This window comes from Bombina bombina, chromosome 2 (assembly GCF_027579735.1).
Source record: "Bombina bombina isolate aBomBom1 chromosome 2, aBomBom1.pri, whole genome shotgun sequence".
NCBI lineage: Eukaryota > Metazoa > Chordata > Amphibia > Anura > Bombinatoridae > Bombina > Bombina bombina.
In genome coordinates, this window is record NC_069500.1 from 594,118,123 (window position 1) to 594,262,301 (window position 144,179).

General features: G+C 40.3%; 1 protein-coding gene and 1 long non-coding RNA gene across 2 annotated transcripts; one reads left to right on the forward strand and one right to left on the reverse strand.

Annotated features, from left to right (window-relative positions):
- Positions 1 to 2,575: 2,575 nt before the first annotated feature.
- Positions 2,576 to 109,243, reverse strand: LOC128649300 (annexin A1). The gene is made up of 13 exons (XM_053702499.1): positions 109,170 to 109,243; positions 102,571 to 102,653; positions 88,206 to 88,296; positions 87,326 to 87,420; positions 87,069 to 87,182; positions 66,071 to 66,161; positions 65,430 to 65,509; positions 35,226 to 35,282; positions 34,391 to 34,484; positions 34,103 to 34,198; positions 32,660 to 32,718; positions 32,026 to 32,148; positions 2,576 to 2,879 (listed from the first exon to the last, which is right to left on the reverse strand). The coding sequence occupies exons 2-13, from the start codon at positions 102,637 to 102,639 to the stop codon at positions 2,817 to 2,819; spliced, it is 1,032 nt and encodes a 343-aa protein (XP_053558474.1). The 5' UTR covers positions 102,640 to 102,653; positions 109,170 to 109,243; the 3' UTR covers positions 2,576 to 2,816.
- A 24,617-nt stretch (positions 109,244 to 133,860) lies between these two features.
- On the forward strand, positions 133,861 to 134,263 carry LOC128647919 (uncharacterized). Its single transcript, XR_008400458.1, has 2 exons — positions 133,861 to 134,078; positions 134,156 to 134,263. It is a non-coding gene; the product is annotated as an uncharacterized LOC128647919 (long non-coding RNA).
- Positions 134,264 to 144,179: the final 9,916 nt, after the last annotated feature.

Genomic DNA, 144,179 nt, shown 5'->3' on the forward strand with positions numbered 1-144,179 from the left:
TAATTTTCGACATATGGTCTGGAATTGGAAAAACTTCTACGGATGAAGGAACATCATAAACTCTATTAAGTTTACTAGAATTTTTGGGGTTGTCCTGCCAATGATAGGGGCAAAGAATGACGGAGTTATGGGTAAGGGAAGTGACACTTAACAGCTCTGCTGGGGTGCTTTTTGCCTCCTCCTGCTGGCAAGGAGTTGAATATCCCACTAGTAATTGGAATGAAATCATGGACTCTACATGCCATAGGAAAGAAATAGGTGCATTATACAATGGCAAAATTTATAAGATGCAATAATGGATCAGATAAATGGGAAGAGGCCTGTAATTTGCAAATCACCATGTATGAATGTGATTTTCAGGACAGCTGTGCTCATGAATTGTGGGATTTGGATAACTTTGGAGAGTCTTCCAATTTGTTTATGGTGATTAAAAGATTGAATATTGCATATAGGTAAACTGATTAAATAGATCTATTTATGCTTGACCTATTGTCTTGCTCTTTTAAGCTAGTTCGGATACATCAACTAGGCATACACATGAAATTTGTTGTGGTAGCCTTTTTGGTTCAGGGCGACACTATTTCTGTGCAAAGCGCTTGACACCGCAAAAGAGCCCCAGACCATTACACTTCCTCCACTGTAGAAAAAAAAAAACCCTGTGTGATGAACCAAAACTTTTTTTTTACATTTTTAATTCATCTGTTCATAAGACCTTCCAGGAATCTTCATGGTCCAGACTAGGCTCTCTTATTTCTGTATCTTAGCAATGTCTTTATTTATTGCTGCAGAACAGCTATAAGTTGTTAACCAAATACTTGTTACCTGGAAAGGGCCTTTGCAACTCTGAAATGGACATGAACCTGAAACTTGCACTCCTCACACTGCTCTACTCTAACACATTGGCGCTGCTTAAAACTAACTTGTTTGAGAGGAATGGAAGTCAAGATGTTTACTTATTACAGAGGCCAACTTGCTGCTCAGGTAATCATATGCTACTTCAACAAAGGATACTAAAAGAATTAAGCACATTTTCTAATAAAAGTAAAATGGAAATTTGCTTAAAACAACTCTATGCCCTATCTGAATTATGAAAGAAAGTTTGGATTTGTTGTTCCTTTAATGCTTCCTTTTTTCCCCACAAAGCTAATAAAATCGATCTGGTTTGTGTCTGACTCCCCATATTTATCCCAGTTAGGTTATAGGAAATTGGCATATTCATACTCCTCTGATTTAGCCAACAAATTTAAAAAAGGGATATGAAACACTTTAATATTGTAATATAACATGTTTAAAAATCTATAATTTTGGTTCATTTTTAACTTTAAAAACTATAGAGTAACTAATTCTGAGAAATGAAAGTGCACACAATAGGCTTTACAAGTCTAACCCTGCTACATATCCATTACTAGTCAACCACAACAAAGGTTATAATAATATACTGAAAAGCATTGCATGTTTAACTAAAAAAAATTGCAGTGTCAAGGATAGTCTACTTTAGTAAAAAGTCTGAATTTACTCCTCCAAATAAGACCATTAATAAGGGACTTGAAAAACCATTTGCAGCAAACAAGGCATTAAAAGGAGACATTAAACACTGAGATGGTAATATAAAATGATAGATCATATATACACACGTACGTACATACATATACTAAAACAAAGCAGAGAGTGCATCCATGACTCAAGGTGAATCCAAAACAATTTAATTCTGAGCATACAAATTATTGCACTTACAAGAGAGAGTAAAGCAAATGTGCCTTGGTTATATTTAGTCCGTGATACAGATCCGGGTAACAGTTCCGTACAGTATAGGGTATGCTGCCCTCTATATCCTCCACTCTGATTTATCACTTGGAACTCTTTCAACCTCTTTTGTGGCTCTTGCTAAATACTAATGGTAGTTCAGACGAACCGTCCTGTCTACGCGTTTTGTCCTGCTTGTTCTGACTTTTTAAAGACACTGAAGGCAAGAGTCACAAAAGAGGTTGAAAGAGTTCCAAGTAATAAATGGAGGCGCAGAGCACTGTTATATTCCACACAGCCATTGGCTGCACACACTAGTGACCTATTTATAACTGTCTCTAATTGGCCACAGCACAGAAGGTAACCTAAGTTACAACATGGCAGCCCCCATTGTTTTATAGACAGTACAACTTAACACTTATTTTGTCAATATTTAAACAGCTAATGAAACATTACAAAATACATCTACATGTTATTCTTAGACTAATCTTTTCTTTGAATGCATCATTCTATCTAGCATTTATTTAGTGTTTAATATCCCTTTAATATATTCACAACATGTAGGTAGATTGGTGTATTGTAATTACAAGATGTGCAATATCATCAGTAAGGGTTGAAACACGTCTTTTCTTAAAAACAGCCATATAATTTAATATTTGCTTAATCCAAGACAAGAACAATAATAAATGTTCATTTTATCTGTCCACAAGAAAAGAAATCTGCAGATCAAGCACAAGACACCTTGCGTTAGACCAGCACAATTTAGAACCTTGGTCTTGTAACTGCGTGAAATGCTGTTAGAGCCAATCATTTAAAAATAAAATTAACCAAACATTTTTAATTTATTTTTATTTAAGAAACAAAACAAACATTTATACTGTAATGTTAATGTTTTCATGGAAAATATCTAACTGAAACAGATAAAAGGGGTTAATTTGACTAGCAACTGTATTTTAAACATATTGCAACATGTAACAGGTTATGTTTTCTTTAATACTCATGCACGGATTCACTAAGCTCTAACGATGATGTATAAATCATAAACCACGTAGATTTGTGCCGACAAAGGATATCTAGTTGTCTAATCCTACCAAAGCCAGAACAATAGTTTCATAGTCGCCTTTAAGTTTTTCTTCCTGTAAATGGAAATACAAAATAATTTATATAGGACTTGTGAAAAGCAATGTGCCCAATTTATTTAAAAATAGTTTTAGATCTGCAATATTCAGCATTTCCTCTTCCAATATTGTAAAAAAGTACTAGCAAAGAAGAAAATTTATGCTTACCTGATAAATGTATTTCTTTTTTGACACAATGAGTCCACGGATCATCTTAATTACTAATGGGATATTCAGCTCCTGGTCAGCAGGAGGAGGCAAAGAGCACCACAGCAGAGCTGTTAAATAGCTCCTCCCTACCCTCCCACTCCAGTCATTTGACCGAAGTTAGGAAGAGAAAGGAAAAGCCGAGGTGCCTGAAGTGTAGGTAACCCACAACCTGTCTAAAGAAACAGGGCGGGCCGTGGACTTGTGTCAAAAAAGAAATAAATTTATCGGGTAAGCATAAATTTTATTTTATTTTTTAAAACACGATGAGTCCACGGATCATCTTAATTACTAATGACATTCAATACCCAAACTAGAGTACACAGATGATACTAAATGGAAGGCACCACTGCTTGAAGAACCTGTCTCCCAAAAGCGGCCTCAGCCGAGGCAAAAAAACTAAATTTATGCTTACCTGATCAATTAATTTCTTCTACGATATGACGAGTCCACGGATTTCATCCTTACTTGTGGGATTTATCCTCCTAACAGGAAGTGGCAAAGAGCACCACAGCAGATCTATCTATCTATCTATCTATCTATCTATCTATATCCTCCCCTCCCTCCAGTCATTCAACCAAAGTTAGGAAGAGAAAGGAAAAGCCAAAGGTGCAGAGGTGACTGAAGTTGATAAAAAATAAAATGTAAATCTGTCTTAAAAAATGACAGGGAGGGCCGTGGACTCATCATAGCGTAGAAGAAATTAATTTATCAGGTAAGCATAAATTTACTTTTCTTCTACAAGATATGACGAGTCCACGCATTTCATCCTTACTTGTGGGATACAATACCAAAGCTACAGGACACGGATGAAAGGGAGGGACAAGACAGAGACCTAAACGGAAGGCACCACTGCTTGAAGAACTTTTCTCCCAAAACCAGCCTCAGAAGAAGCAAAAGTATCAAATTTGGAAAATTTGGAAAAAGTGTGAAGAGACGACCAAGTCGCAGCCTTGCAAATCTGTTCAACAGAAGCATCGTTTCTAAAAGCCCATGAGGAAGCCACAGCCCTAGTAGAATGAGCCGTAATTCTTTCAGGAGGCTGCTGTCCAGCAGTCTCGTATGCCAGACGGATGATACTCTTCAGCCATAAAGAAAGAGGTAGCCGTAGCTTTCTGACCCCTACGCTTTCCAGAAAAAAACAATGAATAATGAAGATGATTGACAGAAATCCTTAGTCGCCTGCAAGTAAAACTTCAGGGCACGGACCACATCCAGGTTATGCAACATACGATCCTTCTTAGAAGAAGGGTTAGGACATAATGAAGGAACAACGATTTCCTGATTAATATTCTTATTAGAAAAAACCTTAGGAAGGAAACCAGGTTTGGTACGTAAAACCATCTTATCAGAATGGAAGATAAGATAAGGCGAGTCACATTGTAGTGATGAAAGCTCAGAAACTCTACGAGCAGAAGAAATAGCAACCAGAAATAAAATGTTTCCAAGATAACAACTTAATATCTATGGAATGCATGGGTTCAAACGGAACCCCTTTAAGAACTAAATTCAAACTCCAGGGTGGAGCAATTGGTCTAAATACAGGCTTAATTCTAGTTAAAGCCTGACAAAAAGACTGAACGTCTGGAACATCTGCCAAACGTTTGTGTAGCAAAATTGACAAGGCAGAAATTTGTCCCTTTAAGGAACTCGCCGATAAACCTTTCTCCAATCCTTTACTCCATGAGTAGCCCTTGGATTCACACCACAAAAGATATTTACGCCATATCTTATGATAAATCTTTCTGGTGACAGAATTACGCGCCTGAATCAAAGTATCGATGACCGACTCAGAGAAACCCCTCTTAGATAAAATCAAGCGTTCAATCTCCAAGCAGTCAGCTGCAGAGAAACTAGATTTGGATGTTAAAAAAGAACCTTGAATGAGAAGGCCCTGTCTCACTGGAAGTTTCCACGGAGGCAGAGAGGATATGTCCACTAGATCTACATACCAAGTCCTGCGTGGCCACGCAGGCGCGATTAGAATTAGTGAAGCCCTCTCCTGTTTGATCCGAGCAATCACTCGGGGAAGGAGGGGAAACGGTGGAAACACATAAGCTAGGTTGAACGACCAAGGCACTGCCAAGGCATCTATCAGTTCGGCCTGAGGATCCCTCGACCTTGATCCATATCGATCGGAGAATCAGTGAGGCAAATACCTCCGGATGGAGTTCCCACTCCCCCGGATGAAAAACCTGTCGGCTTAAAAAGTCTGCTTCCCAGTTGTCCACTCCTGGGATGTAAATTGCTGACAGATAAGAGTGGGCCTCTGCCCATCTAATTATCTTGGATACTTCTGTCATCGCTAAGGAACTCCTCGTTCCTCCCTGATGATTGATGTAAGCCCCAGTCGTGATGTTATCTGACTGGAATCTGATGAATTTGGCCGAAGCCAACTGAGGCCACGCCTGAAGCGCATTGAATATCGCTCTCAATTCCAGAATATTGATTGGAAGTAGAGACTCCATCTGAGTCCATACACTCTGGTCACCTGATCCAGATTTATCTGAGGAGATAAATTTGCATAATCCCCATTCCACTGTCCGAGCATGCACAGTTGCAATGGTCTGAGATGAAATCGAGCAAACGGAATGATGTCCATTGCCGCCACCATCAATCCAATTACCTCCATGCACTGAGCCACTGACGGCCGAGGATTGGACTGAAGGGCTCGGCATGTATCTAGAATCTTTGACTTTCTGACCTCCGTCAGAAAAATCTTCATTGCTATGGAATCTATCAGAGTTCCCAAGAAGGGAACCTTTGTCTGTGGAACTAGTGAACTCTTTTATAAATTCACCTTCTATCCGTGAGTTCTCAGAAAGGACAACACTGTCTGTATGAGACTTTGTTAGATAGGTTGACGCCTGAATCAGAACATCCTCCAGATAAGGCACCACTGCTATGCCCCGCGGCCTGAGAACCGCCAGAAGGGACCCTAGAACCTTTGTGAAGATCCTGGGTGCTGTGGCCAACCCGAAGGGAAGCGCAACGAACTGAAAAGGTTTGTCCAGGAAGGCAAACCTTAGATACGGATGATGATCCTTGTGGATAGTAATATGCAGGTATGCATCCTTCAAGTCCACGGTAGTCATATATTGACCCTCCTGGATCATTGGTAAAATTGTTCGAATAGTCTCCATCTTGAAAGATGGGACTCTGAGAAACTTGTTTAGACTCTTGAGGTCTAAAATGGGTCTGAACGTTCCCTCTTTTTTGGGAACCATGAAAAGATTGGAGTAAAACCCCCGCCCCTGTTCTAGTCTTGGAACGGGACAAATTACTCCCATAGTAGAGAGGGATTTTACACAACGTAAGAACGCCTCTCTATCTGGTCTACAGACAATCGTGAAAGAAGAAATCTCCCTCTTGGGAGAAAACTTTTGAAATCCAGTTGATACCCATGGGTCACGATTTCTAGTGCCCAAGGGTCCTGAACATCTCTTGCCCAAGCCTGAGCAAAGAGAGAAAGTCTGCCCCCTACTAGATCCGGTCCCCATGAAGGGCTGCCCCTTCATGCTGTCTTGGTAGCAGCAGCGGGCTTCTTGGGTTGTTTACCCTTGTTCCAAGCCTGGTTGGGTCTCCAGATGGACTTGGCCTGAGCAAAATTCCCTTCCTGTTTTGTGGAGGAAGAGGAAGAAGAGGGTACTCCTTTAAAGTTCTGAAAGGAGCAAAAATTATTTTGTTAACCCCTCATCTTAGCAGACTTATCCTGAGGTAGAAGATGACCTTTACCTCCAGTAATGATTTCCTTCAACTCAGGCCCGAATAGGGTCTTACCCTTGAAAGGAATAGCCAAGAGTTTTGACTTGGATGACACATCAGCAGACCACAATTTTAACCATAACACTCTACGCGCTAAAATGGCAAATCCTGCATTTTTAGCCACCAGCTTAGCAATTTGAAAGGCGGCATCTGTGATAAAAGAATTAGCTAGCTTGAGAGCCTTAATTCTATCTAAAAAAATCCTCTAAAGGGTTCTCAATCTTAAGAATCTCTGCTAGAGCATCAAACCAGAAAGCTGCTGCAGTAGTAACTGGATCAATGCACGCTGTCGGTTGTAAAAGGAACCCCTGATGAATAAATAATTTCTTTAGAAGACCCTCTAATTTCTTATCCATAGGGTCTTTGAAAGCACAACTGTCCTCAATAGGAATAGTTGTACGCTAAGCCAGGGTAGATATAGCTGCCTCCACCTTAGGGACAGTTTACCAAGAGTCCCGAATGGTGTCTGATATGGGATACATTTTCATAAAATTAGGAGGAGGAGGAGAGAATGGTATACACTGTCTGTCCCACTCCTTTATAATCTCCGAAATTCTCTTAGGAACCTGGAAAAACATTAGTGTAAGCGGGAACTTCCAGATACTTGTCCATTTTACACAATTTCTCTGGTGGTACCATAATAGGGTCACAGTCATCCAGAGTCGCTAAAACCTCCCTAAGTAACAGGCGGAGGTGTTCCAGCTTAAATTTAAAGGACATGACGTCCGAATCTGTCTGAGGTAACACACTTCCCGATTCCAAAAGTTCTCCCTCAGACAAAAGTTCCCTGACCCCCAACTCAGATCCCTGTGAGGGTACATCGGAAATAGCCAACAAAGCATCAGAGGACTCAGTATTTACATTGATTCCTGTCCTACTGCATTTGCCCTGTAACACTGGTAACTTAGATAATACCTCTGTAAGGGTAGTTGACATAACTGCACTGCAGCCATATCCTGCAGAGTAAAAGAATTAGACGCGGTTGAGGAACTCTGCGTCGCTTGGGTGGGCATTAAAGGTTGTGACACTTTGAGAATTAGGTGGCATATCCTGATTCTCTATAGACTGAGAATCATCCTTAGGCACACTTTCTTTACATAAAATATGCTTTTTACATTGTAAGGCCCTTTCAGTACAAGGGGTACACAAAGTAAGAGGGGGTTCCACAATGGCCTCTGAACTTGAGGAAACTCCTTGTTCTATGTGTTTAGACATGTTAAACAGACTAGCAATAGCCACAATAGTCGTTAACCTTATTTACTGTTTTGCACCAAAAACGATTTTTATCACTAACAATGTATAGGAAACAGATCAATTTTGCCAAGAATTATTGCACCCTTTAAGTAAAGGCTAAATCACCCTTTAAAGAGACTTTTTATTTAAAAAATAAACTTTAACAATGAAAACAGCCCCTGCCCCCAAGGTACTCAAGATTGACTCGACAACGATCCAGTGACTGAAAATCAACTTTAGGCCCCACCGGAGCTAGTGCGTGCTGCCTTCTAGTGGCGTGGCGTCACATTCACAGTCTCCATAACCTCTCCCAGTGTCAAGCCCCTATTGAATTACCCAAGCACAGTAATCAATATGTATATAACACAGTAAATTCAGTAACACCATGATCCATACAGGTCTACTGCTTACCCCTTCCCTTACAGGGAATAATGTCAGCCAGTTCTGATATAACAAGTCTCCTCAGAAATAAAAGACTGAACATACCTCAATGCTGCTTGTAGCATGACACCGTTCTCCACACTGAAGATTTCTCTTGCACTACCTTCAGAAGCTCTGTGGGAACCAGAATGGATCTTAGTAACGTCTGCCAAGATTATCAACCTCAGGGTAGAAAAAAGGATCTCTTCATTCCTCTTAGGAATCCAGACTGATATCTCCCTGAGAAAAATAGTACTCACCGGTACCATTTTAAAATAAAAAACTTCTTGATTGAAGAATCTAAAATTAACACCTCACTTTACCTACCTCACTTCCTATTACTAACACAGCCAAAGAGAATCGAGATTTGAAAGGAAACCAATGGCACTACTAGCGTATATGACCTTATTCCTACACTTATTTAATAATTTGTCAGGATGTGGGTGCTGTGTATAAAACCGTATTTAGCAAAGAAAGAGAAAGTATACACTTATAGCACTCCTAGGTCTGTAAATGAATTAAATCTAACTGGATGATACAAATTATTCCCTAAGGAATAAGTGGAAGGGGAGAAAACAGATTACAATTAAAATATAACTTTTATTGGGTTTACGTTAAAAGTAGGAATATACTTAAAATCACTCTTAAGCACCGATTTTCCTGATGTCAGCAAATTAGTATAAGTCAAGGTTATTGCTCCTAGTACTTAGGTGTTGATTGTGGGCTGGAATAGGTGCTGCTATATACTTGTATCAGGAGACCTGATATACCAATTTATTGAAGTCCAAAGTTACTAATTCTTATGTGAGAATTAAGTATATGATATATTCTTTATATCTCAATAGTGATATATCTTAGCGTAGCCTGATTTAGATTAAATACTGGATATATAATTTTTAATATTTCTGCTTGTTGCCAAAGTGGAATTATATATACCCAATTGATTATTTGGATTCTGAATAGAATCTCTTGACTCCGCTTTAGAGTATTAGCAGTTGCCTACCTCCGGATTGAAGAGTAGGTTGTTCCCTCCATTATAACAAAAGCTAACCTTCATATATGTTTTTAAATTGTATCTGAATAATTGAGCTACAATTTTATCTTTATTGAGACAATGTATATTGTTGTAGTACTTAATAGACTTATGTGTATTGGTTTCTCTGCGATTGTGAATAACATTCGTTGCTGTTTGGTGTGCTTAAACAATAATTTCAAAGATTATATTCTTTAATCTTTGCACTTAAACTGTATGTGCTTCCGACTTGTGAATCATACACAGTTTGTATTTTATGAATGAACTTCGGTAAGATTTATCTGCTCACAGTTTCTTTAGTATTAGTTTAAATAGCTCTCTGTGATGCGGTAGTAGATAACCTTATATGTCGCAACTTTGGAGCTTATCTGATTCTATCATCGCAGAATGATTAGATACCCATCTGGATAACTCATAATATACTAGTGATTAAATAATGTAGTTTCTTAGTATGATGGAACGTATCTGTTCTCAGTGACAACAAAGTTTAAACAGATAGATGTACAAGCATTCCGCTTATTTTGTGAGTCTCCAAAGTTATAACCTAATGTTCATATCAATTTCACACTTGCAGTAAATTATACTTAATCTGTGTACATTTCACTTTGCATACAGACAGGATTGCCCCGGAAATAGGTTTGTGCACTGTTTTGTTGTATAAGCTGTATTAACGGCAAAAATTATGCATACGTGATCAAGCTGCACATACTCATCTAGTCCAAAGCTAATATGATAGTACTCTAAATATATTTTGTGCACCTTAGTTATGTAAAACACAGTTATCTTACAACAAGCGGTATCATGGATGTGGATGTATACCAAATACAGCTCGAAATGAGTTAAATTATTAGGCAGTAACGCCAAACAAAGTTCTATTATTAAGTCTTTATATATTTTGCAAATTTAAGTTAGCTCATATAGGAGAGATAGTACTTGCAATAATATTCAGTACCAGCACCATATATTCAACACCTGATTAGATCTGAGCGTTCATTTTCAAGTGAAACCGTGGCTGACTACAGTAATTTGCGGTAGCTTAAGGCTGTCTAAAAACACAGGAGCTCCTAGGACTCCTCACCATTGCCCTATCGTCCCTAACATGTTTCGCAACTAAACGTTGCTTTTTCAAAGGTGAACGCGCCGCAATATTCGCGGCTATTTAAGGCCGTTAGAAACACGCCCCCAATAGGCGTGTAATGTAATTCAGACCAATGATGTGAGATGAACTAATGATTGACGTGTGAAGACGCATCTGAATACTACTGTTAGAGCAGTTCACTTAATTCTAATTATGAGCTTATTCTTGAGTTCTTCCCAAGCCTGAAATTAAATACTGATGCGAATATGGTATAGAAAAAGCAATTAGTCTTTTTGAAAAGTTTTATTTTCCAAATATGTTGACAGAGGTGGCTGATATTGTATTAACCACAGTTACTCTGTGCAAAAGTTAGTATCATTATGATATACATATTTTTTTATCCTGAAGTATTATTATTTTGTTACTAAACCTAACTATACCTATGATTGTGATCTATGTGAAACCCAATATATAGTATATGGGGATGATTATATTGTGAACTAACGTGTTGCATCGTGATTCCAAACATAAGATGACAAATAATAAATAAAAGGATTCATCAATACAGTACAGGAATGAATCAAAAAAAGGGGGGAGGGAGAATGTGTGTTATGACATCAACCTGACTGGAATTGCTGTGTACATTATATTGTGAACAGGGGGGATTTTAATCTCATGTGTGGTTATAATCATTGTAGAGGAGATATGAAATAAAGGGAATATATACAATAGTATAGGGGCGTGAAAAAACCATAATAAAAAATCATAATAAAAAATCACTTTCCGTGGTGTTGAAGTGAGTGCACCATCACTTGTCTAGTGACTTAGTGTGTGAGTGTATATTACGTGTAACGTTGACAACGTACTGTTTCTGTGATTCGCTGTCTACCTTCCATAGACAATCAGATTTTACAAAAAAGGGGTAAAATTATTTACTTCATTTAATCCATATGGTTGGACTGAGTTCAAGAGAAAGATCCATTTGCTCTCTGCTCTGAGCAGGACGTCCTCTACATTACCACCTCTTATGCCCAAATGTATTTTCTGGATCCCAAAGCATTTTAGATCCGACTGTTTGGAATTATGTCTTTTCAAGAAATGTCTGGCTACAGATGTCAAATTTTTCCCTTCTTGCAGATCTTTAGTTGCATTTTTTATATTCCTCAGATGTTCTTGGAGTCTTAGTCTTATTTTTCTTGTTGTCATACCAACGTATACCAGGTTACATTTGCATTGTAAGACGTATATGACTCCTTCTGTATGGCAATTGATGTAGGATTCAATTTTATGGATTTTCCCAAAGTGGTCAGTGATTTCTTGTTTGTTGACCATGAAGCTACAGGTGCTGCATGTTCCGCATTTAAATGATCCTTTCTTGAAGGCTCCCACAGTTCTTGGTCCCTGTAAGTGGCTGGGGCTAATAAGATCCTTTAGATTACGAGTCCTTCTGAAACCAGTTTGTACTTTTTCTCCTACGATTTTGGAGATTACAGGATCAGAGGTTAGGATGTGCCAATTATTCTGCATAATATTAAGAACTTGAGAGCTTTTGGGGTTGTAGGTGGAGATAAATCTCACTTGTTCCTGTTTTGATTTAGTTTTCGTTTTCAGCAGTTCATGTCTCATGGTATTTTTAGCTCTAAATTCTGCTTTTTTTATTGTTCTTTTGCTGTAACCTCTTGAGATTAGTCTCTCCGTTAGTTCTTTTGCTCTTATTTTGTAATTCTCTTCTGTGGAGCAATTGCGTCTCATCCTGAGGAATTCTCCTGTGGGGAGCGCTTTTACTGTGTTGGGGGCATGAGCACTTGTACTAAAAAGTAGACTGTTGGTAGCAGTTTTCTTACGATGGACATCTGTTTCCACTGTGCCTGTTGTTTTTGTAATTTTTAAATCCAGAAAGTCTATACTTTTTTGACTTGCTTCATAGGTCAATTTGATGTTTAGTGTGTTGGTGTTCAATTTGGCCATGAATTGGTCCAATTCTGCACGAGTGCCCTCCCATAGGAAGAGCACATCGTCTATGTATCTCATCCATAATGGTATTTTGTTTAAATCCTCAGTATTGTCATCTGAGAACACATGTTTTTGCTCCCACCTATGCTAATCTCTTTCTAGGCTGGTGGGAGCAAAAACATGTGTTCTCAGATGACAATACTGAGGATTTAAACAAAATACCATTATGGATGAGATACATAGACGATGTGCTCTTCCTATGGGAGGGCACTCGTGCAGAATTGGACCAATTCATGGCCAAATTGAACACCAACACACTAAACATCAAATTGACCTATGAAGCAAGTCAAAAAAGTATAGACTTTCTGGATTTAAAAATTACAAAAACAACAACAGGCACAGTGGAAACAGATGTCCATCGTAAGAAAACTGCTACCAACAGTCTACTTTTTAGTACAAGTGCTCATGCCCCCAACACAGTAAAAGCGCTCCCCACAGGAGAATTCCTCAGGATGAGACGCAATTGCTCCACAGAAGAGAATTACAAAATAAGAGCAAAAGAACTAACGGAGAGACTAATCTCAAGAGGTTACAGCAAAAGAACAATAAAAAAAGCAGAATTTAGAGCTAAAAATACCATGAGACATGAACTGCTGAAAACGAAAACTAAATCAAAACAGGAACAAGTGAGATTTATCTCCACCTACAACCCCAAAAGCTCTCAAGTTCTTAATATTATGCAGAATAATTGGCACATCCTAACCTCTGATCCTGTAATCTCCAAAATCGTAGGAGAAAAAGTACAAACTGGTTTCAGAAGGACTCGTAATCTAAAGGATCTTATTAGCCCCAGCCACTTACAGGGACCAAGAACTGTGGGAGCCTTCAAGAAAGGATCATTTAAATGCGGAACATGCAGCACCTGTAGCTTCATGGTCAACAAACAAGAAATCACTGACCACTTTGGGAAAATCCATAAAATTGAATCCTACATCAATTGCCATACAGAAGGAGTCATATACGTCTTACAATGCAAATGTAACCTGGTATACGTTGGTATGACAACAAGAAAAATAAGACTAAGACTCCAAGAACATCTGAGGAATATAAAAAATGCAACTAAAGATCTGCAAGAAGGGAAAAATTTGACATCTGTAGCCAGACATTTCTTGAAAAGACATAATTCCAAACAGTCGGATCTAAAATGCTTTGGGATCCAGAAAATACATTTGGGCATAAGAGGTGGTAATGTAGAGGACGTCCTGCTCAGAGCAGAGAGCAAATGGATCTTTCTCTTGAACTCAGTCCAACCATATGGATTAAATGAAGTAAATAATTTTACCCCTTTTTTGTAAAATCTGATTGTCTATGGAAGGTAGACAGCGAATCACAGAAACAGTACGTTGTCAACGTTACACGTAATATACACTCACACACTAAGTCACTAGACAAGTGATGGTGCACTCACTTCAACACCACGGAAAGTGATTTTTTATTATGATTTTTTATTATGGTTTTTTCACGCCCCTATACTATTGTATATATTCCCTTTATTTCATATCTCCTCTACAATGATTATAACCACACATGAGATTAAAATCCCCCCTGTTCACAATATAATGTACACAGCAATTCCAGTCAGGTTGATGTCATAACACACATTCTCCCTCCCCCCTTTTTTTGATTCATTCCTGTACTGTATTGATGAATCCTTTTATTTATTATTTGTCATCTTATGTTTGGAATCACGATGCAACACGTTAGTTCACAATATAATCATCCCCATATACTATATATTGGGTTTCACATAGATCACAATCATAGGTATAGTTAGGTTTAGTAACAAAATAATAATACTTCAGGATAAAAAAATATGTATATCATAATGATACTAACTTTTGCACAGAGTAACTGTGGTTAATACAATATCAGCCACCTCTGTCAACATATTTGGAAAATAAAACTTTTCAAAAAGACTAATTGCTTTTTCTATACCATATTCGCATCAGTATTTAATTTCAGGCTTGGGAAGAACTCAAGAATAAGCTCATAATTAGAATTAAGTGAACTGCTCTAACAGTAGTATTCAGATGCGTCTTCACACGTCAATCATTAGTTCATCTCACATCATTGGTCTGAATTACATTACACGCCTATTGGGGGCGTGTTTCTAACGGCCTTAAATAGCCGCGAATATTGCGGCGCGTTCACCTTTGAAAAAGCAACGTTTAGTTGCGAAACATGTTAGGGACGATAGGGCAATGGTGAGGAGTCCTAGGAGCTCCTGTGTTTTTAGACAGCCTTAAGCTACCGCAAATTACTGTAGTCAGCCACGGTTTCACTTGAAAATGAACGCTCAGATCTAATCAGGTGTTGAATATATGGTGCTGGTACTGAATATTATTGCAAGTACTATCTCTCCTATATGAGCTAACTTAAATTTGCAAAATATATAAAGACTTAATAATAGAACTTTGTTTGGCGTTACTGCCTAATAATTTAACTCATTTCGAGCTGTATTTGGTATACATCCACATCCATGATACCGCTTGTTGTAAGATAACTGTGTTTTACATAACTAAGGTGCACAAAATATATTTAGAGTACTATCATATTAGCTTTGGACTAGATGAGTATGTGCAGCTTGATCACGTATGCATAATTTTTGCCGTTAATACAGCTTATACAACAAAACAGTGCACAAACCTATTTCCGGGGCAATCCTGTCTGTATGCAAAGTGAAATGTACACAGATTAAGTATAATTTACTGCAAGTGTGAAATTGATATGAACATTAGGTTATAACTTTGGAGACTCACAAAATAAGCGGAATGCTTGTACATCTATCTGTTTAAACTTTGTTGTCACTGAGAACAGATACGTTCCATCATACTAAGAAACTACATTATTTAATCACTAGTATATTATGAGTTATCCAGATGGGTATCTAATCATTCTGTGATGATAGAATCAGATAAGCTCCAAAGTTGCGACATATAAGGTTATCTACTACCGCATCACAGAGAGCTATTTAAACTAATACTAAAGAAACTGTGAGCAGATAAATCTTACCGAAGTTCATTCATAAAATACAAACTGTGTATGATTCACAAGTCGGAAGCACATACAGTTTAAGTGCAAAGATTAAAGAATATAATCTTTGAAATTATTGTTTAAGCACACCAAACAGCAACGAATGTTATTCACAATCGCAGAGAAACCAATACACATAAGTCTATTAAGTACTACAACAATATACATTATCTCAATAAAGATAAAATTGTAGCTCAATTATTCAGATACAATTTAAAAACATATATGAAGGTTAGCTTTTGTTATAATGGAGGGAACAACCTACTCTTCAATCCGGAGGTAGGCAACTGCTAATACTCTAAAGCGGAGTCAAGAGATTCTATTCAGAATCCAAATAATCAATTGGGTATATATAATTCCACTTTGGCAACAAGCAGAAATATTAAAAATTATATATCCAGTATTTAATCTAAATCAGGCTACGCTAAGATATATCACTATTGAGATATAAAGAATATATCATATACTTAATTCTCACATAAGAATTAGTAACTTTGGACTTCAATAAATTGGTATATCAGGTCTCCTGATACAAGTATATAGCAGCACCTATTCCAGCCCACAATCAACACCTAAGTACTAGGAGCAATAACCTTGACTTATACTAATTTGCTGACATCAGGAAAATCGGTGCTTAAGAGTGATTTTAAGTATATTCCTACTTTTAACGTAAACCCAATAAAAGTTATATTTTAATTGTAATCTGTTTTCTCCCCTTCCACTTATTCCTTAGGGAATAATTTGTATCATCCAGTTAGATTTAATTCATTTACAGACCTAGGAGTGCTATAACAGCCAAAGAGAATGACTGGAGGTGGAGGGAAGGGAGGAGCTATATATACAGCTCTGCTGTGGTGCTCTTTGCCACTTCCTGTTAGCAGGAAGATAAATCCCACAAGTAAGAATGAAATCTGTGGACTCGTCATATCTTGAAGAAAGTCAAATTTGTAAAACTTTGATAAAGTGTGAAGAGAGGACCAAGTTGCAGCTTTGCAAAACTGTTCCACAGAAGCATAATTTTTGAATGCCCATGAGGAAGCAACAGCCCTCGTGGAATGAGCCGTAACCCACTTTGGAGGCTGCTGTCCAGCAGTCTCAAACAAAAACGTATGATACTCTTCAGCCAAAAAGAAGGAAGTAGCCGTAGCTTTCTGTCCCTTACTTTTTCCTGAGAAAATCACAAAGAAGAAGACTGACGAAAGTCCTTAGTCGCCTGTAAGTAAAACTTTAAAGCACGGACCATGTCTAAATTGTGCAAAAGTCGTTTTGAGAAGGATTAGGACACAAAGAAGAACAACAATGTCCTGATTAATGTTCCGATCAGAAATTACTTTAGGAAGAAATCCTAATTTAATATGTAAAACTACCTCATCTGAATGGAGAATAAGGTAAGGAGACTAACTCTGACACTCTCCGAATGTAAGAAATCTCAACAAGAAAACAAAGAATCTTTCTAAGATAACTTAATATCCAAGTTATGCATAGGCTCAAACAAAGCCCCTTGAAGAACTAAATTAAGACTACATGGAGGAGTAACTGGTTTGAACGCAGGCCTGATCAAGGAACTTCTGCCAGACGTTTGTGTAACAAAATAGATAAAGCCGAGATTTGACCCTTTAGGGCAGTGATTTTCAACCTTTTTTTTTGTCGTGGCACACATTTTTACATTAAAAAAAATCCTGCGGCACATCACCATCCCAAAATCACAAATTGTAGCCTTATACTACATACATTACATACATACCATACATAGTGATTTTCAACCTTTTTTTGCCGTGGCATACTTTTACATTAAAAAATCCTGCGGCACACCACCATCCCAAAATTTTACAAAATCACAAATTGTAGCCTTATACAGTATATACATATATATATATATATATATATATACACACATAGACAAACACACACACACACACACTGTACTGTGCTGTGCTGTCATGCCACCCCTCCTACAAACTATACATGACATATTGACTCATTCACAAACAATCATAATGATTGTCTGTGAATGAATGTCAATATGTCATGGTTGTAAATGATGCCTGATGAGCCCAGAATAAATCTTATACATGATTAAGAGCCTGTTTAGGCTTGAAACATTGTAATTTCTACTCAGGACCCTATATGAAATAAAGGTCTTTTAAAGAAATTGGAGGCTGGAATATTCTTTATACTTGGATTGACTGGGACCTGGCAAGTCCTTTATTCCGTGCCCCACTACAAGCAGAGAAGGTGTGCTGTTTTTCTAACCTTTTGGTGATCAAGATTGAGTCTGAGACCAGACAAGCATTGAAGATCGTTCTCAGTTCCAGGATGTTTATAGGAAGAACAGACTGAGTCCAAACTCCCTGAGCCTTTCGGGAACCCTAGACAGTTCCCCGCCCTAGAAGGCTAGCGTCTGTTGTCACAATCACCCAAGACTGTCTGCAAAAGCAGGATCTTTGGGAGAGATTATTCAGAGACAACCGCCGTTGAAGCGAGTCCCTCGTCTCCTGCTCCAGTTATTCGAGGAGACAAGTCCACATAATCTCCGTTCCATTGCCTGAGCATGCTTAACTGCCGAGGTCTGAGGTGGAACCGAGCTCTAATTTCCTGACATGTGTCAGAAAAATCTTTATAGATATGGAATCTATTATGGTTCCCAAGAAAGTCACCCTTTTATTTGGGACTAAGGAACTCTATTCCAAAATTTACCTTCATGAGTTCTCAGAAAAGAACACCAAGTCGGTATGGGATCTTACTTGTTGAAAAGATGGTGCCTGGACTAGAATATCGTCCAGATAAAATGCCACCCAAATGCCCTGTGGCCTTAGTGCCGCTAGTGGAGACCCCAGAACCTTTGTGAAGATTCTGGGAGCCGTGGCCAGACCCAAAGGAAGAGCCACGAACGGCAAGTGTTTGTCTAGAAAGGCAAACCTTATAAACTTGTGATGATCCCTGTGGATAGGAACATGTAGATATGCGTCCTGGAAATCCACGGTTGTCATAAATTGACCATCCTGGATCAGTGGAAGAATGGTACGAATAGTTTCCATCTTGAATGACGGAACCCTGAAAAATTTGCTAAGACTCTTGAGGTCTAAAAATTGGTCTGAAGGTTCCCTCCTTTTTTGGGAACCACAAAACCAAACTTGATTGAGGAGAACCTGCCCCCTTACGGGTCGGGTGCACGCCCCTCATGTTGTGTCAGCAGCAAGCCTCTTAAACTGATTTCCCCTATTCTAAGTCCGATAGGGTCTCCGTGCTTGGTAGGAGGAATAAAAGATTTTCCCTGGAACTCGAGAGAAGAGACACTCTTATTTCCTTTTCACTATACTGCATTAAAGGAGTATACTCATTAAAGGCCCTTCTCCTATTCCTGTGAGAGGGGTGTCTGTCAACCTGAGGTTGGTGTGACTTCTTTTTCCAGTGCGGCGATATACTCTCTATGGACAATGTAGACCCTCTATGCAGATGAAGGACCCTATGATTAATAGTTAGAGTCTTGAAGGAACTACTATTCTTTATGTTAAAAGACTCTAGACCCATCTATTGCCAGGGACCTGACGGAATTTCTAATTTTAAATGACACTAGCCAAGTGGATGACTTCACTCTGTGGGCCGCGTTAAAGGCGTATATCAGAGGGTCGTTTATAAAAATAGCGGCAGCCGAGAAAAAGCGTAAAGGGTGACACTTTAGCGCAGCTTACTATGAGTCTTCGCAAAACCTCTGAGGAGCATAAAGCGACTCCCACAGCGGTGCTGTCTAGGAGGCTAGCGGAATTCAAAACAGGGATAGTTCATCTAGAAACCAAGAGGTCAGCCGTGAGGCTCTTACGGCTTAAAGAAGTCTACTACCACAAAGGTAATAAAGCCGACAGGCTTCTTGCTAATAGGCTGCGCCAAAAAACTGCAGCAGCACGCATTCCCCTACTGAAGGTGGACGGACAATACATTTCAAAACCCACTGACATTAGCAATGCCTTCGCAGATTAATATGCTTCCCTCTATAATTTGAAACAAGGGGGCTCGACTCTACCCCCAACATCTGAAATTATTGATACATTCCTAACCACGCTGAATCTTCCTTCGGTTCCCCAAGATCACATTGACTCTCTGCAGGGCCCCATCCTGCCAACAGAAATTAAGACAGCCATCAAGTCCCTCAAAGCTTTCAAATCTCCGGGACCAGATGGTTTCTCGGACTTATTTTATAAGAAGTTTCAAACTCAGCTGATCCCTATTCTAGGGCGACTTTTTTCATTGGCAAGGACGCGGGGAACTTTCCCGGCGGAGTTTTTGCAGGCTACTATTATCACCCTCCCGAAGCAAGGGAAGGATTCGACACTTTGTGGAAGTTACAGACCAATCTCACTGTTGAATCTCGACGTCAAACTATGCAAAAATTCTAGCCTCGCGCCTCAACTCCTTACTACCTATGCTAGTTGACCCTGACCAGGAGGGCTTTGTCCTACGGCGTCAGGGCCCAGATAATACCAGAAGACTCTTAAACATCTATTTTGAGGCCCATAGATTGCATCTGCCCTGTGTCACCCTGTCGTTGGACGCTGAGAAAGCCTTCAACAGGGTGAACTGGGATTATATGTTCGCCGTTCTGCGACGATTCGGTTTTCCAGAGTTTTTTATCACGGCAATTGCGGCATTATATTCTAATCCGTCGGCAGTGGTTAAGGGCCTAGGATTCTGCTCCAAACCCTTCTTGATAACAAATGGTACGAGACAGGGGTGTCCTCTGTCCCCACTCATATTTGCCCTTATGATGGAACCCCTTGCTGAGGTTATCCGATCATGTCCCCAGATTAAAGGAGTTTCTATACATCATACGGAGCAGAGGACAGTCCTATTCGCAGACGATTTAACAGTACTCATTTCTGAGCCTCTCACATCTCTCCCCCACTTGTTCTCCCTGTTGGATAGATTTGCCCTGGTTAGTTATTATAAACTAAATGTGCTCAAAACTGAGGCTTACGTGATGAACATATCGGAAGAGTCTCTTAATATACTAAAAAGTACATACAAGTTCCTGTGGTCCACATCACATATCAAACATCTCGGGGTCTATTTATCCCATAATGTATCAGAGATGATCGACTTGAACTTTACCCCCCTATTATCGGATGTCGAGAAATCTACTGGCACTTGGAATGTTCCGTCACTATCGTGGCTGGGTCGGATAGCAGCTTTTAAAAAACAGAATTTATGTTTACCTGATAAATTTCTTTCTCCAACGGTGTGTCCGGTCCACGGCGTCATCCTTACTTGTGGGATATTCTCTTCCCCAACAGGAAATGGCAAAGAGCCCAGCAAAGCTGGTCACATGATCCCTCCTAGGCTCCGCCTACCCCAGTCATTCGACCGACGTTAAGGAGGAATATTTGCATAGGAGAAACCATATGGTACCGTGGTGACTGTAGTTAAAGAAAATAAATTATCAGACCTGATTAAAAAAACCAGGGCGGGCCGTGGACCGGACACACCGTTGGAGAAAGAAATTTATCAGGTAAACATAAATTCTGTTTTCTCCAACATAGGTGTGTCCGGTCCACGGTGTCATCCTTACTTGTGGGAACCAATACCAAAGCTTTAGGACACGGATGAAGGGAGGGAGCAAATCAGGTCACCTAAATGGAAGGCACCACGGCTTGCAAAACCTTTCTCCCAAAAATAGCCTCAGAAGAAGCAAAAGTATCAAACTTGTAAAATTTGGTAAAAGTGTGCAGTGAAGACCAAGTCGCTGCCCTACATATCTGATCAACAGAAGCCTCGTTCTTGAAGGCCCATGTGGAAGCCACAGCCCTAGTGGAGTGAGCTGTGATTCTTTCAGGAGGCTGCCGTCCGGCAGTCTCATAAGCCAATCGGATAATGCTTTTAATCCAGAAGGAGAGAGAGGTAGAAGTTGCTTTTTGACCTCTCCGTTTACCAGAATAAACAACAAACAAAAACAAAGTTTGTCTGAAATCCTTAGTAGCTGCTAAGTAAAATTTGAGAGCACGAACTACATCCAAGTTGTGCAACAAACGTTCCTTCTTTGAAACTGGATTAGGACACAAAGAAAGGTACAACTATCTCCTGGTTAATGTCTTTGTTAGAAACAACTTTTGGAAGAAAACCAGGTTTAGTACGCAAAACCACCTTATCTGCATGGAACTCCAGATAAGGAGAAGAACACTGCAGAGCAGATAATTCTGAAACTCTTCTAGCAGAAGAAATTGCAACCAAAAACAAACTTTCCAAGATAATAACTTAATATCAACGGAATGTAAGGGTTCAAACGGAACCCCCTGAAGAACTGAAAGAACTAGGTTGAGACTCCAAGTAGGAGTCAAAATTTTGTAAACAGGCTTGATTCTAACCAGAGCCTGAACAAAGGCTAGAACATCTGGCACAGCTGCCAGCTTTTTGTGAAGTAACACGGACAAGGCAGAAATCTGTCCCATCAAGGAACTTGCAGATAATCCTTTTTCCAATCCTTCTTGAAGGAAGGATAGACTCTTAGGAATCTTAACCTTGTCCCAAGGGAATCCTGCAGATTCACACCAACAGATATACCAAATTATGTGGTAATTTTTCTGGTTACAGGCTTTCAGGCCTGAACAAGAGTATTAATAACAGAATCTGAGAACCCTCGCTTTGATAAGATCAAGCGTTCAATCTCCAAGCAGTCAGCTGGAGTGGGTCGAACGGACCTAGAACAAGAAGGTCTCGTCTCAAAGGTAGCTTCCATGGTGGAGCCGATGACATATTCACCAGATCTGCATACCAAGTCCTGCGTGGCCACGCAGGAGCTATCAAAATCACCGACGCCCTCTCCTGATTGATCCTGGCTACCAGCCTGGGGATGAGAGGAAACGGCGGGAACACATAAGCTAGTTTGAAGGTCCAAGGTGCTACTAGTGCATCCACTAGAGCCGCCTTGGGATCCCTGGATCTGTACCCGTAGTAAGGAACTCTAAAGTTCTGACGAGAGGCCATCAGATCCATGTCTGGAATGCCCCACGGTTGAGTGACTTGGGCAAAGATTTCCGGATGGAGTTCCCACTCCCCCGGATGCAATGTCTGACGACTCAGAAAATCCGCTTCCCAATTTTCCACTCCTGGGATGTGGATAGCAGACAGGTGGCAGGAGTGAGACTCCGCCCATAGAATGATTTTGGTCACTTCTTCCATCGCTAGGGAACTCCTTGTTCCCCCCTGATGGTTGGTGTATGAACTTGGCCCTCGCTAGCTGAGGCCAAGCTTTGAGAGCATTGAATATCGCTCTCAGTTCCAGAATATTTATCGGTAGAAGAGAGTCTACCCGAGACCAAAGACCCTGAGCTTTCAGGGATCCCCAGACCGCGCCCCAGCCCATCAGACTGGCGTCGGTCGTGACAATGACCCACTCTGGTCTGCAGAAGGTCATCCCTTGTGACAGGTTGTCCAGGGACAGCCACCAACGGAATGAGTCTCTGGTCCTCTGATTTACTTGTATCTTCGGAGACAAGTCTGAATAGTCCCCATTCCACTGACTGAGCATGAACAGTTGTAATGGTCTTAGATGAATGCGCACAAAAGGAACTATGTCCAGTGCCGCTACCATCAAACCTATCACTTCCATGCCCTGCGCTATGGAAGGAAGAGGAACGGAATGAAGTATCCGACCAGAGTCTAGAAGTTTTGTTTTTCTGGCTTCTGTCAGAAAAAACCTTATTTCTAAGGAGTCTATTATAGTTCCCAAGAAGGGAACCCTCGTTGACGGAGATAGAGAACTCTTTTCCACGTTCACTTTCCATCCGTGAGATCTGAGAAAGGCCAGGACAATGTCCGTGTGAGCCTATACTTGAGGAAGGGACGACGCTCGAATCAGAATGTCGTCCAAGTAAGGTACTACAGCAATGCCCCTTGGTCTTAGCACCGCCAGAAGGGACCCTAGTACCTATGAGAAAAACCTAGGAGCAGTGGCTAATCCGAAAGAAAACGCCACGAACTGGAAATACTTGTCCAGGAATGCAAACCTTAGGAACCGATAACGTTCCTTGTGGATAGGAATATGTAGATACGCATCCTTGAAATCCACCTTGGTCATGAATTGACCTTCCTGGATGGAAGGAAGAAGTGTTCGAATGGTTTCCATCTTGAACGATGGAACCTAGAGAAACTTGTTCAAGATCTTGAGATCGAAGATTGGTCTGAACGTTCCCTCTTTTTTGGGAACTATGAACAGATTGGAGTAGAACCCCATCCCTTGTTCTCCTAATGGGACAGGATGAATCACTCCCATTTTTAGCAGGTCTTTTACCCAATGTAAGAATGCCTGTCTTCTTATGTGGTCTGAAGACAACTGAGACCTGTGGAACCTCCCCCTAGGAGGAAGCCCCTTGAACTCCAGAGAATAACCTTGGGAGACTATTTCTAACGCCCAAGGATCCAGAACATCTCTTGCCCCAGCCTGAGCGAAGAGAGAGAGTCTGCCCCCCCCCAGATCCGGTCCCGGATCGGGGGCCCGCATTTCATGCTGTCTTGGTAGCAGTGGCAGGTTTCCTGGCCTGCTTTCCTATGTTCCAGCCTTGCATAGGTCTCCAGGCTGGATTGGCTTGAGAAGTATTACCTTCCTGCTTAAACTTAGGTTTATTTTTGGTCTTGAAAAGACCTATCCCGAGGAAGGGCGTGGCCCTTGCCCCCAGTGATATCAGAGATAATCTCTTTCAAGTCAGGGCCAAAGAGTGTTTTCCCCTTGAAAGGAATGTCAAGCAATTTGTTCTTGGAAGACGCATCCGCTGTCCAAGATTTTAACCGAAGCGCTCTGCGCCACAATAGCAAAACCCAGAATTTTTTCGCCGTTAACCTAGCCAATTGCAAGGTGGCGTCTAGGGTGAAAGAATTAGCCAATTTAAGAGCACGAATTCTGTCCATAATCTCCTCATAAGAAGAAGAATTACTAATAATCGCCTTTCCTAGTTCATCAAACTAGAAACACGCGGCTGCAGTGACAGGGACAATGCGTGCAATTGGATGTAGAAGGGAACCTTGCTGAACAAACATCTTTAGCAGACCTTCTAATATTTTATCCATAGGATCTTGGAAAGCACAACTATCTTCTATGGGTATAGTGGCGCGCTTGTGTAGAGTAGAAACCGCCCCCCCGACCTTGGGGACTGTCTGCCATCAGTCCTTTCTGGGGTCGACTATAGGAAAACAATTTTATAAATATGGGGGAAGGTACTAAAGGTATACCGGGCCTGTCCCATTCTTTAGTAACAATGTACGCCACCCGCTTGGATATAGGAAAAGCTTCGGGGGGCCCCGGGGCCTCTAAGAACTTTTCTATTTTACATAGTGGTTCTGGAATGACCAGATAATCACAATCATCCAAATTGGATAACACCTCCTTAAGCAGAGCGCGGAGATGTTCCAACTTAAATTTAAAATTAATCACATCAGGTTCAGCTTGTTGAGAAATGTTTCCTGAATCTGAAATTTCTCCCTCAGACAAAACCTCCCTGGCCCCCTCAGACTGGTGTAGGGGCCCTTCAGAAACCATATCATCAGCGTTCTCATGCTCTACAGAATTTTCTAAAACAGAGCAGTCGCGCTTTCGCTGATAAGTGGGCATATTGGCTAAAATGTTTTTGATAGAATTATCCATTACAGCCGTTAAATGTTGCATAGTAAGGAGTATTGGCGCACTAGATGTACTAGGGGCCTCCTGTATGGGCAAGACTGGTGTAGACGAAGTAGGGGATGATGCAGTACCATGCTTACTCCCCTCACTTGAGGAATCATCTTGGGCATAATTTTTACTAAATTTTTTATGACATAAAATACATATAGTTAAATGAGAAGGAACCTTGATTTCCCCACATTCAGAACACAATCTATCTGGTAGTTCAGACATGTTAAACAGGCATAAACTTGATAACAAAGCACAAAAAACGTTTTAAAATAAAACCGTTACTGTCACTTTAAATTTTAAACTAAACACACTTTATTACTGCAATTGCGAAAAAGTATGAAGGAATTGTTCAAAATTCACCAAAATTTCACCATAGAGTCTTAAAGCCTTAAAAGTATTGCACACCAAATTTGGAAGCTTTAACCCTTAAAATAACGGAACCGGAGCCGTTTTTATATTTAACCCCTTTACAGTCCCTGGAATCTGCTTTGCTGAGACCCAACCAAGCCCAAGGGGAATACGATACCAAACGATGCCTTCAGAAAGACTTTTCTATGTATCAGAGCTCCACACACATGCAGCTGCATGCCATGCTGTCCTCAAAAACAAGTGCGCCATTACCGGCGCGAAAATGAGGCTCTGACTATGATTAGGGAAAGCCCCTAAAGAATAAGGTGTCAAAAACAGTGCCTGCCGATATAATCATATCAAAATACCCAGAATAAATGATTCCTCAAGGCTAAATATGTGTTAATAATGAATCGATTTAGCCCAGAAAAAGTCTACAGTCTTAATAAGCCCTTGTGAAGCCCTTATTTACTATCTTAATAAAAATGGCTTACCGGATCCCATAGGGAAAATGACAGCTTCCAGCATTACATCGTCTTGTTAGAATGTGTCATACCTCAAGCAGCAAGAGACTGCACACTGTTCCCCCAACTGAAGTTAATTGCTCTCAACAGTCCTGTGTGGAACAGCCATGGATTTTAGTTACGGTTGCTAAAATCATTTTCCTCATACAAACAGAATTCTTCATCTCTTTTCTGTTTCTGAGTAAATAGTACATACCAGCACTATTTGAAAATAACAAACTCTTGATTGAATAATGAAAAACTACAGTTAAACACTAAAAAACTCTAAGCCATCTCCGTGGAGATGTTGCCTGTACAACGGCAAAGAGAATGACTGGGGTAGGCGGAGCCTAGGAGGGATCATGTGACCAGCTTTGCTGGGCTCTTTGCCATTTCCTGTTGGGGAAGAGAATATCCCACAAGTAAGGATGACGCCGTGGACCGGACACACCTATGTTGGAGAAATGAGCCTTCTTCCAAAACTTACTTATTTGTTTCGCTCCTTACCCATCCCAATTCCTAGGTCCACAATTTATAAGTTCCAACAATTGTGCAATAAATTCATTTGGCGCAACAAGGTCCCGAGACTAGCTACCAACATCCTAAAACAGCCCTTGTTGGCTGGCGGGGCGGCGGCCCCCAATATCTTAAAATATCATGAGGCAGCCAGACTATCCCATGTGACCCAGTGGAACTCGGAGTCTGTGAGCCGGTGGGCTGAGATTGAACAGGCATCCCTTCCAGTGGGATATACCCTGAGAGATCTACCATGGATCCCTAAGCACTCTAGGCCACCTGCCCTTTTGACTAACCCTATAATAAAATCGAATTTGAGGTTCTGGGATAAAATACGCAACCTTCCGTCTGTAGCACCTCATCCTTCACCATCACACTCGTTACGAGGTTTGCTGTTGTCTTTACCAGATTCTCACCCTAATCTATGGCTTGCTTTAGGCTTAACCAGGATAACAGACCTCTATACAGGGGATAAAGTACTCACCTATCAAGGTTTCCTTCGAAAGTTTAGCCCACCTCCTCTCCTGCACTTTGAGTTTTGGAGACTACGTAGTCTCCTCATGTCGTGGGGCTTTGATAGGGGTCCTCTGAGAACCAAAACCATCTGGGAGATGAAATGGGATTCTCCGTCCTCTTCTACCAGGCTCCTATCTGTTTCATATCTTGTACTTCTGAATTCTCCGGTCTTTTACAAATCTCCCCCGGTACGACACTGGGAGTCTTCCTTAATGGTCTCACATGAACCTCACCAATGGCGAGATGCGGTCCAACTTACCAAAAAAGCTATACACTTTATCACAATATATGAGTTGTTTCTCAAGGTCTTGCTCCAATGGCATATGACTCTATTCGCCTTTTTAAAATCTCGCCCGTTAACTCACCTAAGTGTTGGAGAGGATGCGAAGATCTGGGAACCCTTCAACATCTCTGGTGGTCTTGCCCACAGATTCAGCCGCTTTGGCAGAAGGCAATCAAATTTTGCTCTTCAGGGGGCATTCATTTACCCATGTCACCAAGTGCATGTCTGCTTCATATTCTGCCCAGGCAGTTGACCCTGCCTCAAAAATTGTTTTGTATTTACTTATTCTTAGCAGTTAAATTGGCTGTGGCCCGCATGTGGCTACAGCGTACCTCACCTTCTTGGGAGCAAGTGACTGACATATTAAATTTTGTGAGGAAAATGGAGTCTTATGTCTCACACATCCATGGATCAGAAGACCTCCAAATCAAAATTTGGGCAAATAGCCCAGAGTAATTCTCGCTGTAAATATCACAGGGTACTCACAGACCCTGCACATTGTCCTACTCTAGTCCCTTCTGAATATTCTCACCCACTCCACCTCCTTCCCACCCTCCCTAGAATGAATCTAACTCCCCCTGCCTTCTCCCCTAAACCCCCTCCCATTTTTTTTTCCTTCTATCCCTCTTCCCCTAACTGATAGTTAGTCACAGTCATTATATGGTTTGATTAATATACCTGCTTTGCAACACAGTATGTTTATGCTTTGATGTTGGTAAGAACAGCCTTGCTTTGACTTTTATATTATGAAAATGCTGCCTTAACTAGATAATTAACATGTTTGCCTTTCCGAAGCATTTGACAGTTAGCTCCCACATCTGCAGAGATGGGGGCATAGTTGGCAACCCATAGGCAATTGCTTTCAGCATTCTTCTTTGTATTTATTATTATGTATGTCTGTTCTACATATTGTAATTTCCAACTAGTACCGTACTTTGTACGATCGATATTCATATGTATGCTTTTGATGCTCTTATGTTTACTCATTTATTGAAATAAAAATTAAAAAAAAAAAAGACTCTAGACCAACGTGGAGATTCCCATTTCCCTTGGTTATCTCCTTCCATCTAAGAGTAGGAGGAAAAAAAGGGGGAAAAACCCTATAGCCCTATCTGGTACAGGAATACTTCCACCATTAAGGGTCCATCATAATATTAGAATGACCGACTGGTGTCGGAGGCACCCAGAGGAGCTAAAACCTCCTCAAGGAGCTCTTGATCAAATAAAGGTATTTACCTCATCCGAGATTGCGATTTCCTTGTCTGGTGTTACCAAAATATCTTCCTCCTTAGTTACAGGGAAGAAATTCAAAATAACCATAACTGAGTCACACTATTCTGAGTGAATTAAACCTCATGCACATTTTAATCCAACAATGTATTAAAAACTGGAACACCTTAGAAGAAATTTGTTTGCACCTAGAAGAAGTATATTTAGAACAAGTCTATCCTTATCTTAAAGGCTTTTCAATAAATGAGAAATTGAAGTGGATTGGTAGAAACACCTTGAAATCAATGCCTAAAACAAGAGAGCTCTAGTAGGGTCTCTTGGACCACCTTGAATCATAAAGGATGAATTACACTAATAAACAGCTGGATTCTTTAACAAAATTATCACGTCTCTTTAAATTTTAACCTTTTTATTTCTGTGTGCAGAGGTAAGCTAAAATTAGCATGCAAACATTGTGGAATTTATCAGAAACGTTACTTCTTTGTTCACAGATATCCCCATGACATTAAAGAAGTAATGTCTTGTGCAGCAATTCCAGAAGGAAATTGTGAGGAACCGCAGGGAACTGCATGTATCAATCTGCCTCACATCTGGCAGATTAAATAAAGAAGCAATATCTTGAGCAGCAAATCCAGATGGAATTTGTGTGGAACCGCAGGGCACTGCATGTGTATTAGAAAATGTAATGTAAAGTTAATCTGACTCACATCTGGCAGAATAATTGAATAAAGACAACCTGTTGCTTATAAAAATTAACATATAGCAAGCGTTACTGTCTCTTTAAAATGTTAAAGAGTAACTTCTTTATTTTTCTGAGGACAGAAATGATTGATTAAATATGAGGAATTTTGGTACTGCTAAACTATCTACACCTCAGCTTAACCCAGCTGAGGTATCAGGCAGCCTCTCTACACAAACCCTTCCCTTGCAATAGCACTGTCTTAATCGCAAGATCTGAGACAAGCATTTCTCCATTTCTTCCGATAACGGAAGTGCTAGGAAGGAAGTGCCCCTGCAATGCACACATTCTAATCTTAATTCCTCCATTCCTTGCGATCGTCAGGCGTGTAAAGAGGAAGGAGAGTAAAACCTTGGCGCCATTTACAAGCTCCGCCCCTCGTGGGCATCTCACAAGCCATCTTCCTGTCGCCATTGATTAAGTAAAGGCACCGGGAGCAAAAGGATACATTTTTCAACTGCAAATAAAAACTGCTTAGTCTGTTATCACAGAAAATTCACACTGTGACCAACAGTATACCACTTAAAGGGACAGTTTACACCAGAATTGTTATTGTTTTAAAAGATAGATAATCCCTTTATTACCCATTCCCCAGTTTTGCATAACTAACCGTTATATTAATATACTTTTAACCTCTGTGATTATCTTGTATCTAAGCCTCTTCAAACTGCCCCTTTATTTCAGTTCTTTTGACAGACTTGCAGTTTAGCCAATCAGTGCCTGCTCCCAGATAACTTCACGTGCACGAGCACAGTGTTATCGATATGAAATACATGAACTAACACCCTCAAGTGGTGAAAAACTGATAAAATGCATTCTGAAAAGAGGTGGCCTTCAAGGTCTAAGAAATTAGCATATGAACCTCCTAGGTTAAGCTTTCAACTAAGAATACCAAGAGAACAAAGCAAAATTGGTGAGAAGTCAATTGGAAAATTGTTTAAAATTGCAAGCTCTATCTGAATCATGAAAGTTTATTTTGGCCTAGACTGTCCCTTTAAATATGTGATCTCCTGGTCGCCATTGCAATAGCGCTGTCTTAAACAGCTGGATATCTAATTCTAGTTACTGGGAGTAAGAGAACTGCTCAGTCCGGTATCTCTACCTGAAAGAGAAACACCTTAGAGCACTCACTCTGTCTGCAAAAACTCAATATAATCTAACGGTCGGTTCTATATTAGATGAGACCGCCAGGAGATGAAACACATGTCACCCAGTGCCTGAGTTTAAACTGCCATAAAGTCTCCTGATAGACTAGGAGAGTCTGAGTCCAAGTTCAATGAGATCTAAATTAATAAAGTGCCCAAACTTTTCCGAGTTCCTCTAGCCCCAGAAATAAAGTTAGCACTTACCTCATCTTCTGCCTGGCAGTTCCCAGGTTTAGGAGGTCCTCTCCCTCCCATGGCCCTGTAAATACCAAGAAAACCTGATTCAGGAATTTTGCTTAAGGACAGCATCAGAAAATGGGAGGCGCAGTGAGAATTATGTCCCACAAGTTCCCCTTGCTTTAAAGCCACCAAAGCTCTACTGAAGAGACTGACATGGACTACGGCTACACCCTAGAACAAAGCAGCACAATCTTGTACTACTTTAAAAATTATAAACTCTTGATTGAAGAATCTAATCTAACACCTCACTTTGCCTACGTTAGTGATAGGAAGTGGCAAAGAGAATGACTGGAGTGGGAGGGAAGGGAGGAGTTATTTAACAGCTCTGCTGTGGTGCTTTTTGCCTCCTCCTGCTGACCAGGAAGTGAATATCCCATTAGTAATTAAGAAGATCCGTGGACTCATCGTGTCTTGAAAAAGAAATATCCTTCAATGTTTCTTTAACCCCTTAATGCCGTTAGGATGTTCCATTGCCGTCCTAACCTTGCTGGGCTTTAGAGCCGTTAGGGCGGCATGGAACGTCCTAGCCGTTCTGCCATACTGAAGCAGCTACGGCTTCCTAACTGGAATCGCAGACAGAAGGGTGTGCCTAGCATCATAGGCACTCCCCCCAGAGATCCCATCATTGAAATCACACAATCGCATGTATTCAATTTTTTACTTATTTGTAACATAAGTACCGGCAGAAACAGGTTAAATGTGATTGTATAGTTTTCATATTTTGATATTCATAAAAAAGTGGCACTTACATTCCTTCAAAAGAAACTTCCTTTGTAAAATATTTACCATTTAGTGATGGTAAACATTGCGCTGTTCCTCTGCCCACATATCATACATTAGCTGATTGATGACAAATCTGGCTGCTTCCAAGCGTGTCCCCTTTGGCATCCAGCTCGTGGGGCACGCAACGATTGGATGAAGCCGTATTTGTCATTGATCAGCTAGATAAAGTATGAGTTGTGGGAGGAGGAATGGCACAAGGTTAACCATCACTAAAATGGTAATTATTTTACAAATGAAGAGTCTTTAAAACTCAACAAATGAATGTGCCCCTGTTTTTATGAATGATTCTATATACTGCGTTTGTGGAAATTGTCACTTCAGTCAGTGAGCATTAAACACCAAGGTACGCAGCATGCGTTTTCTGCTAGTTACAATTTAATACAGAGTTGACTCATTTTCATTTAATAATATAATACAACCATACCTTAACTGCCTGACGAAGAGTTTTTCCATAAGCACGTCTGTAATGAGTTTTTATTTCATTCAGGTCAGTTTCAGAACGAGAAACAAGGAGTCTGATTAAATCTTTGTGTCGTGTTCCAGACCCCTAGTACAATATAAAAAAAGGTAATATAAATAAAGTGATGTAATAAGTTATGTTGACAATATTCATCCATTACTAATATGTGGAATGTGGGTAATCCGATTTCACAAAACTTAGGACATATACAGATAAAGAAAGTAAAAAACATGACCCATGTGTAGCTTCCCATTACCTTTCTGAAAGGTTGCAGAGGACTGCTAACTCCCTGATCTACCCATCCAGCTCTGCACAACTTGACTGAACCAATTTAGCTCTTCCCCCATTTTGCCACAATTCTGACCCCTGAACTCCCTGATTAAGCCACCAAACTCCTCATCTTGGATAGTCTCTAGAAAATATTGGGAGCCATGAGCTTAAAGTTTGACAAAGACCCCACAAACTTTTGAATCATTGGGAACTCAGCATTATTAGATCAGGGCAATATACACAATGGAGTATATACCACTTTCAATGTGGGTATTATTCATTAAATAATTACAATTTTAATTGTACACACAGACACACACAATGCTACCTTCATTGCCAAGAAGAATTTTTCAGCAAAGTACGCAGGTCGACTTCCAGCACATTTTACTACAAAAAAAAAAAAAATTATATTACCATTCAGTTTGAAATCAGTTTAAAGAGATTTATCCATTATGTTTTACAGACCTACATATCTGTATATTTGCTTCCTACTGGGATTTGTGGTATTGTATGCAATATGATATCCATACAGACAAGAAAAAAAATGGTTTTAATAAGCATGATGAAAACAAAAAAGGCAAACTACTTTTATAGACACAGGCATACTTAGGCAATCAGGAAAAAATGGCCTTACAATGAGGGTCGAGCAGATAGAGGGCCTGCCAGTGCCCCACCTCATCCTGAAGCTGCACCTGGTGTGCTGATCCCATTTACAGTCACAACCACTTAAAATTACCTAGCACATAGATGAAAATCTGATCTGCATTAGCAATTGTGACTGCGTGAGCAAGCGGTAGCAATCAGATTAAACTAATGGGACAATACACATAGAATAGCCCTATGGGGGGAAAGGCTATAGGTTTTACTATGTGTATGGATCCCCCCCACATAATTTATCAGATTGCTACCACCGGCTCATGCACAGTCACAATTTCTAGCACAGCTCAGATTAAAATATTAGCGAACAAAGCAGTCATTGGTTTTCAGCTGTGGTGGGTGGTAGATAACCATCAGCTAGCATTAACTCAGCAGTAAAAGCGTGGGGGCATGAAGTCTGGGGGTATGACCCTGATGGGTGAAGGCACTGAAATATGGGGTCTGGCCTCGGAGGTACAGAGTCCAGGGGTCCCGATTGGTCTCAGCCTACCCCTGTCATGATCAAATAACCAGTAATAAAGTGCAACATTTACACCATGGATAATGTGCAAATTAAGAAGGGACTTGGGGATAGATGGGATATTATTTGCAAATTAACATAAAGAAGAAATGCAAAAATAAATATAATAAAACTAACAAGTTCCCAACAAAAGCACTGTAAATCAGTTACTTATTTATCATTGTATTAGATATGCCCAAAGGTGTGGTCACGCAAACTACAGTTATCTTTGAAGTGGATAGAACCAAGTGTGTTTCCATGCCATGTTGTCAGATGCAGAGTAGTGAATAAAACAATCCTATATGCCACAGACCTTTGTTTAATTTGTACAATTAGAAATAAAGCAGGGTGTAAACGCTTAGAGGACATCAGGGTTTACATGTTAACTTTTACAATTATGCTCATGAGGGAATATAAGATGTGAAGATAATCATTACTTAAGCCTAGGTAATATGATTAGAGGATAGTGAGGGGGGGGGGGGGCTCCCACACACTGAACTTTATTATTCACAAGTATTTATCATTTGTTATTCTGAGCATATTTGGTAGGACAATCTAAAAAGATAAGTTCTACATATGTAATCTGGCAAAAAAACAGATTTGTAAGTCACTTACCAATGGACATCAAACAATTTTCAATGTCTCCTTTAAGTTCCAGATCTATAGCCTTGTTCACATCATTTTTGCTGTATTTAGCATATCTCTGAAAAACTAAGCAAGGATATATATTAAAATAAAATGTGAAACAATTTGAACTCAGGTTAACCTAAAAAAAATAAAACCGTATACAAGAAAAAATAAAATAATTTGATAAACTATTAAAGACTTACAATGGAACCAGTTTAATACAATGTACAAAATTCCTCATAAAAATGTGCACTGTAAGATTATAAGGTTACATACCTCTCTGAAGATGTGGGAAGCTTCTTGAGGTTAGAATACTAATGAATACAGATACATCAGTCCCCTTCCTCTTTTCCCCAGCTTCATACAAGGCCTACAATGAGAAATTATTATAGCAATCTGACATCCAGGGTGGAATGGAAGAATCATATGTAGATTAATGCTCCTTTACCCAATTTAGTATCACAATTTGAGGGCAAAAATATTGCAGTCACAGGAGTTGCAGTGCTCTGACATCCAAGGATATAAACCAAGCATGCAAAGTATGGATATTGCCAGCTTCAGCATATCTTTAAAATTGGGTATATCCGTTTGCATAACTCTTGGGGTCCAGTTAAGGGATATGAAACCAAAAATGTTCTTTCAAGATTCAGATAGAGCATGCAATTTTAAACATTCTAATTTACATCTATCACCAATTTTTTTGCGTTTCATATCCCTTTAAAAAGGGGCATTTTACACTAGATTTTTCTTTGCATGAATGTTTTGTAGACGATTCATTTATATAGCCTATATAGGTGTGTTACTGTAAATTTGTATAGTTTTGCTCATTTTTAAACCACATGCTGATTTTCAGACTCCTAACCAAGCCCACATGTTTTAGATGTAAACAGGTGGGGGAGGGGGTCTGCTCTCATCCCATTTCAATGGGTGTCCCAGCATAATCTCATCAACAGAGCTAAATTGGGAATGTCTAAGTACAGTTTTTAAAAAGGTTTTACACTGGATTTTTAAATCAGTATCTGTGCATATTATTGTTTATATTAAGGTCTATTACATGCAGCTATATGAACATTGGTGTATACTATCCTTTTAACAATGGTGCATCACTTACCCTGGCATCATTGTCTGCTTGATCCTCACTCACAGAAGGGTCCTCAGAGCGTTCACCCTAACAACCAAAAATAGTTATACAAATTTTGGAAATATAAATTTAAATCATATTCCACAAGTCATGGGATTAACCCCTTAGTGACCACAGCACTTCAATTTTCTGACTGTTTGGGTTTTTACATTTCTTCTGTGTTTGTGTTTAGCTGTAATTTTCCCTCTTACTCATTTACTGTACCCATACATTATATACCGTTTTTCTCACCATTAAATGGACTTTCTAAAGATACCATTATTTTCATAATATCTTATAATTTACTGTAATTTTTTTTAATAAAATATGATAAAACAAAAAATGGAAACAACTTTTTCTAACTTGACACCCAAAATCTGTTACACATCTATAACCACCAAAAAAAACAAACAATCATGCTAAATAGTTTCTAAATTTTGTCCCGAGTTTAGAAATACCCAATGTTTACATGTTTTTTGCAAGTTATAGAGCAATAGGATCCGGAAAGGCCACCAGCAATGGGCCGCCCACCCAGTATCGGAACCTTCGCTGGCCGATGAAGAGAGGGCCAAAGAGTGTCTCTCTCTCTGCATCGGTGGCTAACAAAAGGGTATTGCCAGATGCTTCAAGATCGAGGCATCACTGCAATACCCTGGAAGCGGCTGGTAGCGATTACGATCACTACCAGAGCTTCAAACCCCCGAGGACGTGTCAAGCGCATCCTTGGTCCCCAACACGTCCTTGGTCGTTAAGGGGTTAAAGGTGGATTACAGAATTGGCTTATATAAATCCCATTTTCTATGAATTACATTAAATTATTAATTTTGTTTGGACATAGAGACATTTGGAGATTGTAATATGAAGGATTTAATTATTGCATTTTTTACTGCACATGTATTGTCATTATTTTGTCCCCTTTTCCTATAAATTAATTCTAATTTTTTTTTTTTTTTTAAATCCTGATAAAAAATGTATTTCTTTTACAATATGAGTCCACAGATTTCATCCTTACTTATGGGATTATGCCTCCTGGTCAGCAGGAAGTGGCAAAGAGCACCACAGCAGAGCTGTATATATATATAGCTCCTCCCTTCCCTCCCACTCCAGTCATTCGACCGAAGTTAGGAAGAGAAAGGAAAAGCCAAAGGTGCAGAGTTGACTGAAGTTTAACAAAAATAAATAAAATACCAGTCTTAGAAATGACAGGGTGGGCCGTGGACTCGTCATATCATAAAAGAAATAAATTTATCAGGTAAGCATAAATTTATTTTTACTAGATATGACGAGTCCACGGATTTCATCCTTACTTATGGGATACAATACCAAAGCTATAGGACACGGATGAAAGGGAGGGACAAGACAGGAACCTAAACGGAAGGCACCACTGCTTGAAGAACCTTTCTCCCAAAACCAGCCTCAGAAGAAGCAAAAGTATCAAATTTCAAAAATTTGGAAAAAGTGTGAAGAGACGACCAAACGTTTGTGTAGAAAAATTGACAAAGCAGAGATTTGTCCCTTTAAGGAACTTATCCGTCGTCCCAGAAAAAGACAAAGAAGAGGCGCTCTGGTGCAGATAATCCTAAGAGAAATGAGCACAACCACTATAATCAAACTCAGTACTCACAAGTGTATTTGCACATGCAGTGCAATAATTGACAAGCCGAAGCTTCAGAGCCGCTCGGCTGACTCGTTCAGGTCCAGTCAGCTGCTTGCAGCAGTCACACTCCAATAAGTATAGGTATGATCCTGTAATGTGAAGGAATTTTTTTTTCCTTCACATTACAGGATCATACCTATACTTATTGGAGCGTGACTGCTGCAAGCAGCTGACCGGACCTGACAATTATTGCACTGCATGTGCAAATACACTTGTGAGTACAGAGTTTGTGATTATAGTGGCTGTGCTCATTTCTCTTAGGATTATCTGCACCAGAGCGCCTCTTGTCTTTTTCTAGGACGAGGGATATTGTCATTTTTTGTGGAGAGAGCTGCTATCCTCTTGGGTCCCTTCGGATCATCATATATCTTGAATTGTGACACCATCGGCACCTATGGACATTTAATTACATACTACTTGCATTAAGGACTGTGCCTAAGTATATATAATTAACAATATTTATTAGCTTATACTATATACCAGCTGTTGATTTGGTACATATTTGCAAGGGAGCATTTTATACCATTTATACCATTTGTAAGGATATTATTATTATTATTATTTATTATTTTGTTTATTATATATTTTTATAATATATTACAATTTTTATAATAATTTTATATGATCACACCAGATTAAGATCCTATTATTCATCTTATAGGGAGTAGCATAAAATAGACGCACCTTTTTTTTTTTGGACACACTACCACGTGCGGTCCAATTGTTTGTCATACCTTTAAGGAACTTGCTGATAACCCTTTCTCCAATCCTTTTTGGAGAAAAGATAGAATCCTGGGAATCCTAACTCTGCTCAATGAGTAGCCCTTGGATTTGCACCAATAAAGATATTTACGCCATATCTTATGGTTGATTCAGGCACGTAAGCCTGTTACTAGAAAGATCTAAGTATCAATGACCGAATCAGAGAACCCCCGCTTAGATAAAATCAAGCGTTCAATCTCCAAGCAGTCAGTTGCAGAGAAACTAGATTCGGATGTTGGAAGGGTCCCTGAATGAGAAGGTCCTGCCTCAATGGAAGCTTCCACGGCGGCAGAGAGGACATGTCCACTAGATCGGCATACCAAGTCCTGCAAGGCCACGCAGGCGCGATTAGAATTACTGAAGCCGTCTCCTGTTTGATCCGAGCAATCACCCGGGGAAGGAGAGCAAACGGTGGAAACACATAAGCTAGGTTGAACGACCAAGGCACCTATCAGTTCAGCCTGAGGATCCCTGGACCTGGATCCGTATCTTGGCATTCTGACGAGACACCAGATCAGATCCAATTCCAGTCTGCCCCATCTGAGAATCAGGGTGGCAAAGACCTCTGGATGGAGTTCACACTCCCCCGGATGAAACGTCTGTTTGCTTAAAAAGTCAGCTTCCCAGTTGTCCACTCCTGGGATGTAGATTGCCGACAGATAAGAGTGAGCCTCCGCCCACCGAATTATCTTGGATACTTCTGTCATCGCTAAGGAGCTCCTTGTTCCTCCCTGATGATTGATGTAAGCCACAATCATGATGTTGTCCGACTGAAAACGGATGAATTTGGCCGAAGCCAACTGAGGCCAAGCCTGAAGCGCATTGAATATTGCTCGGAAGTAGAGACTCCGACCGAGTCCACACACCCTGAGCCTTCAGGGAATTCCAGACTGCACCATAACCTAGTAGACTGGCGTCCGTTGTCACTATCACCCATGAGGGTCTGCGGAAGCACGTCCCTTGGGACAGATGACCCGGCGACAACCACCAAATTAGATCTGGATCAGGAGACAAGAGACTCCGAGGAGACAAATTTGCATAATCTCCATTCCACTGCCTGAGCATGCTCAGTTGTAGTGGTCAGATGAAAACGAGCAAATGGAATGGATGTCCATTGCCACCACCATCAATCCTATTTACCTCCATGCACTGAGCCACTGATGGCCGAGGATTGGACCGAAGGGTTCGGCATGTATTCAGAATCTTTAAATTTTGTGACCTCTGTCAAGAAAATGTCCCAAGAAGGGGACCCTTGTCTGTGGAATTAGTGAACTCTTTTCTAGATTCACCTTCCACCCGTGAGTCCTCTGAAGAACAGAACCATGTCTGTATGAGACTTTGTCAGATGGTAAGACGACGCCTGGATCAGAATATCGTCCAGATAAGGCGCCACTGCAATATCCCGCGGCCTGAGAACCTTCGTGAAGATCCTGGGTGCTGTGGCCAACCTGAAGGGAAGAGCCACGAACTGAAAAGGTTTGTCCAGGAAGGCAAACCTTAGGAACTGATGATCCCTGTGTATAGGAATATGAAGGTATGCATCCTTCAAGTCCACGGTAGTCATATATTGACCCTCCTGGATCAATGGTAAAATTGTTCGAATAGTCTCCATCTTGAAGGAAACTTGTTTAGACTCTTGAGATCTAAAATGGGTCTGAACGTTCCCTCTTTTTTGGGAACAACGAAAAAAAAAGAGTTGAGTAAAACCCCTGCGCCCCTGTTCCAGAATTGGAACGGGACTAATTACTCCCATAGTAGAGAGGTCTTTTACACAACGTAAGAACGCCTCTTTATCTGGTCTACAGACAATCTGGAAAGAAGAAGCCTCCCCCTTGGGAGAGAATTTTTGAATTCCAGTTGATACCCTTGGGACACGATTTCCAGTGCCCAGGGGTCCTGAACATCTTACCCAAGCCTGGGTAAAGAGAGAAAGTCTGACCCCTACTAGATCCGGTCCCGGATCGGGGGCCGCCCCTTCATGCTGTCTTGGGAGCAGTAGTTGGCTTCTTGGGTTGCTTACCTTTGTTCCAAGCCTGGTTGGGTCTCCAGACGGCCTTGGCTTGAGCAAAATTCCCGTCCTGTTTAGCTGAAAAAGCAGGGACTCCTTTGAAGTTCCGAAAGGAAAGAAAATTATTTTGTTTACCCCTCAGTTTAGCTGCTTTATCCTGAGGTAGGAGATGACCCTTATCTCCCGTAATGTCAGAAATTATTTCTTTCAAGTCAGGCCCGAATAGGGTCTTCCATTTGAAAGGAATAGTCAAAAGCTTTAATAAAATAATTAGCCAGCTTAAGAGCCTTAATTACATAAAAAATGTCTTCTAAAAGGAGTCTGTCTTAAGAGACTCTTCTAAGGCGTCAAACCAGAAGGCCGCCGCAGTTGTGACTGGCACAATGCAGGCCGTCAGTTGTAACAGAAAACCCTGATGAATAAATAACTTCTATAGAAGACCCTCCAATTTTTTATCCATAGGGTCTTTGAAAGCACAACTGTCCTCAACAGGAATAGTAGTACGCTTAGCAAGTGTAGATATAGCTCCCTCCACCTTAGGGACTGTTTGCCAAGAGTCCCGGTCGGTGTCAGCTATGTGATACATTTACTTAAAATTAGGAGAAGGTGAGAACGGGATACCCGGTCTTTCCCATTCCCACAAAATAATTTCCAAAATTCTTAGGAACCGGAAAAACAGAGTAAGCAGGCACTTCTAAATATTTGTCCATCTTACACAATTTCTCTGGTGGAACCACAATAGAGTCACAGTCATCCAGAGTTGCTAAAACCTCCCGAAGTAACAGGCGGAGGTGTTCAAGCTTAAATCTAAATGACATTACGTCCGAGTCCGTCTGAGGTAACGCAATTCCCGAGTCGGAAAGTTCCCCTTCAGACAGAAGTTCCCTGACCCCCAATTCAGATCCCTGTGAGGGTACATCGGAAATAGCCATCAAAGCATCAGAATTCGCAGGGATCAGAGTCGCCTCTGTCCTGCTGCGTTTGCCCTGCAATACTGGCAACTTAGACAAAACCTCTGTAAGGGTAGATGACATAACTGCAGCCATATCTTGCAGTGTAAATGAAGTGGACGCGTTTGAAGAACACGGCGTCGCTTGGGTGGGCGTTAAAGGTTGTGACGCTTAGGGAGAAAGTAGCGGCATACCCTGATTCTCCTCAGTCTGAGAATCATCTTTAGACATATTTGCAATATATAAAATCTGTTCTTTACATTGTAAGGCCCTTTCAGTACATGAGGGACAAAAAGTAAGAGGGGGTTCCACATAGGCATCTAAACACATAGAACATGTACTTTCCTGAAGTTCAGACATGTTAAACAGACTAGCAATAGTAATAAAATTCGTTCTTTATTTGATATATTGAACTCTGAAGTCAAAATATATACAAAAAAAAATTTGATCTTTTTAAAAAAAAAATTTTTACTGCGCCTTTAAATAATAAAAGCGCAACAATTTTACTGTTAGCAGACAACGTTTGTAGCAATAAAAAGTGCCCTTATGTGCCCAAAATAGCTTAACAATATTGCACCACTGGGTAGATTATGTTATATATCAACGTTATTGGTTTTATAAATTTTATCTCAATTCAGGCACCTCGCACCACGCCACAGCTCTGCTGCCGCGCCTACCTGCCCCCAAATCACACTGATTTTGCCTAAGTATCCTTCCTACAAGAACAACGTAGGCCCCACCGGAGCTCAGGCCCTTGCAGCTGATCCGGATGAATGCTGCGCGTCTGAGCACGCAAAATTAGGCCCCGCCCACCGTGGGCGTAACTCGAGCCGTACTGAAAAACCACATGGGGGTAAAACATGTCGGATTCTCACAACGTTAAAACAATGTGCCCCTCCATACTCTCAATAATAAGACATGTGCCAATAATAAGCGCAACTTCATGAAACACTGCCCTCTCTCAAGACAGTTACAATGAAATAACAATGACAGCCCTTAGGCGGAAACCGCATCTCCCAGCGTCTAGCACACACCGAGTACACACAAGTGAAAAACAGACTGATATCAAAATAACGTTTGCATCAAGCAATCAATATAAAAGGGAATTCCAGGTACACCATTTCCATACATATAGTGCATATTGCTTACCCCTCCCCAGATAGGGAATAATGTCAGCCTGTTCTGATGTATCAAGTCTCCCCAGAAACAAATGACTGAAACATACCTCAATGCTGCTTTGTAGCATGACACTGTTCTCCACACTGAAGTTAATTTCTTTACACTACCTTCAACTGCTCTGTGGAAACCAGCAGGATCTTAGATAATGTCTGCTAAGATCATCAACATCAGGGAAGAAAAATAATATATGTCTCCACTCCTCTTGGGAATTAATTGACTGACAATTTCTCCCTGAAAAAAAAAAAATAGTACTCACTGGCACAATTTTAAAATAAAAAAAAAACTTCTTGATTGAAGAAGAATCTAAACTATCACCTCACTTTACCTCTTCCTATCACCAACATAGGCAAAGAGAATGAATGGAGTGGGAGGAGCTATATATACAGCTCTGCTGTGGTGCTCTTTGCCACTTCCTGCTGACCAGGAGGCGTAATCCCATAAGTAAGGATGAAATCAGTGGACTCGTCATATCTTGTAAAAGAAATAGAAATTTATGCTTACCTGATAAAAGTCTCTTTCCGGACATGGAGAATCCACAACGTCATTCCAATTACTAGTGGGATATTCACAGGAGGAGGCAAAGAGCACCAAAGCAAGCTGTTAAGTGTCACTTCCCTTACCCATAACCCCAGTCATTCGGCCGAAGAGAAATGAAAAAAAGAAGAGAATACAAAAAGGTGTAGGAGGTACCAGAGTTTTAGGAAGAAAAAAAAAAAAAAAAAAAAAAAAGTGTGGGGTGATGGACTCTCCATGTCCGGAAAGAAATTTATCAGGCAAGTATAATTTTTTTTTTTTTTTCCTAAGACATGGAGAGTCCACAACAGTGGGAACCAATATCCAAGCTAGATGACACAGAATGAACAGGGAGGGAGAACAAGACAGGCAGACCTAAACAAAAAGGCACCACGCTTGAAGAACCTTTCTCCCAAAAGAGGCCTCAGTCGAGGCAAAAGTATCAAATTTGGAAAAAGTATGCAGAGAGGACCATGTTGCAGCCTTGCAAATCTGTTCCACAGAAGCTTCATTTTTGAATTAAGGCTAAGCCATCAGAGCATTGTAGATCGTGCTCAACTCCAAGAGGTTTATGGGGAGAACAGACTCCTCCTGAGTCAATAGGCCCATACTGCTCCCCAGCCTAAAAGGCTGGTATCCGTGGTCACAATCACACAGTAAGGTCTCCAGGAGCATGTGCTCTGAGACAGATGATCCTGAGAAATCCACCACTAGAGAGAATCTCTTGTCAACTGGTCCAGATCTATCCTCTGAGACAGATCTGAATGATCTCCATTCCATTGTCTGAGCATGCATAATTGCAGAGATCTCAAATGGAATCGAGCAAAGGGATAGAAGCGACCATCAGACCAATTACCTCCATACACTGAGCCACTGATGGTCGAAAATTAAACTGTAGAGTTAGGCAAGAAGCTTGGATTTTCTGACCTCCGTCAGAAAAATAGTCATAGATAGGGAATCTATGTTGGTCCCTAAGAAAAAGACCCTTGTAGCTGGAACAAGGGAACTTTTCTCCAGATTATGTCCATCCATGGGAACGTAAAAAAAGACAACAAGATCTCTGTATTTGCTTGTTGAAAAGATGGCACCTGAACCAATATGTCGTTCAGATAAGGAGTCACCGCAATTCCCCGAGACCTGATAACTGCCAAGAGAGCCCCCAGAACTTTTGAAAAAATTCTGAGAGGTGTGGCAAACGGAAGAGCAATAAACTGAAAGTGCATGTTTAGAAAAGCAAATCTCAGGAACTGGTGATAATCCCTGTGGATAGGAACATGAAGATATGCATCCTTCAGGTCTATGGTCGTCATGAACTGACCTTCTTGGACCAAGGGAAGAATGGAATGAATGGTTTCCATTTTGAAGGACAAAACCCTGAGAAACTTGTTGAGACACTTTAGGTCTAAAATGGGTCGGAAAGTTCCCTCTTTTTTGGGAATCACAAACAGGTTTCAATAACATCCCAGACCTTGTTATCTTACTGGAACAGGAACAATCACTCGCAGGGAAGAAAGGTCCCAAACACACTGTAAGAATGCCTCTCTTTTTACCTGATTCACAGATAACCTTAAGAGGAGAAATCTGCCCTTGGAAGGACGAGATTTGAATTCTACTTTGTAACCCTGAGATACTAGGTCTACCGCCCAAGGTTCTGGGACATCTCTTATCCACCCTTGACAAAAAAAAAAAAAAAAAAAGGAAAGTCTGCCCCCCCACCTGATCCCGTCCTTTAGGTCTATTCTTCATGTCTTGTGGTAGAAAGGACCCCAGAAATATTTTTTCCCCCAGACCAGGACCAAATAAGGTCTAACCTTTATAAGGTAGCGACAGAAGCTTGGACTTCGAGGTAACATCAGCTGACCAATATTTTAGCCACAGAGCCCTATGGGCTAGAACAGTGAAGCCAGTCATCTTGCCTCCTAATCTAAAAACTTGCATGTTAACATCAGAGATAAAGGAGTTGGCTGGTTTGAGAGCCTTAATCCTATCTTGTATTTCCTCCAAAGGAGTCTCTTCTAAAATCAATTCAAACAAAGCATTGCACCAATAAGATGCTGCACTTGCTACTGTGGCAATACCAACTGCAGGTTGCCATTGAAGACCTTGATGAACATACATCTTCAAATAAGCCTCCAGCTTTTTGTCCATGGGATCCTTAAACGAACAGCTATCCTCAATAGGGATCGTAGTTCTCTTAGCCAGGGTGAAAATAACCCTTCTACCTTAGGTACCGTGCGCCATGAATCTCTAATGGAGTCAGCAATAGGAAACAACTTTTTTAAATATGGGAGACAGGTATCCCTGGCTTCTCCCATTCCTGTGTAATAATCTGTCACACGGTCTGGAACAGGAAACACTTCCACAGAGGAAGGAACATCATAGTATTTGTTAAGCTTACTAGATTTCTTAGGATTGACAGCGACAGGAGAGCGAGTCGTCCAAAGTAGCCAGTACCTCCTTTAATAGTAAACAAAGGTGTTTAAGCTTAAATCTGAAGTCTACTTCTTCAGCATCAGACAAAAGAATGATATTGTCCGAACCTGAGAATTCACCCTCAGAGGCTACGGAGGTATCCTCAGACTAAAGAGGGAGGGCAACCTGCATAGCAGCAGCAGATGGGACAGACAACTTACACTCCGATTTTTTTTTAGATTTCCTCTTGCGCTTCCCCATTATGGGAAAAGCAGATAAAGCCGCTGATACCACAGAGGGTATCTGTGCAGCAAAATCCAAATTGTTAGGCAAGCAGCTGTACAACAATCGAAAAAAAATGATCCGACACCAAGAAGCTGTCCAAAGTTACGCCACTCCGCTCAGGAACTCAGTCGGGTGAGGGAGGGGTCACATGACAGGCAGAAAAAGAAACTGCACAGCAATAACTAAAAGCGCACGTTTCTAGCAGCACCTGCCTAGTAAAAACTTTATACAACAAAGTAGAGCCCAACAATCACATTTCCTAATAAATAAAAGTCCCAATAAACTGAAACATACAGTATATAGAAAGCCTCAGAGAAAACATCCCATAACCACATGGAAAGTTAACCCCTTAGTCTCCACACATAAGTACCTGCACCCTGCCCAAATAAATCCTTCCTAAAGGATTAATTGCTGCAGGAAAATCTTCTCAAGTGCAAGTCTCCAATACCTAGAAGACAAAAGCACTTGCCTGTAAATCCAGCTGTCCGGCAGGAAGACAGCTCACAAGGCGTGACAGGACACATACGCCTATCAGAGACCTGCAGAAAAAGAAAGAACAGAGTAACCAACTCTGGATTTATACCAAGGGCAGCAGACATGTTAAAAAACCAAGCAAGGACCACCTCACAACTTTCTAAATGCTTAAAAGCCACCACTACTCTTACTCAAGAGATTGATGTGGACACAGCAAAACCCAAAACCTTACTTGCAGGGAAAAGTACCCGAAAAAGGAATCCATTTCTGATGGCAAATAAACTCCTCCAGGAGGCTTAGAGGAGCTGCCGGGCACTGTATGTGATGCCGTGGAGGCTTGGGACATTAGAGGAGAAAGCTGTGGCATTGCCTGAAGAGCATCGTACTGAGAGACAGGCTCAGAAACAAAAAGTTTATCTTTACATTTCAAATCTAACTTCACCTCCTCCATTGACAGAGACAAAGAGAATAACTGGGGGTTACGGGTAAAGGGAAGTGACACTTAACGGCTTGCTGTGGTGCTCTTTGCCTCCTCCTGCTCCCCAGGAGTAAATATCCCACTAGTAATTGGAATTACGTGTAAGTGCAGACTCCAAATTTAGCACTGCTATATTCCATGCAGTCTTGCACATCTTTTAGCAATTTAATAGTTTTCTCTAATTGCTCTCAGCAGAAAAACAAAAAAAACTCAGCATAAAACATGACTGCTTTATGAACATTAAATATTAATGTGTAAAGCTGTGGGGGATGTTTTTAAACAAAACAAAAACATAATTTATGCTTACCAGATAAATTCCTTTCCTTCCGGATAGGGAGAGTCCACAGCTTCATTCCTTACTGTTGGTAAATACAACCCCTGTCCACCCGGAGGAGGCAAAGACACCCCAGCCAAAGGCTTAAATATCCTCCCACTTCCTCATTACCCCGAGGAAACAAAGAAATGTAGGGGAAACATTAGGGTATAAATGGTGCCAGAAGAATAAAGATAGGGGACCGCACATAGACAAGAAAAAAAAAAAAAAAAAAATGAGCGGGGCCATGGACTCTCCCTATCTTAGGAAGGAAAACATAATTTATGCTTACCAGATAAATTCCTTTCCTTCTGGATAGGGAGAGTCCACGGCTTCATTCCTTACTGTTGGGAAAAGAAAACCCAAGCTTCAGAGGACACTGAATGAATAACGGGAGGGAACAAAAAGGAAGAGGCGGACCCTATTCTGAGGGCACCGCAGCCTGCAAAACTTTTCTCCCGAAAGCAAAAACATCAAAAGTAATTTTTTTTTAAAAAGTATGATAGGACCAGGTAGACGCCCTACAAATCTGATCCACAGAGGCCTCGTTCTTAAAGGCCCAAGAGGAAGACACTGCTCTAGTGGAATGAGCCGTTATCCTCTCAGGAGGACGATGTCCTACTGTCTCGTAAGCTAAGCGAATGACACTCCTCGACCAAAAAGATAGGGAAGTTGAAGTAGCCTTCTGCCCCTTACGCTTCCCCGAATAGACAAAGAGGAAGATTATTTTAACTCCTTAGTAGCCTGAAGATAGAACTTTAAGGCGTGAACAACATCCAAAATTGTGAAGTAAGCGTTCCTTCGATGGAGGATTAGGACACAAAGAAGGAACCACACTCTCCTGATTGATATTGCAATCTGACACAACCTTAGGAAGAAAACCTAATTTAGTACGTAAAACTGCCTTATCTGCATGAAGAAAAAAAAAAAAAAAAAAAAAATCAGATAAGGGGGCTCACATTGAGAAGCAGAGATCTCAGACAATAGCCAATTAAAAAAAAGAGAACCTTCCAAGATAATTTGATGTCAATGGAATGCAGAGGCTCAAACGGAACCTGTTGCAAAACCAGAAGAACATGATTTAGGCTCCAAGGAGGAGCCCCAGATCTAAACACAGGTCTGATCCTAATCAGAGCCTTAACAAAAGGACTGCACGTCTGGAAGCTCAGCCAGTCTCTTGTGCAATAAAACCGACAGGGCCGAAATCTGTCCCCTCAGGGAACTAGCAGAAAGGCCCTTTTCCAGCCCATCCTGGAGAAAAGATAAGATCCTGGCAACCTTAACTCTGTGCCAGGCAAAACCACGCTCTTCACACCAGAATAAGTAGGTCCTCCACACCTTGTGGTAGATATGCTTAGTAACTGGTTTACGAGCTTGAATAAGAGTGTCAATGACACTCTCAGAGAAACCTCTCTTAGCTAAGACTAAGCGTTCAAACTACACGTAGTCAGCCTCAGAGAATCTAGATTTTGATGAACAAATGTACCTTGTATCAGCAGGTCTCTGCAACAAGGTAACTTCCACGGAGGAAATGAGGACATCCCCACTAGATCTGCGAACCACTTCCTTCGCGGCCACGATGGAGCAATCAGGATTACCTATACACGTTCCTGCTTGATGCAGGCCACCACTTGAGGAAGAAGCGGTAATAGAGGAAAAAGATATGAGTTCGAACCTACAGGGCACTGCTAGTGCATCTATTAGATCCGCTTGGGGATCTCTCGACCCGTACCTGGGTAGCCATGAGATCCATCTTCGGCATCCCCCACTTGCTGCATATCTCTGCAAACACCTCGGGATGGAGAGACCATTCCCCTGGAAGGAAGGAAGGAAGGAAGGATTACATGCTGAGAAAATCCACCTCCCAGTTGTCTACACCCAGAATGTGGAACGCTGACAGCGAACAGCTGTGGGCCTCCGTCCCCACTCCAGAATCTGAGATACTTCCTTCATCGCCAAGGAACTTCTTGTTCCCCCTGTTGGTTGATGTAAGCCATGGAGGATATATTGTCTGATTGGAATCTGATAAACTGGGACGAAACCAGAAGTGGCAAAAGCCTTCAAGGCCGTGAAGATTGCCCATAGTTCCAAAATATTGATCAGGAGAGGAGGACTCCTCATGAGTCCACAACCCCTGTGCCTTCCTGGCACCCCAAACAGCTCCCCATCCAGATAGGCTTGCGTCCATAGTCACAATCTCCCAGGATGGTCTTAAGTAGCATGTCCCTCAGGACAGATCTGGATAGAGCCACCAAGAGAGCGATTCTCTCGGCCGCCTGTCTAATACAATCTGTTGAGACAGATCTGAATGATCGCCGCTCCACTGCCTCAGCATGCACAGTTGTAAAGGTCTGAGATAGAAGCTGGCAGAAGGAATGATACCCATGCAGGACACCATGAGACCAAACACCTCCATACACTGAGCCATAGAGGGATTAAAAGGAGATCTGGAGGGCAAGATATGCCGAAGTTAGCATGCAACGTCTCGGGTCTGTTAGAAATATGGTCATGGAGTCTATTATAGTACCCAGGAATTCCACCCTGGTACTTGGGATAAGAGAATGCTTTTCCAAGTTTATCGTCCATCCATGTGATCGAAGAAGACTGAGAAGGGACTCCGAGAATTCTTCCGCAAGATGAAAGGATGGTTCTTGCACCAGAATATCATCCAAGTTTGTGGCTACTGCAATACCCCAAGTTCTAGCAAAGGCCAGAAGAGCAATGAACTAGAAGTGCTGGTCCAGTAATGCAAACCTCAGGAACTGAACGTGTTCCCTGTGGATAGGAACATGAAGGTAAGCGTCCTTCAGATCTATACTGGTCAAACTGGCCTTCCTGAATTAAAAAGGATGGAAGGGACACTGAAAAATTTGTTTAAGCACTTTAGGTCCAGAATTGGGGCGGAAAGTTCCCTCCTTCTTTGGGACCACGAACATGTTTGTATAAAACCCCAAACCTCTTTCTTCGATAGGCACTGGGACAACAACTCTGAGATACTACCTCCAGGACCCATGGATCCTGTATGTCCTCTAACCAGGTGTCTGAAAAAAAGAAAAAAAAAAAAAAAAAAAAAAGTCTGCCCCCTACACAATCCAATCCCGGATCGGGGGACGCCCCTTCATGCTGATTTGTTTTTGGCAGGCTTCTTATTCTGCTTGGATTTATTCCAGGACTGATCTGGCTTCCAAGTACTCTTGGGTTTCTCGAGCATGGTGGAGGAGGATTGTTGTCGCTGGGATTTGTCAGAACGAAAATATAAGATTGTCGTCCCTTAGACTTGTTCTTATCTTGTGGTAGGAAGGCACCCTTGCCTCCGGTAACCGTAGAAATAATGGAGTCCAGGCTTGGACCAAATAAAATCTTTCCCTTTAAGGCAAGAGAAAGAAGCCTGGACTTAGAAGTCATATCCGCAGACAAAGACTGCAACCAGAGTGCATGGCAGGCTAGGACCGCAAAGCCAGAGGCCTTTGCATTTAGGCAAATAATTTGCATATTTGCATCACAGATAAAAGAATTGGCAATTCTCAGAGCTTTAATTCTGTCTTGAATATCCTTGAGGGGAGACTCCACGTCAGTGAGTTCCAACAAAGTCACACTAGTAGGTAGCCGCTCCAGCAACCCGCGGAAACAGCAGCTGCCGGTTGAAACAAAAATCCCATGTCAAAACATCTTTCTCAGAAGGGTTTCCATCGGCTCTCTGAACAAAGAACTATCCACAAGAGGTATAGTAGTATGTTTAGCAAGTGTAAAGATAGCACCATCCACCTTAGGAATGGAGCCCCACAAATCCAGTTGAGAGTCCGGGAACAACTATTAAAAAGGTAGACGAGGGGGAAAAGAACCAATTCTTTCCCATTTGTTCTTAATAATGTTCGCCATCTTAACCGGCATAGGAAAAGTCAAAGGAACTTTTCTGTCTAATTTAGGGATCATAGGTTCTTCAGGCAGCGCACCCTCTGGAATCTCTAAAGTAGATAGAACCTCTTTTAGATTTAAAACTTAGCACTTGCCTTTTTTATTAAACGCTCCGAACCCAGAAAGTTCACCCTCTGAAGCTACAGCGATTAACCCCTCATCGGATAACTGACATAATAGCTAAATCCGATAAATATAAAGATAACTCCGGGTCAGGAAAGCTACCTTTAACCATTCTCTTGCGTTTGTTAGAGCGAGGTAATGCACTGAGGGCCGCAAACACCGCCATTTGTAACTGTGCGGCAAAGTCCACAGGAACCACAGCCTCCTCACAATATAAACAGGTATGATTTAATACCTTCTAACATGTCAGAGTCCTCCATAGCTCAGGTTTTACCCACAGAAGGACAAACTTTTTTTTATATATATATATATATATATATATATATATATATATATATATATATATATATATATATATATATATATATATATATATATATATATATATATATATATATATATATATATATATATATATATATATATATATAAAAATTGCACCTTTATACTCCCAATCTCTCCTCAGGTTCAAGTCTCAGCCAGAATGGAGGAAATGAACAGAGACCACACCAGGTCACATGGAGTGCAAGACAGTACTTACTTTGTTATTACAAGTACAGCAAGTAATAGGAGCTGTGCAACACTTTCAAAAACAAAAATGTGAAACCTGTTTGTTCCAGCCAAAAACACACATTCTATCAGCCCAGGGGGAAAAAAATATATAATATCACACAAAGCAGCATGTAAATAATTAATACACTGATTAATTAACCCCAACTGTTTAATAAACCCCCTTCAGAGGATATTAACCCTGGATCCTATCAAGGAATAAAGAAGCCACACAGTGACCCTGTTATAGCGTTTTATGTGTAAAAATTGAAACAATCATACCTCCAGGATCCATGCTTTGGAACAGAACACAGTCTCTCAAGTGTGACCGTCTTATAGCAATCCTCCTGACATGGACTTGAGTGAGAGAAAGCAGTCAGTGAAACTCGTCAACACCGATTGCTTAGCTGTTAGCAGTAGTCTGGATGGTTTTGCAGAAAAACGTTCCCTGCACCTCCAAACTTTCATCAATACTCTCACTGAAAGGTTGGTATGACTACTTAAAATGCCAGTCCTATCTCAAAGGGCAGATACCCTTTTTTCAGGACTCTGAATCTTTTGACACTTCTCTGAAACCTCCTAATGTGACGAAAGGCAAAGAATGACTGGGGTAATGAGGAAGTGGGAGGAATATTTAAGCCTTTGGCCGGGGTGTCTTTGCCTCCTCTTGGTGGCCAGGTGTTGTATTTTCCAACAGTAAGGAATGAAGCCGTGGATTCTCCCTATCTTACGAAGGAAAACCACACACCTGCATATTATTTTTGGGCCACATGAATACATATTTTTTTCTAGCATTTTTTTTAACTCACAACTTCCTCAGCTCACAAGAGTGAGTGCTGTGTAAAAAGTTATATTTCAGTTACTGCCCAGATGCAGGTTAAAAATAAAAATAAATAAAAAGGGGAAGAAATAAACAGCAGCCAGTCAGCATCAGCAGTGCTGAGGTCATGAACTTTTTTACTGTGATCTCATGAGGATTTCATAGTAAACTTCCTTAAACCCTTGAGTGCTAATGACGGCTCAGAGCCGTCATTAGCACTCAACTACCTTTTTTGCAATCTGGGGGCCCCCGCCCGCTCCTACCCCAGCGATCGGGCCTGCATAGCGACAGGCATCGCCGGGGCTTCCCGTTACGTGCGGCGACGGGATGACGTCACCACGCAACTTTATTTAAAATTGTCCAATGGTATAAGTCTTAGGGATCTGGGGAGAAAAATAGAACAGTAAAAAAAAAAAAAAAAAAAAAAAAAAATAGTAAAAAAGATTAAATTCAGCTTAACACTCAAAGGGTTAAACTGAATAGGGAAGCATGCTCCCTTGCAGGTCCCGGGAGAGGAATACTGATTTGCAGATTAAAGTCCTTTACAATGTGTATAAAAAGACACAGTACAGTGTGAATACTTAGGACATTTTGAGGTAAAATATCTTTCATTTTTTACATAGAGATGTTCAGGTGATATTTTCTAGTCAGCTTTTTGCAGCATCAATTTCAAGTTTTTAAACATTTGGGTATTATGGCCCTTTAATTATTGGAATGAGTGTATGTATGTATGTATGTAAAAAAAAAAAAAAAAAAAAAAATCATCCTTAAATCCCAGACCAATATCAGTCCACAAAACCCAATCTTTTGAATGTGTAGCTGCCAGCCTCTCAATAGAGAGAGGATTCCGAATACTGCTAATATACAGGCCCCAAGGAGATGGGAAGAGATTTCTTCAGGAACTCCCAGACCTTTTGGCTGGCTTAATGCTTGAACACCCCAGATGGCTTATATTAGGAGACTTCAACACTTGGATCGACAACACCCTATCCCTGCTTGGGCAGGATCTCCTCAGCTTGATGAGTACACTCGGCTTTACACAAATCGTCACCACTCCCACCCACAGAAAAGGTCATACACTTGATCTAGCGTTTCAGTCTGGACTAGAAGTGTCACCAGTAACTGTAAACCCAGTTACCTGGTCAGACCACCACTCCATTCACTTCTCCATTGTATCACAATCAACCAGACACCAGCCTCAGAACCTGGTCAAACACCGCTCATTAAAAAGGGGTGACACCACTGAATGTAGCATCACATATGGATCTAAGTGAACTAATGGGCACCTGCGAAGACCCCAGCTCCTTAGTCCGACTCTACAACAAAACCATGAGACACCCTAGAAAGCATTGCACCATCTCACATACGCACTGTCCAAACCCACAACAATGCACCGTGGTTTGATAGCTCCATCAGAGAAATGAAAAGTACAGGACGTAAGCTCGAGAGAAAGTGGCGCAGAACACATGATCCAGAGGATAAAGCCGCTCTTACCAAACATCTAAATATATTATCATTTTTATCACGCAAAATTGCACTATCCCACAATAGGCAACTGTTTCGCACAGTAGAAAGGCTCTGCAAACAAGCATGCATGCTTAGCCCTACCAACTTTTCTCAGGATAAATGTGAAGCATTTGCAAACTTCTTCAGAGACAAGATTTCCTCAATCCGAACCGCTATCACAGCAGGCCAAACAGTTACACACCAGAACCACTACAATGGAATGCCAGATTGCCCCAGTTTATGGGCCACTTTTACACATGTGGATATAAAAGGAGTTAAAAACACCATACAAAAGTTGCACCCTACTACGTGTGAATTAGACCCTGCTCCAACTCAGCTCATATCTGGATGCATTGAAACACTCGCCCCAGTCCTCACAAAAATAGTGCAGTGTTCACTAAAAACAGGAGACTTCCCAGATCCTCCAAAAGAAGCTGTGGTAAAACCACTCCTAAAGAAACCTTTATTAGACCCAGACTGCATGACTAATTACAGACCAGTATCCAACCTCCCATTTCTGGGGAAAGTAATTGAAAAAAGGAGTGGCAACTCAAATGGAAGCCCATCTATCACGCCTAAACATATTCGATCCTTTCCAGTCAGGCTTCAGATGCCGCCACAGCACTGAAACAGCGCTAGTTCGAGTGCTAAATGATCTCCTCATGGCAAGAGACAAAGGTGATTACTCTATTCTAATCCTCCTGGATCTCTCAGCTGCATTTGACACTATTGACCATAGGATTCTAATAGAGCGCTTGCAGTACATCTGTGGTCTAGGAGGCACAGTCCTTAACTGGTTTAAATCTTTCCTCACTGGTAGATCACAGAGTAATATCAGGATCAAGCTCATCAGCACCAACAGAACTGGCCTGCGGAGTTCCACAAGGATCTATCCTGTCTCCCATGCTATTCGCAATTTACTTACTACCACTGAGGGACATCATTAACCGACATGGCCTAAGGTATCATTGTTATGCTGATGACACACAACTCTACTTCTCCTTTGCTCCAGATACTACAGACCCAGCATGCCGCATAAAGAATTGCTTAACAGACCTCATAGAATGGATGAATGCTAGCTGTCTCAAAGTGAACCCGGACAAAACAGAGTTACTCTTGGTGAGGGGACCCCGGGCATCAAAAATATCCCACAATCACCCAACTGACCTGGAGCTTGGAGGCTCTAAACTCATTAGTTCAGCAAAGGTACAAAACCTTGGAGTGCTGATTGACGCTGGACTATCTTTTAAACAGCAGATTTCCTCCGTAATAAAATCTGCCTACTTTCATCTGAAAAACATAGCCAAGATACAACACTTAATTCCACCAGATGATATGCCAACATTAATCCATGCATTTGTATCCTCTAGGCTAGATTACTGCAATGCACTTTTACTTGGGCTTCGCAAAAAAAGAACTCCATCGCCTTCAGACAGTACAAAACGCAGCAGCCAGACTATTGGTCAATCAAACTCGCTCCTGCCACATAACACCTGTTCTCCACTCTCTGCATTGGCTTCCAATTAAATGGCGAACATATTTTAAAATTGATCTGCTGACCTTCAAAGCCTTAAACAACCAAGGCCCACAGTACCTGAAAGAGCTCCTGACACCCTACATCCCATCCCGTTCACTTAGGTCAGCCAACACATCCCTCCTCTCAGTGCCAAGAATAAGGACAAACTCAGGCTCCAGAGCATTCGGCAACGCTGCCCCTACTTTCTGGAACTCTTTACCGTGCGCAATCAGAGAGGCACCGTCCTTAGACTTTAAAAAAACAAAAACTAAAGACCCACCTCTTCCATCAGGCATTCAGTCCGCTTATCTGAATATTAATAATAATAATAATAATAATAATAATAATAATAATAATAATAAACAGGCTGTCTAGTGAGTAATTTCTGGATTGCTGCAATAATCCTGTTAAAAGGATCGCTGTTAAAACAGTATTTGAAGAAAAATAAAACTGAGAATTTGCATATCTAATTTGCATATATTACCCAGAATTCTCTTGTGCATTGGTAACATTGTATATTAAGTATTTCTGGGAAAAAGCAAGAGGGAATCTTGCCTAGATAATAAATATGACAAAATTATACTATAAAGCAAGAGTATCCAAGATGGCCTGTCAGTTCTCCACTATAGAATAGCAAATTTTACCTTGCAGGGTTGTGTGTTGGAAGGAAAAAACACCTACATTAAGAGTTTTAGTGGGATTTCTCTCCATGCCAACATGTTTTTGATGGCACTACTTTATTTAAAGTGGCAGTATTCCCTATAGAATAAATATGAAACGTATGCCCTTTCTCCCAAAAGAGGCCTCAGACAAGGCAAAAGTGTCAAATTTATAGAACTTTGAAAAAGTGTTTAGAGAGGACCAAGTTGCCGCATTGCAAATTTGTTCCATAGAAGCTTCATTTTTGAATGCCCAGGAAGAGGAAACGGCTCTCATAGAATGAGCCGTAATGCTCAGGAGGCTGCTGTCCAACAGTTTCATAGGCAAAGCAAATGATACTCTTCAGCCACAAAGAAAGAAGTAGCTGTAGCTTTCTGCCACTTATGTTTCCCGGAGAAAACCACAGAGAGCAGAAGACTGATGAAAAGCCTTAGTCGCCTGTAAATAAAATTTTAATGCCCGTACCACGTCTAGATTGTGTAGCAGACGTTCTTTCTGAAAAGAAGGTTTAGGACACAAGGAAGGAACAACAATTTCCGGATTAATGTTCCGATCGGAAACCACTTTAGGGAGAAACCCTAATTTAGTACGCAAAAATACCTTATCCGCATGAAAAATAAGATTAGGAGACTCATACTGTAATTCTGAGAGCTCTGAAACTCTTCGAGCAGAAGAAATAGCAACAAGAAACAAAACTTTCCAAGATAACTTAATATCTAAGGAATGCATCGTCTCAAACGGAGCCTGTTGAAGAACTAGGTTAAGACTCCAGGGAGGAGTAACCGGCTTAAACACAGGCCTGATCTTGACCAAGGCCTGACAAAACGATTGCACGTCTGGGACATCCGCCAGACGTTTATGTAACAAAATAGACAAGGCAGATATTTGACCCTTGAGGGAGCTGGTCGATAAACCTTTCTCCAGACACTCTTGGAGAAAAGACAAAATTCTAGGAATCCAAACTCTACTCCAAGAGTAGCCTTTGGATTCACACCAATATAGGTATTAAAGCCATATCTTATGGTAAATCCTTCTAGTCACAGGTTTACAAGCCTGAATCATGGTCTCAATGACCGATTCTGAAAATCCACGCTTAGAAAAAATTAAGCGTTTAATTTCCAAGCAGTCAGCTTCAGAGAAACTAGATTTGGATGAAGGAAGGGCCCTTGAAGTAGAAGGTCCTTTCTCAACGGAAGTCTCCGAGGTGGAAGTGATGACATCTCTACCAGGTCTGCATACCAAATCCTGTGAGGCCACGCCGGTGCAATGAGGATCACCGACGCCCTCTGTTTGATTCGAGCAATGACCCGACAAAGAAGAGCGAACGGAGGAAATAGGCTGTACTGATAGACGCTCTGGTGGTACCCTGGGATTTCAGTCTTGCATACCTAAGTGTCCCTTGACCTCGACCCGTACCTCAGGAGCTTGGCCTTCTGCCGCAATGCCATGAGGTCCAGTTCCGGCTGTCCCCATTTGAGAATCAGGCTGGAAAACACTTCCGAATGGAGTTCCCACTCCCCCGGGTGAAAAGTCTGTCTGCTCCGAAAATCTACCTCCCAGTTGTATACTCCTGGGATGTGGATCTCCAACAGACAACACAGTTGTGCGTCTCCGCCCACTGAATTATCTTTGCTACCTCTGACATGGACAAGGAACTCAGTTCCCCCTGATGGTTGATGTAAGCCACGAAAGTTATGTTGTCCGACTGAAACCTGATTAAAACGAGCCAAGGCCAGGTTAGAAGAGCATTAAAGATTGCTCTCAGTTCCAGAATGTTTATAGGAAGAACAGACTCCGACCGAGTCCATGTTCCCTGAGCCTTTAGAGAACCCCAGACTGCTCCGCATCCCAGAAGACTGGAGTCTGTTGTCACAATCACCCAAGAGGGTCTGCGAAAGCAGGTTCCCTGGGTGAGATGATTCCAAGACAACCACCAAAGAGAATCCCTTGTCTCCTGCTCCAGCTGTAATCGGAGAGACAGATCCGCATAATCTCTGTTCCACTGTCTGAGCATGCTTAACTGCAGAGGTCTGAGGTAGAAACGGGAAAACTCTGATGATCTCCATTGCCGCTACCATCAGACCGATTATCTCCATGCATTGAGCCACTGATGGCCGAGGAGAGGACTGAAGCGCTAGGCAAGAATCGAAAATCTTTGATTTCCTGACTTTGGTCAGAAAAATCTTCATTGATAAGGAATCTATTATGGTTCCCAAGAAAAATTACCCTTGTAGTTGGGACTAAGGAACTCTTTTCCAAATTTACCTTCCATCCGTGAGATTGCAAGAAAGATAACAAAATTTCCGTGTGGGATCTTACTTGTTGAAAGAATGGCGCCTGAACCAGAAGGTCGTCCAGGTAAGGCGCCACTGCAATGCCCCGCAATCGGAGCACCGCCAACTCTGGGAGCTGTAGAGCCACAAACTGGAAGTGTTTGTCTAGGAATGCAAACCTCAGAAACATAGGTGATCCCTATGGATGGGAACATGCTGGTACGCGTCCTTTAAATCTATGTTGTCATAAATTGACGCTCTTGAACCAAAGGAAGAATGGAACGAATAGTTTCCATCTTGAAGGACGGCACTCTGAGGAAATTGTTTAGACTCTTGAGATCTAAAATTGGTCTGAAGGTTCCCTCCTTTTTGGGGACCACAAACAGATTGGAGTAGAACCCCAGACCCTGTTCCTGCATTAGGACAGGAACTATCACTCCCAGGTCGGATAGGTCCAGAACACAGTATAACGCCTCTCTTTTTGTCTGGTCTACAGATAATCTAGAAAGCAGAAACCTGCCCCTGGGAGGAAAGGTCTTGAACTCTACTTTGTATCCCTGGGACACGATGTCCACCGCCCAGGGATCCTAAACATCTTGAACCTAAGCGAAAAAGGAAAGTCTGCCCCCCCAAGATCCGGTTCCGGATCGGGGGCAGGCCCTTCATGCTGTTTTTGATTCAATAGCAGGCTTTTTGGATTGTTTTCCCTTGTTCCAAGACTGATTGGGCCTCCAGGAAGGCTTGGAGTGCTCCTGCTTGGAAGAGTGAGAGGAAGGCTTTCCCTTGAAATTTCAAAAAGATTGAAAATCACTCTGGCGTCCCTTTTGTTTATTTCTCTTATGCTGAGGGAGGAAATGGCCTTTCCTCCTGTAATGTCAGAAATTATTTCCGTCTAACCCAGCCCAAACAAGGGCCAGTACGGCAAAACCAGAAATCTTAGCTCCCAGCTTAATAACTTGAAGGGAAGCATCCGTGATAAAGGAGTTGGCCAAGTTAAGGGCCCTTATCCTATCCTGGATTTCTTCGAGGGGAGCGTCTGTCCGAATAGAATCAGACAACACATCAAACAAGTATGCTGCCGCACTAGTGACAGTAGCAATACAAACCGCAGGTTGCCATTGTAAACCCTGGTGTACATACGTTTTCTTGAGTAACCGCTTTAAGGATCCTATGGATAAGAAGTTAAAGGAACAACTATCCTCTATGGGAATAGTTGTTCTCTTGGCTAGCGTGGAAATTGCCCCTTCCACCTTGGATACCATCTGCCAAGACTTCTTGATAGAGTCTGCTATAGGAAACATTTTTAAATATAGGGGATGGAGAAAAAAGGGATACCCGGTCTCTCCCATTCCTTAGCAATAATCTCTGTAGCCCTATCTGGTACAGGAAATACCTCCACCATGGAAGGCACGTCAAAATACTTGTTTCGTTTACTAGACTTCTTAGGATTGACTATGACGGTAGTGTCCGAGTCGTCCAGGGAGGTGTTCGAGCTTAAACCTGAAAGAAACAACTTCAGTATCAACTAAAAAAGGTATTACACTGAGTCTGAGATTTCACCCTCAGATGCTACAGAAGTATCTTCCTCTTCAGGTTTCTGAGAAAGAACATTCAGAATAGCCACTACTGTGTCAGCAACCTTATTCACTGATTGATTACATTTCCTCTTGTGCTTTCCCTGCAGCATGGGAAAAGCAGACAATGCATCAGATACCGCTGATGACATTAGGGAAGCGGTCTTGCAAAGTAACTCCAGGTGGAGTAAGAGAGGAAGCGCAGGGCACTGGCTGTATGGACGCTAAATTTTGGGACGCTCGAGGAGAAAGCTGCGGCTTATCTTGAACATTGTCAGAAGACTCCTGAACAGTATTCGCCTTAGACAATGTTGGCTCAGGAAAAAGTCTATCCCTGTAATGTAAAGTTCTCTCAATACATGAGGAACAGAAAGGGATTGGTGGTTCTATATTAGCATCAAAACATAAAGAACATGTAACATCTTGCAGGGTTTCTTGGTCCATTTTTATTCACAAACAGACAAAACTGATATTTTTCTGTTATTTGAAATAAACAATGGCCCCCAAAATAACACTCCTGGCAACTCTACACGTCAGCTTAGCCTGCCTACTAACAAAGTATATTACTGGTAGCTGAACCGGACTCAAATCCTTTAACAATTACGGTCAGTAACCGCAGCACTGCTTAATCTCTGACGCAGCCGATTTCCAATGCGGAACACAGGAAGTGAGACGGCCAGAAAAAAAAAAAAAAAAAAAAAAAAAAAAAAAAAAAGGCGCGCAATAGGAACTGCCGCCATATCCAACTCTGCCCATCGCGGGCATAATCACATGAAACTCCAGATCGGCTAAATGTATTATCACAGACGTCGGGAGTAAAGTAAAAAAATACACCACCATGACCGAGCCAGATTCTCCTTGTCTCCAGTGCCTGCTCTGCTGCCCTTAAACATTCCCCTATCATAGGTGAATGTGACGTGTCCCCCAATGAATGTAAAAGTGCTATCTAATTTCTCTGTATGTGTGTCCCAGAAAAAAGTAAAAGTTAGCACTTACCTTAAGACTTCTGCCAGGCAGCTCACTAGGTTTGAGAGGCCAGTTCCCTCACATGGACCTGTGGATAGAAACAAAAACTGAGTAATATTACTCAGGCTTGCACGGTTAGGTCAGCATAAATATATGGGAGGCACAGTGAGGATGGTACCCCACAAGTTCCCATTGCTTGAAAGCCACCACGGCTCTTCTGAAGAGACTGAAATGGACTATGGCTACACTCTAGAATAAAAACAGAACAATCTTGTACTGCTTAAAAAAAAAAAAAAAAAAATCTTGCTTGAAGAATCTTTTCCTAACACCTAACTTTACCACTTCCTTGCTCCCACGTAGGCAAAGAGAATGAGTGGGGTTGGAGGGAAGGGATTTGATATTTAACAGCTTTGCTGTGGTGCACTTTGCCGCCTCCTGCTGGGCAGGAGTGATATTCCTACTAGTAATTAGATGATCCATGGACTCACCTTGTCATTAGAAAGAAATACTACAGATGATACATTAATAGTATGTGGGTTCATATTTGACAGGATATCTATGTCATGGGATGTCCAAGAAGTACTACTATATAGATATTGTGCACAAGTATCATTAGCAGCAGTGCACCTTTAATTATTATACAAAGTGATAATCCAAATGATATGCATATATGAAGAATGTTGCATAACATTGCTATAAGCACATTGATCTATATTGCTTTAAGAGAAGATATTCTATAAATATGTACTCTCTCTTTAAGATAGTTACCTGCATACAGCATACCTCCTTTAAGGAATTGTTGAGTTTATATCTAAAATTGCAGAATTATTATATTCCCTGAAGGGGCTCCTAGGATAATGATTATGATTGAATATATTTATAACTCACGTTCATTCTTGTAGTCACAAATTATCCTTTAGTTGTGCAGATTAATATCTTCATGTGGTGTGATAACATAGGCTTATTTAGCAGAACATATATGCATTTGATATTCAAAGTTTGTATGTGTTTGTCTTGTGCTTAGCAATATTGCCAGCAGCTAAATATATCCACTAAAGTCAACAACGGTGATTGCTCTTAATAGTACACTCCATTACCCAATAATTGAATTGTTATTGTGAATATATTTCCCTTAGGTTATTGCCTGTTATTACCCGGTTATCTTGTATAATTTAATAAATTTGGCACATTGCCCAGAAGAGAATTAGCACTGGCTCAAATTGCTTCTCATCTGTATAATGCAAGGTTATGTTACCATAATGTAACTTTCACTATTTCTTCATTGATCTAATAGTCTTTACCCCTTGGCGCTAATGTGGTTATAAAACAGCTTTATTTCAGTCACACTGCCCTTTAAGAAGTGTGCGCAATTACTGATGGTTTTCCTGCATTTATATAGGTGTTTGGGGTTTTTTTCATATAGTGTCTAAATGATAGTTATATTTGGAAGAATTCCCCCCCTTGTTTTTTGGTAACTTAATATTGTCACTACATAATGAATAAACGCGTAACTCGTTCCACTATCCTTAATTTGTTCATCTTCTGCCAATGAAATCTTTCCCTATTTGCATGTGGGTACTAGTATTAGCTAGTATTGTACAAGTATTAGTGTGTGGCTCTCATTTAATATGTAGCCCAATATATGTCAAGGTCACTATTGCAGCATACTTTAAAAGTTGAGCTCCCTCCACCCGTCTCCCCTTCCGTTTACATGTTTCACTGGACTCCCAGCTTTAATTTTTAAAGGCGAGGAAGTGCCTCCCCTGCCACATGGGGCCAAAGTAACACTATGCAGAGGCATCATACAGGACCGCTTCTCTCCATTGCGCTACATGGGTAATAGCATTAGCCATGCTGAAGCGCCACCTATTTGTTGTCTAAAAATAACCACTGAAAATAGGGACCAATAGGAGCCAGCCCTCTTGCTGCCTCCTAGCGAGGGAGTCAGATAGTCATGTTCTCCTGGTGATTGACAGCACCAGGAGAATGTAACTGGCACCGATTGGCTCCCTGAGCATGGGAGCACCAGAGAGGAAGTGCCTGGCGGGAAGCTGAAGACAGAGAAGAGACTGCGTCTGCCTCCTGAGCATGTGGAGTCTGAGCGGACAGTCACTGAAGAGTTGTGATGGTATTGCGGTCTTATTCTGCTACCCTGCAGTGCCACTTAATAACCGATTTGATTTTTGCAGGGGGCATCATTTTATTTCTGGGGGCCATAATTTTTGCAGAGGGGCTGGGGGCATCATTTTATTGCAGGGTGGCTGAGGAATCATTTATTGCTGGGGGCATAATTTATTACAGGGGGGCTGGGGACATATACTGTGCATACATAAACATATATTGCATTTACAGACCTTTTGTAATGAGGTGCTGATAGATACTGCACATATATAAACCTGTATTGGACTGGTTAATGATTTTAAAATATATTATATTAGCCTAAAGCCTTTTTTTCTGCTGAACTAGGAAGCAGTGGTCTTATAAATAAATACAAGTCTGTGACAAGCAGTTATGGAATGGTCAATGATTTAAAAATATTTGCCTAAGGCCAGACCATTGCTAAACTGCTTGTCAGTCACAAACTGCTTCCCTAGTTCAACAGATAAAAAGGCAATAGGCACATATAATATTTTAAAATTAATTATCAGTCCATGTGTAAATTGATTGTCACTCTCAATAACAAAATAATTTAAAGTGACACTGAACCCAAATTATTTATTTTGTGACTCAGATAGAGCATGATATTTTAAGCAACTTTCTAATTTACTCCTATTATCAAAATGTTCTCCATTCTCTTGGTATCTATTTGAAATGCAAGAATGTAAGTTTAGATGCTGGCCCATTTTTGGTGAACAACCTGGGTTGTTCTTGCTGATTGGTAGATAAATTCATCCACCAATAAAAAAGTGCAGAGTTCTGAATCGATAAAAAAAAAGCTTTGACGCCTTTTTTTTTTTTTAAATAGGGATAGCAAGAGAACGAAGAAAAAACAAAACAAAAAAAAAAAAAAAAAACACGTAAATTAGAAAGTTGCATGCTCTATCTGAATCACGAAAGAAAAAAATGTGGGTTCAGTGTCCCTTTGACTTGGGGACATTAAGGGACAGTCGCATTTAATTGTAAACAACTTTACATCCATTAACAAAATATTAAGTCTTTATATATACACTTTGTGTCACTAGCTTCTACTGAGCACGTGTAAGAACTGACATAATATACGTATATGCACCCTTTTGCGATTGGCTGATGGCTGTCACATGATAGAGTTGAAATAGACATAACTTTAAAACGTGTCAATCTAAACTCCGAGTAATAGGATTTATTTCTAAGTGCTATTGCATTGTGCATTTGTTGGTTATTATGGAAATTAAACATTTTGGGAGGGGGTGGGGGAGCCCTTCTTGGATTCTTGCACCCGGACCCTGTGGTTTCTAGTTATGGCTCTGGTTGTACTCATGTACACTGTGAATGGACAAGCAGGCACATGGCACTGACTGGCAGCGTGTTAGCGGCTTGAGCCCGGCAGCCCCCTTATTTCAAGTTGACAGCCAGGGCAGGATCTGGAATATCTGAGTGACTCAAGCTAGAGGTGACTCAGCAAGATAGGTATAGCAGAGAGCTGCATGAATTACTCTTGAGTTTGTACTTGGGTCAGGTGTGTGGTTTAACTTCAGTCACTATAATTTAAGTTCTCCTATGTCTTCCCTGACACTGCCAGTGAAGTAGTGTCAGCGCTGCTCTAACACAATCAACTGGGCTGTAAGCAGTAGCACTCAGAGGCACGTTGGAGTCCCTTACTTACTACATGTTATGCTAGTTCAGTAAATCTATAATCCCTTCTATAATTATAAAGTGACAAATGAGGTCCAAGAGTGACTTCACCTGTTGTAAAGGGAAGCTAATTTTTTAATTAAGTTTTTATTCCATATAAGGTCCAAGAGTGACCATTACAATTGCTAGATCTCCTCAACATGTGCCTCCTACTGTTACTGACAGTTTTACTTTGTGCATTTTACTTGTAGGTTCAATCAGATGGTTCTATCCTCTTTCAATTCACTGGGATATAGAACCTGTTTTTTTCCCCCATGTATGTCATTGAGATGCAGATTATTGACTTAAGGCTTTTATTGCTTGGTTTCGTTTGTTGCTTGCATTTGTGTGCAAAATTATGCAAGGGCAATTTGTATGTGCTCCATTGAGCAGAGTTGCATGCTATGTCTTTGCCAGCTTCTCATACTCATAATAGGAAACTAGAAGTTAAGTTGTGTCACCTTTTACCATGGTAAATTATTTTTCTTTATACAATACAGTAGTGAGTAGAGAAGAGATTGTGTATTATTCTAATTGCTAAATAACTGACACTGTGCCACAGAATTGTGTTTCTCAACCACGGTTCTAAAGTACCCCCAAGAGGCCAGGTTCTCATAGCTGAACCAGTGCACAGGTGACTTAATCAGCTGATCAGTAACACCAAAGTTACTAACTTGCTCTCACCCATCAGCTAATTATTTCATCTGTGCACTGGTTCAGCTATAATGAAAACCTGCCCTCTTGGGGGTTCTTGAGGCCCGTGATTGAGAAACAATGCTTTAGTTTAATTTAAGATACCTCTATTGGGTTCATATATGTGTTTCTCTAGCGTATCATAGCCGGTGCCTCACCAGCCTCTGACCTCACTGCACGACCGATAGAAAAAAAATAAAAATACACATATCTAGGCTTAAAAAAAAAAAAAAAATCCTAAGACAAAATGGTACTATATAAAGTTGGTATGGCAAGAGTATCCAAGATAGCTCGTCAACCCTGAACAATTCTTCAAATAATTATAGAATGGCTAATTTGACCTTGCAGGGTTCTGAGTTAGAAGGAAAAAACGCCTACATTACAAGGTAATGTTCAAAAACAAAAACCAAAGTTTGGGTGCGATTTCTCTCCATGCCAACATGTTTTTGATAATCAGGCCCCTTAAAGTTTGTATAAAGTGAAAAAATATAAAAAGCTTGTTTGAGGTCAAGTAGTGTAATATAAATTATATAGATAAAAAAACTTTGGGTTTTGTTTTTGAACATTACCTTGTAATGTAGGTGTTTTTTCCTTCTAACTCAGAACCCTGCAAGGTCAAATTAGCCATTCTATAATTATTTGAAGAATTGTTCAGGGTTGACGAGCTATCTTGGATACTCTTGCCAGACCAACTTTATATAGTACCATTTTGTCTTAGGAACATACAATTTTAAAATAAAAAAATATAATGAGTATTACCTTAATAAGTGCAAGGAGTACTTTTTGAAAATCTCCTGAAGTGTCAGACGCAACATCTTTAGCAAGTTCCTTTTTGAATTCTGTTTTATTATTTAAAGCATAAAACGAAAGTGAGAGAACATTTGTGGCATGTAAAAAAAAAAAAAAAAAAAAAAAAAAAAAGATACTAAAGCTGTAAATAAATAGCAAAATCAGTAGTAGTTTTATACTTCATAATAATCCTGACTTTATTTGCCAAATATTTAAAAAAAAAAAAAAAAAAAAAAAATGTATTTCAAGATTAATTTATTACTGTCTTTTTAAATTATATTTGTATGGATGTAGAAACAAAAAAGATAAACCATAAAGGACCAGTCTCGTTGGTAATTTGTTTATAGAATGTCAGCTAGAAAGCAATTTAATTTCTTTAATAATCTGAGAATTTTGTTTTGTTAAAGAACTTAAAGCTTTGGTTTATACAAAAATATTTATCTTTTGTTAAAGAACTAATCTTCATGAGATAAGCCCAAGTAAGACAAGATCATACAATTTTTCATGGATATAGTGGTTGGTATGAGAATGATTCTCATCACCTATTTGAAACATTTGTCTAAAACCTTCTAGAAATAAATACTAAATATTAGAAAACAGTATTTACTTACCCTCTTTATAAACCTTATTGATTTCCTTAATCTCTTTGTTAGTTCTTGATACCAGGATTTCAATTAAAGTCTCTTCATCGGTTCCAAGCCCCTATAAAATATTTATTTTGTAAAATAAAATTTAAAAACAGATGGTAATGAAAAGTAATATCAACTTAGAAAAATGACTGAAGTTATACTAAAAAGTTATAATTTATAGTTTTTAAGAGATGTACTCATTTTCAATTAAAAAAGAAACATTGTTCATATACAAGAAAAAAAAAAAGCAAACAAAAAAAAAAAACAACATAATTTATGTAAGAACTTACCTGATAAATTAATTTCTTTCATATTGGCAAGAGTCCATGAGCTAGTGACATATGGGATATACAATCCTAACAGGAGGGGCAGTGTTACCCAAACCACAAAATGCCTATAAATACACCTCCTACCAGACCCACAACTCAGATTAACGAATAGCCAAGTAGTGAGGTGATGAGGGAAAAAAAAAAGGGGGGGGGGAGGAGAAACTGTAAATATTATTGTGCTTTTATACAAAAATCATAACCACCATAAGAAAATGGTGGGCCTCATGGACTGGACAATATGAAAGAAATTAATTTATCAGGTAAGTTCTTACATAAATTATGTTCTCTTTCATGTAATTGGCAAGAGTCCATGAGCTAGTGACATATGGGATTGAAATACCCAAGATGTGGAAGTCCACAGAAGAGTTACTAGAGAGGGAGGGATAAAATCAAAACAGCTATTTCCGCTGAATAAAATTAAATCCACAGAGATAGAGATATATATATATATATATATATATATATATATATATATATATATATATATATATATATATCAGATAAGAGCCATAGGCCCAGCAAGTCTGCCCGACCTTACCTAACAGTATAAACTTATCTAGTTCGTAGGATAGCCCTATGCTTGTCCCATGCATTTTAAAGTCCCCCACAGTGTTTGTTGCTACTACCTCTTGAGGAAGTTTATTCCATAAATCAATCACTCTTTCTGTAAAGAAGCGCTTCCTCAAATTACTCCTGAATCTACTACCCTTTAGCTTGAGCTCGTGACCCCTTGTTCTTGGATTTTCCATTTTATGTAAAATACCCACAGCCTCAGTTTTACTAAACCCTTTAATGTACTTGAAAGTTGCTATCATATCACCTCTTTCCCTTCTCTCCTCTAAGCTATACATATTTAGGTCATTGAGCCTATCCTGGTAAGTTATATTTTTAGACCATGTACCATTTTGGTAGCCCTCCTTTGCACAGATTCAAGTTTGTTAATATCCTTCTGAAGATATGGCCTCCAGAACTGCACACAATACTCAAGATGAGGCCTAACTAATGATCTATAAAGTGGCATAAGAACCTTACTATTTCTGCTGCAAATACCTCTACCAATACATCCAAGCATTCTGCTAGCCTTACTCGCTGCATTACTACATTGTTTACTAAGTTTTAAATCATCTGAAATAATAATTCCCAAGTCCTGTTCCTCGTCTGTAACAGTCAGTAAAGTGTCATTGAGTCTGTAATTAACATTTTGATTTTTTTTCCCTAAATGCATTATTTTACACTTTGCTGTGTTAAACTTTAGATCCCAGTCGTTTGTCCAATCCTCCAATTGTTGTATATCACTTCTCATTTTGTCTACCCCCCCCCCCTGGAACATCCACTCTGTTGCAAATTTTTGTATCATCTGCAAAGAGACATACTTTCCCCTGTAGCCCTTTGCTGATATCGCAGATAAATATGTTAAACAAAACAGGCCCCAGAACTGACCCCTGAGGAACACCACTAGTAACAGCCCCCTCTGCTGAATGAACTCCATTTACAAAGACACTTTGTTTTCTGTCCTTAAGCCAGCATTCTACCCAGTTCACAATTTTTGAATCTAGACCAAGGAGATATAGTTTGTGAATAAGTTTATTGTGTGGGACGGTGTCAAATGCTTTGCTGAAATCTAGATATGCTACATCAACTGCTCCTCCCTTGTCTAATACTTTTGTTACATAATCAAAGAAGTCAATTAGATTAGTCTGACATGATCTCCCTGAAGTAAAACCATGCTGATTTTGGTCCTCTAAATTGTTTGTCTTTATGCAAGTCATAATTCTTTCTTTTAAGAGGCTTTCCATTAATTTCCCTACTACTGAAGTTAAACTAACTGGCCTGTAGTTGCCAGATTCTTCTCTACTGCCCTTTTTATGAAGAGGTATTACATTTGCTATTCTCCAATCATCTGGGACAGCTCCTGTTAATAGTGACTGATTAAACAGATCAGTTAATGGGACAGTTAGCAATGATCGAAGTTCTTTTAAAACCCTTGGATGAATATTATCAGGACCCACTGCCTTTGTAACATTTATTTTTGATAATGCTAACAAAACCTCATCCTCTGTAAAAAGATTACTGTTAAGCTTGTTTCTATTTTGCGTAGCATCCCTTAATGTAGACATTGTATATATATATATAAAATCAAATTGAGACAGATGCATGAGGAACTTTTCTACCAAAGATTGCTTCCGAAGAAGCAAATGCATCAAAAACGGTAGAACTTAGTAGATGTGTGCAAAGAAGACAAAATTGCTGCTTTGCAAATCTGATCAACTGAAGCTTCATTCTTAAAAGCCCAAGAAGTGGCGACTGATCGAGTAGAATGAACTGTAATTCTGAGGCGGAGACTGTCCCACCTCCAAATAAGCCTTGTGAATCAAAAGCTTTAACCAAGATGCCAAAGAAATGGCAGAGGCTTTCTGACCTTACCTAGGACCAGAAAAAAACACAACAAATAGGCTAGAAGTCTTCCTGAAATCTTTAGTAGCTGCGACATATATTTCAAAGCTCTTCCAACATCCAAAGAATGTAAAGATCTTTCAAGAGTATTCTTAGGATTAGGACACAAGGAAGGAACAACAATTTCCCTACTAATGTTAGAAATCACAACCTTAGGAAGAAATTTAAACAAAGTCTGTAAAACAGCCTTATCCTGATGGAAAGTCAGAAAAGGAGACTCACAAGTTAGAGCAGAAAATTCAGAAACTCTTCTAGCTGAAGCTATAGCCAAAAGGAACAATACTTTCCAAGAAAGTTGTTTAATATCCAGAGAATGCATAGGCTCAAACGGAGGAGCCTGCAAAGCCTTTAAAACCAAAATTAAGACTCCGAGTAGAAATTGATTTAATAACAAAAACAGTGAATGTCAGGAAGATTATTTATATGAAATAAAACAGAAAGAGCAGAAATTTGTACCTTCAAAGTACTTGCAGACAAATCTTTATCCAAACCATCCTGAAGAAACTAAAATTCTAGGAATTCTAAAAGAACGCCAAGAGAATTTGAGAAGAACACCATGAAATATAGGTTTTCCAAACCCAATAATAAATCTTCCTTGAAATACTTACGAGCCTGTAGCAATGTATTAGTACTTAATCACTGAGTCAGAGAAACCTCTATGACTAAGCGCTCAATTTCCATACCTTCAAATTTTGCGATTTGAGATCCTGATGGAAAAATGGCCCTTGAGACAGAAGGTCTGGTCTTAACAGAAGTGGCCAAGGCTGGCAACTTGACATCCGGACAAGATCCGCAAACCAAAATCTGTGAGGCCATGCTGGTGCACATGAAACACATGCGATTGTTCCATTATGATCTTGGAGATCACCCTTGGAATAAGAACTAGAGGCTGAAAGATGTAAGCAGGTTGGTAAAACCAAGGAACTGCTAACACATCCACCATCTCCGCCTGAGGATTCCAAGATACCTGGGAAGTTTCTTGTTTAGATGGAAAGCCATCAGATCTATTTCGGGAAGACCCAACAGTAAAATACATCTGGATGGAGAGACCACTCCCTGAATGTAAAGTCTGATGGCTGAGATAATCCGCTTCCCAATTGTCTACACCTGGGAGGGATATGTATTGCAGAAATTAGACAGGAGTTGAATTCTGCCCAAGAAAGTATTCAAGATACTCCTTTCATTGCTAAAGGACTGCGAGTCCCATCCCGATGATAGACATATGCCACAGTTGTGAAATTGTCTGTCTGAAAAACGGATGAATGATTCTCTCTTTAATAGAGGCAAAGCCTGAAGAGCCCTGAAAATAACAGTTCTAAAATATTGATTGGTAACCTCGCCTCTTGAGGATCCCAAACCCCTTGTGCTGTCAAAGACCCCCAGACAGCTCCCTAACCTGTGAGACTTGCATCTGTTGAAATCACAGTCCAGGAAGGACGAACAAAGGAGGCACCTTGAACAATAAGGTGATGGTTTAACCACCAAGTTAGAGAAAGTTGTGTTGGGGTTTAAGAATATCAATTGTGATATCCGAGTATAATCCCTGCACCATTGATTCAGCATGCAAAGCTGCAGAGGTCTCGTATGAAAACGAGCAAAGGGGATCGTGTCCCATGCTGCAGTCATCAGACCCAAAACGTCCATGCATATAGCCACTGAAGGGAATGATCGAGACTGAAGGTTTCGCCAGGCAGAAACCCAATTTCATTTGTCGCTTGTCTGTTAGATTCAGTGTCCATGACTCTGTCTTTATCTGGAAACCTAAAAAGGTGACCCTTGTCTGAGGAATCAAGAAACTCTTTGGTAAATTGATCCTCACACCATGTCTTTGAAGAAACAACACAAGTCAAATTGGAAAAAAAAAAAAAAAAAAAAAAAAAAGAAGCTATACCATAATTGAAAATTTGTTAAAAATGGCACACAATTTGGATTATTTGAAACAGGTCAGAAAGGGGAGAGAGAAAAAAAAGAAAAAAAGGGGGCGATTTATTTGAACAAAAAAAGAAAATCAAGAGAATAGAGAGACACACTCACTGAGACAGAACAATAGCTAGAAAAACTTCCATGCTTGTCCATTTGTTTTTTGCAAATTGCTCTTGGGTCTCCCTAAGAGTAAAAGGGGAAATGCCCTTAGAGAGATGCGACTGCACCTCACTGACGAGGCCCATAGAAGGCCGAAAGGATCGTCTGGGGTTGTTGTTTCTCTTGTTCAGAAAGGAATTGCCTGGTATTTCGGTGCTGGACTGTCATTGGGCAGGATCAGACTGATATGCTACAGGATATTTTTTCTCTGTGAAGGGGCATAGTGTGCTAAAAGAGTATGCACCCTGAGTGGCACTGAAAATAAACAGGCACAGAAGTTTTTCTAGCTTTTGTTCTGTCTCAGCTGAGTGCATCTCTCTCTCTTTTGAGATTTATTTGAGCCAACCATGTGTTTAATGTACGAATATATTAAAAGGTACCAAGCTGTTTTGGAGCCCTTGTGGGGGAAGCATCTCTTGTGTGAGCATGATAATTAAATGGGGGGCATTTATGCTGTTATCTAGCACATACATACATACACAAAACTAAGAACACAGTCTACTGTTTGATATTTATTGTCATGTTAAAGGCTGCAATGTTGAGGTAAATTACAATCAGCCATTTTTGTAGTTTATAGAAATACACTTTTTACATTAAGGTTGTGCTGAAAAATGGCCAGCACACTGTAAAATAATTTTTATATTAAAAGGGACAGTAAACCTTATATTAAAAGGGACAGTAAACCTTAAAAATAATGTTATATAATTCTGCACATAGTGCAGAATTATATAACATTATATTAGCCAAACCTTATAAAACCTAATGTACCCTTTTAATTTTTTTTTTTTTTTTTTTTTTTTAAAAAACGCTGTTTTACAGATCCGCTCTCTGTACTCTGCTGAGCGGGTCTGATTTATTGACACAGTGCATCGGGCCAGCTGTATAGTCACAGCACGGCCCGACCGCGACATAAGACTAAGTGCAGCTCGCTCCTGCTCTGTCAGACAGAGCAGGAGCGAGCTGCACTTAGTCTTATGTCGAGGTCGGGCCTGGCTGTGACTATACACCTGCCCGATGCGCTGTGTCAATAAATCAGACCCGCTCAGCAGAGTACAGAGAGCGGATCTGTAAAACAGCGTTTTTTTTAAAAAAAAAAATGAAAAGGGTACATTAAGTTTTATAAGGTTTGGCTAATATAATGTTATATAATTCTGCACTATGTGCAGAATTATATAACATTTTTAAGGTTTACTGACACTTTAATGTATTTTCAATGACTTGTTATACCAGCTGCAGAGTAAAAAATGTATAAAAAAAAAAAATTTGCATTTTCAGGTTTGTGTATATGAAATATTACCTGAAGATCAACCCATTGTACTAGGCTGTGGTCTCAAAGCACAAAACCAGCTATATCTCATTATCACTTTGTGTACACACACACACACACTTTCTTCCTTATCTTGTGTTTGTCTGGAAAACCAAAGCTCAATACTTAAGTAATAAAATGATTATTTTGCTCTGTCTAACTACCCTGCATCCCACTGGATGTGTCATTTCTTATGATGGCTGTGTTTACTTAGGCTATTCAATAGCTGAGCCTTCAGTATAGGTTTGGAAACCACAAGCTAAATCAGCTATTTTTTTCAGCCAAAATAGGGGTTAAGGAGCTACTTGTAAACAATTTAATACACTCCAGCAGGTAAAAATAGATAATTGGGAAGAAATTGGTTTACCCCCTTTTTAGTAGATACACACAATCATTTTAAAAGGAAATACAATTAACAAAGATGGTTATTCTGGGTATATATATTTTTTTTTTTTTTTTTTTTTTAAACGCAACTTAAAATGTTTGTTATTAAACAAACCAACAATAAAAAAAAAAATAAAAAAAAAAAATAAAGGATTTTTTCCACACTCAATATTTATCTTTCTGTCTCATTTTCTTGGTAACTAACTATTTGGAATGCCTCCAAAATATACTTAAAGGGACAGTCTAGTCAAAAACTAAACGTATGCTTACCCGATTAATTTATTTATTTCCTGGCATGGAGAGTCCACGACTTAATTTCAATTACTAGTGGGATATTCAACTCCTGGCCAGCAGGAGGAGGCAAAGAGCACCACAGCAGAACTGTTAAAGTGATGGTCAAGTATGACTAACTACATCTTGCGATCCTAATGTGACTTTCATTCATCATTTCGCCATATTCATTCTAGTTTGTGCGCTCTTTTATATTATTTTCCTACCTTACTAATATCCATCCTCCTCCCGTCGATTGTCCGCCATTGTTTTTTCTGCCGTCACGTGTTTTTATTATCCAATTACAGTACAGGCCACTCGGGGAATCAGCTCTAAGTAAAAACACCCTTATTCAATTCTGCGCATGCCCTAGCTCCGTAACCGCGGTGAGACAGCGATTAGGATGCGATTACGGAGCTAGGGCATGCGCAGAATTGAATAAGGGTGTTTTTACTTAGAGCTGATTCCCCGAGTGGCTTGTACTGTAATTGGATAATAAAAACACGTGACGGCAGAAAAAACAATGGCGGACAATAGACGGGAGGAGGATGGATATTAGTAAGGTAGGAAAATATTATAAAAAACATAATTTATGCTTACCTGATAAATTCCTTTCTTCTGTAGTGTGATCAGTCCACGGGTCATCATTACTTCTGGGATATTACTCCTCCCCAACAGGAAGTGCAAGAGGATTCACCCAGCAGAGCTGCATATAGCTCCTCCCCTCTACGTCACTCCCAGTCATTCGACCAAGGACCAACGAGAAAGGAAAAGCCAAGGGTGAAGTGGTGACTGGAGTATAAATTAAAAAATATTTACCTGCCTTAAAAACAGGGCGGGCCGTGGACTGATCACACTACAGAAGAAAGGAATTTATCAGGTAAGCATAAATTATGTTTTCTTCTGTTAAGTGTGATCAGTCCACGGGTCATCATTACTTCTGGGATACCAATACCAAAGCAAAAGTACACGGATGACGGGAGGGATAGGCAGGCTCTTTATACAGAAGGAACCACTGCCTGAAGAACCTTTCTCCCAAAAATAGCCTCCGATGAAGCAAAAGTGTCAAATTTGTAAAATTTGGAAAAAGTATGAAGCGAAGACCAAGTTGCAGCCTTGCAAATCTGTTCAACAGAGGCCTCATTCTTGAAGGCCCAAGTGGAAGCCACAGCTCTAGTAGAATGAGCTGTAATTCTTTCAGGAGGCTGCTGTCCAGCAGTCTCATAAGCTAAACGAATTATGCTACGAAGCCAAAAAGAAAGAGAGGTAGCGGAAGCTTTTTGACCTCTCCTCTGCCCAGAGTAAATGACAAACAGAGAAGACGTTTGTCGAAATTCCTTAGTTGTAAGTAAAATTTTAGAGCACGGACTACATCCAGGTTGTGCAGTAGACGTTCCTTCTTTGAAGAAGGATTTGGGCATAAAGGAGGAACAACAATCTCTTGATTGATATTCCTGTTAGTAACTACCTTAGGTAAGAACCCAGGTTTAGTACGCAGGACTACCTTATCCGAATGAAAAATCAAATAAGGAGAATCACAATGTAAGGCTGATAATTCAGAGACTCTTCGAGCCGAGGAAATAGCCATTAAAAATAGAACTTTCCAAGATAACAACTTTATATCAATGGAATGAAGGGGTTCAAACGGAACGCCCTGTAAAACATTAAGAACAAGGTTTAAACTCCATGGTGGAGCAACAGTTTTAAACACAGGCTTAATCCTGGCCAAAGCCTGACAAAAAGCCTGGACGTCAGGAACTTCTGACAGACGTTTGTGTAACAGAATGGACAGAGCTGAGATCTGTCCCTTTAATGAACTAGCAGATAAACCCTTTTCTAAACCTTCTTGTAGAAAGGCCAATATCCTAGGAATCCTAACCTTACTCCAAGAGTAACCTTTGGATTCACACCAATATAGGTATTTACGCCATATCTTATGGTAAATCTTTCTGGTAACAGGTTTCCTAGCCTGTATTAAGGTATCAATAACTGACTCAGAAAACCCACGTCTTGATAAAATCAAGCGTTCAATTTCCAAGCAGTCAGCTTCAGAGAAGTTAGATTTTGATGTTTGAAGGGACCCTGTATCAGAAGGTCCTGTTTCAGAGGTAGAGACCAAGGTGGACAGGATGACATGTCCACCAGGTCTGCATACCAAGTCCTGCGTGGCCACGCAGGTGCTATTAGAATCACTGATGCTCTCTCTTGTTTGATTCTGGCAATCAATCGAGGAAGCAACGGGAAGGGTGGAAACACGTAAGCCATCCTGAAGTCCCAAGGTGCTGTCAGAGCATCTATCAGGACTGCTCCTGGATCCCTGGATCTGGACCCGTAACGAGGAAGCTTGGCGTTCTGTCGAGACGCCATGAGATCTATCTCTGGTTTGCCCCAACGTCGAAGTATTTGGGCAAAGACCTCCGGATGAAGTTCCCACTCCCCCGGATGAAAAGTCTGACGACTTAAGAAATCCGCCTCCCAGTTCTCCACTCCCGGGATGTGGATTGCTGACAGGTGGCAAGAGTGAGACTCTGCCCAGCGAATTATCTTTGATACTTCCATCATAGCTAGGGAGCTTCTTGTCCCTCCCTGATGGTTGATGTAAGCTACAGTCGTGATGTTGTCCGACTGAAACCTGATGAACCCCCGAGTTGTTAACTGGGGCCAAGCCAGAAGGGCATTGAGAACTGCTCTCAATTCCAGAATGTTTATTGGCAGGAGACTCTCCTCCTGACTCCATTGTCCCTGAGCCTTCAGAGAATTCCAGACGGCACCCCAACCTAGAAGGCTGGCGTCTGTTGTTACAATTGTCCAGTCTGGTCTGCTGAATGGCATCCCCCTGGACAGATGTGGCCAAGAAAGCCACCATAGAAGAGAATTTCTGGTCTCTTGATCCAGATTCAGAGAAGGGGATAAGTCTGAGTAATCCCCATTCCACTGACTTAGCATGCACAGTTGCAGTGGTCTGAGGTGTAAGCGTGCAAAGGGTACTATGTCCATTGCCGCTACCATTAAGCCGATTACCTCCATGCATTGAGCCACTGACGGGTGTTGAATGGAATGAAGGGTGCGGCAAGCACTTTGAAGTCTTGTTAGCCTGTCCTCTGTCAGGTAAATCTTCATTTCTACAGAATCTATAAGAGTCCCCAGGAAGGGAACTCTTGTGAGTGGAACGAGTGAACTTTTCTTTTCGTTCACCTTCCATCCATGTGACCTTAGAAATGCCGGCACTAACTCTGTATGAGACTTGGCAGTTTGAAAGCTTGAAGCTTGTATCAGAATGTCGTCTAGGTATGGAGCTACCGAGATTCCCCGTGGTCTTAGTACCGCCAGAAGAGCACCCAGAACCTTTGTGAAGATTCTTGGAGCTGTAGCCAATCCGAATGGAAGAGCCACAAACTGGTAATGCCTGTCTAGGAAGGCAAACCTTAGGTACCGATAATGATCTTTGTGAATCGGTATGTGAAGGTAAGCATCTTTTAAATCTACAGTGGTCATGTACTGACCCTCTTGGATCATAGGTAAAATTGTCCGAATAGTCTCCATCTTGAACGATGGAACTCTTAGGAATTTGTTTAGGATCTTTAAGTCCAGGATTGGTCTGAAAGTTCCCTCTTTTTTGGGAACCACAAACAGATTTGAGTAAAACCCCTGTCCCTGTTCCAATCGTGGAACTGGATGGATTACTCCCATTAACAAGAGCTCTTGTACGCAGCGTAGAAACACCTCTTTCTTTGTCTGGATTGTTGACAATCTTGACAGATGAAATCTCTCTTGGAGGAGAGTATTTGAAGTCCAGAAGGTATCCCTGAGATATTATCTCTAGCGCCCAGGGATCCTGAACATCTCTTGCCCAAGCCTGGGCGAAGAGAGAAAGTCTGCCCCCCACTAGATCCGATCCCGGATCGGGGGCCCTCAATTCATGCTGTTTTAGGGGCAGCAGCAGGTTTCCTAGTCTGCTTGCCCTTGTTCCAGGACTGGTTAGGTTTCCAGCCTTGTCTGTAGCGAGCAACAGCTCCTTCCTGTTTTGGTGCAGAGGAAGTTGATGCTGCTCCTGCTTTGAAATTACGAAAGGAACGAAAATTAGACTGTCTAGTCTTGGCTTTGGCTTTGTCCTGAGGCAGGGCATGGCCTTTACCTCCTGTAATGTCAGCGATAATCTCTTTCAACCCGGGCCCGAATAAGGTCTGCCCTTTGAAAGGTATATTAAGCAATTTAGACTTAGAAGTAACATCAGCTGACCAGGATTTTAGCCACAGCGCCCTGCGTGCCTGAATGGCGAATCCTGAATTCTTCGCCGTAAGTTTAGTAAGATGTACTACGGCCTCCGAAATGAATTATCTAGTTTAAGGACTCTAAGCCTGTCCGTAATGTCGTCCAGAGTAGCTGAACCAATGTTCTCTTCCAGAGACTCAATCCAGAATGCCGCTGCAGCCGTGATCGGCGCAATGCATGCAAGGGGTTGCAATATAAAACCTTGTTGAACAAACATTTTCTTAAGGTAACCCTCTAACTTTTTATCCATTGGATCTGAAAAAGCACAGCTATCCTCCACCGGGATAGTGGTACGCTTAGCTAAAGTAGAAACTGCTCCCTCCACCTTAGGGACCGTTTGCCATAAGTCCCTTGTGGTGGCGTCTATTGGAAACATTTTTCTAAATATCGGAGGGGGTGAGAACGGCACACCGGGACTATCCCACTCCTTAGTAACAATTTCAGTAAGTCTCTTAGGTATAGGAAAAACCTCAGTACTCGTCGGTACCGCAAAATATTTATCCAACCTACACATTTTCTCTGGTATTGCAACTGTGTTACAATCATTCAGAGCCGCTAACACCTCCCCTAGTAATACACGGAGGTTTTCCAGTTTAAATTTAAAATTTGAAAAATCTGAATCCAGTCTGTTTGGATCAGAACCGTCACCCACAGAATGAAGTTCTCCGTCCTCATGTTCTGCCACCTGTGACGCAGTGTCTGACATGGCCCTAATATTATCAGCGCACTCTGTTCTCACCCCAGAGTGATCACGCTTACCTCTTAGTTCTGGTAATTTAGCCAAAACCGTAGCCATATCCTGTAATGTGATTTGTAATGGCCGCCCAGATGTACTCGGCGCTACAATATCACGCACCTCCCTCTGAGCGGGAGATGTAGGTACTGACACGTGAGGAGAGTTAGTCGGCATAACTCTCCCCTCGTTGTTTGGTGAAATTTGTTCAATTTGTACAGATTGATTTTTATTTAAAGTAGCATCAATACAGTTAGTACATAAATTTCTATTGGGCTCCACTTTGGCATTGCAACAAATGACACAGGTATCATCCTCTGAATCAGACATGTTTAACACACTAGCAAATAAACTTGCAACTTGGAAATACAATTCAATTAGAATAATATTAAAACGTACTGTGCCTTTAAGAAGCACAGAAGATCTATGACAGTTGAAAATTAATAAATTGAAACAGTTATAGCCTCAATCCTTGTAAACAACACAACTTTAGCAAAGGTTTAATCCCATTAGCAAAGATAACAAATTCTGAAAGCAGGAAACAAATTACAGAATAAACGTTTTTTATCTCAGTCAAACTATAATTCTCACAGCTCTGCTGAGAGAAATTACCTCCCTCAAAATAAGTTTTGAAGACCCCTGAGCTCTGTAGAGATGAACCGGATCATGCAGGGAATACAATGAGTTGCTGACTGAAATATTTGATGCGTAGTAAAAGCGCCAAAAAACGGCCCCTCCCCCTCACACACAGCAGTGAGGGAGAGCAGAAACTGTCAGAAAACAGATTAAGCAACTGCCAAGTGGAAAAATAGTGCCCAAACATTTATTCACTCAGTACCTCAGCAAATGAAAACGATTTTACATTCCAGCAAAAACGTTAAACATAATCTCTAGTTATTAAACAGCTTTATGTATTTCTTACAGTGTAATTCTAGTGAAGTACCATTCCCCAGAATACTGAAGTGTAAAGTATACATACATGACATTATATCGGTATGGCAGGATTTTCTCATCAATTCCATTGTCAGAAAATAAAAACTGCTACATACCTCTATGCAGATTCATCTGCCCGCTGTCCCCTGATCTGAAGTTTACCTCTCCTCAGATGGCCGAGAAACAGCAATATGATCTTAACTACTCCGGCTAAAATCATAACAAAAACTCTGGTAGATTCTTCTTCAAACTCTGCCAGAGAGATAATAACACACTCCGGTGCTATTTTAAAATAACAAACTTTTGATTGAAGATATAAAACTAAGTATAATCACCATAGTCCTCTCACACATCCTATCTAGTCGTTGGGTGCAAGAGAATGACTGGGAGTGACGTAGAGGGGAGGAGCTATATGCAGCTCTGCTGGGTGAATCCTCTTGCACTTCCTGTTGGGGAGGAGTAATATCCCAGAAGTAATGATGACCCGTGGACTGATCACACTTAACAGAAGAAAAGAGCGCACAAACTAGAATGAATATGACGAAATGATGAATGAAAGTCACATTATTTTGCTAGTTACATTAGGATCGCAAGATGTAGTTAGTCATACTTGACCATCACTATAAGTGTCACTTCCCTTAATATAACCCCCAGTCATTCGGCCAAAGGGAAATGGAAAAAGATAACAAAAGGGTAACAACAACAACAACAACAAAAAACTGCCTTCTTAAAATGTAATAAAGGGCGGGGTCGTGGACTCTCCATGCTTGGAAATAAATAAATGGATCAGGTAAGCATACACTTTGTTTTATTTCCTATGGCATGGAGAGTGCACAACTTAATTTCAATTTCTAGTGGGAACCAATACCCAAGCTAGAGGACACAGAATGAAAAGGGAGGGAGAACAAGAACAGGCAGACCTAAACAGAAGGCACCACCGAGAAGCCTCAGCCGAGATAAAAGTATCAAATTTGTAGCATTTGGAAAAACGTATGCAAAGAGGAACATGTTGGTGCCTTTGCAAATTTGCTCCACAGAAGCTTCATTTTTGAAAGCACAGGAAGAGGAGACAGCCTTAGTGGAATGATCCGTAATTCTCTCAGGAGCTACTGTCCAGTTGTCTCATAACCTAAAACGATAACACTTTTCAACCAGAGAGAAAGGGTAGTAGAAGTGGCCTTCTGACCCTTACGCTTACCAGAGAAGACGATGAACAGGGCAGAAGATTGCTGAAAATCTTTAGTTACTTGAAGGTAAACACACACAACATCCAGGTTATGCAAAAGATGTTCCTTCTGGGAAGAAGGATTGGGGCAAAAAGAAGGAACGACAATTTCCTTATCGTCACTAGCGTACCTGGGACTCCTGGTTCTCAGCCTGTTTCTTTTTTTCTGTGCCACCAGAGGTATCCGTTTATGTTTGCAGCCCTGTTACCTGCAGTGGATTACTCTCTGGCTCCACCTGCAGGTAGTTTTGTAATGAGCTCTGTTATAAAGGACTGCTTCACTATTCACTTCCTGCTTTGACATTGTGATTGATTTCCTTTGTTTGTGCCTCTGTTCTGCTTCCTGAATTCCTTTCCTGTTGGTGGTTTCCTGGCTTCTGAACTCGGCTTGCTGATTGACCATTCTTCAGGATTCTCTTTATGCTTCATGAAAGATTGGACTGCTTTCCTGGTTACAGACTCTTGGCTTGTATTCTGACAATTCTTTTGTATCCTGCGTCTTCAGCCTGTTACAGCAATTTCTCTTCTGCAAGTACCTGTAAGCTTGCTTACTTGGCTACTGTGACTAAATACCTCTGCTGTGAGAACTGTAAGCTTATCTGGCTATTGAGTCTAGCACCTCTGCTGTGAACTGTATGCTTATCTGTTGCTGAGACAAATCACCTTGCTGTAAGAACTGTATGTTTATCTGCTTGCCGAGTCTAAGCAACTCTACTGTGACATTTGTGTATCCTGAAGCCAAGAATCTCTGCTGTGAGTCTAAACAACTCTGATACTGGCATATGCTCTGCCTGTTCCTGAAACCAAGTTCCCTTACTGAAGATTCTGGTGTATGCCCAGCTTGATCCTGAAACCAAGTATCCTGGCTCTGATACCCGTGTATGCCAAGCTTCATCCTTAAACCAAGTACCCATAAGGGTAGTCTGTGTCTGTTGAAGGACTACTGCTTAAACTGTTCTTTTAGAAAGACTTTTGTTTGTTTAGTATCAGGTTGGAATAGACGCTCAATTTGCTTTGCCTCTAGTTTTCCTTGCATTACCTTAGTAAAGTTTCTTCAAGAAAATACCTTCTTTTTTCTGTGTTTCCATTCTGGTATAGAGTCCTACTCACTTCTTCACACCCTCTCAGATTAACTCAGCCATCACCTTTAACATGCTCCATACCCCTGAACCTGCTCAGCCAAGCAGAACATTAATATTGTGATCTGACAATACCTTAGGAAGAAATCTCATCTTAGTACGAAGGACCGCCTAATCTGCATGAAAAATAAGGTAAGGGGAATCACACTGCAGAGCTGAAAACTCAGAAACCCTACGAGCAGAATAAACAAAACCTTCCAAGATAACAATTTAACATCAACAGAATGCATCGGCTCAAACGGAGCCTGCTGCAAAACTTTAAGAACAAGGTTAAGGCTCCAAGGAGGAGCAACAGTTTAAAGGGACAGTACACACAAGTTTTCATATAACTGCATGTAATGGACACTACTATAAAGAATTATATGCACATATGCTGATCAAAAATTCCAGTATAAAATATTTTAACAATTTACTTAGAAGCTCCCAGTTTAGCACTTTTGATTAGGTTGACTGGAACACCCAGTGAAAGCACACTCCCCCCTCCCCCTGCATATGAAAAGAACCTTTACACAAAAAGAAGCAAGCTGGAGGAGGAATACATCAGTATTCTCCTAAACCTTTGGGGCTTGGTTAGAAATCTGAAAATCAGAACAATGTTATTTAAAAGCAAAACTATACATTTTTACAAAAGCACTCCCAGGTGGGCTATATGAATGGATCATCTACAAAACATTTATGCAAAGGAAATTCTAGTGTATAAATGTCCCTTTAAACACAGGCCTGATTCTGACCAGGGCTTGAACAAAAGATTGGACGTCTGGCAAATCTGCCAGACGTTTGTGCAAAAGAATAGACAGTACAAAAATCTGACCCATCAGAGTACTGACTGACAAACCCTTCTCCAGGCCCTCCTGAAGAAGAGACAAAATTCTGGGTACTCTTACCCTGCTCCAAGAGAAACCCTTCCATTCACACCGAGAGGTATTTGCGCCATACTTTATGGTAAATCTTGTGAGTAACAGGTTTACGAGCCTGAAGCATGGCATCAATGACAGTCTCAGAAAAGCCATGCCTGGTCAAAAACTAGGCTTTTAATCTCCAAGCAGTCAGCTTCAGAGAATCGGATTTGGATGGAGGAATGGACCCTGAAGTAGAAGGTCCTTCCTCAGAGGTAACCTCCAAGGTGGAAGAGGATGATATCTTCACCAGATCCAAACACCAGATCCTGCGAGGCCATGCAGGAGCTATTGAAATCACAGATGCTCTCTCCTGTTTGATACAAGCAATGACTTGTGGAAGGAGAGCAAAAAAGATATGCAAGATTGAAGATTCAAGGAACTGCCAGAGCGTCTATCAGAATGGTCTGAGGATCTCTTGACCTTGAACCATAGTTTGGAAGCTTGGCGTTTTGATGAGATCAGAGCCAACTCCGGAAACCCCCACCTGAGGGTTATCATTGAGAACACCTCCGGATGGAGAGCCCACTCCCCCAGATGAAAGGTCTGTCTTCTTAGAAAATCCGCCTCCCAGTTTCCCACCCCTGGAATGTGGATGGCAGACAGACAATAGTGAGCTTCCGCCCACTGCAGAATGAGAGTCACCTCCTTCATTGCTAAGGAACTCCGAGTTTCTCCCTGATGGTTGATGTAAGCCACTAAGGTGATGTTGTCCAACTGGAATCTAGTGTCAATTATCTTTAGTCTGGTTTATCAAGCTGTCAAGGCATTGAAGATTGCTCTCAACTCTAAGAGGTTTATGGGAAGAGAAGACTCCTCCCGAGTCCACAGGCTCTGAGCTTTTAATGAGCCCCAAACCGCTCCCCAGCCTAAAAGGCTGGCGTCAGTGGTCACAATCACCCAGGAAGATCTCAGGAAGCATGTGCCCAGAGAAAGATGATCCTGTGAAATCCACCACAAGAGGGAGTCTCTTGTTAGGGGATCCAGATCAATCATCAGCGAAAGATCTGAGTGGAGTCCATTCCATTGGCTGAGCTTGCATAACTGCAGAGGTCTTAGATAGAACCGAGCAAAAGGAATGATATCCATGGAAGCTACCATCTCCATACATTGAGCCACTGAGTGACGAACATAAGACTGGAGAGAAAGGCATAAAGCAAGAAGTTTGGATTCTCTGGCATGCGTCAGAAAAATTCTCATGGATAGAGAATCTATAATTGTTCCAAAAAAAAACAAACAATAAAAAAAAAAAAAAAAAAAAAAAAAAAAAAACACAACCCTTGTGTCTGGTACTAGGGAACTCTTTTCCAGATTCACTTTCCACCCGTTGGAACGTAGAATAGACAACATGTCTGTATGAGATCTTGCTAGTTGAAAAGATGCTTGAACTAAGATGTCGTCCAGGTAAGGCGTCACCGCTATTGCCAGAGATCTGACTACAGCCAAGAAAGCCCCCAGATCCTTTAGGTCCAGCATAGGACGGAAAGTTCCCTCCTTTTTGGGAACCACAAAGATTTTACTAGACTCCTCGACCCTGATCCTCTACAGGAAGAGGAACAATTACTCCCAGGGACGATAGGTCTTTTACGCAGTTTAAGAAAGCCTCTCTTTACCTGGTTTGCAGATAACCTTGCAGGATAAATCTGCCCCTTGGGGGGGGGGGGGTCGGTCGGAGAGGAGACAACCCTCGAGTCCTATTTTGTACCCCTGGGATACTATGTCCACGGCCCAAGGATCTGGGACATTGCCAAAAAAAGAGAAAGCCTGCCCCCCACTTGATCCAAAACTGGATCGGGGACGGACCCTTCATGCCATTTTAGAATCAGTAGAAGGCTTCATGGTTTGCTTCCCCTTACTCCAAGGCTGACTAGACCTCCATGAGGTCCTGGATAGCTCCGGCTTGGAAGAGGAGGAGGAAGACTTCTGTCTTTTGAAGTTATGAAAGGAACACAAATTAGAATTCTGGCAACCCTTAGGTCTATTCTTCCTGTCCTGAGGTAGGAAAGATCCCTTTCCACCCATAATTTCAGAAATGATCTCCGCTAGACCAGGACCAAATAAAGTCTTACTCTTACAAGGTAAAGACAGAAGCTTGGACGTTACATCAGCCGACCAAGATCTTAAACACAGAGCTCTGTGAGGTAGAACAGCGAAGCTAGACATCTTGACTCCCAGTCTAATCATTTGCATGTTGGCATCACAGATAAAAGTATTGAACCTATCTTGGATCTCCTCTATAGTAGTCTCTTCTGAAATCAGCTCAGACAAAGCATCGCACCAATAAGATGTTGCTCCCGCAACCATAGCTATACTTTCATCAGGGAATATAGTGGCAACCTGATGCATGTACATCTTTTTTAAAGTAAGCCTCTAGCTTCTTATCCATGGTATCCTTGAAAGAACAACAACTTTCCTCTATAGGAATAGAAGTTATTTTGGCTAGAGTAGAGATAGCTCCTTCTACCTTAGGCACAGTGTGCCACGAGTCACGAATGGAGTCAGCAATAGAAAACATTTTTTTTAAAATAATGGGAAGAGGAAGAAGGCATCTCTGGCTTAACCCATTCCTGAGCTATAATTTCCGACATACGGTCTGGAACAGTAAAAACTTCCACGGATGAACGAACATAAACTCTTAAGTTTACTAGATTTTTTTTAGGGTTTACATCGACAGAAGAGTCTGAGTTGTCCAAAGTAGCAAGTACCTCCTTCAGAAGTAACCGGAGGTGTTCTAGCTTAAAATCTAAAATTAACGTCTTCAGATTCTGCAGAATTATCACCTATTATGTCAGAGATCTCACCTTCAGAGGCTACTGAGGTATCCGCCTCATCAGACATTTGGGAAAAGGTTGACCAGCGCAGATTTAGTGGGGTCAGAAACCTTACTAACAGAAATATTTTTAGATTTCCTCTTAGGCTTACCCGTAGCAGGGAAAACAGATAAAGCTGCAGACATAGGAGAAGTTATCTGGACAGCAAAATCCCCTGGTAAATAAACACCTCCAAGAGGTTGAGAGGAACCGCAAGACACTGTATGTGAAACTATTAAGGCTTGGGACGTTTGAGGAGAAAGCTGAGGCATATCATGAACAGCATTATCCTGAGAGACATATGGCTCAGAAGTCTTAGATAAGCATGTGGTTCAAAATTGCACAGCGTCACAACCTGAGCCTCCAAACAAAGCAAACATTTGTCAAAGGAAATAGATGCATTTTGGTATGTGTGCATAATTACAGAGCTAATTCCCAAAATGTTAAAAACATATCAAGTTCCTAAAACCAGTATGGTATATAGAGCAGCCACAAACACTTTTCTGCAACAAAAAGAAAACAAAGTCTGACTGAGGAGTCTTACCACACCGAGACTGGAGTCACCACTAGAAAACTGACAAGGAGACAGTTTAAATAACGCCTCCATTCACAGTTGATTTTACTATCCTGCTTGAGCAGATCCGATCCATCTAGCAGCTGAATAGAATTTAAAATGTGCTTTGTCATCTCTATGCAGAAAAATAAAGGAACAATATTTTATCTTGTCTGATTAAAATCCTAATTAACCCTTCAGCCAGTCTAATATAATGGGGAAAATCATTAACCCCTTAACTTCTCACATACACCAGTGCCTGCAATACGGTCTAAATGTTAATCCCATATGAAAGGCTTAAATTTGTCCCAGATGTTGATCCACTAGAGGAATTAACCTCTGAAGTACTCTCCTTCAGTACCTAGAAGGCACTTACCTGTGGATCCAGCTGCAGGGCAGGAACAGCTTCTTGGGTGTGAGATACTCCCCTCTGTCAGGGACCTATAGAAAAAGAAATAACAGAGTAACCAACCTTGTTTTCTATAAAGGGGTAGCAATGATGTTAGAAATAAAGAAAAGATGACTTTGCCGCTTTTTAGCTGCTAATAGCCACCAATCCTCTTACTAAAAAGATTGACATGGACACAGCATAGCCCCAATCCTTGCTTGCAGGGAAAAGTACCCATAAAAGGATTAAATATCTTCAGACACCATCTTTGCACATCCTCCCTTGACAGACGCAAAGAGAATGACTGGGGGTTATGGGTAAATGAAGTGACACTTAACAGCTCTGCTGGGGTGCTCTTTACCCTCCTCCTGCTGGCCAGGAGCTGAATATACCACTAGTAATTGGAATGAAGTCATGGACTCTCCATGCCATAGTAAAGAAATTAAACTTTCATGATTCAGATAGGGCTTGCAATCAAACAACTTTCTAATTTACTTCTATTATCAAATTTGCTTCATTCTCTTGTTATCCATTGCAGAAGGAACAGCAGTGCACTGCTGGCAGCTAGTTTAAAGGGCCACTGTAAGTAAATATTTTCTATGCCTGTTACTAACTACTCCAAATACGCTTTTTATCAATAGCATTTCATTAACATATCTCTACCGTATATCAGAAATCTTGTCTGCAAATGTAATTGTTTTCCCAAACCCACTCCATGGGTATCCTTTGCTCTGTACCAATCCGTTTACAATACCTAGGTTTCAAAATGGCGCTTTAAACACAAAGTTATTGGTTTAAGTATTTTGAACACGCAGTGCTGAAAATAGTGGGCAGGATAATGTGACATCATCAGCGAATAAAAGATATAACTTTTAGAACGTTGTGAAACTTCGTTTTGGAGAAAATATAGGTCAGTAAGTTTTAATTAATGTTTATTAAATTTTAATATGTTAGTTGTTTAGCTTAAAAATTATAACAGAAAGTAATCCTTTAACACATCTAGTGGGCCAATCACAAGAGACAAATGTGTGCAGACACCAATCAGCCGCTAGCTCCCTCTATTGTAGGATAGGTGTGTATTCTTTTTCCAACAAGAAAATAAGCAATTTTAAAAGTGTCTTACAATGACACACTATCTAAATCATGCAAGATTTTGACTTTATTTCCTTTAAGTTATTAATGAAGCATGTACAGTAATCGAAATACCTTAGTGGCACGCTTCAGTTCATGAGCATCATACTGAGCTGGGGTTTTCAGCAAACCTAGAACCACTTCTTCCAGGTGGCTTGAGAGAGCTTTCTTCAAGGCATCATCAAGGGACTGCAAATCAGAAAAGAAAATACTACTTAAAATAACTGAAGACAAATACAATTTTAAAGTTCATTTTTCTTTCCAAAATATATTTTCAAGTTTTCAACCACCCCAATTAACAGAACATACATTAACAGAATTGTGTCCTTTACCTTCCCGGTTGCCTGCTGGTAGGCAGCTCTGATCTGCTGACGTTCTGAATTAGTTCTTTTAGTTAAAATGTCAATGATAGTGCCTTCATCAACACCTACATTTAAAAATTAATATATATTAATATACATACTAACTTATATTAAAATTCAGGAAATATGAAACTCTGTTCTAATCACTAACTTAAAGGAATAGTCTAGTCAAATTAAACTTTCACTATTCAAATAGAGCATGTAATTTAAGCAACTATCTAATTTACTCCTATTATAAATTTCTCATCATTCTTCAACAGTATTGGTTATGCAAAACTGGGGAATGGGTAACACAACGGATTATGTATCATTTTAAACCATAAACATTTTCAAGCAGTGTCACTTTAATAAGGCCCATTATCCCAGGCACAGAATGTCATTTTAACATGGATTTAATGTGTTTTTGCAAGGTATCTTAAAAAGGGATGTGAAACCCAAAAATTTTATTTTGCGATTCAGACCGAGCGCACCATTTAAAAAAAAAAAAAGTTTCCAATTTACTTAAATCATCAAATTTGCTTTGTTCCCATGATATCCTGTGTTGAAGAGATATCTAGGTAGGCATCTGGAGCACTACATGGCCGGAAATAGTGCTGCCATCGTGTGCTCTTGCTAATCTATATCATTGTTGCAAAACTGCAGCCATTTGCACACTACTGTACTTAACTGCTTTTTAACAAAGGTTAACAAGAAAACAGACTATTTGATAATAGAAGTACATTGAAAAGTTGTTTAAAATTGTATGTTTTATCTGAATCATGAAAGAAAAATGTTGGGTTTTATGACCCTATAATATGTAGCTTTTCACATATTGTACAAATTGTTTCCGTTTTGTGTGTGGTATTCTTACCTTTTGCTTTGATGGCTTTATCTAGGTTTGCGGCATCTGTTGATGCACTGAAGCCAGCGTTTGCTTTAAGTGTTGCTCCAGACTCCTCAGCCTGTGAAAATTATTTAGTAGCTTTAGTAACGAATAGTCCGATAATACAGTAAATGCAATTCAGGAACGTCTTAGAACACACAATAAAAATAATTTAATTAACATGAGGGAAACGAATGCAGAATATTGCTGAGGGCTGAGGAATTCAGCTCTTTCCACTGCCCGATGTATTAGGAAAGAAGTGCAACACATAAAACCGTATTTACACAAGAGAGCTGGATTGCACAAGAGAGCTCCTGTGCAATCTTAGGCCTAGATTTGGAGTTCGGCGGTAAAAGGGCTGTTAACGCTCCGCGGGCTTTTTTCTGGCCGCACCATAAATTTAACTCTGGTATCGAGAGTTTAAACAAATGCTGCGTTAGGCTCCAAAAAAGGAGCATAGAGCATTTTTACCGCAAATGCAACTCTCGATACCAGAGTTGCTTACGGACGCGGCCGGCCTCAAAAACGTGCTCGTGCACGATTCTCCCATAGGAAACAATGGGGCTGTTTGAGCTGAAAAAAAACCTAACACCTGCAAAAAAGCAGCGTTCAGCTCCTAACGCAGCCCCATTGTTTCCTATGGGGAAACACTTCCTACGTCTGCACCTAACACTCTAACATGTACCCCGAGTCTAAACACCCCTAACCTTACACTTATTAACCCCTAATCTGCCGCCCCCGCTATCGCTGACACCTGCATATTTTTTTTTAACCCCTAATCTGCCGCTCCGTAAACCGCCGCAACCTACGTTATCCCTATGTACCCCTAATCTGCTGCCCTAACATCGCCGACCCCTATATTATATTTATTAACCCCTAATCTGCCCCCCTCAACGTCGCCGACACCTGCCTACACTTATTAACTCCTAATCTGCCGAGCGGACCTGAGCGCTACTATAATAAAGTTATTAACCCCTAATCCGCCTCACTAACCCCATCATAAATAGTATTAACCCCTAATCTGCCCTCCCTAACATCGCCGACACCTACCTTCAATTATTAACCCCTAATCTGCCGAGCGGACCTCACCGCTACTATAATAAATGTATTAACCCCTAAAGCTAAGTCTAACCCTAACACTAACACCCCCCTAAGTTAAATATAATTTACATCTAACGAAATAAATTAACTCTTATTAAATAACTTATTCCTATTTAAAGCTAAATACTTACCTGTAAAATAAACCCTAAAATAGCTACAATATAAATTATAATTATATTATAGCTATTTTAGGATTAATATTTATTTTACAGGCAACTTTTTAATTATTTTAACCAGGTACAATAGCTATTAAATAGTTAAGAACTATTTAATAGTTACCTAGTTAAAATAATAACAAATTTACCTGTAAAATAAATCCTAACCTAAGATATAATTAAATCTAACACTACCCTATCAATAAATTAATTAAATAAACTACCTACAATTACCTACAATTAACCTAACACTACACTATCAATAAATTAATTAAACACAATTCCTACAAATAAATACAATTAAATAAACTAGCTAAAGTACAAAAAATAAAAAAGAACTAAGTTACAAAAAAATATTAAAATATTTACAAACATAAGAAAAATATTACAACAATTTTAAACTAATTACACCTACTCTAAGCCCCCTAATAAAATAACAATAAAAATCCAATCAGATTGAGCTCGCATTCTATTGGCTGTTCCAATCAGCCAATAGAATGCAAGCTCAATCTGATTGGCTGATTGGATCAGCCAATCGGATTGAACTTGATTCTGATTGGCTGATTCCATCAGCCAATCAGAAAATTCCTACCTTAATTCCGATTGGCTGATAGAATCCTATCAGCCAATCGGAATTCGAGGGACGCCATCTTGGATGACGTCCCTTAAAGGAACCGTCATTCGTCGGGAGACAACGGAAGAAGAGGATGGATCCGCGTCGCCTGCTTCAAGATGGACCCGCTCCGCACCGGATGGAAGAAGATTGAAGATGCCGCTTGGAGAAGATGTTTGCCGGTCCGGATGTCCTCTTCTTGCCGGATAGGAGGAAGACTTTGGAGCCTCTTCTGGGCCTCTTCTGGACCTCTTCAGCACCGGATGATGGATCGCCAACCCCCGCTTGGGTTGGATGAAGATGTTGGAGCCAGGACGGATCGATGAACCTGGTATGGTGAAGACAAGGTAGGAAGATCTTCAGGGGCTTAGTGTTAGGTTTATTTAAGGGGGGTTTGGGTTAGATTAGGGGTATGTGGGTGGTGGGTTGTAATGTTGGGGGGGGGGGGGGGTATTGTATTTATTCTTTTACAGGCAAAAGAGCTGAAATTCTTGGGGCATGCCCCGCAAAGGGCCCTGTTCAGGGCTGGTAAGGTAAAAGAGCTTGTAACTTTTTTAATTTAGAATAGGGTAGGGAATTTTTTATTTTGGGGGTCTTTGTTATTTTATTAGGGGGCTTAGAGTAGGTGTAATTAGTTTAAAATTGTTGTAATATTTTTCTTATGTTTGTAAATATTTTATTATTTTTTGTAACTTAGTTCTTTTTTATTTTTTGTACTTTAGCTAGTTTATTTAATTGTATTTATTTGTAGGAATTGTGTTTAATTAATTTATTGATAGTGTAGTGTTAGGTTAATTGTAGGTAATTGTAGGTAGTTTATTTAATTAATTTATTGATAGGGTAGTGTTAGATTTAATTATATCTTAGGTTAGGATTTATTTTACAGGTAAATTTGTTATTATTTTAACTAGGTAACTATTAAATAGTTCTTAACTATTTAATAGCTATTGTACCTGGTTAAAATAATTAAAAAGTTGCATGTAAAATAAATATTAATCCTAAAATAGCTATAATATAATTATAATTTATATTGTAGCTATATTAGGATTTATTTTACAGGTAAGTATTTAGCTTTAAATAGGAATCATTTATTTAATAAGAGTTAATTAATTTCGTTAGATGTAAAACATAATTTATGCTTACCTGATAAATTCCTTTCTTCTGTTGTGTGATCAGTCCACGGGTCATCATTACTTCTGGGATATAACTCCTCCCCAACAGGAAATGCAAGAGGATTCACCCAGCAGAGCTGCATATAGCTCCTCCCCTCTACGTCAGTCCCAGTCATTCGACCAAGAATCAACGAGAAAGGAGTAACCAAGGGTGAAGTGGTGACTGGAGTATAATTTAAAAAATATTTACCTGTCTTAAAAACAGGGCGGGCCGTGGACTGATCACACAACAGAAGAAAGGAATTTATCAGGTAAGCATAAATTATGTTTTCTTCTGTTATGTGTGATCAGTCCACGGGTCATCATTACTTCTGGGATACCAATACCAAAGCAAAAGTACACGGATGACGGGAGGGATAGGCAGGCTCATTATACAGAAGGAACCACTGCCTGAAGAACCTTTCTCCCAAAAATAGCCTCCGAAGAAGCAAAAGTGTCAAATTTGTAAAATTTGGAAAAAGTATGAAGCGAAGACCAAGTTGCAGCCTTGCAAATCTGTTCAACAGAGGCCTCATTCTTAAAGGCCCAAGTGGAAGCCACAGCTCTAGTGGAGTGAGCTGTAATTCTTTCAGGAGGCTGCTGTCCAGCAGTCTCATAGGCTAAACGTATTATGTTACGAAGCCAAAAAGATAGAGAGGTAGCAGAAGCTTTTTGACCTCTCCTCTGTCCAGAATAAACGACAAACAGGGAAGAAGTTTGGCGAAAATCTTTAGTTGCCTGCAAGTAGAACTTGAGGGCACGAACTACATCCAGATTGTGTAGAAGACGTTCCTTCTTTGAAGAAGGATTTGGACACAAGGATGGAACAACAATCTCTTGATTGATATTCCTGTTAGTGACTACCTTAGGTAAGAACCCAGGTTTAGTACGCAGAACTACCTTGTCTGAGTGAAAAATCAGGTAAGGAGAATCACAATGTAAGGCTGATAACTCAGAGACTCTTCGAGCCGAGGAAATAGCCATTAAAAACAGAACTTTCCAAGATAACAATTTTATATCAATGGAATGAAGGGGTTCAAACGGAACACCTTGTAAAACGTTAAGAACTAAGTTTAAACTCCATGGCGGAGCAACGGCTTTAAACACAGGCTTGATCCTAGCTAAAGCCTGACAAAAGGCCTGGACGTCTGGATTTTCTGACAGACGCCTGTGTAACAAGATGGACAGAGCTGAAATCTGTCCCTTTAATGAACTAGCTGATAAACCCTTTTCTAAACCTTCTTGTAGAAAAGACAATATCCTAGGGATCCTAACCTTACTCCAGGAGTAACCCTTGGATTCGCACCAGTATAGGTATTTACGCCATATTTTATGGTAAATCCTTCTGGTAACAGGCTTCCTAGCCTGTATCAGGGTATCAATAACCGACTCAGAAAAACCACGTTTTGATAAAATCAAGCGTTCAATTTCCAAGCAGTCAGCTTCAGAGAAGTTAGATTTTGATGTTTGAATGGACCCTGTATCAGAAGGTCCTGTCTTAGAGGTAGAGACCAAGGTGGACAGGATGACATGTCCACTAGATCTGCATACCAAGTCCTGCGTGGCCATGCAGGCGCTATTAGAATCACTGATGCTCTCTCCTGTTTGATTTTGGCAATCAATCGAGGAAGCAGCGGGAAGGGCGGGAACACATAAGCCATCCCGAAGTTCCAAGGTGCTGTCAAAGCATCTATCAGAGCCGCTCCCGGATCCCTGGATCTGGACCCGTAGCGAGGAAGTTTGGCGTTCTGGCGAGACGCCATGAGATCTATCTCTGGTCTGCCCCAACGTCGAAGTATTTGGGCAAAGACCTCCGGATGAAGTTCCCACTCCCCCGGATGAAAAGTCTGGCGACTCAAGAAATCCGCCTCCCAGTTCTCCACTCCCGGGATGTGGATTGCTGACAGGTGGCAAGAGTGAGACTCTGCCCAGCGAATTATCTTTGATACTTCCATCATTGCTAGGGAGCTTCTTGTCCCTCCCTGATGGTTGATGTAAGCTACAGTCGTGATGTTGTCCGACTGAAACCTGATGAACCCCCGAGTTGTTAATTGGGGCCAAGCCAGAAGGGCATTGAGAACTGCTCTCAATTCCAGAATGTTTATTGGAAGGAGACTCTCCTCCTGATTCCATAGTCCCTGAGCCTTCAGAGAATTCCAGACAGCGCCCCAACCTAGTAGGCTGGCGTCTGTTGTTACAATTGTCCAGTCTGGCCTGCTGAATGGCATCCCCCTGGACAGGTGTGGCCGATAAAGCCACCATAGAAGAGAATTTCTGGTCTCTTGATTCAGATTCAGAGTAGGGGACAAATCTGAGTAATCCCCATTCCACTGACTTAGCATGCACAATTGCAGCGGTCTGAGGTGTAGGCGTGCAAAAGGTACTATGTCCATTGCCGCTACCATTAAGCCGATCACCTCCATGCATTGAGCTACTGACGGGTGTTGAATGGAATGAAGGACACGGCATGCATTTTGAAGTTTTGATAACCTGTCTTCTGTCAGGTAAATCTTCATTTCTACAGAATCTATAAGAGTCCCCAAGAATGGAACTCTTGTGAGAGGAAAAAGAGAACTCTTCTTTTCGTTAACTTTCCATCCATGCGACCTTAGAAATGCCAGAACTAACTCTGTATGAGACTTGGCAGTTTGAAAGCTTGAAGCTTGTATTAGAATGTCGTCTAGGTACGGGGCTACCGAAATCCCTCGTGGTCTTAGTACCGCCAGAAGGGCACCTAGAATCTTTGTGAAGATTCTTGGGGCCGTAGCCAATCCGAATGGAAGAGCTACAAACTGGTAGTGCCTGTCTAGGAAGGCAAACCGTAGATACCGGTGATGATCTTTGTGGATCGGTATGTGAAGGTAAGCATCTTTTAAATCCACTGTGGTCATGTACTGACCCTTTTGGATCATGGGCAAGATTGTCCGAATAGTTTCCATTTTGAACGATGGAACTCTTAGGAATTTGTTTAGAATCTTTAAATCTAAGATTGGCCTGAAAGTTCCCTCTTTTTTGGGAACCACAAACAGGTTTGAGTAGAACCCTTGTCCTTGTTCCGACCGCGGAACCGGATGGATCACTCCCATTAATAACAGATCTTGTACACAGCGTAGAAACGCTTCTTTCTTTATCTGGTTTGTTGACAACCTTGACAGATGAAATCTCCCTCTTGGGGGAGATAATTTGAAGTCTAGAAGGTATCCCTGAGATATGATCTCTAGCGCCCAGGGATCCTGAACATCTCTTGCCCAGGCCTGGGCGAAGAGAGAAAGTCTGCCCCCCACTAGATCCGGTCCCGGATCGGGGGCTCTCGGTTCATGCTGTCTTTGGGGCAGCAGCAGGTTTCCTGGCCTGTTTGCCCTTGTTCCAGGACTGGTTAGGCTTCCAGCCTTGCCTGTAACGAGCAACAGCTCCTTCCTGTTTTGGTGCAGTGGAGGTTGATGCTGCTCCCGTTTTGAAATTCCGAAAGGGACGAAAATTAGACTGTCTAGCCTTAGCTTTGGCTTTGTCTTGAGGTAGGGCGTGGCCCTTACCTCCTGTAATGTCAGCGATAATTTCTTTCAAACCGGGCCCAAATAAGGACTGCCCCTTGAAAGATATATTAAGTAATTTGGACTTAGAAGTAACATCAGCTGACCAGGATTTTAGCCACAGTGCCCTACGTGCCTGTATGGCGAATCCTGAGTTCTTAGCCGTAAGTTTGGTTAAATGTACTACGGCCTCCGAAATGAATGAATTAGCTAGTTTAAGGACTCTAAGCCTGTCCATAATGTCGTCTAGCGTAGATGAACTAAGGTTCTCTTCCAGAGACTCAATCCAAAATGCTGCCGCAGCCGTAATCGGCGCGATACATGCAAGGGGTTGCAATATAAAACCTTGTTGAACAAACATTTTCTTAAGGTAACCCTCTAATTTTTTATCCATTGGATCTGAAAAAGCACAGCTATCCTCCACCGGGATAGTGGTACGCTTAGCTAAAGTAGAAACTGCTCCCTCCACCTTAGGGACCGTTTGCCATAAGTCCCGAGTGGTGGCGTCTATTGGAAACATCTTTCTAAATATTGGAGGGGGTGAGAACGGCACACCGGGTCTATCCCACTCCTTAGTAACAATTTCAGTTAATCTCTTAGGTATAGGAAAAACGTCAGTACTCGCCGGTACCGCAAAGTATTTATCCAACCTACACAGTTTCTCTGGTATTGCAACGGTGTTACAATCATTAAGAGCTGCTAAGACCTCCCCTAGTAATACACGGAGGTTCTCCAATTTAAATTTAAAATTTGAAATATCTGAATCCAATCTGTTTGGATCAGAACCGTCACCCACAGAATGAAGCTCTCCGTCCTCATGCTCTGCAATCTGTGACGCAGTATCAGACATGGCCCTAGTATTGTCAGCGCACTCTGTTCTCACCCCAGAGTGATCACGCTTGCCTCTTAGTTCTGGTAATTTAGACAAAACTTCAGTCATAACAGCAGCCATATCATGTAATGTTATCTGTAATGGCCGCCCAGATGTACTAGGCGCCATAATACCACTCACCTCCCGGGCGGGAGATGCAGGTACTGCCGCGTGAGGCGAGTTAGTCGGCATAACTCTCCCCTCGCAGTTTGGTGAAATTTGTTCACATTGTACAGATTGACTTTTATTTAAAGTAGCATCAATACAGTTAGTACATAAATTTCTATTGGGCTCCACCTTGGCATTGGAACAAATGACACAGATATCTTCCTCTGAGTCAGACATGTTTAACACACTAGCAATAACTTGCAACCTGGTTATAATCTTTTTTAGCAAAAACGTACTGTGCCTCAAAGAGGTACTTAAACGATTAAATGACAGTTGAGAAAATGAACTGAAAAACAGTTATAGCATCAACTTTAAAATAACACAACTTTTAGCAAAGGTTTGTTCCCATTAGTAAATAACAATAACTAAATTGACATAAAATTACAGAGTAACGTTTTTATTCACAGTCAATATAAAATTCTCACAGCTCTGCTGAGAGAATGTACCTCCCTTCAAAGAAGTTTGAAGACCCCTGAGATCTGTCAGAGATGAGCCGGATCATGCAGGAAATATAATAGTAGCTGACTGGAAATTTTTGATGCGTAGCAAAGAGCGCCAAAAAACGGCCCCTCCCTCTCACACACAGCAGTGAAGAGAAACGAAACTGTCACAATTTAAAGCAAACTGCCAAGTGGAAAATAATGCCCAAACATTTATTCACTCAGTACCTCAGCAATGTAAACGATTCTACATTCCAGCAAAAACGTTTAACATGATAATACTTATTAAAAGGATTAGTAACCTTAACAGAGTAGTTCCGGTGAAATACCATTCCCAGAATACTGAAGTGTATACATACATGTCATTATAACGGTATAGCAGGATTTTCTCATCAATTCCATTCAGAAAATAAAAACTGCTACATACCTCAATGCAGATTCATCTGCCCGCTGTCCCCTGATCTGAAGCTTTTACCTCCCTCAGATGGCCGAGAACAGCAATATGATCTTAACTACTCCGGTTAAAATCATAGTAAAAAACTCTGGTAGATTCTTCCTCAAAGTCTGCCAGAGAAGTAATAACACGCTCCGGTGCTATTGTAAAATAACAAACTTTTGATTGAAGTCATAAAAACTAAGTATAATCACCATAGTCCTCTCACACATCCTATCTAGTCGTTGGGTGCAAGAGAATGACTGGGACTGACGTAGAGGGGAGGAGCTATATGCAGCTCTGCTGGGTGAATCCTCTTGCATTTCCTGTTGGGGAGGAGTTATATCCCAGAAGTAATGATGACCCGTGGACTGATCACACATAACAGAAGAAATTATATTTAAGTTAGGGGGGTGTTAGTGTTAGGGTTAGACTTTAGGGGTTAATCAATTTATTAGAATAGCGGTGAGCTCCGGTCGTCAGATTAGGGGTTAATAATTGAAGTTAGGTGTCGGCGATGTTAGGGAGGGCAGATTAGGGGTTAATACTATTTATGATAGGGTTAGGGGTTAATAACTTTATTATAGTAGCGCTCAGGTCCGCTCTGCAGATTAGGGGTTAATAAGTGTAGGCAGGTGTCGGCGACGTTGAGGGGGGCAGATTAGGGGTTAATAAATATAATATAGGGGTCGGCAATGTTAGGGGTAGCAGATTAGTGGTACATAGGGATAACGTAGGTGGCGGCGCTTTGCGGTCGGAAGATTAGGGGTTAATTATTTTAAGTAGCTGGCGGCGACGTTGTGGGGGGCTGGTTAGGGGTTAATAAATGTAATACAGGGGTCGGCGGGGTTAGGGGCAGCAGATTAGGGGTACATAAGTATAACGTAGGTGGCGGTCGGCAGATTAGGGGTTAAAAATTTTAATCGAGTGGCGGCGATGTGGGGGGAGCTCGGTTTAGGGGTACTTAGGTAGTTTATGGGTGTTAGTGTACTTTAGGGTACAGTAGTTAAGAGCTTTATGAACCGGCGTTAGCCAGGAAGCTCTTAACTCCTGCTATTTTCAGGCGGCTGGAATTTTGTCGTTAGAGCTCTAACGCTCACTTCAGAAACGACTCTAAATACCGGCGTTAGAAAGATCCCATTGAAAAGATAGGATACGCAAATGGCGTAAGGGGGATCTGCGGTATTGAAAAGTCGCGGCTGAAAAGTGAGCGTTAGACCCTTTAATCACTGACTCCAAATACCAGCGGGCGGCCAAAACCAGCGTTAGGAGCCTCTAACGCTGGTTTTGACGGCTACCGCCGAACTCCAAATCTAGGCCTTAAAATGCTGTGGTAAGTAATGTGTGCAACAGGCAAAGAAGCCAGATAAACAAAGAAACAAATTAAAATGTTTAGAGAGGGTATAACAGAGCTTTTATCTATCTGGTATCTTACATGATGGTCCCAATTTTAGATGATCTCTTAATGTCACTGCCATTTTTTTTCTGCCCCCCCCCCCTTATATGTCCTGGCTTAACAAATTTAAACTGAACTATCTAAACTATGCCTGGCCTTGCTTTTGGCCTACCCTGATTTTAATCGTAATCCAGAGAGACTCTGCCCCACCTCTCACAGAGTGAAGACAAAATTAGGAAATATAGCATCATGAATAGCATTGCTTAGGTAAAATATTAGGCGATATGGAACTAACTTTTTCTCTTTTTTTTTTTTGTTCTAACATTCTTAAAGATTACCTGCATCTGCAATCAGAAATAGTGGATTTTAAAATAGAAGACTATAATCAGATTCATATTTTTTAACCAAAGCAACAGAATATAAGCAGATGTCCCTTTTTTAGTCACAAGATAGTAATCACAAGGTAGTATTCATAGCAAATTGTAGGTGTTGAGGCTAGTAAGTGCTGAGTAGATCTCGGTATACTCTTGAATCTTTACACCATTACAGAGCTTTTGGAAAACAGCAAATTGTTCCTAAATTTAATCAATTTACGGTTTGCTGTAAAGTAAAATTTAGGGTTAGAAATTTACTATATAGATAGCGGTTGCATCGCATTGAACATTAACTGATCATGTTTATACTATACATTAGTCCAGATAGTACTTTCTGTATTAGTGCTCTAAGAATATTGTGTATTGCTAGCAGGTAAGCAGTTTGTGTCAGCTTGTTTCATAGTAGGAAGCCAAGGGGTTAATGCGATATAAGTGGAAAACAAGTGTTAGTTTTATATACAAGCAATAATAAAATGCTCTGTGTGTTCACCTCCAGCAAAAGGAAGGGAAAAAAAAAAAATCTCAAGGAGCTTGCTGAACATCTGGTGATCTAATAAGAGAGAAATGCATAGCTCCCAACCCTTCAGGATTGTCATGGGTTGGGAGGTCTAGCCCACTGCCTACAGCCTTAGATTGTTCCAGTTTACAGGGACTATATTAGTCCTGCCCATGGACCACCTGGACATGCCAAGTTTACAGGGACTATATTAGCCCTGCCCATTGACCACCTGGATATGCCCATATACTTTAACATGGCCACCAACAGCCTAGACATGCCCATGATTCACCTGTGATCCTGCCCCTCTCAACATTGCCCATCCAAAAAACGCAACAAGCACTTTTTCAAGTTCAAGAGAGACAGCAATAAATATTAGGAGGTTTGCAAAAGTGTGTAGCCACCAATCATCAGCTAGTTCAGTCATATTTTTCAAGGAAGGATTGAACAATGAATTTGAAAACAGAAGTGAATTAAAAAAAAAAAAAAAAAAAAGTGTATTTACATTATATGCTTTATCTGAATTATGCAAGTTTAATGTTGATTTTCCTATTCCTTTAAATACAAGTTCTGTGTTGGGGTGACCCCATAGGTCAGCTATTGATTTAGAATATTAAATATCTATGACAGAGACTTTGGGACATTACATGAACATAGTGAGATAGCACAGGACAAGGGGTAGTAAATAAGTATGACACTTTGGAATATAAATATGAATCTGAACAATATTGCAAGGCATTTAGCCTGATCATAAGAGGGACAGACTATGGGAAGCAGAGCCAGCACAGTCTGATGCAAGTCATCTGAGGTTTTGCAGAGACTAATGCCACACCCAGTTAAATCAATGTACAGGAAGAAATGAAGCAGAGAGTGAACATAATACAAGAATGTTCTGCACTGCAGCAAAAATGAAAGGGCAGTTTATTTTGGCAACCAAGAACATTTTCTTGTATTATCACATCTGCTAGGTTATAACCTCCTGTTTTTGCTCAAACTATTAAAAGAAAAAGTTTTGCTTCAATAACATTAAATCAAGAAAGTTTCTAAAATATAAAAATATATAAGAAATTGTTATTGATTTATATAACAAAAACTAACATTGGGGTCAATCACAATCCTGTAGAAAAGTGTATTCAAAATAGAAATTAAAAAAAAAAAAAAAAAAAAAAAAAAAAGGCATTAGAGTAATCCAAGTGGGAATGCCCAGTAATAAAGTAGTCCGTTGCCCAGAGACAAAACTTATTTTGTACTTTCTGAAAAGAGATTGTTTTATTTTAGTGAAAACATTTTCTGCAGGTCATTTGTGAAGTTAGTATAATTGCCTAGTTGAAAAATTAAATTAAAGCACTAGCTCAATTGCAATATGTTGATTAACTGGAGAATAAAGCAATTTTTAAAGTGTTAGACTATATTGCAGCAGTGAAAATGTCATTGCAAGTTCGCTGCAGAGGGGAAAAAAAAAAAAGGGGGATAGATAATCCCTTTATTATCCATTCCCCAGTTTTGCATAACCAACAGTTATATTAATAGTTTTTACCTCTGATTACCTTGTATCTAAGCCTGTGCAGACTGCCCAATAATTTTGACAGACTTGCATTTAGCCAATCAGTGCCGATTTCTAGGTAACTCCATGGTAGTGAAAACAAATTATCTATATGGCACACATGGACTAGCACTGTCTAGCTCCCTACCTAGGTTAAGCTGATAAAGAATACCAAGAGAACAAAGCACATTTGATAAAAGTTAATTGGAAAGCAGTTTAAAATTGCATGCCCTATTTGAATCATGAAAGTTTAAATTTTGACTAGACTGCCCCTTTAAAAAAAAAAAAAAAAAAAAAAAAAGGGAGGACATGAAACCTATGATTTAGATAGAACATACAATTTTAAACAACTTTCCAGTTTACTTCTATTACCAAATTTGCTTCATTCTCTTGATATAATTTATTGAAGGAGCAGCAATGCACTACTGGTTTCTAACTAAATACATGGGTGAGCCAATGACAATTAATAATAAAAAAAAAAATATATATATATATATATATATATATATCCACCAATCAGCAGCTAGAACCTATGTTTTACTGCTCCTAAGCTTACCTAGATAAACCTTTCAGCAAATGATAACAAAAGGAGGAAGCAAATTAAATAATGGAAAGTTGTTTAAAATTGTATTCTCCGTTTGAATCATGAATGTCCAATTATGAATTTAAGCTTTTAAAATGTCTCTTTAATACGTTTACTTCCATTGCTCTTGGCCTAAAGGCATAATAAGGTAAAAAAGTAATAATAATAAAAAATAAAAAAAAAGTGTGTTGCTCACAACACCATCTTATATTTAAGAGTCCCAGCTTTGTAGACTGGTAAAGGCTAGGAGGGGTTAAAAAAAAAAACCCCAGAGAGACAGTCATCAATCAATGTGCTGCTCCTTCTTTAAAAAAAAAAATTCTCTTCATACAGAGAACTGCCTATTATATTAAAGTTTTAATAAAAGCAATGTTTTACCTATGGCCTTTCTCTGCACTATGGGAACAGGTGACATAAAAACTTAGGAAATAGGAGGTGCTATTTCTCTCTGACCTATTTGTAAATTAAAGAGACAGTAAAGTCAAAATTAAACTTGCATGAGTCAGATAGGGCATGCAATTTTAAACAACTTTCCAATTTACTTTTATAATCAAAATTTGCTTTGTTCCCTTGGTGATATTTTTGAAAATCAAAACCTAGGTAGGCTTAAAGTGTCAGTAAACATTAAAAATAATGTTATATAATTCTACACATAGTTCAGAATTATATAACATTATATTAGCGCAATCTTTATAAAACAAAATTTCCCCTCTGAATTTAAAAAAAAAAAACCTGCTGTTTTACAGACCCGCTCTCTGTGATCTGCTGAGCGGGTCTGTTTTTATCAAACAGCGCATCGGGCCAGCTGTATAGTCACAGCCCGGCCTGACCGCGCCATAGCACTAAGTGCAGCTCACTCCTGCTGTATCTGACAGAGCTGCACTTAGTGCTTGGCTAAACTGCATGTCTGTCAAAATCACTGAGATAAGGGGGCAGTCTGCAGAGGCTTAGACACAAGGTAATCACAGAGGTAAAACATTAATATAACTGTGTTGGTTATGCAAAACTGGGTTATGGGTAATAAAAAGGATTATCAATCTTTTTAAACAATAACAATTCTGGTGTAGACTGTCCCTTTAACTGTAGAAAAGTTTATCTAACGATTTTCAACAGAAAAGCACCATTTTAAAAAGTCTATGGGGATTTTTGGTAGATAAATAATTTGATAAGTATTTCTAAAGGATTGTGATTAACTCCTTTAAGCAATAATGGTTTGTTTGAATGTCTAGATATAGATGTTTGTAGAAGATAAATTATGTAAGGTATCACTTCCTACTGACATCCGCTATAGTTCACTGCTGTGCCATCTTAATCTCTATGTAACTCTACTGACTCACAGCTCAGAAAGATTACTCCTTATATGGAGCAACAGTTTCTTTGTGTCATTTTGAAACAATGGGATACATTAAAAAGAGAAAACATTCATATACACTAATATAAATATGTATATAACAGTGCAATATTCATCCAGATTTGCCCGTATTTTAAAGTGAACTTACAGTGCATGGGGGGTGCCCTCCAGCATCTAAAAATGCAGCCTGGGAGAGAAATTCTTGCATAAATGACATGATGTGTCAGGTTCCTGGGGAGAGAATCATATTGTTGTTTAAAAGTGTACTAACAAATATAAATTCAGTAAAGTAAAATGCCAATCTTATCCAAATCAGCCCGATTTTTTTCCCCCCTAGTGTTGTAATAGGGCTGATTTGAATAAGATTGATATTAAAATTTGTGATGTTTGCACTGTCAAAGTTTGCTGCACTATGTATGCAATGTCTTGATAGTTAGATATCACTGTAGCACCGTTGTTGTGCAAGGGTTACCATAGCAACGCCTGTCACAGCTATGTGACGGCATGGCCGATGGACGCCGTGCTGTAAGGTATTTAAAGTATGTTTAATTGTAGCTTGCCAATTGTTCAGGTTTACTTAGATGAACCTGCTGTGAAACATTTGACCAAGGCACAAATGAGCACCGAAACGTTATGCCCTTTTTAATGGTTTGCCAAATAAAATGTTGGATTTTATTAATATAAGACCAAATCAGTGCTTTTTCTGGATCTGGAGATATAGATATATATATATATATATATATATATATATATATATATATATATATATATATATATATATATATATATATACACACTTTTTTTTTTTCCTCTCTTCTGAAAAAGGGAAAATATATCCCTGAAACGTCAATAAAGTTGACTTTTTGTTTGATGCAAATCCTGGCTTGTTGCAGCTTTTGTTGGGTAACTTATTTTCAAGTTGAACAGCTATGTGGTTGACCACAGGAGGGCAAATTCATACTTGGACTGTATGAATAATAATAATAATAATAATAATAATAATAATAATAATAATAATATCATCATTTTGTAGAGCGCCAACAGATTCCGCAGCGCTGTATGTATCATGAAGCAAATAAAGAGATAATAGACAAGAACAAAATCTTGTTACAAAAAGACAGGGAATTCAGCACTCTTTTCAAAAAGGGCTATTAACCTCTTAAGGACATGACGGAATTTTTCCATCATAAAACAATTGAGCAAACTGAAAGCTGTCTCCTTAAAGGGTTCAAGACAGAATCACAGAACAACGTGATGATGTGAAAAACAAGAATCAAAAAAAGTAGTGTCGCAAGATATTTTGAATATTTTCATGGGTGCAATCCTGACTCTCTGAAATGTATTGGCATAGACAAAGGCATAACAAATGGCAGAGGGGGAGACGATGACAAAACTCTCCTAAGAAAGGAATGTAGATTGATTTCTATTCTGGAGAGCCAAGTCCCTAATGGTTTAAATGACAAGCTGGATATGGCTTGCTTCCTATGAATATAACAGGTCTTCCATTTGATTTGACATTTGTACTCAATCGCTATTAATAATAACTTTTCTTTTATGTTCTAAGTTGGCAAGTAAGACTTCCTTAGTGTAATGTACAATGAGGCTACATAAAGACTTAGTAACAATTGTTACTTAGGTCTATAAATGTTATAGATTTTAAATGATCAAGTTACTTTCACCCGTCAGTAGGGGCACAACATTGTATCAAGTTAAAAAGGGACGTTTACGTCTTTACTTCATACGCCCTGACAAAGCCCTGTCTCACTACCAGACGAGGGGGTTAAACGCGTGTCGGCATTGGCTGACTGGTCTACGTGGTGTGCACTAGATTGCAAAGTACCGCTATGAAAATGTTGGCGTCCTATGGAGTAGTTCTTCTCTAAAGCACGGATAAAGACAAGAAAAGCATTACTTCTAAGGATAAGCAAGGTTCCTTTCGTCTAGACAACTGACAGTAAGGCTGTATGCACCTCTTGTATGTAAGCCACTGACTGGTTTCTGAAAGTTGGAGTAAACTTTCTTTTTTCACAGAAGCAGGCACAAGTATCCCTGTCGAGGGTTTGCCACTACGTATATGCTTACGGAAATGTGATTTAAGCAAATACCAACTACTTATTTACGCTACAAATCCAGCTGAACTCTGCATAACTGTGCATACTAAATGCTTTGAATGCCACTTAACCATTATTACGGCACAATTGATAGAAGTTTGCTTACTAATCCTTGTATGCTTTACTATATGCCATATGTGCATATTTAGGTGGGTTTGTTTTCTAGACAACTTAGATCCCAATTTATACCTGCCCAGTATTTATCTCCGTAATTGTGAGTTCTGAGTGCAGCAGGGTGTAGTTGGTCTAGTTAATTTCTCACCTATAATTTACTACCGTGCTTGTACCTGTATTATCTATGATAAGCTCCATTAAGCTGATTGAATGCTGCTTTATGCATATGTAAGGATGTTTGTGTATAACAAGGAGATTTCTACCTAACCACTTAGATCCCATTTTATACCTGCCCAGGCTATACCTCGTTTTATTTGGGGGTTCTGTGAGCAGTAGGGTGTAGTTGGTTAGGAAACTCTCCTATTCACTTGTTTGAACTATCTTTGCGCCTGTGCCCACTCTGACCGGTCAGTTTTCTATACGTAGAATGTTATATCTACATTTATGTATATTTGTTTTAAATATATGTACTTACCTGCCAACACTATCTGTGCACTTACTTTTTTAGAATTTCACATGTTGAGAGACCTGTGGTGTGCCCATGGGGCGAGGTGTCACTGACTTACAATAAAAAAATTGTGGTTAAATATCTATTTTGAGGAGTCTATATTTTTGAAGAGTGCTGAATTCCCTGTCTTTTTGTAACAAGATTTAGTTCTTGTGTATTCTCTATTTGCTTCATGATATTTGTTGTTAAGGGTCTGCACCATTAGCCTTCCAGGCAATTATATGACTAACTCAGCTAGTTAATTTCACAGTCTTCTGATATATAGCTCTGCACCAGCGTTTGCTTCCCCTCTGATTACTTCTTGATATATAATTTTATTTTTTAGCATGATTACATTTTTCTTCCCCTCCCCCCATAGACAAGATTTGAGTTCCCCTTAAACCTTCTTCGCACCTTTGCTTCTCACGTATCCATATCAGACTATTGACTATGCAGCAGCCCTATAAGCCACATACCCATATTAGACATCTGCCCCTGCACAACCTCCATTAGTCACATAGCCATAACAGGTCAAAACAGCTTGACCCTGCAAAATTCTTTGGCCTTTACATAAGAATCCTAACCACACAACCCCTATGTCAGCTTTATACCCACATTATACTCATGTCCCTGCAGCCATTATTTAAGTCACTTAAAACCACATCAGTCCTGCAATGGGATCCATCACACACACCCACTAACTAAGATGAAGTGCTGCTGTTAATTCACATATCTGAAGCAGCTATTACACACAGATTGACAACTGAGACAGAACCAGTGTGGATAAAGTGAAGAAAATTTAACAGCACCACTCAGGAGTGACAAGATGGAGAGAAGAAAGATTTTTGGGCTTGGCTATCAAGGATATAGCAGCTAGGCTGTGATGTTTAAAGGAGGAGGTGTTTCGACTGCTGGCAGTAGGGTATCTGCATTCACTAAAGCACCTGCAGTACCCCCAGTGGATACCTAGAGAATAAGGAACTAAGCAGAGAGCGGTACTAAATTTAGAAACTCCAGATAAAATTTGTCAAGTTCCTATGCAAGTCAATATTACGCTGGGAAATAGGATTTACAAATTTAAAACTATGCACTTTTTACATGAATTGTTATTACTGATCATGTCACCACTTACAAAACCAAAGCCCAAACAATGTCATGCTGACACTTTACCTCACTCCACCACAGTCACATCCCACCAAGACATAAATTTTAGCAAAATTATATTTTTCGCCAATACTGAAAATATTGTAAAAACACAACCATACTTCACCTGTAAAGACAGCATTAATGGCTTGTTTATCATTATTAATACTGAAATAAAACAAAGTTGTATTCGATAGATTTCGTGCATCAATCCCTTTTTAAGCACTCAATAATACCATTAAAAAAAAGGTAAGCATTGACCTGTGCATGGGTGCATTTGATTTTTTTTTATTTTTTTTTAAAATAGAATATTTTTTGCACAATACTTCCATTAGCAAAAATGCCTTAATTTGGGTCATACGAGCCACTAATGACTCTCTGGGAAGGTGTGGTATAAGAATGCTGGTTCAAGCACAATCACAGCATATGTGTGAATGCAACTGAAAAAGCAAGAATACCTCTTACTAGAAGCATTTTTGCTAATGGAAGTATATTGCAAAAATGTTTGTTTCAAAATCAAATGCACCCATGTACAGTTCAATGTTAACCTTTCATCCCTTTAAGTCTTTACCTCCCAATCATCACAAATATTGCAACAAAGCCATAATTTTCCATCTATCCTAGCAACACTATACCAAAGCAAACAACATAAAAGATCTCTATAATTCATAAGTACAAACAGTTACTGCAACATAAACACTCTAGTTCCCCACCCAGAAATCATTCATCAAGCAACACTGCATAGAAAAAGGAATACACTACATACTGTGCCAAGTGCCTTGTGGTTATGCTATGAGATTAGTAATCTCATATAAGCGATATCAGCTACATGATTAGATCTGCTGGGAGTATAAACTTTATAAATAAAATAAACTATCCACATGTGCCTGTTTGTGTGCAATATACTTATGTTTGTATGAGAAACTGGTGATTTAAAAGGTTAGAAAATGTAAATGTATTGTACTATAAAAGTAGTATAGGGTCTTACTACCAATCTGATCACAGTAAATCTATATGAACTATAATTGTTATGTGAACAAAACTGATGAATTTTGGGTTTCCTGTAATTTAAAAAAAAAAAAAAAAAACGACATATGCACAGTCACTTCCCTTCTACCCTGTAACACAGTTTTTAAAAGAGAAGTGTAAAATGGTGGTCACTTCTTATGCAGCCCTAAAACAGATGAAAAAAATATAAATTTTAAAAAAAAAAAAAAAAAAAAAAGGGGAAGAAAAAGGATATGAAACCCAAAATTTTTATTTTGTGATTCAGACAGAGTAAACCATTTTTGGTTTTTTTTTTTGGCGGGGGAACTTTTATCAAATATGCTTCCTTCCCTATGTTATTCTTTGTTGAAGAGATACATAGGTAGATGTCTGAATGACTACATGGGAAGAAATAGTGTCGTCATCTAGTTCCCTAGCAAATGAATAACATTCTTGCAAAAAGACTGCCATATAATCTTCCAGACATATGCACAGTCATGAGATTATGTCCAACGTCAAACTTCAACGTTGGCTTTTAATAAAGCAAGTTAATTGCACATCTTGCTAGGACAGTCCCTTTCCTAATACTTTCAAAATGGCAAAGCACTTAGGAGGTTTAACTTGGCCCACAACCCATGCCCTAGCAGCACAATCACCTGGGAGCATTTCCCACAGCATGGAAAGCACTCTGAGGAAAACTGCGTGCAAATCCAGTAACACAGGCAGATAACCCCAGAGCAAAGTGGGGACAAACACATATATATATATATATACACACACACACACACACACTTGTGGCAAGTCTCTAGTTGGGTTTGCACCGGTTTCCTCTGGGGGTAACTTGCTTGTGTTAAGGGATGTGCGCATTGTTTATCCTGGGAGTGTTTTCCATGTTGCGTTAAATACATCCGGATTATTCTGCCAGGGCCATGAAATGTGTATATAATTAGAATAAAAAAAAAAAAAAAAAAAAAAAAATTTATATATATATATTTATATATATATATATATATATATATATATATATATATATATATATATATATATATATATATATATATATATATATATATATATATATATATATATATATACACATAAGCTTTTAATAGACCCTGGAGCACAGCTAAGTGTTCGTGCATCATATCCTATATTCCCTGTTCAGTAAGTATTAGGAACGTATAAACCTACACATATATATATATATATATATATATATATATATACACACACACGCATACACACACACCACCAAAAACAAGTTTGTACATAAGTGCTTTATTCTCTTTAACTACACAGCATGATCTTACAACTCTCTCCTCTAAGTGAGCAATTTCTGTAAATGGTTCAGATAAGCTGTTAAACTGGTTCAGACATTAACAAAATAGTGAATAAACTACTTTACAGTCATATAAAAGCACATTAGCGAACCATAATATTAATAAGATATGTCACACGTCATAATTTACTGACCATCCTATTAAGAGTTAATGCAAAGTTGGCAGTAAGACTATAAATCTGTTCCGAGTTTGCAGACACAGAGGGGAAAAAAAAAAATAGTTTCACATGACTCAGTTTGACTGAAGCAATGGATTTCAACATATGTAAAAAAAAAAACTAAGTTCAAATCAAATTTCAAAAAATAAAGTTTGCCTGTAACAGACTATGCATGATTTAGGATTAAATATTAGCCATGATATAGCTAAAACACTGATTCTATGTGTTATGGGATCCAGCACAGCAAAATACAAGTCATACAATGTAATATTCATTTCTGTTTTAAGTTTATCTGATATAATTATTTTATTTATAAAATATTTTACCAGGAAGGATACATTTCATAGGTTTCTTAACTAAAGAATAAATAACTAATAAGCTAAAAACAGGGGGGAGAAAGCTACTTACCTTTAATTGATTCAGATGAGAAGGTGCTTTCCTCTGAGTCTGAGCTACAAGCTGAAAAGGGTTGAGAAAAAGAACTATTTTTTATGAAGAAGCTGACTAACCACACCTAGCAACAGCCACATAACTCTAGCAATGACCTGATTGGTTGGCAAGCTTTACTCCTTGGCAATGTTGTTTATACTGACAAATGACTAATTCCAAAATGGAAAGACATTTCCTAGCAAAGCAATGTGCACTTGGAGTAGTTTTGGTGCATCTAACAGTTTGTGAGAAAACATTTCTAACTTTAAAGTTGTCATTAGCAGGACAGGCCTATGCATTTGGGGCTCATTCATAGTTCCACAGCTTCTGTTTATCCTTTACAGCTTCTTAAATAAAGACTATATTATTTGTTAACTACTCTATTTAAAAAAAAAAATCAATAAAAAAAAAATCTTTATTTGTTTAAACAGTTTTACTATTAATCACAGTTGTTAGGTGAACAAATATAATGTTATCTGTCTCTTAAAGGGACGTGCATAGTTGCCGACATATGAAAAATAATTCCAGGGATACTTTGCAGCAAAGCCACGCCCATTTACGGTTGCTCCACTCAGACCACCAAACAAGCTCATAAAATACTAGTAGTATAATTTAGCCATACAGATTGCTTGAAAATATAGGAGAGTAAAATGTAATATTTAATGATTCAGATAGAGCATGTAATTTTTAAATTCACTTCTACTATGAAATTTAGTTTGTTCTCTTGGGTACCTTTGTTGAAAAGAATATGTACATATTCTCAGCAACAGCAATTCACCACTGGTGATTGGTGGCCACAATCATACATTTGTCTTTTGTCATTGGCTCACCAGGTATGCTCAGCTCCATTGCTGCACTGGAGATGACTTTAACTATGCGTTTAATCCATCAGATGGTTAAACGCAAGCAATTGTGCAATAATAAGATTATTCTTGTATTGTTATAGCCTTTAATGTAGGTTAAATCATCAAGCTCCTCATCCCCTCCCTTACTCTCAAGCATGTAATTGCCATAGGAAGACTATCTTTACAGCGAGTACCAAAATAAGTAAGAAGGGTTAAATTATAAAGCCTTCAGCATATGTATAGCAATCCTTGTTTGTATAGATGTTACACAGCCTGACATTATACAGATATTAGCACAATATGTTTGCCTGCTGACTGTTGGGGCTGCTGGAGTTGAAACCAATCTACTGTATGTAAATTTACTGAAGATTTGTTTTTTTACTTTTGCTAAAACACTATTGAACGTTTCACAAGTAGGGTTGCCACCTTTTGCCCAGAAGATTCCTGGACACTTTGTAAATGGGGGTGAAGGGGCATGGCTCGGGTGTGGCTTGGGCCTGGCTTCTTGCGGCCTCAAATTCAATATAAAATAAAATTTATATATTATATATATATATTATATTTATATATCCTATAATATAAAAGGCCAAGTGTGTTTGTCCGAAGCTGTCATGCGTAGTAGAGACAGCACAAGGACAAACACACCTGGCCTTAAATTGACATGCTGTTTGCGGCGAAAGTGGGCGTAGTCAGACGGAAGTTTGGGTGTGAACGGGCATGGTCGGGGGGTGTGGCGCGAGAGAGAGGGGAGAGAAATAGAAATATAGGGGGAGAGACAAAAAAAGATAGGAAAGAGCTAAAGAGAGGGGAAGAGCAGAAGAGAGGGGAAAGTGCAGAAGAGAGGGGGGGGAGAGCAAAATAGAGGGGAAAGAGCAAAAGAGAGGGGAAATAGCAGAAGAGAGGGGGGAGATAGAGCAAAATAGAGGTGAAAGAGAGGGGGAAGAGAGAAAAAGAGAGGGGGAGAGAGAGCAAAAGATAGGGGGAGAGAGAGCAATAGAGAGGGGAGAGAGAGAAAAAGAGAGGGGGGAGAGAGAGCAAAAGAAAGGGAGGAGAAAGAGCAATAGAGAGGGGGAGAGAGAGATCAAAAGAGAGGAGGAGAGAGAGAGCAAAAGAGAGTGATGGAGAGAGAGAGCAAAAAGAGAGGGGGAAGAGACAGAGCGCAAAAGAGAGGGGGGAGAGAGAACGCAAAAGAGAGGGGGGAGAGAGAGCGCAAAAGAGAGGGGGAGAGAGCGCAAAAGAGAGGGGGAGAGAGAGCGCAAAATTGTGGGGGAGAGAGAGAGCACAAAAGAGAGAGAGAAAGCAAAAGAGAGGGGGAGAGAGAGAGCATAAACCGAGGGGGGAGAGAGAGCGCAAAAGAGAGGGGGAGAGAGAGCAAAAGAGAGGGGGAGAAAAAAGCAAAATAGAGGGGGAGAGAGGGAGCAAAAGAGAGGGGGGAGAGAGAGAGCAATAGAGAGGTGGAGCGAGAGAGAGCGCAAAAGAGAGGGGGAGAGAGCACAAAAGAAAGGGGGAGAGAGAGCAAAAGAGAGGGGGGAGAGAGAGAGCAAAAGAGAGGGGGAGAGAGTGCAAAAGAGAGCTGTAGAGAGCGCAAAAGAGAGGGGGAGAGAGCGCAAAAGAGAGGGGGAGAGAGCACAAAAGAGAGGGGGAGAGAGAGAGAGCAAGGGGTGGGACCGCTGTACTGCAAAAAATGGCCCATGTGAATGGGCTTTAGGACTAGTATTATATATAATATGTATATTGTATTATATATTTATATATTATATATATATATATATCATATGTAATATATATATATAATATATATAATATATATATATATTATATATAATACATATATATATATATATATATTATATATATCAAATATATAATATATATAGCTGATCAGAGATGTGCTCATGCGCGAAACGCGTTAGATAGGAGCTTACCTGATGTCTTTTATGGAAACCTGCTCCTAATAAACTGTATTTATTCACCTACAGACCCAGCTCGTTTTATATATATATATATATATATATATATATATATATATATATATATATATATATACCACAGCCAGTACATTACAGGAGAACACCCTGACTTAGAGCACAATGTGACCCTGTGGTTTAAGAAGCTAGTCTTCAGGAAACATGTTTATAAATTGATTGTACCTCTGTGCTGTGCTGTTAGTTACGGGACCTTCTGCACGCACCTCTGCTGTTTGACTGTCAAGTGTCTCCTTACTAATGGCACTAATAACTCTGCACATCACAGCTGCACAGATCAGCGGTGGATGGACGTGACCCTCCTCTTCCCCCCTCCCTCCCACATACTCCAGGCAGCAGGCTCCGTCTCTCCTCCCGCCAAGCTAAAAGCTCCCCTGGCCAGCTAATTTTTTTTTTAATCTGTGCTCACTGCTGCTCCAGGGGAGCTCTTAGCCTGGGGCATTTGACGGTAGTTCCGGGATATGGGACATACAGTCCCAGACCGGGACTGTCCCGGTGAAACCGGGGCAGGTTGCAACCCTATTCAAAAGTAAGGTAGCATTTTATGAAGTAGATAGTAATTTTTTATCTTTGCTGCAGCAGTGATTGTGGCCAGTAGGTTAATATATCCAGAAATGCCCCAGTAAGTCTAGATTTCTTTTAATGTTTTCTGAATTCTAGTCCCAGCACATGAAGAGCCTGATATATTAAACCCCTGCTAACCCCTGTTCCAAACTGTGCAACACTATTGAGATACTTTGCTTCATTACCCCTTGTCTCATACTCTCTCTGGTATTATATATAACATGGCTTCCCCTTACATGAGTAATAGAGTAAAATTGAAAGCAACATCGACCTCTGTGGTGGGAGTACTGCACTGCACACAATATTATGAAACTAAACCCAAGTACAAATGGACATGGGATAGATTTAATGCACAGGACAAGAAGCCAAAAAATAGGACTGTCCCAGGCAAAAAAATGAGACAGTTGACAACTATGTGAGATATTACTATTTGTAATATAAAATAGTATGTATATTATACTTTATTTTTCTTTATTTTGCTGTAAAATGCCTTACATTTGTGTTAAAACTGTGTTTATCCCAATCCCACACTCTATAGAAAGGCTAAAAAGCTAATTATGTTACCTATGGCCTAGATTTGGAGTTTTGTCGGTAAAGACCCGCGTAGCTAACGCCGGCTTTTTTCTGGCCGCACCATAAAAATAACTCTGGTATTGAGAGTCCACATAAAGGCTGCGTTAGGCTCCAAAAAAGGAGCGTAGAGCATATTTAACGCAGCTTCAACTCTCGATACCAGAGTTGCTACGCAAGCGGCCAGCCTCAAAAATGTGCTTGTGCACGATTCTCCCATAGAAAACAATGGGGCTGTTTGAGCTGAAAAAAAACCTAACACCTGCAAAAAAGCTGCGTTCAGCTCCTAACGCAGCCCCATTGTTTGCTATGGGGAAACAGTTCCTACGTCTGCACCTAACACCCTAACATGTACCCCGAGTCTAAACACCCCTAACCTTACACTTATTAACCCCTAATCTGCCGCCCCCGCTATCGCTGACCCCTGCATATTATTATTAACCACTAATCTGCCGCTCCGTAAACCGCCACTACTTAGATTATCCCTATGTACCCCTAATCTGCTGCCCTAACATCGCCGACCCCTATATTATATTTATTAACCCCTAATCTGCCCCCCACAACGTCGCCTCCACCTGCCTACACTTATTAACCCCTAATCTGCCGACCGGACCTGAGCGCTACTATAATAAAGTTATTAACCCCTAATCCGCCTCACTAACCCTATAATAAATAGTATTAACCCCTAATCTGCCCTCCCTAACATCGCCGACACCTAACTTCAATTATTAACCCCTAATCTGCCGACTGGAGCTCACCGCTATTCTAATAAATGTATTAACCCCTAAAGCTAAGTCTAACCCTAACACTAACACCCCCCTAAGTTAAATATAATTTACATCTAACGAAATTAATTATCTCTTATTAAATAAATTATTCCTATTTAAAGCTAAATACTTACCTGTAAAATAAATCCTAATATAGCTACAATATAAATTATAATTATATTATAGCTATTTTAGGATTAATATTTATTTTACAGGCAACTTTGTAATTATTTTAACCAGGTACAATAGCTATTAAATAGTTAAGAACTATTTAATATCTACCTAGTTAAAATAATTACAAAATTACCTGTAAAATAAATCCTAACCTAAATTACAATTAAACCTAACACTATACTATCATTAAATTAATTAAATAAAATACCTACAATTACCTACAATTAAACCTAACACTACACTATCAATAAATAAATTAAATACAATTCCTACAAATAACTACAATGAAATAAACTAACTAAAGTACAAAAAATAAAAAAGAACTAAGTTTCAAAAAATAAAAAAATATTTACAAACATAAGAAAAATATTACAACAATTTTAAACTAATTAAACCTACTCTAAGCCCCCTAATAAAATAACAAAGACCCCCAAAATAAAAAATGCCCTACCCTATTCTAAATTACTAAAGTTCAAAGCTCTTTTACCTTACCAGCCTTGAACAGGGCCCTTTGCGGGGCATGCCCCAAGAAGTTCAGCTCTTTTGCCTGTAAAAAAAAAACATACAATACCCCCCCAACATTACAACCCACCACCCACATACCCCTAATCTAACCCAAACCCCCCTTAAATAAACCTAACACTAAGCCCCTGAAGATCTTCCTACCTTATCTTCACCATACCAGGTTCACCGATCCGTCCTGAAGAGCTCCTCCGATGTCCTGATCCAAGCCCAAGCGGGGGGCTGAAGAGGTCCATGATCCGGCTGAAGTCTTCATCCAAGCGGGAGCTGAAGAGGTCCATGATCCGGCTGAAGTCTTCATCCAAGCGGGAGCTGAAGAGGTCCATGATCCGGATGAAGTCTTCTATCAACGGCATCTTCAATCTTCTTTCTTCTGGAGCCATCATCTTCCATCCGACGCGGAACATCCTCTTCTCCCGACGCCTACTAGCCGAATGACGGTTCCTTTAAGGGACGTCATCCAAGATGGCGTCCCTCAAATTCCGATTGGCTGATAGGATTCTATCAGCCAATCGGAATTAAGGTAGGAATATTCTGATTGGCTGATGGAGTCAGCCGATCAGAATCAAGTTCAATCCGATTGGCTGATCCGATCAGCCAATCAGATTGAGCTCGCATTCTATTGGCTGATCGGAATTCGAGGGACGCCATCTTGGATGACGTCCCTTAAAGGAACCGTCATTCGGCTAGTAGGCGTCGGGAGAAGAGGATGTTCCGCGTCGGATGGAAGATGATGGCTCCCGAAGAAAGAAGATTGAAGATGCCGTTGATAGAAGACTTCATCCGGATCATGGACCTCTTCAGCTCCCGCTTGGATGAAGACTTCAGCCGGATCATGGACCTCTTCAGCCCCCCGCTTGGGCTTGGATCAGGACATCGGAGGAGCTCTTCAGGACGGATTGGTGAACCTGGTATGGTGAAGATAAGGTAGGAAGATCTTCAGGGGCTTAGTGTTAGGTTTATTTAAGGGGGGTTTGGGTTAGATTAGGGGTATGTGGGTGGTGGGTTGTAATGTTGGGGGGGGGTATAGTATGTTTTTTTTTTTACAGGCAAAAGAGCTGAACTTCTTGGGGCATGCCCCGCAAAGGGCCCTGTTCAGGGCTGGTAAGGTAAAAGAGCTTTGAACTTTAGTAATTTAGAATAGGGTAGGGCATTTTTTATTTTGGGGGTCTTTGTTATTTTATTAAGGGGCTTAGAGTAGGTGTAATTAGTTTAAAATTGTTGTAATATTTTTCTTATGTTTGTAAATATTTTTTTTATTTTTTGTAACTTAGTTCTTTTTTATTTTTTGTACTTTAGTTAGTTTATTTCATTGTAGTTATTTGTAGGAATTGTATTTAATTTATTTATTGATAGTGTAGTGTTAGGTTTAATTGTAGGTAATTATATGTATTTTATTTAATTAATTTAATGATAGTATAGTGTTAGGTTTAATTGTAACTTAGGTTAGGATTTATTTTACAGGTAATTTTGTAATTATTTTAACTAGGTAGCTATTAAATAGTTCTTAACTATTTAATAGCTATTGCACCTGGTTAAAATAATTACAAAGTTGCCTGTAAAATAAATATTAATCCTAAAATAGCTATAATATAATTATAATTTATATTGTAGCTATATTAGGATTTATTTTACAGGTAAGTATTTAGCTTTAAATAGGAATAATTTATTTAATAAGAGTTAATTAATTTCGTTAGATGTAAATTATATTTAACTTAGGGGGGTGTTAGTGTTAGGGTTAGACTTAGCTTTAGGGGTTAATACATTTATTAGAATAGCGGTGAGCTCCAGTCGGCAGATTAGGAGTTAATAATTGAAGTTAGGTGTCGGCGATGTTAGGGAGGGCAGATTAGGGGTTAATACTATTTATTATAGGGTTAGTGAGGCGGATTAGGGGTTAATAACTTTATTATAGTAGCGCTCAGGTCCGGTCGGCAGATTAGGGGTTAATAAGTGTAGGCAGGTGGAGGCGACGTTGAGGGGGGCAGATTAGGGGTTAATAAATATAATATAGGGGTCGGCGGTGTTAGGGGCAGCAGATTAGGGGTAAATAAGGATAACGTAGGTGGCGGCGCTTTGCGGTCGGCAGATTAGGGGTTAATTATTGTAGGTAGCTGGCTGCGACGTTGTGGGGGGCAGATTAGGGGTTAATAAATATAATATAGGGGTCGGCGGTGTTAGGGGCAGCAGATTAGGGGTACATAAGTATAACGTAGGTGGCGGTCGGCAGATTAGGGGTTAAAAAAATGTAATCGAGTGGCGGCGATGTGGGGGGACCTCGGTTTAGGGGTACATAGGTAGTTTATGGGTGTTAGTGTACTTTAGAGCACAGTAGTTAAGAGCTTTATAAACTGGCGTTAGCCCAGAAAGCTCTTAACTACTGACTTTTTTCCTGCGGCTGGAGTTTTGTCGTTAGATGTCTAACGCTCACTTCAGACACGACTCTAAATACCGGAGTTAGAAAGATCCCATTGAAAAGATAGGATACGCAATTGACGTAAGGGGATCTGCGGTATGGAAAAGTCGCGGCTGAAAAGTGAGCGTTAGACCCTTTTTTGAGTGACTCCAAATACCGGAGTTAGCCTAAAACCAGCGTTAGGAGCCTCTAACGCTGGTTTTCACGGCTAACGCCAAACTCCAAATCTAGGCCTATGTTTTTCACAAAATGCGGCAAATTGCCTAAATCTGCAACAAAGAGAGTGATTGGTTAGAGCAGTGGACAAATGTATTTACAGCAATATTTCATTACCCACAATTAAGGATGACATGATAACATAATTATCAGCATTTTGAAGTAGTTTTGCACATTGTTAATAAAGTGACAGTTTTAAATACTTTTAAAACACAATAACTTAATTAATTTTACGATTATTGGCCTTACACTTCTGTGTATTTAACCCCTTACAAAGTAGTGCTACTTGGGATCCACAGAGCACTGCTAGTCTCGAGTAGAACTCACCATTGATCCAATCAGCAGCGCCAATCACATAAATATTCTTAAAATGACTTGCACTATCAAATTATATTATGTAATTTTTTTACTGTTTATTATGGTCTTTCAATAACTCATATAAACTATGCATGAAAAAAAGAAAATTACTTTATTGTATTTTTAACATATTTAGTGCAAATGACAAGTGGTCATCATCTGCATAATGTATTTAGTACAGATGACAACCATGTGTTGTCATCCCTGGAGAAAGGGGTCGCTTGTGTAGCTTATGCCTCCCCCACCCTACATTTACACCTTGTGGACTAGTGATAAAGTATCACTGGGAAACCTGGAAGTGCTGGGCAGGTACACATGGCTTAAAGGGATATTGAACCCTACTTTCTTCTTTCATGATTCAGGCAGAGCATGCAATTTTAAGCTACCTTCTAATTTACTCCTATTTTACATTTTTCTTCATTCTCTTGGTATCTTTATTTATAAAAGCAGTAATGCAAGCTTACAAGCCAGCCCATCTTTGGTTCAGCACCTGGGTATTGCTTGATGATTGGTTGCTAAATGTGGTCACCAATCAGCAAGCGCTAACCAGGGTATGAACCAAAAATTGGCCGGCTTGTAAGCTTACATTCCTGCTTTTGTTTAAAAAAGATACCAAGAGAATAAAGAAAAAATGACAATAGCAGTAAATTAGAAAGTTGCTTAAAATTGCATGCTCTATCTGAATCATGAAAGAAAAAATGGGGGTTCAGTATCCCTTTAAACCCTTAACGACCGAGGACATGCAGGGTACGTTCTCTAAAAAAAGTCAGTTAATGACCAAGGACGTACCCTACACGTCCTCGGTCTGGAAAGCAGCTGGAAGCGATCCTGCTTGCTTCCAGCTGCTTTCCAGTTATTGCAGTGATGCCTTGATATCGAGGCATCCTGCAATAACCTTTTTTAGCCATCCGATGCAGAGAGTGCCACTCTGTGGCCCTCTCTGCACCGGACATCGATGGCTATCTTCGTTGGTGGGTGGGAGCCGGTGTGGGAAGCGGGTGGCGGCTATCGATAGCCCTGGTGATGTGGAGGGGGCGGGATTGCGGGCGGGGATGGCCGGGGGCATGCACGGATGCGTGCACAGGGAGACGGGGGCGGGCGCGTGCACAGGGAGGGAGCGGGTGGAAACCGCTACACTACAGAAAATTTTATATTAAAAGGGGGTAAAAGGGGGTATATAGACTTTCTGCCAGTACTTAAGATGGCGGGGACACTTGTGGGGTGGGGGAGGGAAGGGATCTGTTTGGGAGGGATCAGGGGGTGTGATGTGTCAGGTGGGAGGCTGATCTCTACACTAAAGCTAAAATTAACCCTGCAAGCTCCCTACAAACTACCTAATTATCCACTTCACTGCTAGCCATAATACACGTGTGATGCGCAGCAGCATTTAGCGGCCTTCTAATTACCAAGAAGCAATGCCAAAGTCATAAATGTCTGCTATTTCTGAACAAAGGGGATCCCAGAGAAGCAGTTACAACCATTTGTGCCATAATTGCACAAGCTGTTTGTAAATAATTTCAATGAGAAACCTAAAATTGTGAAAAATTTAACCTTTCTTTTAATTTGATCGCATTTGGTGGTGAAATAGTGGCATGAAATATACCAAAATGGGTCTAGATCAATACTTGTGGTTCTCTACTACACTACACTAAAGCTAAAATTAACCCTAGAAGCTCCCTACATGCTCCCTAATTAACCCCTTCACTGCTGGGCATAATACATGTGTGGTGCACAGTGGCATTTAGCATCCTTCTAATTACCAAAAAGCAAAGCCAAAGCCATATATGTCTGCTATTTATGAACAAAGGGGATTCCAGAGAAGCATTTACAACCATTTATGCCATAATTGCATAAGTTGTTTGTAAATAATTTCAGTGAGAAACCTACAGTTTGTGAAAAAATTTGTGAAAAAGTGAACAATTTTTTTTTATTTGATCGCATTTGGCGGTGAAATGGTGGCATGAAATATACCAAAATGGGCCTAGATCAATACTTTGGGATATCTTCTAAAAAAAAATATATACATATCAATGGATATTCAGGGATTCCTGAAAGATATTAGTGTTCCAATGTAACTAGCGCTAATTTTGAAAAAAAAGTGGTTTGGAAATAGCAAAGTGCTACTTGTATTTATGGCCCTATAACTTGCAAAAAAAGCAAAGAAAATGAAAACATTTGGTATTTCTAAACTCAGGACAAAATTTAGAAACTATTTAGCATTAGTGATGTCGTGAACAGTTCGCCGGAGAACAGTTCCCGGAGATCTTAGCTTGTTCGCGTTCGCTGCGGTGGGCGAACATATGCAATGTTCGATCCGCCCCCTATTCATCATCATTGAGTAAACTTTGACCCTGTATCTCACAGTCTGCAGACACATTTCAGCCAATCAGCAGCAGACACTCCCTCCCAGACCCTCCCAGCTCCTGGGCAGCAGCCATTTTAGATTCATTATGATCCTGCATTCTTAGTGAGAGGAGGGATAGTGCTGCTGCTACTGGTGATTTTATAGGGAAATTGTTAGCTAGGCTAGTGTATTCAGTGTCCACTACAGTCCTTAAGGACTCATCTGATCTCTGCTGTAAGGGCAGCACCCCAAAAAGCTCTTTTTAGGGCTATAACTTCAGTCGTTTTTTTTGTTTTTTTTTGTAATCTATTTGCATTTGCCTGGCTGTCAGCCTGTGTGTGAGGCTCACAGCATATACTGTGCCTACTTGCTCACTGCCACCACTCGTATCTGGTGTAACATTAGTGTAAATTTAAAAAAAAAAAAAACTTTTACATCAGTTTGCTAGTGTAATCTAATTTCATTTTCCATCAGGCCTGTGTGTCAGGCCCACAGCATATACTGTGCCTAATTGCTCTGTTTTCCACCACTCATATCTGGTGTAACATTACATAATTTTTTTTAAAAAAACTTTTACATCAGTCTGATAGTGTAATCTAATTTCAGTTGCCAGGCCAGCCTGCCACTGCCAGCCTCAGTGCCACCACTCATATCTGGTGTAACATTAGTGTAAATTTAAAAAAAACAAAAACTTTTACATCAGTCTGCTAGTGTTATTTAATTTTATTTGCCTGGCCAGCCGGCCACTAGTGCCAGCCTGTGTGTCAGGCTCCCAGCATATACTGTGCCTACTTCCATCCTCAGTGCCACCACTCATATCTGTTGTAACATTAGTGTAACTATTTTTAAAAAAAACTTTTACATCAGTCTGCTAGTGTTATTTAATTTTAGTTGCCTGGCCAGCCGGCCACTAGTGCCAGCCTGTGTGTCAGGCTCCCAGCATATACTGTGCCTACTTCCATCCTCAGTGCCAACACTCATATCTGTTGTAACAATAGTGTAAATTTTTTTTTAAAAAAAAACTTTTACATCAGTCTGCTAGTGTTATTTAATTTTAGTTGCCAGGCCAGCCTGCCACTAGTGCCAGCCTGTGTGTCAGGCTCCCAGCATATACTGTGCCTACTTCCATCCTCAGTGCCACCACTCATATCTGTTGTAACATTAGTGTAACTTTTAAAAAAAAAAAAACTTTTACATCAGTCTGCTAGTGTTATTTAATTGCAGTTGCCTGCCTGCCAGCGTGTATTCCAGGCCCACTTTCCAACTAGTGCCACCAATCATATTTGTTATAACATTAGTGTAAATATTTAAAAAAAAAACTTTTTTGACTGTGAAACATCAGTCTGTTAGTGTAATCTAATTGAAGTTGCCTGCCTGCCAGCGTGTGTGCCAGGCCCACTTGCCAACTAGTGCCACAAATCATATTTGTTGTAACAGTAGTGTAAATATTTTAAAAAAAAACTTTTTGGACTGTGAAACATCAGTCTGCTAGTGTAATATTATTGCATTTGCCTGCCTGCCAGCGTGTGTGCCAGGCCCACTTGCCAAGTTAGTGGCACCACTCATATTTGTTGTAACAGTAGTTTAAATATTTAAAAAATAAAAAATTTTGACTGTGAAACATCAGTCTGCTTTTTTGTGTCAGGCTCACAGCGTATACTGTGCCCACTTGCCCAGTGCCACCACTCATATCTTGTTTAATAGTAGTGTAAGTGTACATTTAAAAAAAATAAACTTTTTGGGTTGTGAAACATCAGTCTGCTTTTTGTGTCAGGATCACAGCGTATATTGTGCCCACTTGCCCAGTGGCACCACTGATATTTTGTTTAATAGTAGTGTAAGTCTACATTTAAAAAAAAAATGACAGGCAGAGGCAGGCCACCCCGCAGGTGCCATCGTGGTCGTGGTGCTTTCCCTTTGACCCTAAAATAATGCACAGTGTTCAGAGGCCATGTGCCATGAACATGAAAAGTTCTGAGGATGACCTAGTTGAATGGCTAACACAGGACACCCAATCTTCTACAGCTTCCGCTCCTAACCTTGACGCACCATCCACCTCCAGCTTAGCTTCGGGCACCTCTCAAGTGACCAGTGCCCGTCTGCTGCCACCACCAACACTAGCACCACAGCCGCTTCACTTGATCTGTCAGAGAAGTTATTGACACATCAGTTGGAAGAAATGAGTGATGCGCAACCATCATTGACAGAGGATGTAGATAACAGTGATATGTCTCAGTCAGGCAGCATTACAGACATGGATGTACGGTGTGATGATGATGGTGATGTTGTACTCGCTGCTGCTTCCTTTGTTGATTTGTCAGATACAAGTGAAGTGGTTGATGATGATGCGTCTGTGGATGTCACGTGGGTGCCCGCTAGAAGAGAAGAAGAAGAGGGGGAAAGTTCAGATGGGGAGACAGAGAGGAGGAGGAGGAGACGAGTTGGAAGCAGGGGGAGGTCATTGCAAGATGCTAGTGGCACAGTCAGACAGAATGCATCGGCACCCGGGGTCAGCCAGACATCACGCCAATCAATGCATGCTGTTGCCACCACCAGAATGCCATCATCGCAGAGCTCAGCAGTGTGGCATTTGTTTTGTGTGTCTGCCTCTGACAACAGCGATGCCATTTGCAACCTCTGCCAAAAGAAACTGAGTCGTGGGAAGTCCAACACCCACCTAGGTACAACTGCTTTGCGAAAGCACATGGTCTCACATCACAAACGCCGATGGGATGAACACATGAGTAGAAGCAGCACACAAACTCAAAGCCGCCATCCTCCTCCTGGTCCAGCATCTTCAGCCACGTCAACCACTGCTGTACTCCTTGCCCCCTCTCAACCATCCGCCACTCAGTCTCTCTTACGTAGCAGTTCCTGGTCATCTGCCCACAGTCAGGTGTCTGTCAAGGACATGTTTGAGTGTAAGAAGCCTATTTCCCAAAGTCACCCCCTTGCCCGGCGTCTGACAGCTGACTTGTCTGAACTCTTAGCCCGCCAGCTTTTACCATACAAGCTGGTGGAGTCTGAGGCGTTCAAAAAATTTGTATCTATTGGGACACCGCAGTGGAAGGTACCCGGACGAAATTTCTTTTCACAAAAGGCAATCCCCAACCTGTACTCGATTGTGCGAAAGGAAGTAATGGCATGTCTGGCACACAGCGTTGGGGCAAGGGTCCATCTGACCACTGATAGCTGGTCTGCAAAGCATGGTCAGGGCAGGTATATCACCTACACTGCGCACTGACGGCTGACAAGCATGGAATACGTGGCTCTGCAGAGGAGTTGGTGACACCGCCATGACTTGCAGGCAGGCCTGCTGCTACCTCCTCTACTCCTCCTACTCAATCTTCTTCCATAACCTCTTCCTCGGCTGAGTCCTCTTCTGCTGCAGCGTCTTGCTCCACATCAACGGCACCCCCCAGCTCCCCAGGTACTATTCAACATCCTGGATACGGCAGTGTCACGCTGTCTTGGAGTTGACTTGCCTGAAAGCAGAGAGTCACACCGTACTAGCACTCCTGTCCACCCTGAACGCACAGGTGGATCAGTGGCTGACTCCGCACCAACTGGAGATTGGCAAAGTTGTTTCTGATAATGGAAGTATTTCATATCTATCAAATGTATATTGCATCTTTTGATCTATGTAATTCGTATCTATCAAATGTATATTGCATCTATTGATCTATGTAATTCGTATCTATCAAATGTATATTGCATCTTTTGATCCATGTAATTCGTATCTATCAAATGTATATTGCATCTATTGATCTATGTAATTCGTATCTATCAAATGTATATTGCATCTTTTGATCCATGTAATTTGTATCTATCAAATGTATATTGCATCTTTTGATCTGTGTAATTTGTATCTATCAAATGTATATTGCATCTATTGATCTATGTAATTCGTATTTATCAAATGTATATTGCATCTTTTGATCTATGTAATCTATGGATCTATCTATCAAATCTATCTATCTCGTGGCTGGACTGTTTTGTGACAGCCACTTGTGTTTCGGCCAAATTTGAAGTAGGAGGACCGACCAAGCATCTTTTTCCATCTCCCGGTTCCTAAAATCCATGCCATATACACCTCCCCCGATAGGGGGAGTAACAGGTATTAAACTGCTAAGAATAGTACTACTTAACACACCACTCATATCTGGTGGCACAATAGATTGCACACGCAGTGCCCCAAATCTGAAGCGGGAGGACCGACCAAGCATCTTTTCCATCTCCCAGTTCCGGAAATCCATGCCATATACACGTCCCCTGGCGCCGCGACTGCCTCTGGGAACCTTACCATGGGTCCCAAACCGCACGTCTTGTAATTCTCTGTCAGGGAAATTATATATCTATCAAATCTATCTATTTATCTAACAAATCTATCTAACTATCAATTGTATCTATCAAATATATATTGCATCTATTGATCTATGTAATTCGTATCTATCAAATGTATATTGCATCTATTGATCTATGTAATTCGTATCAATCAAATGTATATTGCATCTATTGATCTATGCAATTCGTATCTATCAAATGTATATTGCATCTTTTGATCCATGTAATTCGTATCTATTAAATGTATATTGCATCTTTTTATCTATGTAATTTGTATATATCAAATGTATATTGCATCTTTTGATCTATGTAATTCGTATCTATCAAATGTATATTGCATCTATTGATCTATGTAATTTGTATCTATCAAATGTATATTGCATATTTTGATCTATGTAATTCGTATCTATCAAATGTATATTGCATCTATTGATCTATGTAATTCGTATCTATCAAATGTATATTGCATCTTTTGATCCATGTAATTCGTATCTATCAAATGTATATTGCATCTATTGATCTATGTAATTCGTATCTATCAAATGTATATTGCATCTTTTGATCCATGTAATTTGTATCTATCAAATGTATATTGCATCTTTTGATCTATGTAATTTGTATCTATCAAATGTATATTGCATCTATTGATCTATGTAATTCGTATTTATCAAATGTATATTGCATCTTTTGATCTATGTAATCTATGGATCTATCTATCAAATCTATCTATCTCGTGGCCGGACTGTTTTGTGACAGCCACTTGTGTTTCGGCCAAATTTGAAGTAGGAGGACCGACCAAGCATCTTTTTCCATCTCCCGGTTCCTAAAATCCATGCCATATACACCTCCCCCGATAGGGGGAGTAAAAGGTATTAAACTGCTAAGAATAGTACTACTTAACACACCACTCATATCTGGTGGCACAATAGATTGCACGCGCAGTGCCCCAAATCTGAAGCGGGAGGACCGACCAAGCATCTTTTCCATCTCCCAGTTCCAAAAATCCATGCCATATACACGTCCCCTGGCGCCGCGACTGCCTCTGGGAACCTTACCATGGGTCCCAAACCGCACGTCTTGTAATTCTCTGTCAGGGAAATTATATATCTATCAAATCTATCTATTTATCTAACAAATCTGTCATGAGCGCTTCCGTTCATCGCCGTGTCGCCGCGGCTCCCGGAACTCCTCTGTGTCTCTGACGTCATGTTGCTTAGCAACATGACGCTTTCTCTCACACCCCTCTGATGACGGTTACGCTCCTGCCCTTTAAATCTCGGCGGGAGATCTGAATCTGGGCCCGTTTGTTTGTTTCCCTGGATTGTGAGTACCATATCAGTTTTATTCTTCTGTGTACCGACTTCTGCCTGCCTGTCCAAGCCTCTTGCCTAATCCCTACTTGCTGATATTTGGACATTGACTTCTGCCTGCCTGACCTTGCCTGTAGCTATTACCCTTTTGCTGACACTTGGATGCCGACTTCTGCTTGCCTGACCCTGTCTTTTGCCTATACCTTTTGCTGATATTTGGATGCCGACTTCTGCCTGCCTGACCTTGCTTTGGCCTTTACCTTTAAACCTATTCTTTGTTAAACAAGACCTGCTTAAAGGGACATTTTACTTTTACAAGCTGCAAAAGAGAACTTTGCCTTTCTGTTTGTTATACACCTGCTTAAAAGGGACATTTACTTTTACAAGCTGCAAAAGAGAACTTTGCCTTTCTGTTTGTTATACACCTGCTTAAAAGGGACATTTACTTTTACAAGCTGCAAAAGAGAACTTTGCCTTTCTGTTTGTTATAAACCTGCTTAAAGGGACATTATACTTTTACAAGCTGCAAAAGAGAACTTTGCCTTTCTGTTTGTTATACACCTGCTTAAAAGGGACATTTACTTTTACAAGCTGCAAAAGAGAACTTTGCCTTTCTGTTTGTTATAAACCTGCTTAAAGGGACATTATACTTTTACAAGCTGCAAAAGAGAACTTTTCCTTTGTTTTACAAGCCTGCTAAAGAGGACCTTTTTCAGAAGCTTCAAAGTAAGAGCATTTCCTTTTTGTTCTTTGTACTACTTAAAGGGACGTTTTATCCTTTGTGGCTTTCCTGCATTCTGGAACAATATTCATTTTTGTTATCTTCTAATCTGCTTCCTGAGTGGGTCACGTCCTGGATATTTCTCAGTGTGCTAGCGTGTGCTTTCAATTCACGCTAGCAGTTGGGTTACATCCCGGATTGATTCCAGAGCGGCTGACATTACAAACGGGCCATAAAAATGGACCCCACTGAATTATCTATGGCCGTGGCTCACCAGGGACAGCTCTTGGGTTCTCATGCCACTCACTTGCAGTCTCTGGACACTAAACTTGATCAAATTACTGCTCTATTACAAAATTTGGTTGCTACCGCACCTCCCAATCCTAATCCCAATCCAAATCCGATTGAGGCATTACCTCCTCCGATTCCTAACAATCAGTCTCAGGTACAACTAAGTCCCAGGATTCCTCTTCCGGATAAATATGATGGGAATCCTGAAGAATGTAGAGGCTTTTTGAATCAATGCCGTCTTCATTTCCGAAATAGCCCTACTCTCTTTGCTACTGCCTCTTCTAGAATCACGTTTCTTATTTCCTTAATGAAAGGAAAAGCCTTGGCTTGGGTGTCACCTTTGCTAGAAAAGAATGATCCTATACTGTTGGATGTTGATACATTTCTATCTACATTCTCAAACGTATTCGATAAACCTGGAAGGTCATCCGCTGCTGAAGCAACTCTCCTGGATTTACGTCAAGGAAATCAACCAGTCTCTCAATATGCAATTGAGTTCCGCACCCTTGCCTCTGAAACCACTTGGAATCAGGGAGCACTCAGAGCCGCTTTCCGTAAAGGACTTTCTGAGCGTCTCAAGGATGAATTGGTGTATCGTGAACTTCCAGAGTCCTTAGAAGCCTTAATAAATCTCTGTATCTGTCTCGACGCCAGGTTTCGTGAACGCCAACAAGAAAAGGATAGAACACAGAGGACTGCCACTCGAACTCCTTTTCGTTTAGCTCCTCGTTTTTCTAGTCCAGTCACTCCAGCCTCTCCTACTACTGATCAGGCTGAACCCATGGAAGTAGGAAGTATAAAATTAACTGAGACTGAACGCTTAAGAAGACGGACTCTTGGCTTATGTCTGTACTGTGGCCTTAAAGGACATTTATTAAGGGATTGTCCTACTAGGCCAGTAAAAGCCAGGGCTTAACTCTAGTCCAGGGAACTGAGTTAAGCCAAAATAGTGGTCATTCCCTATACAAGAAACTCTTTGTTCCAGTAACTCTTCTAATTGGACAAAAGAAGATCTATACCCAAGCCCTAATTGATTCTGGTGCTGGAGGTGTGTTCATTGACTCTACATTTGTTTCTACTCATTCTATACCCTTACTAAAGAAGGAGTATTCCATTTCAGTCTCTACGGTCAGTGGAGATCCTTTGGGTTCTGGATACATTCAGTTTTCTACTCAACCCTTAATCCTCACCGTAGGAATACTTCATTCTGAGACAATTTGTTTCGATGTCATTCCCACTCCGCAATTTCCCATTATCTTGGGATTACCCTGGCTCCAGATTCACAATCCCATTTTTTCTTGGACTTTCGGTGAACTCACTTCCTGGGGATCTACATGCCAGACTAAATGTCTTCAAGAGATTACTAAGTTACCACTCACTATTGCTCTCACAGTTGAAACTCCGGAATCCTTACCTATGCATTACCATGACTTTGTGGATGTCTTCTCCAAAAAAGAAGCGGAACGTCTTCCTCCTCATCGCCCTTTTGATTGTCCCATTGACCTCCTTCCTGGGGCTGCCTATCCTCGAGGCAAAACATATCCACTTTCTAAACCAGAAAACATGGCTCTGGAAGAATATATAAAAGACAATCTGGCTAGAGGATTTATTCGACCCTCCTCTTCCCCTGTAGGGGCTGGTTTCTTTTTTGTGGGAAAAAAGGATGGCGGATTAAGACCCTGTATTGATTATCGTGGATTGAATCAGATTACCATCAAGAACAGTTATCCTCTGCCCCTTATTCCTGAACTTTTTACTTACCTTCAGGGAGCCACCATTTTCACCAAACTCGACCTACGTGGTGCATACAACTTGATCCGTATACGCAAAGGAGATGAGTGGAAGACTGCCTTTAACACTCGATTTGGGCATTATGAATATTTGGTCATGCCCTTTGGGCTATGCAATGCTCCGGCGGTTTTCCAGCATTTTGTAAATGAGATCTTTCGTGATTTTTTGAATATTTTTGTTATCATATACCTGGACGACATCTTAATTTTTTCTCAGAACCACCAAGATCATGTGCACCACGTCAAGAAAGTACTTCAACGTCTAAGAGAATTCCATCTGTTTGCTAAACTGGAGAAATGTTCTTTCCATCAAAAAATCATACCCTTTCTGGGTTATGTAATATCGGCATCTGGATTCGAAATGGACCCTACTAAACTTTCTGCCATTTTGGATTGGCCTAGACCTGATTCTTTGAAGGCTTTACAACGTTTCCTAGGCTTCGCCAATTATTACAGAAAGTTCATCAAGAATTTTGCTACTATTACTTCTCCTCTTACTTCTCTCACAAGAAAAGGACAAAACTGTAAAGTATGGCCGTCTGAGGCTATAGAAGCTTTTGAATCTCTCAAAGAAGCTTTTTCCTCAGCTCCTATCCTTCGTCATCCAAATCCTGAGTTTCAATTTATTCTGGAGGTGGATGCTTCCTCTGTTGCTGCTGGAGCGGTTCTGTCTCAACGAATACCAGAGACTGGAAGGATTCATCCTGTTGCTTTTTTCTCTAAAAAATTCACTCCTTCCGAATTTAACTATGACGTAGGGAATAAAGAGTTGCTTGCCATCAAGATGGCATTGGATGAATGGAGACATTGGCTGGAAGGTACTTCTTTGCCATTTACTATACTTACTGATCATAAGAACCTTCTGTATCTCCAAACAGCCAAACGACTAAATTCCAGGCAAGCACGCTGGTCCTTATTCTTCTCTCGGTTTCACTATAATTTGTCTTACATACCTGGTTCAAAAAATATTAAAGCAGACGCACTTTCCAGACAATTTCAAGATACCCCAGTTCCTGAGTCTGGTACCATTCTCCAACCTCATGAAGTCATTGCCCAGTTAACAACTTCTTGGTTACAAGAATTACAGTCCGCTCAAGAGCGTCTTCCTTTGTCCTGTAAACCTCCCAATGGTTTACTCTTTGTTCCTGAACGCCTTCGTTCCAAGATTTTATTTTGGGCTCATGATAGTCCCCTTTCTGGACATCCTGGCATCAGTATTACCACTCGAAACCTCAAACAACATGTCTGGTGGCCTACACTCTCTCAAGATGTGAAGGATTACGTCTCAGTATGCACACAATGTGCCATGAACAAAACTCCACGCCAACTTCCTTCAGGATTACTCCAACCATTGCCTATACCTCACCAGCCTTGGACTCATGTATCCATGGACTTTATTACCGATCTTCCCTTGTCCACTGGGAACAATACTATCTGGGTGGTGGTCGACAGGTTCACTAAGACGGCTCATTTTGTACCCTTGCCAGGATTACCATCTGCCAAAAGACTCTCTGAACTTTTTATTCTACATATTGTAAGAATCCATGGATTTCCTCTTGATATTGTTTCAGATAGAGGGGTACAATTCGTTTCTCGATTTTGGAGGTCACTTTGTAAACATTTTGGTACTACTATATCTCTCTCTACTTCTCACCACCCACAATCGAATGGTCAGACTGAAAGAGTAAACCAGTGTCTTGAAACATATCTTAGACATTATGTGGATCATTATCATTCTAACTGGACTTCTTACCTTCCTTTGGCTGAATTGGCCCATAATGCCCGGTACAATTCCTCCCTTCAGACTTCTCCTTTTCATGCAGCTTACGGATATCAGCCTAGGACGTTCCCTTTGCATACTTCCTCCACAGTGAATCCTGCTTCTGATCTTACAGCCCGAAGATTAACTCGACATTGGCAGAAGATACATCGTATTCTTTCTGTAACTTCTAGACGTTACAAGTTCTTTTCGGATCTTCGACGGAAAAAGGCTCCCAAATATCGCCCTGGTGATAAAGTTTGGATTTCCTCTCGATTTCTTCGCCTGAAACAACCTTCTAACAAATTGGGACCACGATATGTGGGTCCTTTCCGAATAATGGGTCAGGTATGTTCCACTGCTTATCGGGTAGCTTTACCCAAGTCTCTCAAAGTCCATCCGGTATTCCATGTTTCTCTTTTAAAACCTGTGATGATTAACAGGTATTCTAAGCCTTTTTCTAAACCTCCACCGTTATTGGTGCATGGACATCCTGAGTTTGAGATCAGCCATATTCTAGATTCCAAATTGCGGGGCAAGAAATTGTATTATCTCATTCATTGGAAGGGTTATCCAGTCACGGAACGTTCTTGGGAACCTGCTCATCAAGTAAATGCTCCAATATTGGTCAAGACCTTCCACAAGACTCATCCTGATAGACCTGGTCCTGTCCCCCGGAGGGGCCCTTGAGGAGGGGGTGCTGTCATGAGCGCTTCCGTTCATCGCCGTGTCGCCGCGGCTCCCGGAACTCCTCTGTGTCTCTGACGTCATGTTGCTTAGCAACATGACGCTTTCTCTCACACCCCTCTGATGACGGTTACGCTCCTGCCCTTTAAATCTCGGCGGGAGATCTGAATCTGGGCCCGTTTGTTTGTTTCCCTGGATTGTGAGTACCATATCAGTTTTATTCTTCTGTGTACCGACTTCTGCCTGCCTGTCCAAGCCTCTTGCCTAATCCCTACTTGCTGATATTTGGACATTGACTTCTGCCTGCCTGACCTTGCCTGTAGCTATTACCCTTTTGCTGACACTTGGATGCCGACTTCTGCTTGCCTGACCCTGTCTTTTGCCTATACCTTTTGCTGATATTTGGATGCCGACTTCTGCCTGCCTGACCTTGCTTTGGCCTTTACCTTTAAACCTATTCTTTGTTAAACAAGACCTGCTTAAAGGGACATTTTACTTTTACAAGCTGCAAAAGAGAACTTTGCCTTTCTGTTTGTTATACACCTGCTTAAAAGGGACATTTACTTTTACAAGCTGCAAAAGAGAACTTTGCCTTTCTGTTTGTTATACACCTGCTTAAAAGGGACATTTACTTTTACAAGCTGCAAAAGAGAACTTTGCCTTTCTGTTTGTTATAAACCTGCTTAAAGGGACATTATACTTTTACAAGCTGCAAAAGAGAACTTTGCCTTTCTGTTTGTTATACACCTGCTTAAAAGGGACATTTACTTTTACAAGCTGCAAAAGAGAACTTTGCCTTTCTGTTTGTTATAAACCTGCTTAAAGGGACATTATACTTTTACAAGCTGCAAAAGAGAACTTTTCCTTTGTTTTACAAGCCTGCTAAAGAGGACCTTTTTCAGAAGCTTCAAAGTAAGAGCATTTCCTTTTTGTTCTTTGTACTACTTAAAGGGACGTTTTATCCTTTGTGGCTTTCCTGCATTCTGGAACAATATTCATTTTTGTTATCTTCTAATCTGCTTCCTGAGTGGGTCACGTCCTGGATATTTCTCAGTGTGCTAGCGTGTGCTTTCAATTCACGCTAGCAGTTGGGTTACATCCCGGATTGATTCCAGAGCGGCTGACAAAATCTATCTAACTATCAATTGTATCTATCAAATATATATTGCATCTATTGATCTATGTAATTCGTATCTATCAAATGTATATTGCATCTATTGATCTATGTAATTCGTATCAATCAAATGTATATTGCATCTATTGATCTATGTAATTCGTATCTATCAAATGTATATTGCATCTTTTGATCCATGTAATTCGTATCTATCAAATGTATATTGCATCTTTTTATCTATGTAATTCGTATATATCAAATGTATATTGCATCTTTTGATCTATTGTAAGGATTCCGCTCCTGGTTTTCCTTTTTTTTCTACAGCTCACCTTCCACCTCTATTTAAGTCATGTCTCCGCCCCAAACAAGTGCTTAGTTATTAAGTTCATATCAGCTAAGCTCTGTGCATCCATTTCTTATCCTGTGTATTAATTCATGAATTGAAGATATATGCTAGTACAAGTTATTGGATTTACAATTACCAGCAGGAACTGCTCCTATAAACAACTTTCCCAGTGAACGGAATTAATTCATCTAAGTTACTTATTGTTTGCTCTACAGCCAACACAAGCTTTTACCCTGAGGATTGGATCTGTTTCATCAGACACCTGCAAGCAGGACAAACCGGGACTTTCAAGGAGTAACCGCAAGTAAAATAAAATCTTAAGTTGCTTCCACACAGTTAACTGATCTATTTACTGCAAATACTAGCATATAGCTACTTTTGTTTCAATATAACATTTGTAACAAGCCGGTTTCACTGTAACGCTACGGAACAGCTCTGACGTCATCAGCTGGGGAACTCCTGTGTACCTGACACGCCCCTGTCAGCAGCTGCAAGTTTCTGTGTTCTCTCTCACTACATACTAGACGGTTGCTATTACTATCAGCGTTTACAGTGGCTAGTCCACATTTCTCGCTCCCTATCTAAACCTAAGTCTCAATACTGAAATTCACTGATTATCATTTCTGAATACTAATTCAAAGTTATTGAACTTCCTTTGCAGTTATTGATTGGAATATTGCTACACATTAATAGTAGCTTATTACTATATATATATTCTCAGACTTCAATTCATCATAAATTAAAACTCACTCTGAATCATCACAGCCTATGCTGAAATAATAGTCTGTATTTTAGAGTGAAACATTCATACTTTTACGGCAGTTGAGATCCAACATTATAAAACACGTTACAGAATAACTAAGCCATTATTATGGATCCAGCCGAGCTCCCACAAATTGTCTTTAACCTGTCACAAAGGGTAGACCAACTCAGCCAGGGTCTAAGAGAATTACAATTGGAGAATGAGACTTTGAGAAACGTTATAAAAGATTCCATCAATCCTAAGCTACCAGCCCAAGAGACCTCTCCTGAACCCTTTGTTGCTCCTCCAGAATGTTTTCAAGGAGACAGAAATCAATACCGCCACTTTAAGAATGCTTGCCTTCTTAATTTTTCTCTCAAGCCTAGGACCTATCCAAATGATAGGGTGAAAGTTCTCAGCATGATAAGTTACTTAAGGGGAGAACCCCGTATATGGGCTGACACACTATTCGAGACTAATAATCCGGTCCTATCATCCTTTTCGGCATTTCTTGACGTCATGGATGAATTGTATTAGGATACCGACCTCCAAATTACAGCTGAGAGCAAAATGAGGAAATTGAAGCAAGGATCCAGACCTGTGGAATATTACATAACGGAGTTCAAACAGTACCCCATTGACTCCCAATGGAATGCCATAGCCCTCAGAAATCAATTTAGGCTTGGTCTTTCTGATGCAGTCAAGGATGAATTAGCCAGAACAGAATTGCCAGAGACACTTGAGGCTCTTATGAAATTAAGTAGCCATATTGATAGAAGATTAAGGGAGAGAAGTTCCGAACGACAATACTCAGACCAGCCATACAAAAAGTTTTCCAGTCCTAACCAACCTACTCTTAGGTCTACTAGTCCCAGCGGAGCTGAAGCTATGGATATCAGCATCTTCAGGGGACATCTATCACCGGATGAACGTATGAGAAGAAAGACCCGGGGCCTTTGCATGTATTGTGGTGATCCAGCTCACAGTCTTAAGGACTGCCCTATCATACCTCAGAAAAAGAACAGTAAGTGTAGCACTAACTTCACCTCTCAAGTAGTACTTAACAAAACACTTCACTGTTCTCTACTTTTGTCTTTACAGTGGGCAAGTAAACAGATCTCCGTCCCTGCTATCGTTGACACCGGAGCTCAAGGCAACTACATCGACAGCTCATTAGTGTCTATCAATAAAATACCCCTGATTAAGAAATTGTCTCCTATTTCACTTCATGTTGTTGATGGCTCTGAGATTTCTTCTGGACCTATTACACATCATACCATTCCTCTTTCTGTCACTACATTAAACAATCATCATGAACATCTCTCATTTGATGTGATTACATCTCCCTTATTTCCAATTGTTCTTGGGTTGGCTTGGCTACAACTACATGAACCTCAGATCAGTTGGAAATCTTTAAACATACATTTAAACTCACAATATTGCCAACAAACCTGTATTAGGCAGTCATTACTTTCTCTGAACCCCACATCTGACACTCTTGTACCAATTGAATACAGTCACTTCGCTGAGGTTTTCAGTAAAAAAGAGGCTGAAACACTTCCTCCCCATCGATCCTATGACTGCCCCATAGAGTTAAAACCAGGTACAACTCCACCCATAGGACATTTATATCCTCTATGTCAATCCGAATTAGACCACCTGAAAAGCTACTTAGATGAGAACTTGAAGAAAGGATTCATTCGTCCTTCTGTCTCACCAGCCGGTGCTGGTATGTTTTTTGTTCGAAACAAGGACAACTCTTTACGCCCTATTATAGATTTTAGACAACTAAATAAGATCACCATAAAAAATCGCTACCCACTTCCACTCATTCCGGAACTCATAGAGAGACTAAGACATGCTACTATCTATACTAAATTGGATCTGAGGGGAGCATACAACCTTGTACGCATCAGAGAGGGGGATGAATGGCTCACGGCTTTTAGAACAAGATATGGGTTGTATGAATACCTAGTTATGCCTTTCGGACTCACCAATGCACCAGCAACCTTCCAATTCTTTATAAATGACATTTTTCATTATTTACTCGATATTTGTGTCATAGTTTATTTAGATGACATTTTGATTTATTCCTCCAATACTACTGACCACATCAAACACGTTAGTTGGGTTTTATCTCGTCTCCAGGTTCACCGACTCTATGCCAAACTGGAAAAATGCATTTTTCATACTACAACGATAGATTTCCTGGGTTATTCCATCAGCCCTGAAGGCATTCAAATGCAAGAGGGAAAAGTTGAGGCAGTAAAATCATGGCCAACTCCTCAGAACAGAAAGGATCTACAAAAATCCCTCGGATTCAGTAATTATTACAGGAAATTCATCCGAAATTTTTCGAGTATTTCGAAACCCCTTACCAAACTTACCAGCTCCAATTGCGTGTTCCGATGGTCGAAAGAAGCTGCTGATGCCTTCAGTTTCCTCAAGGAGTCTTTTTCCTCAGCTCCTATTTTAAAGTATCCTGATCCCGACCTGCAATATATATTGGAAGTGGATTCTTCAGACTATGCACTCGGTGCAGTCTTATCACAACGTAAGACACTCAAAGAACCTCTATTCCCTATCGGCTTCTTCTCAAAAATTATGTCCTCTGCAGAAATGAATTACTCCATAGGGGATAAAGAATTACTGGCCATCAAAAGAGCTTTGGAATTTTGGAGACATCTTCTGGAAAGTACATCTCATCCCATCATAATATATACAGACCATCGTAACCTTGAATTTCTACAGAACAACAAAACTTTATCTGGAAGACAGGTTAGATGGAGCCTCTTCTTCAGTCGTTTTAACTTCCAGATTTTGTATAGACCTGGATCGAAAAATGGAAAGGCAGATGCCCTCTCCCGCAGAGATCCTAGACCTATTCCTGAATATACACCTAGTTGTATCCTCCCACCTACTAAATTTCTCGCTTCACTATCTATATCAGTTCCAGACTATGAAGCCGCCTTAGGTTTGGAAAAACAAACGCTTCTGAACTCCTTAACTAAGAAAGATGGGTTATATTTTCATGGTTCTCAGATTTACGTACCTGAACCACTCAGAGCACAAATAATTAAAGAACACCATGATCCTCCCTTACTTGGTCATGTAGGTATCAGACGTACTAAGGAATTAGTAAGCAGAACTTACTGGTGGCCATCCATGGAAAATTCTATCAAGCTTTATATTCAGTAGTGTAATACTTGCTCAATATCCAAACCCGAGAGAAGACCTCCGTACGGACTCCTCATGCCTTTGGACATACCCAATTCACCCTGGGCTCACATTGGCATGGATTTTATCGTAGAACTACCGCCAAGCTCTGGTTTCACCACCATTTTAGTCGTTACTGACCACTTTACTAAAATGGCACATTTCATTGCTTACCACAAGTTACCTACTTCCTCAGAAACTGCACATTTGTTTCTAAACAATGTTGTAAGGCATCATGGTTTACCTACTGTTTTGTTCACAGACAGAGGTAGCCAATTTACCTCAAGGTTTTGGAAAACACTCTCTACAACTCTACAAATTGAACAACGGCTAAGTACTGCCTTCCACCCGCAAACGAACGGACAAACTGAAAGATTGAACCAATGGCTCGAACAATACTTACGTTGTTACTGTTCATACCATCAACATAAATGGTCATCTTTTCTTGCTATGGCAGAATTTTCCTACAATAACACTATCAACAGTACCACCAATTACTCTCCCTTCTTTGCTAACTACGGTTTCAATCCTAGATTCAATTTTCAGCACTCCTCTTCTGAAAATACACCATCTGTTGACGAATTATTACAACGCCTATCAGAAAACTTCCATCATTTATGTACAAACATACAGCATGCACAAGCATCTCAGAAAAAGTATTATGACTTACAACGAAGAGTTGCTCCAAAGTATGAAATAGGGGACTTTGTATGGTTGTCAACAAAAAATATCAAGTTACATCTTCCCAAGAAGAAATTGGCTAGTCTATTCATAGGCCCATTCAAGATCACTCACATAGTAAATGAGAATGCAATTACCTTGGATCTACCTGATACTTTGGTAATACACCCCACCTTCCATGTCTCTTTGCTTAAGCCTTATACAGGTCAACACCCTCCTACACCTCTCCTTCCTCCTGATCCGGTATGCCTGGACACAAACATGTATGAAGTTCAGGATCTCCTGGATTCAAGATACTGTAATGGTGAACTACAGTATCTTGTAAGATGGAAAGGGTTTTCATCTGACGAAGACTCCTGGGAACCTCATACCCATATTGATGCTACGAGGCTTGTTGCACGTTTCCATAGACGTTTTCCACACAGACCTAAACATCCAGCCGTGGTCGGCTTGCTTGAGGGGGGGGGACGTGTAAGGATTCCGCTCCTGGTTTTCCTTTTTTTTCTACAGCTCACCTTCCACCTCTATTTAAGTCATGTCTCCGCCCCAAACAAGTGCTTAGTTATTAAGTTCATATCAGCTAAGCTCTGTGCATCCATTTCTTATCCTGTGTATTAATTCATGAATTGAAGATATATGCTAGTACAAGTTATTGGATTTACAATTACCAGCAGGAACTGCTCCTATAAACAACTTTCCCAGTGAACGGAATTAATTCATCTAAGTTACTTATTGTTTGCTCTACAGCCAACACAAGCTTTTACCCTGAGGATTGGATCTGTTTCATCAGACACCTGCAAGCAGGACAAACCGGGACTTTCAAGGAGTAACCGCAAGTAAAATAAAATCTTAAGTTGCTTCCACACAGTTAACTGATCTATTTACTGCAAATACTAGCATATCGCTACTTTTGTTTCAATATAACATTTGTAACAAGCCGGTTTCACTGTAACGCTACGGAACAGCTCTGACGTCATCAGCTGGGGAACTCCTGTGTACCTGACACGCCCCTGTCAGCAGCTGCAAGTTTCTGTGTTCTCTCTCACTACATACTAGACGGTTGCTATTACTATCAGCGTTTACAGTGGCTAGTCCACATTTCTCGCTCCCTATCTAAACCTAAGTCTCAATACTGAAATTCACTGATTATCATTTCTGAATACTAATTCAAAGTTATTGAACTTCCTTTGCAGTTATTGATTGGAATATTGCTACACATTAATAGTAGCTTATTACTATATATATATTCTCAGACTTCAATTCATCATAAATTAAAACTCACTCTGAATCATCACAGCCTATGCTGAAATAATAGTCTGTATTTTAGAGTGAAACATTCATACTTTTACGGCAGTTGAGATCCAACATTATAAAACACGTTACATCTATGTAATTCGTATCTATCAAATGTATATTGCATCTATTGATCTATGTAATTCGTATCTATCAAATGTATATTGCATCTTTTGATCTATGTAATTCGTATCTATCAAATGTATATTGCATCTATTGATCTATGTAATTCGTATCTATCAAATGTATATTGCATCTTTTGATCCATGTAATTCGTATCTATCAAATGTATATTGCATCTTTTGATCTATGTAATTCGTATCGATCAAATGTATATTGCATCTTTTGATCTATGCAATTCGTATCTATCAAATGTATATTGCATCTATTGATCTATGTAATTCGTATCTATCAAATGTATATTGCATCGATTGATCTATGTAATCTATGTATCTATCAAATCTATCTATCTCGTGGCCGGACTGTTTTGTGACAGCCACTTGTGTTTCGGCCAAATTTGAAGTAGGAGGACCGACCAAGCATCTTTTTCCATCTCCCGGTTCCTAAAATCCATGCCATATACACCTCCCCCGATAGGGGGAGTAACAGGTATTAAACTGCTAAGAATAGTACTACTTAACACACCACTCATATCTGGTGGCACAATAGATTGCACGCGCAGTGCCCCAAATTTGAAGTGGGAGGACCGACCAAGCATCTTTTTCCATCTCCCGGTTACGAAAATCCATGCCATATACACATCCCCTGGCGCCGCAACTGCCTCTGGGAACCTTACCATGGGTCTCAGACCGCACGTCTTGTAATTCTCTGTCAGAGAAATTATATATCTATCAAACCTATCTATTTATCTAACGAATCTATCTAACTATCAATCTTATCTATCAAATATAAATTGCATCTATTGATCTATGTAATTCGTATCTATCAAATGTATATTGCATCTATTGATCTATGTAAATCGTATCTATCAAATGTATATTGCATCTATTGATCTATGTAATTCGTATCTAAAAAAATGTATATTGCATCTATTGATCTATGTAATTCATATCTATCAAATGTATATTGCATCTTTTGATCTATGTAATTTGTATCTATCAAATGTATATTGCATCTATTGATCTATGTAATTCGTATCTATCAAATGTATATTGCATCTTTTGATCTATGTAATTTGCATCTATCAAATGTATATTGCATCTACTGATCTATGTAATTCATATATATCAAATGTATATTGCATCTTTTGATCTATGTAATTCGTATCTATCAAATGTATATTGCATCTATTGATCTATGTAATTCGTATCTATCAAATGTATATTGCATCTTTTGATCTATGTAATTTGTATCTATCAAATGTATATTGCATCTATTGATCTATGTAATTCGTATCTATCAAATGTATATTGCATCTTTTGATCTATGTAATTCGTATCTATCAAATGTATATTGCATCTTTTGATCTATGTAATTCGTATCTATCAAATGTAGATTGCATCTATTGATCTATGTAATTCGTATCTATCAAATGTATATTGCATCTTTTGATCTATGTAATTCGTATCTATCAAATGTATATTGCATCTATTTATCTATGTCATTTGTATCTATCAAATGTATATTGCATCTATTGATCTATGTAATTCGTATCTATCAAATGTATATTGCATCTATTGATCTATGTAATTCGTATCTATCATATGTATATTGCATCTATTGATCTATGTAATCTATGTATCTATCTATCAAATCTATCTATCTCGTGGTTGTGCAAATGGACTGTTTGCGGTTGTTTGCGGTGCGTTACACGGGGAGTTTGGTCTGTCAATGTGAAGCGGGCCTAACCCTCACACTACCTGATCGATACAACATCATACCTGATGTTTTAAAGCACGTTATTCCAAACAATATAGGAATGTTAGGTGATTTAGGCCCTTTATGGCTTAAAACCAGACTCTGCATCAACTATGTAATTTTCCGTGGGAGTTTTGCCATGGATCCCCCTCCGGCATGCCACAGTCCAGGTGTTAGTACCCTTGAAACAACTTTTCCATCACTATTGTGGCCAGAAAGAGTCCCTGTTGGTTTTAAAGTTTGCCTGCCTATTGAAGTCAATGGCAGTTCGGCCGGTTCGCTGGTTCGCGAACAGTTGCGGAAGTTCGAGTCCGCCGTTCGCTAACCGAAATTTTTAGGTTCGTGACATCACTATTTAGCATGGGTGTTTTTTGGTGGTTGTTGATGTATAACAGATTTTGGGGGTCAAAGTTATAAAAAGTGTGTTTTTTTCCAATTTTTCCTCATATTTTATCATTTATTTTATAGTAAATTATAAGATATGATGAAAATAATGATATCTTTTGAATTTCCATTTAATGCCGAGAAAAAACATAATTTATGCTTACCTGATAAATTTATTTCTCTTGTAGTGTATCCAGTCCACGGATCATCCATTACTTATGGAATATATTCTCCTTCCCAACAGGAAGCTGCAAGAGTCCACCCACAGCAAAGCTGCTATATAGCTCCTCCCCTAACTGCCATATTCAGTCATTCGACCGAAAACATGCAGAGAAAGGAAAAACCATAGGGTGCAGTGGTGACTGTAGTTCAAATGAAAAAATTACCTGCCTTAAAGTGACAGGGCGGGCCGTGGACTGGATACACTACAAGAGAAATAAATTTATCAGGTAAGCATAAATTATGTTTTCTCTTGTTAAGTGTATCCAGTCCATGGATCATCCATTACTTATGGAATACCAATACCAAAGCTAAAGTACACGGATGATGGGAGGGACAAGGCAGGTACTTAAACGGAAGTTACCACTGCCTGTAAAAAACCCTTTCTCCCAAAAATAGCCTCCGAAGAAGCAAGGTATAAAATTTGTTAAATTTGAAAAGTATGAAGCGCAGACCAAGACTCCGTCTTGTAAATCTGTTCAACAGAAGCCACATTTAAAAAAAAGGCCCAAGTGAAAACCACAGCTCTAGTAGAATGAGCTGTAATCCCTTCAGGAGGCTGCTGTCCAGCAGTCTCATAAGCTAAATGAATTATGCGTTTTAACCAAAAAGACAGAGAGGCTGCTGAAGTCTTTTGACCTCTCCTCTGTCCAGAATAGACAACAAACAAGGTGAACGTTTGATGAAAACTGTAGTAGCTTGTAAGTAAAACTTTAAAGCACAAACCACGTCCAATATTGTGTAATAGACGTTCCTTCTTTGAGGAAGGATTAGGATACAATCATGGAACAACTATCTCTTGAGTGATGTACTTGTTAGATACCACCTTAGGAAAAAACCCAGGTTGGTACGCAGGACTACCTTATCCGTACGAAGGACCAGATAAGGAGAATCACATTGTAACACAGATAACTTGGAGACTCTACGAGTCGAGGAATTAGCTACCCAAAAGGAACTTTCCAAGATAAAGATTGATATCTATGGAACAAAAAAGGTTCAAACGGAACTTCTTGAAGAACCTTAAGAATCAGGTTTAAGCTCCATGGCGGAGCAACAGTTTTAAACACAGGCTTGGATCTAACCAAAGCCTGACCAAATGCCTGAACGTCTAGAATACCTGCCAGACGCTTGTGCAAAAAAATAGACAGAGTAAAAATCTGTCCCCTTTTAAGGAATTAGCTGACAACCCGTTTCTCAAAAACATCTTGGAGAAAAGATAATATCCTGGGAATCCAGACTTTACTCCATGAGTAACCCTTGGATTCATAACAATCAGATATTTACACCATATCTATGTTCAATTTTCCTAGAGACAGGCTTTCATGTCTGTATTAAGGTATCAATGACTGACTCAGAGAAGCCATGCTTTGATAACATCAAGCGTTCAGTCTCCAGGCAGTCCATCTCAGATTGATTCTATTTAGATGGTTGAAAGGACCCTGAGGTAGAGGGACCTGTCTCAGAAGCAGAGACTGTGATGGAAAGGATGACATGTACACCAGATCTGCATACCAGGTCCTGCGTGGCTACGCAGGCGCTGTCAAAAACACCAAAGCCCTCTCCTGCTTGGTCTTGACCTCCGGAGGAAATCCCACTCCCCCGGAAGAAAAGTCTGACGACTTAGAAAATCCACCTCCCAGTTCTCAACACCTGGGATATGGATAGCTGATAGACAAGAGTGAGTCTCTGTCCAGTGAATTATTGTAAGACTTCTAACATCGCTAGGGAACTTCTGTTCCCCCTTGATGGCTGATGTAAGCCACAGTCGTGTATATTGTCCGACTGAGTATGATGTACCTCAGAGTTGCTAACTGAGGCCAAGTCTGAAGAGCATGGAATATCACTCCCAGTTCCAGAATATTTATTAGAAGGAGGGTCTCCTCCTAAGTCCACTATCCCTGAGCCTTCAGGGAGTTCCAGACTGCATCCCAACCTAAAAGGCTGGCATCTATTGTAACAATTGTCCCATCTGACCTGCGGAAGGTCATACCCTTGGACAGATGGACCCGACATAGTCACCAGAGAAGAGAATCTCTGGTCTCTTGGTCCAGGTTTAACAGGGGGACAAATCTGTGTAATCCCCGTTCCTCTGACTGAGCATGCATAGTTGCAGCGGTCTGAAATGTAGACGTGCAAACGGTACTATGTCCCTTGCCGCTACCATTAAGCCGATTTCATTCATGTACTGAGCCACCGAAGGGCGCGGATGGGATGAAAAAAAAAAAAAAAAAAAAAACACGGCAGAAATTTAGAAACTTTGACAACCTGGACTCCGTCAGGTAAATTTTCATTTCTACAGAATCTATCAGAGTCCCTAGGAGGGAAACCCTTGAGATTGGGGATAGAGAACTCTTTCCTTGTTCACTTTCCACCCATGTGATCTCAGAAATGCCAGTACTACGTCCGTATGAGACTGGGCAATTTGGATGTTTGACGCCTGTATCAGGATGTCGTCTAAATAAGGGGCCACTTCTATGCCCCGACCGCCAAAGCGACCCCAGAACCTCCATAAAGATTCTTGGGGCTGTAGATATCCCAAAGGAAAGAGCTACAAACTGGTAATGCCTGTCTAGAAAGGCAAACCTGAAAAACGATGGTGATCTTTATGCATCACAATGTGAGGATAAGCATCCTTCAAATCCATTGTAGTCCTCTATTGACTCTCCTGGATCATAGTTAAGATGGTACGAATAGTTTCCATCTTAAATGACGGAATTCTGAGGAATTTGTTTAAGATCTTTAGATCCAAAATAGGTCTGAAGGTTCCCTCTCCTTGGGAACCACAAACAGATTTGAGTAAAAACTCTGTCCCTGTTCCTCTCTTGGAACTGGATGGATCTCGTACACAATGTAAGAATGCCTCCTTCTTTATCTGGTTTGCAGATAATTGTGAAAGGCGAAATCTCCCCTTTTTTTGGGGGGGAATCTTTGAAAACCAGAAGATATCTCTGGGATATAAATTCCAATGCCTAGGGATCCTGGGCATCTCTTGCCCACGCCTGGGCGAAGAATGAAAGTCTGTCCCCTATAGGATCCGTTACCGGATAGGGGTCCGTTCCTTCATGCTGCCTTAGAGGCAGCAGCAGGCTCCTTGGCCTGCTTATCTTTGTTCCAGGTCCGATTGTCTCTAGACCGCCTTGGACTGAGAAAAAATTCCCTCTTGTTTTGCCTTAGAGGAAGAGGATGCCACACCTGCCCTGAAATTTTTAAAAGGCACGAAAATTAGACTTTTTACTTTTTTTTTTTTTTTGCCCTTGATTTGGACCTATCCTGAGGAAGGGCATGACCTTTTCCTCCAGTGATATAAGCAATAATCTCCTTCAAACCAGGCCCGAATAGGGTCTGCCCCTTGAAGGGAAGTTAAGTAGCTTATTTATTAAAGTCACGACAGCTGACCATGATATAAGCCATAGCGCTCTGCACGCCAGTATAGTAAAAAACAGAATTCTTACCC

Coding starts and splice junctions, on each gene's coding strand:
- LOC128649300 (XM_053702499.1), bottom strand. CDS start 102,639: ATGTCATTTATGCAAGAATTTCTCTCCCAGGCTGCATTTTTAGATGCT. Junction 87,421..88,205: donor TAAAGCCATCAAAGCAAAAG/GTAAGAATACCA, acceptor TTTTAAATGTAG/GTGTTGATGAAGGCACTATC. Junction 34,485..35,225: donor AAGCAGACAATGATGCCAGG/GTAAGTGATGCA, acceptor TTCTCATTGTAG/GCCTTGTATGAAGCTGGGGA.